This window comes from Toxorhynchites rutilus, chromosome 2, assembly GCF_029784135.1.
Source record: "Toxorhynchites rutilus septentrionalis strain SRP chromosome 2, ASM2978413v1, whole genome shotgun sequence".
NCBI lineage: Eukaryota > Metazoa > Arthropoda > Insecta > Diptera > Culicidae > Toxorhynchites > Toxorhynchites rutilus.
Window position 1 is genome coordinate 61,917,919 of NC_073745.1, and position 127,707 is coordinate 62,045,625.

General features: G+C 41.0%; 6 protein-coding genes across 6 annotated transcripts in view; 4 read left to right on the forward strand and 2 right to left on the reverse strand.

Moving 5' to 3' along the window:
• Positions 1 to 462, forward strand: part of LOC129769868 (fatty acyl-CoA reductase wat-like) — a 7,643-nt gene extending 7,181 nt beyond the window's left edge. The window contains exons 2-3 of the mRNA XM_055772373.1: positions 25 to 141; positions 201 to 462. Of these exons, the coding sequence (XP_055628348.1) occupies positions 25 to 141; positions 201 to 453 (370 nt within the window). The 3' untranslated portion in view covers positions 454 to 462. The remainder of the gene's footprint in view (positions 1 to 24; positions 142 to 200) is intronic.
• A 30,020-nt stretch (positions 463 to 30,482) lies between these two features.
• LOC129765791 (putative fatty acyl-CoA reductase CG5065) lies at positions 30,483 to 31,639 on the forward strand. The gene is made up of 3 exons (XM_055766220.1): positions 30,483 to 30,689; positions 30,751 to 31,255; positions 31,314 to 31,639. The coding sequence occupies exons 1-3, from the start codon at positions 30,483 to 30,485 to the stop codon at positions 31,637 to 31,639; spliced, it is 1,038 nt and encodes a 345-aa protein (XP_055622195.1).
• Positions 31,640 to 32,047: 408 nt separating this feature from the next.
• LOC129769373 (fatty acyl-CoA reductase wat-like) lies at positions 32,048 to 43,776 on the reverse strand. Its single transcript, XM_055771609.1, has 3 exons — positions 43,049 to 43,776; positions 42,679 to 42,988; positions 32,048 to 32,550 (listed from the first exon to the last, which is right to left on the reverse strand). Exons 1-3 carry the CDS (start codon positions 43,767 to 43,769, stop codon positions 32,094 to 32,096), a joined length of 1,488 nt encoding a protein of 495 aa, XP_055627584.1. The 5' UTR covers positions 43,770 to 43,776; the 3' UTR covers positions 32,048 to 32,093.
• Positions 43,777 to 60,416: 16,640 nt separating this feature from the next.
• On the forward strand, positions 60,417 to 62,086 carry LOC129770964 (tenascin). The gene is made up of 7 exons (XM_055774174.1): positions 60,417 to 60,642; positions 60,718 to 60,854; positions 60,926 to 61,061; positions 61,136 to 61,279; positions 61,336 to 61,650; positions 61,724 to 61,864; positions 61,930 to 62,086. Exons 1-7 carry the CDS (start codon positions 60,579 to 60,581, stop codon positions 62,004 to 62,006), a joined length of 1,014 nt encoding a protein of 337 aa, XP_055630149.1. The 5' UTR covers positions 60,417 to 60,578; the 3' UTR covers positions 62,007 to 62,086.
• A 194-nt stretch (positions 62,087 to 62,280) lies between these two features.
• On the forward strand, positions 62,281 to 97,672 carry LOC129768586 (cytoplasmic dynein 2 heavy chain 1). Its single transcript, XM_055770332.1, has 13 exons — positions 62,281 to 62,376; positions 62,437 to 62,935; positions 62,990 to 63,120; positions 63,178 to 63,410; positions 63,469 to 63,568; positions 69,950 to 71,985; positions 75,611 to 75,693; positions 75,752 to 80,148; positions 85,372 to 89,082; positions 89,150 to 89,421; positions 96,481 to 96,684; positions 96,748 to 97,251; positions 97,312 to 97,672. The coding sequence occupies exons 1-13, from the start codon at positions 62,340 to 62,342 to the stop codon at positions 97,603 to 97,605; spliced, it is 12,501 nt and encodes a 4,166-aa protein (XP_055626307.1). The 5' UTR covers positions 62,281 to 62,339; the 3' UTR covers positions 97,606 to 97,672.
• Positions 97,645 to 121,283, reverse strand: LOC129768587 (polyribonucleotide nucleotidyltransferase 1, mitochondrial). Its single transcript, XM_055770333.1, has 4 exons — positions 121,030 to 121,283; positions 119,407 to 120,964; positions 118,907 to 119,347; positions 97,645 to 97,964 (listed from the first exon to the last, which is right to left on the reverse strand). The coding sequence occupies exons 1-4, from the start codon at positions 121,170 to 121,172 to the stop codon at positions 97,731 to 97,733; spliced, it is 2,376 nt and encodes a 791-aa protein (XP_055626308.1). The 5' UTR covers positions 121,173 to 121,283; the 3' UTR covers positions 97,645 to 97,730.
• Between the last annotated feature and the right edge of the window lie 6,424 nt (positions 121,284 to 127,707).

Here is a 127,707-nt window from a genome sequence, read left to right on the forward strand (position 1 = left end):
TTCAATTTTGTTTCACCCTTACAGACGTTACGCCATAGGCGTAACAAATTCACGAATCTTCCGATTTCTATTCGTCCGGTGGTTCCTACTTCAAGCGTTCGTGGCAGATCTACTGTTGCTATTAGCGGGTAATAAGCGTAGGCAAGTATGGCACTAGATAAAATAATAGCTTAGTTATTTATGGAATCATCCTCACACAGAAACCTCACAATGGCGAAACGGGTGCTGGCCCTGGAGGAAGCTGCATGCTATTTTGCGCTCCACAAGTGGACCTTCAGGAATGACAATATGTGGCGCATATTGAACGGATTGAGCGACAAGGAACGAAAACTGCTGGACTTCGATATCGATCAGCTGAACTGGAAGGACTACTTTAGAAATTTCCTGCCGGGGATCAGAGCGGCACTGGATCGTTCCATACAGCGGCGTAAATCGTTCGGGGCTTCTGGTTAGAAACTTCGTTCCGTGGTTAAGGTTATACATTTTACCTTTGATTTGATTAAATCTACTTTTTCCGACCGAAACTCCTGTTGGGTTATTGTCTAATTGTTTTATATCATGGGGATTGAGAAAATAATATTGATTATTGATTATTATCGTAAGGATTATTGCTCGTGAAATGTTTTCTCCAGGTTAGATAATCGGTTTCATCTATTGGAATATTTGATCAGATTCATGTGTATGGAAACTTGGTTTATCAAGTGGTCTTAAATGTGTAGAGCAGATCGTTTACTATTTACTACGGAACGGGCTGATAACGAGAGATACTGTACCCGGATACTCCTTTATTCATATAGAACAACAGATCTCTATCACTCCCTGCAGCCTTTTGTTCGAGTGATTCAAGACTTGTTTGAATCAAAAGAAATTCCAAGGTGTTCAAAGGTGTTCCAGGTGTTCACATAATCGTCACGCAATGAAATTCATATTTTTCAATATCAAAACAGAATCCCAACATGGAGGGCGGAACATTTGTCTCGGTAGCTATACGACGAATTGAGCTGAAATTTTGTTGGTATACGTAAAAATGTAAGGTAAATTATGTTGGTTTGCCCAGTCGAACATATGATCATGGTTTGTCCACTTTCGGCGCACCTGTGTCAAATCAGATATTCAAATGTTTCAAAAAATATAAATAAAATTCACATGTTTTAAAGAATTATAAAATCCACCTTCTATTGGGGTCAATGCGCCCTTCATTTGAGCTAACTTTTAATCAATCGCCAGATGATTATTTGGTACGTATTCAGACCTTTTCTGGATTATAACACTTACAAATATTGTAAACATCATGCTTGCACACTATTTGCATCCGATTTACATAGCTAAATCATGTAATTAGTGCATTTAGATGACCTCAATACTGATTATGAGTTGTCCGATTCACTAATGTTGGTTTGACCAAATGATTTCTATGGCAACCGCTTGGTGCGCTGCAGTTTGTTTTGTTTATGGTGCTTCACGCATAGCAAAAATAAAGTTTCTCTGTGTTTAGTGTGTTGTAGTGAACACTTTTAAAATGTCCAAGGAAAGGAAATATTCTGAAGGAAGCCTAAATTATGAATGGATCAATAATATGATGACAGTAAACTCGTGCAATGAGAAATGCAACATCTACTTAAAAATTCGATTTTTTTCATTCAAAAATGGTGATTTCTAAAAGCATGATCATTTTTCAGACAAACCATAATCAGAGGTGAACAAACAATGATCATAATTTCTTTTTGAGAAGAATCGTTAAAAAACATAAAAATTTAAATAAATTCAACGCCTTATGGTGGTATTGGCAACTGGAGACTTGGGGCTTTTCAACAAACCAAAACTCGGTTTGATTATACGTAATTTTCATGAAGAAAAATCGATTTGCATTTACTAGTTGCGTGAAGACACCCAAAATCGGACAAACCAAGATCATTTACCCTATTCTTTCAAGCGTAGCGTATCACAACACCATACGCGGGGCGCGACAGGACACAACACTTATTGTTCTCACAAACGTAAAAAGGATGTTAAATTTACCTTTTTTGTCGACCGGTTTCGGGCTCGATGCTGCCCATCTACAGGACGATGTCCGACCTTCCCCCAGACATCGGACCGAAAAAATGAGCGTAGCGTATCAATTTTTCAAAATACAAAAAAATAAAAAACGGTGGCTGTGAGATTTATTTTTCAATTTTTCATCATTTATCATCCATTTTTACATGCTGAAAACAAAATTTAAGTCGAAATTGGTCGAAAAAAATCTGAAATAAATGTGTCGTAAGGTGAAAAACAAGGTTTCGAGGAAAACACGTTCTTGTTCACCTTATACTTATGCTTTGTAATGAGGGACCGCATATTTATACTTATAGCTTGGTAAAGAAATCAAATATTGTTAAATACTTTCGACATAGCATTTTAAATGTTATAACCAATTGGGAAATGTGATAGAGGATCATATTTGATGAAAAAATCCCTCTAATCCTTCCAGAATTGTTGAACTTTTCTTGTTTTGGGCTTTGCTTGTCTCAAACTGACACTCATTCAAAAAGTAAGCAAAACGGAACAGTTCTGTTATTTCCATTTGAAAGATGAGAAAATGTAATGCCAGTAAATTTTCACAATGGTGAAAATTCTGAATTATTCCACCTGTTTAGTAACATTTAAAAGTAAAAAAAAAACTTCAAATTTTGTGCAGTCTCAGATGTTTTTATCATTTTTTTTCCAAAAAATGCATGATTAGCATGTTTGTTTCTATATACCAGGGATGGCCAAACGGTAGTCCGCGGTCTACTGGTCGCCCGCGTATATATTCCTAGGCGCTCTCCAGCTGATCTAGAATAGTGTCACCTCGAAACGCAACAGATTAAATATCCGTCCACCTTTTGCCGTGATCATTTTATAAGGTGTTGTTAACTTCAATAAAACATATTAGTTTTAAGAGTGGATATTTCTTCATTGAAGTTTCCGTTGTAATATTTTCTCACAAATTGTTATTTTTATTTCAATACTATGATGTCAGCCATTCCATGTTAAACCAATATAGTGGTTCTCAAATATTCATCAAAAGTCGTAATGTTGACCCGTATTTTTTCTTTTTTCATTAGGATGCCCATTTCCATTTTAGGGCGGTTCGAAAAATCGACTTTTTCCCTTTTTTTCCAAAAATAATAACTTTTGAACCACTGAACTGAAATTTGGCCAATCTAAACGAAAAATTATTTTTCGGCCCACCGGTTAACTTCGAAAAATCATATCTCGAAAATGAAAACAAAGCATCTCTGATATCGAGATATGTTATGTAAAAAATCCTCAGCTTACAAGAAAAAATATAATAAGATAGCGATCTCTAGTCAAAAGCCATGAATAGAATAAAAAACGACAACAATCAATAAAATCCATTTCCTTTGCATGTTCAATATTTTTTGACGTAGAACTACGTCTTTCATTAAGGGTGCCAAATCAGGAAACAGGTCACGTTTTTATGAAATAAAGTTAACGTTAATAATTATTTTTCCCGCGAACGGATTTTGGCGATTTACACAGCAAACGAATCGGAAATTCTCTAAGATTTGTTTGATATGCTATACATTACAATCCCATAGTCTGTATATGGTTTAAACTGATGAAAATTGGAAGCATTCCCATTTCCTCATTTGTTCTGCCCATTCGTGTGCTTTCCCGAACAGAGCTATCAATAACGAGCAACTTATCGACGAGCAACGAAGGAGAAATCGTAAGATGTAAGGTCTCCGTGAACAAAGGAAAAGAAGAAGAACGAAGGGGAATATTTGCCTAGAGTATAAACAGTAGATCTCGCTGAGGCAAACTTTCATTCTTCGCGAGGACACCGACTGAACAACATCGTTGCTGGGCGAGCTGGGCGGCGAGGTATCGAATGCCTTTCTCAAGGCAATGGAGATAGAGGAGTAATATGATGGATAAAGTAAAGTTTTCCAAGGGCCTTTTTGAAGGTTAGAGACGAATGAACCGAAGAAGTATAAAATCTCAAGCAAGGAAGGAAGACAAACTTACAGTCTCGTTCTATATTCAAAAATAATGCATCTTCGCTACGCTGAAACCCCATTTGTATCTGCTCCCGTGTGCATTGGGCCTGATTGACCTGATCGACATATCAAATTGAAGCCAATGAGCTAGATTTTTATTAATAAAATTATAGGAGGTTGTGTTCAAGACACGGCCGCATTGTCCGCGTAGAACTACGCTGTAGTTTAATTCAAGTCGCTTGCTTAAAACTGCGGATATTATTTTATAATGCCACGAAAATTTTGAAATAACCATTCTACCAGTTTTGTCGCCCTGAAATGGTTTTTTATTGTAGAATCATTTGACGATAATTGTTTGATAATTCATTCTTGTGTTCGCAGAACAATACATGCTCGCGATAAGCGCAGCTGTCATCCTTAGTGGAGAAAATTTTGCTACTGGCAAGCGAAACCAAATCACATACAAAATACCAGAACGACATTTACTTTCTTGGTGACTAAATAAACGAAATAAACTCTATCTGTTAATCTCAACCACCTCGAAAAGAGTAGCACTGCTTCATTATGATCAAGATTAGCGCAAATGCAATCCTAGTTGTAAGCAGTTTTGCGACCGGCACGCGAACCCAAATAAATTAATAACTTATTATAGCTTATTGAATAACTTGGTGTTCCCCAAATATTTTTTTGGTGCACAACCTTAACCATAGCGTCAGTTCAATGCATTGATGACAGAACACGAACAATGTTAACTGCTTGGGAAAAGGCGGAATATTTGCCTCAGCAGAGATTCGTTACTAATACCCTAGCGTAAATATTTCCCTCCCGCTATCTCTCCTCCTTGTTTATATTTATCATTATGACTGCATAATTTGCAATACCAAACAATCGTCAATCACAGCATAAAAAATTAGGCGATTGTTGCATCGATTACCACTTTTGACGAAAATCCGAGAACCACTATATCGGTTTGGCATGGAACTGCTGATAAATAGGGGAATAAGTAGGGGTGAGACGGACAGTGGGAGTATAACACAGGTTGTTGATTTGTAAAGTTGCATTATAAATTTCAAATTTCTGTTGATGGGTAACCCTTCTACATGCTATAATATGCTATAATATAATATAATATTATATAATCTATGACAGTGAATACTGATCAAATGTGGGAACATGATTCCGCGGACTCCAACACTTTTGCGGCTTCGATATTAGGCATTTGGAGTGGTTTAATTGCAAAATTGAATTCGCTGATGGTTTTATTTCGGTTTGTGAGTTGACAGGGAAGCGATATTACGTATGTACGAAAAACAGAAAGTGGGTTATATCTATGGTATAACCGCAATGGTGACGTAGGACTATCGTTGATTCGGTGATCCTTTGTTTGATGTTGAATCTGAATCCATTCTGAATGAATGAATAAATGAATATTTGGGGGACTTCGAAAATGAGAGCGTTACGTTGGAGGTACAAGGTTTTATGCATCCAATATTGGATACAAAAATATCCTACTGATGGGGAAGAATAATCTTCAGAAGCTATCCTGTTAATTGCGATTGATTAAAAAATCACAAAACCAAATGTATTTGGTCACAGTGTTACATGGATAGAAAACATTCAAATAAACTATTTCACATGAATGTATTTTTAAATTCCCAGAGGAACTGGCAGATTATTTTCAGTAACGATTAGATATTTCCACATTTTCCTCGATACTGGAAGCCCACCAGTGGTTAATGCTAACTCGATAACCATCTGTTAATAGCACTTGCTTGAAACATATTTGGTCACAGTTTTACATGGATAGAAAACATTCAAATAAACTCTTTCACATGAATGTATTTTTAAATTCCCAGAGGAACTGGCAGATTATTTTCCGGATCTTTCTCGATGCTGACTGGCATCCAAACGGAAAGAATTCCGCGCGTGTATGTGTGTGTGTGTGTAGCGGCTGCTTCGAGATCTTCCCGGGGAACCGTTTGTGGCATCACTCTCCTCCTGATGGATTCATGTCTGGCCTAAGGTGCACAAACAGGCTCTTGGTGACACCGTTCATCAGCGCTTTCATGATAAACGAAGAGCTTCACCACAGCAGCGACAACATGCTCCAATCGCTGTTCAATTAGAACTGAGTGGATTTCCGAGCGGCGCTCGCTTATATACCGATTGGTGATTTCAATAACCTGTTTTGAAAGCAATTTTAAGACTATTGAAACAAATTTTTGGATCAAAAAGTAACAAGTATAGAACGCGTAGACATTTTATCTTTCGAATGAAGTGTTTATCATACCATTTCGTTCAGTTGTTTAGGAGCTATTAACGCTCAAAATCTCTGTCTCCGGCGTAACGCTTTCGTTTTCGAAACTTTGATTTTACACCCCAGTATAGAAATGAAAGACGTAGTCCTACGTCAAAAATAAATTCATTCGTAAGAGGAAAATTTTAATTATTGAAATAGTTGCGCTGGTGGTGTTCACAGTCACATCCAGAATCACATCCAAAGCAAAATCTTCAACTCTTTCTTTGTTCTATTTCAGTTACTGGACACATATACATTGAGAGAAAGCGAAATCATTCCTGTCGCGAGCGATAAACTTCTACGCTTCGTATGTTATTAACCTGTCCATATTCCCCCTACTACATGTCCATTATACCCGCACCGATTAAAATGTTCTGCTTTTCGGCTTGTTTTAATTACAGTTAAGAACATGGAACACACATTTTCATGAAACATTTGGCCAACTATTTCTAAAACCAGTATATTGAACTGTAAGAAACTGCTTTTAAGTTTTGGAAAACATGAGTTTCCAAACATACAATTGAAGTTCTTCTTAACATGTCCGTCTTACCATCATTTCCCCTAATGTGAATTAGTTGTGCAGATTTCTTTCAAGAAATGTGGTCATGAATACATTTGAATACAATGAACAGTGATGAATGAGAAGTTCGAAATTTCTTCGAACTTATATTCCTTCCCTTTCCTTAGCAGTTGCAAGGACGTGGCCAGGACAATTCTTAACTGTTGAAAAAAGCATGCCTTCGTCTAAGAGATATTACTAACATATTAACATATCAGTTCTGAATTCGTACCACCTACGATATTGTGCAACTTGCTCGATGCTAATGCTAATGACTTCTATGATACATTCAACGATGGAAGACCGCAGCCTAACATTCGAACAATTAGTCGCCCGTAATGTCCAAAAGTTTGGCCACCCTTGCTATATACCATCTCTAACCGCTCTATATGTGTAATTCGTTCCTGGACACCTAACTCCAATCTTTTTATTTTTACTGCAATGTCATTATAAAAACCTTTCTGATTGGCCTTCAATTAGAATCTTGGAAAACATATTTTTTACTCCATTGTTGTTTTTACAGCAGTTGTGGTTTGAAAAGCGAAACTATCGCTACTTCTTGAACCATGAATTTAAAAATTTACCATTTCTAGTACCTATAGAAAACACTACTGCTTTTTCCTGGAGCAGCATGAGGTAGATTTCATATTCTGGCCGGAATCGTGTTGTAGCAAATGCTTAGGAAACCGTAATGATGATACATCGGACCGCGATGACAGTAGTACAGTGTAGAGGTCTGGTGGCGACATGAGAGTTTGTGATCCAAACTATTCTCTATTAGATTGAATGCATTATTTGATTACATGAAGCACGTAGTCTAAACTGACCAGACGTCCCGCGTTACGCGGGACAGTCCCGCATTTAGCATTAGAATTAGCATTAGCATTAGCATTAGCATTAGCATTGAGTTGCACAATATCGTAGGTGGTACGAATTCAGAACTGTTAAGTTGAAAACTAGCCTCCATCCATTGCTGATGATTGGTAATATCTCTTAGATGAAGGCATGTTTTCTCCAACAGTTGAGAATTGTCCTGGCCACGTCCTTGCAACTGCTAAGGAAAGGGAAGGAATGTTAGTTCAACATTTACTTAAGAGAGATGCAGAGAACTCAACGACCTCTCATAAATATCACGGGAATTTAGGAAATGTGTTAGTAAGGAAGGTAAACCATAGGATACACTCAGTCAGTAATCACATTAGTAATCACAAGTTGCGCCAATAACGTGATTACTAATATTACTATTACTATTACTATTACTATTACTATTACTATTACTATTACTATTACTATTACTATTACTATTACTATTACTATTACTATTACTATTACTATTACTATTACTATTACTATTACTATTACTATTACTATTACTATTACTATTACTATTACTATTACTATTACTATTACTATTACTATTACTATTACTATTACTATTACTATTACTATTACTATTACTATTACTATTACTATTACTATTACTATTACTATTACTATTACTATTACTATTACTATTACTATTACTATTACTATTACTATTACTATTACTATTACTATTACTATTACTATTACTATTACTATTACTATTACTATTACTATTACTATTACTATTACTATTACTATTACTATTACTATTACTATTACTATTACTATTACTATTACTATTACTATTACTATTACTATTACTATTACTATTACTATTACTATTACTATTACTATTACTATTATTATTACTATTATTTTCACTATCACTATTATTATAACTACCACTATTACTATTAATATTACCTAGTGCAAATGGTATCTGGTGAGGAAGAAAATTGATTAGTAAAATTATATGATACCAAATCAAATGGTGTAAATGCACTCCGGCCTTCGTTGTCATATTAGTAGCTGTAAGGAAAGGATTGTTTTGATAATCTATGATTTCATTTTTATTGACAAACATTTAAAAAAATTTTAGTATACAAAACACAAAATTCAATTAGAAAATTGATAACAAATAATGAATATGAAAGAAAAGGCTGAACCCGAGATGTTCTGCGTGTTCCTGTTGAGATTTTCAAACGTCATACGAAAAGTTCATCTTTGGTCCCCTAGCTCGGTCAGGGCTTAACGTGTTAAATAAGCTAGTGTATACGGGACAGGAAGAGACAGGGTTGTTTGATGAAGTATCGTAAATGAAACGCTTGGCGGCCTTACGGAAGTTGGCCGGAACCTTACCTATGGCCGATGAGAAGATGTATGTCAACGTGTTCTTTTACCTTTTCGTGGCTTTGGTGGTCGACTGTCTCTCCATTTTGGCCATTCGCCCAAAAGTTTTCTATCGGTCGCAGCTGGGGAATGTTGGGAAGGTTGGCGGTTTCTCTCCAGCCGATCCATCCTCCATTAATCTTTTGGCATAATGGGCTGATCCCAGGTTCGACCACATCACCTTCCCTTGCATTCGTTGAATTCTAGCATCAAGTACGTTTTGTCTTTCATTATGAGTACAAAAAAAAAAATTTCACTTCTTTAACCGGAAAGTAGTTTTTCACCGGTACCTCAAGCTACTACTTCTGGATGATTGCCTGCTGCTCAGATACGGTCGGTGTCGCTTCCGCATAAAAATGTCCATTTTGACCAGGTTCTCCTTCATCATTTGACCGGTTGCTTCGATCTCCCGGCTTTAGGAGCGGCAGAGAGAGGATATTGAAAATACCAGATTGGCTATATCTGGCGGACACAAAGTGCCTCAGAATGTGCAACTCTTTCGCTATGGTGTGGAGCTGGCAGTATGAAAAACTCATCAAGTGGCTTGACAGTGCTGCTGATGCGAATCAACAGCCTAGAATCATTTTTGTTGTAGGCTTAATAAACCTAACATTTGAGGAAAATTTGATCCATTAAAATATCTTTTGTAGTATTTCTTCTTTGCCATCCGAAATTAATCCATTTTTTTAATGTATACGTTACCACTAAAATCTAAGAAAAATGGATTGGAATTTTCGAGCATTCCATCCAATAATTGGAAGAAAGTTGTAGAATTTGAATCGTGCTTGCCAGACCTAAATACTCTGACCGTGTGAGAGATTTTCAGGCGTAAACAAGATCTAAACCACCGAAAAATCCCAACTGAGTGATTACAGGTCAGGTTTAATTGCTAGAACACATGATAAGAGTTTCACGAATAAATGAGACTCTAAACTATGATTTATGTTCACATAACGTTTATACATAACGTTTTGTTTTTTGTGTCCCGCGTTAGACCTCTGATCATCTGGTCACTTCCTAACCCTAACTTTACACATTTTATGATTTTTTTTGCAGAATTTGCAGAAAAAAGTGATTTTCATCTACATCTACATTCTAATTTTAGAAAAGTTAATTTACTTTCATAATTTTTATTTTTGAAGAGTTTCCATTCCACCTGAAAATTCAATGTTGTCATTGTGGCTTCCCAAATTCGTAGTACGAAGCTTAACTGTTTGTGGTCGCTTGTCTGCTCTCAGCCACCATGCTAATCTTATATTTTACTCAACCTAATATATGTTTCAGTTTAGGCTTTTTCCTAAACTATGCTTGATGTCTAGTGAACCTGTTCACGAATCAATACGGTGCTCCTATGAGTAATAGACAGCGCTACTCAGTATCAAACAAAGTAGTCACCCACACAAGACAACGCACAGTGCGTTCATAAGTATCAGAACTACTGTTTGCATAAATGTCTCACGTTATTTGAATAATCGCATAAGTGTCTCAAGCGACAAAACCTCTTTTATATAAAACATCACATTAAAATACATTGTTAAGTTAATACATATATATTGTTCTCAAGAAAAATAAAAAAAAATTGTCATAATCTTGCATGTATCACTGCTTTTTCAAGAAAAATAATTCCGACCAGCACGATACCATGCCCGAATTCAATACGCAAATTTTTCGTGCGTCATCTGTTGTTAGCGTTGTAGAGAATGCGTTGCAAAATGCATAGTTCAGTGCTGACGTAAGCCAATAGGTGGCGGCGAGAACACACAATTCAGTAATTTGACACTACACAGTAGCAAAATAGATAGGTGATGGCCACCCGGGATAAGACGACCACTCTCTCTAGATTACGGAAACAATCAACTATTGGACAACTATAAAACATTATTCTAGTGTTGTTATAATGTTAATAATTACCCTCAATTATTATATTTAAGCGTGTGTAAGGTGAAACGTCATGATAAATAACAAAAATAAACTTTTAAGATGAGGACGAGCACCGATATATTATTTTGCTAGCTAGAAATTTAATGTTTAGTGGTGAAGCGAAAATGGTCATGTCCAATTTCAAAAACTGTACATTTTGTTAATTGGCCCAAAACAAAGACCAAAACTCAAAGCTTTGATGTTTTGACCCTTGAAAAATTGCCAAAGGGGGAGTACGGGAAACTAGGAAAATTGAAAAAAAAATGTTTTCGATGCCAAATGACTTCAAAATGCATAAAACGTCGAGATATGGTGTTGTCTAAAAAAAACTTTTGGGCGAAAATCGTCCTTTCAAGATCTTGAGTGCTTTGAGGCACCCCTAAAGCATGTACAATTGAGCTGAAATTTTGCTTAGGTCATTGTTAAGAACCCACTATGCAAGCGTCCTTGCATTTTCGCCACTGATTTTTTTTTTCCAATTCATTTATTTGTAAGGCTCGCATGAGCTTTGCGGAGCCACTAATTCATGATTTGTTTTTACAGAATTTCAACTTAAATCTATGTTTAGTAGGTTTCGACCGATTACTCGCGGTTTACTCGAACGAAAAGCTTTGAAAGCATTAGATTTTTTCAAATACAATTTTGTGCATTCGTCGTCCCAGCCAGGAGTGGCTGGTTTTCTATTAAACGGAACACTAGGAACTTTTCTTTTTTGTGCTTCCAATGAGCTTTTATACATCAAATCTACGAAGAATCGATATTGTTCCAATGGTGGAAGTATATCTATTGATTCGACACCAATTGTTACCGCCGTTGCAAATTTTTGCCAGTCGATGTTCCTTGTTAGATCAAATGGAACTCGAGATGGTTCAGTGGATTGCGGGCTACACTTGATTGATATATTGATTGACAAGTGATCGCTACCATGGGGATCATTGATGACCTTCCACTGACAATCTAATGATAGCGAGCTTGAGCAAAAAGATAGGTCGAGTCGACTTTCTCGAGCCGGAGGTTTTGGAATTCGTGTCGCTTCACCAGTGTTCAAGATAGTCAAATTGAAATCGTCACATAAATCGTAAAAAATAGCCGCTCTAGTGTCATCATAAGGATTGTAACTTAGCCTGTTTGGCCCTAGCTGTCCGCATGGACTCTCTTATAACCTCCCAGGGTCGTCTATGGTCTCGCCAGGTTATGAAAAGGGAAAACACCACGTTCTTAGGTTTCCTAACAAGACGGACTTTTATTTAAAAATTCTCTCCTGCCCTATTTCCCTAGCTCCTCACTTTTTACAGGGTACTCACAAGTGTCGTGTGTCAGTGTCAGGGCCCGCCGTGATCCTTCCTTGCTTGCTCGCGTTGGCTCGGCTATCCGGTGGAGATCTAGATCCGGTTCGTCACTGAGTTGTCTTAAAGGATTCTCTTCCCCGGGATTTCAGCTCTGGTTCTCGGCTCGATCGATGATGTCCACCACGTCTCACCAGGAACAAACATCTGATGAATTTCGATTTCGATGAACCTCAGTATGAAACCGCCACACAACTTCGTGTTGATTAGTGGGACGGCTTACGACTCCCAATTAGTGAAGGGACTTGATCTTTTGGGAAATTTATTCCACGAAAAAACTTTTTGTATTTGGAGTCGTTTAGAACACGTCTGGTCTTTGTGCGGTCGCTCCAGTCAGTCCCGAATCGATCCCCCCGGAACTCTCTCGACCCGCCAAAATCTACTCGTTCGGGTTCCTTTTACCGCCTTCAGTCGCGCCAACCTGTGCGATGTTTTTAATGTGTCGTGTAATGTTGATTGTGCTGTTTACAAACCTTGATTCTTGTTGTGTATGACTATGTGCCGTCCTTTTAACCCTAGATATCTATATATTTTTTTAATCTGTCATTTTATTTTTATTAGGTTTTTATTTATTGGAATAATAAAGATATTTTTTTTAAATTTTATGCGAAGGACCCTATCTAGCTGTTTTTAAATTTTGCTGTAGTGTTTTCTCTTTTTTTTAACAATAATTTTAATAAATACCGTGGGTGGAGTGAATCTCAAACCAACAACGAAAACCCAACAGGTGACTTGTCAGAGGATCACCCCACCCAGTACCATGGGAGTTCATGTCACCCAGTATTAGAACTGGGGATGAGAGAATCGAGACTAGATTCCAAAGTTGACTACGTCTAATGTTAGTATTTGGAGGAACGTATACTGAAGCTATGCAAAGTTCTTTATTCTTTGCCGTTATTTGACACGCGACAATTTCGATGTCTGATAGAGCTGGGAGAGGAATTTTATAGAAAGAGTAGCACTTTTTGATCCCCAGAAGTACTCCTCCATTAGAATCATTTCTATCCAGGCGAATAATGTTACAATCGTGGAAGTTCAGTTCTGTGTCAGAAGAAAGCCATGTTTCAGAAAGGGCGAATATATCGCAGTCATAATTTTGAAGTAAAAATATGAACGAGTCTAGTTTAGGCACTAGACTACGGCAGTTCCATTGTAGCACATTAATCATATCTTCTACTACGTTAGGTGAATTATCCATCGAAAGATATGATTGATGCAAGGAGGGGCCATGAAACAGTCAATTGCTTAAGATAAGACTTCAGAGATGGAAGCAAGGCAGAAATAAGGCTTCTAAGGGGGTCTTGAATATTGAGGGTGTTTAATATAAAGTCCACAATGTCCGAAAAAGCTATCAATCCTCGATTGGACGCGAATTTTCTATGAGAAGATCGAGGGGCAGCGTTTTTGTTTCTCTCTCTTCTGGGTAACGGCGTATAATCCTTACTGCAACCAGGAATTGGCTGAGAAGGAGTCTTCGGATTAGTTTTTTTACCATTATCCTTGGAATTAGACAATCTTCTGAGGATCATTTTAGCTTTCTTACGGTGCATCATTGGTGAAGAGAGTTTTCTTTTTTGAGAATCATCCTTTGTCGAAGATTCTGGTGCAGCCGTAGTGTGATCCTCATCAGAATCAGAGTTCAATTCTTGAGTTGACAAAACCGAGAATTGGTTTTCATCATGAGCGGCTGATTCGGCCTTGAGCATTTTAGCATAAGTCCGCTTGGAGCGTCCTGTGATAGAACGCTTCACTTTATCGGAGTGCTGTTTGTACCTTGGGCACTCCTGTAGTGCGTGAGGATTCTCGCCACAGTGGATACATTTTTCCACTGTTTGTGTACAAGAATCCTTACTGTGTTTTTCACCACATTTACCGCAGCGGAACTTGTTGCCGCAATGGCTGGAAGAATGTCCCAAATTTTTACAGATGGTGCAATTATAGACCCGCGGTACAAACAAGCGCACAGGAAAAAAAACACTATCTACTTTCACATAGTTCGGGAGAACACAACCAGCGAAAGTCACCCGAAACGGGTGTGAAGGCTTATAGACTTTTTGGTTGTTTTCCAAAGATGCTGCATGTAGTTGCCTAACATCCAGAATCTTCACAAGCTCACCAATTAGGGAGTTTTTAAAACAACCCGATGCTTTTTTCAATTCTTCAACACTCAGACTCGCATCGGAGACTACGCCTTCTATCTCCACATCTCGAGAAGGGATGTAAATGTGGTACTCCCTGTTGAAAATCTCGTGGTCAACAATCTTGTTCGCCACATCAAAAGTCGGTGCTTCTACACGCAGTTTGTCCGGTCTCTCTTTACGTATCAAGACATCCGGATACTTACGCAGCAAATCTCTTGAAATGTCAAGAGTTCTCAACGATTTCTCCTTGGGCCGAAAGAAAACAACCCATGGTGCCTTTGAGGACTGTTGGTAATAGCGCGTCCGTGCAACAATAGCATCAGCAGACGCCATAACGGTTGCGCAAACGGTGCGCAACCGTCTATGAAAAACAAAAAAAAACTTTCTCACACACACGCACACACACACACACACGCGCGCGCAAAAACTCAACTTAAAACCAACTTAGACTTAAAATTTACGTAAACTAAAAAAATATTTCAAAACTAAAATTACTTTCAAAAAAAAATTCTTCAAAAAAAAATATTAATTTTAAGTATCCGAACAACCTTGAACACCCCTATTCAGAGAGCGATACAAAGCCGCGCGCTACAAGGTAAACACTATAGCGCGACGGCAAAATCTATTGTTGTACTTCTCTGTTTTGTTGACGGCGTTCAGTGGAACGAATGAACAGGCCACCGATCCGGGCTTGCCAGAGAGGCGCTTCCTGTTGCTTTTGGTGCACTTCACTTGCGACGAAAGCAGAAAAAAAAACAACTAAAAACCACTTTAGAAAAAGGAAAAAAACAGCTTCGATTTATTGCTAACAGAGCACGAACAATAGACGTCCGGCTCTTACAATTGATCGATGAGGAATCTTCGCCACTGATTTGTAATGATTATGATGTAAACATTATTGATTAACCCCATTCAGCTCGCGCAGTCCGAAGACATCGGTCGCAAATTTGTTCGCGTCTATTATAAAGTGGAGATTATACCGTTATCAGTTCGTGGCTGGTGAAGTTATTTCGCCCTAACGGGGTTCTCTTTATTGCGCGAGTGAGGAGAGCAGCAATCACTACCAGCGTGAGGAAGAAGTCCTCCACGGCGGACGCGGTGCGTGTGCCGTATCATCGCTGTGTGTGCTTTAGCATCGTCATCGATTCCATCATCGTGTTGTGGTGCGATATACCGTTGCATCTGTGCCGAGCGATTGCCACGCGGTTCGATTGAGACACCGCTTCATTTCATTCGCATTGGTGTGCGATTTAGGTATAATATATATTAGGTTTAGAAATACAAAAAAAATAAGAATTATATTATTTTATATCTGCCGTAATGGCAGAAGGTCATGTTGACATGGAGATTGAAACTACTGTTTCCTCCTCACTAGCTACAACGGGGGCTGGGAAGTCGCTTAAACGCGTTCCCCCCTCAGAAGATGTCTCTTCAGAGAAAGAGGTAATCTACCTTAACAAGCCCCCCTCAAGAAAATTGGCAAACTTTTCCTCTTCGCCCCCTCAATCTCTCGCTCCCGCTTCCGCTCTACTACCGAACTTGCCTCCCAGCCCTACTGATACCGCTCCCGTTCAACAATCGACCTCGTCCTCCCCCTCAGTTGTTTCCTCTCCTCGTGTCAAGGTCTATCCAGACGATGCACTTGGAGCTGGTCCATGGGTTGTTTTTTTCCGGCCTAAACCAAAAGGAAAGGCAATTAATGTCATTCAGGTTTCGAAAGATCTGGCAAGATTATATTCCTCCGTGGTCGAAATCTCTAAGGTTAGACCGAACAAACTGCGTGTTGTCGTGAGTGATCGGAAACACGCGAATGCAATTGTGATCGACGAGAGATTCTCCCTAGAGTATCGCGTCTACGTGCCCTCCCATGACGTAGAAATCTCGGGGGTGGTAACTGAAACTGGTCTGACGTGCGAAATGATAAAAGAAGGAGTTGGTAAATTTAGAAGACTCCCGTTGGTGGGTGTTAAAATTTTGGACAGCCGCCAACTAGGAAAAGTATCCCAAGAAGAGGGAAAAACTAAATTCACGCCGTCAGACTCGTTTCGAGTAACTTTTGCTGGTTCCGCTCTACCTGACTACGTCATGGTGGGCAAATTGAGATTGCCTGTGCGACTCTTCGTGCCAAAGCCCATGACTTGCCAAAAATGCAAGTCAGTTGGTCACACTTCAGATTATTGTGCCAACAAGGAGCGCTGTGCCACTTGCGGAGAGCAACATGAGGGGAAATCCTGCAGTGCGACTGAGCATAAATGTCCATATTGCGGGGGATCCCCACACGAGCTTTCAGTTTGTGAAACTTACAAGAGTCGCTGGGAGAAACAGAAGCGCTCTTTGAAGGAACGCTCGAAACGCACTTTTGCGGATATTTTAAAGGGCGCTTCGCCACTGGCCCAACAACAACAACCAATCAACACACAAAATGTCTTCGCCACGTTGCCCGTTGACGAAATAGAAGCGGACACAGCTAACGGGGGCACACCGTTCATTTTCCAAGGGAATCCCCGGCGCAAAAATGTGACCACTCCCAAAGTTCAAGGACAAGCCCCTCCGGTGATACCCCCTGTTAGCATGCCTAAAAAATCGAGTGCAGCGGACAAGCAAAATCAGGTTCCTCCTGGTTTCCGTGGGAATAATTCACCTTCGAATGGCCCAGCACTCGAGGGGACATCAAAAATCCAACTGTTCCTGTTTTTCCGTCCAGTTCAACTTCCCAATCGGGATTTATAAAGTTGTCTGACCTTTTGGACCAAATCTTCAAGTGTTTTAATGTTTCCGACTCCATCAGAACCATTGTCATTTCAATGCTTCCAGTATTAAAGACAATTTTGCAACAATTGATGCAAACATGGCCCCTCCTTGCAATGATTATCTCTCTTGATGTCTAATTTAAATAGAGAGGTCGGAGATATCACTGTTTTACAGTGGAATTGTCGTAGTCTTATCCCTAAATTGGATACATTCAAATTTTTAATTCATAAGTTCAATTGTGATGTTTTTGCTCTGTCCGAAACTTGGCTTTCTTCGCGAGATGATCTCTCTTTCCACAATTTTAATATCATACGCTTGGACCGTGATGACAGATACGGAGGGGTGCTATTGGGTATCAATAAGTGCCACTCATTTTTTCGAATTGACCTTCCACCTATTGGAGGGATCGAAGCTGTTGCTTGTCATGCAAACATCAGAGGCAAAGACCTCTGTATTGTCAGCTTGTATTGGCCTCCGAGAGCTGCGGTTAGCCGCAATCAACTTGTTGACATGTGCTCACTCCTTCCTGAGCCACGATTGATCTTGGGAGACTTCAACTCTCACGGAACTGCCTGGGGGGAACAGTACGACGACAATCGTTCATTGTTGATATATGACCTTTGTAACAGCTTCAATATGACCGTTTTGAGCACTGGGAAAACAACACGTGTACCTAAACCTCCTGCTAACCCAAGTGCTCTTGACCTCTCGCTTTGCTCGAATTCACTATCGTTAGATTGCAAGTGGAATGTAATCCAGGACCCCAACGGCAGTGACCACTTGCCAATCAAAATTTCCATCACCATTGGTTCGAATTCTTCTGAATCTATAAACATGGCATATGACCTCACAAGACACATTGACTGGAAAAAATATGCGGACGCAATTGCTCTAGCCATCAATTCCAGAGATGGTTTGGCTCCATTGGAGGAGTATAACTTCCTTTCTCGTTTGATATATGACAGCGCGGTTCGCGCTCAAACGAAACCCATCCCAGGCTCCACTTTTCGTCAAAGGCCTCCCAATCCATGGTGGGATAGCCAATGTTCCAAGCTTTATCAGGATAAATCGATCGCATTTAAAGCTTTTCGGAAACGTGGAACCATTGAGAATTTTCAAAAGTATTTGCACCTTGAAAATCAGTTCAAAAATTTGATCAAAGGGAAAAAACGTGCTTATTGGCGAAATTTCGTGGGAGGTTTGTCACGAGAAACGTCAATGAAAAAATTATGGAAAGTGGCTCGAAACATGAGAAATCGCTCTTCAACGAATGAAAGCGAAGAATATTCACATCGATGGATTTTTAATTTTGCACGGAAGGTTTGTCCCGATTCCGCTCCCGTGCAGAAAATTGTTCGAGATATACCACAAGATAGGTGCGATCTTGATTCTGAGTTTTCGATGGTAGAATTCTCTCTTGCTCTCCTTTCATGTAACAATTCTGCTCCAGGAACGGATAGAATTAAGTTCAACTTGTTAAAAAACCTCCCTGATGTGGCGAAACATCGCTTGTTGAATTTATTCAATCGGTTTCTGGAGCATAATATTGTTCCAGATGATTGGAGACAAGTGCGAATTATAGCTATTCAAAAACCCGGAAAACCCGCGTCCGACTTCAATTCGTACCGCCCAATAGCAATGCTGTCTTGTATACGGAAATTGTTGGAGAAAATGATCTTGTTTCGCCTTGATCATTGGGTTGAAACGAATGGCTTACTCTCAGATACACAATATGGGTTCCGCAGGGGCAAGGGGACGAATGATTGTCTTGCGTTGCTTTCTTCAGAAATGCAAATGGCTTACGCCGAAAAAAAACAAATGGCTTCAGTATTCTTGGACATAAAGGGGGCCTTTGATTCAGTTTCAATAGAGGTTTTGTCAGACAAATTACACTCTCGGGGTCTGCCGCCTCTGTTGAATAATATGTTATATAACTTGCTTTGTGAGAAACAGTTGAATTTTTCTCACGGGGATTCGACAGTAAATCGGGTCTCCTACATGGGCCTCCCCCAGGGCTCATGTTTAAGCCCCCTTTTGTACAACTTCTATGTAAGCGACATCGACAATTGTCTTACACAAAATTGCAGCCTAAGACAACTTGCAGATGACGGAGTGGTGTCTGTCGTAGGATCAAACGAATCCGACCTGCAAGGACCCTTACAAGATACTTTGAACAATTTTTCAACCTGGGCCATTGGGCTAGGGATCGAATTCTCCACGGAGAAAACAGAGATGGTGGTTTTTTCTAGGAAGCATAGACCAGCAAAACCAAAGCTTCAACTTTTGGGTAAACCGATCACTCATGCTATGTCATTCAAGTATCTTGGGGTCTGGTTCGACTCCAAATGTACTTGGGGGGCCCATATTAGGTATCTGAGTAAAAAATGCCAACAAAGAATAAACTTTCTCCGTACAATTACCGGCACATGGTGGGGAGCCCATCCCGAAGATCTTATAATGTTGTATCGAACAACTATTCTCTCAGTGATGGAGTATGGCAGTTTCTGTTTTCAATCAGCTGCCAAAACACATCTCATTAAACTCGAGCGAATTCAGTATCTTTGTCTCCGTATTGCGTTGGGATGTATGCCCTCAACGCATACCATGAGTCTCGAGGTTTTGGCAGGCCTACTCCCACTAAAAGATCGCTTCAATTTATTATCTCTTCGGTTCCTCATCCGGTGTAAGGTCATGAACCTATTGGTGATCGGAAATTTTGAGCAGCTGATCGAGCTAAATGTTCACTCCGGATTCATGAGTTCATATCATGAATTCATCTCCATGCAGGTTGATCCTTCTTCGTATATTCCCAACCGTGTTTGTTTCCCTGACTACATCAATTCCTCTGTGCATTTTGATCTGTCCATGAAGCAAGATATCCATGGATATTCAGATTACCAACGATCGAGGATCGCTCCAACGATCTTCGATGAAAAGTATGGGGGTATCAATTGTGATAATATGTACTTTACTGATGGGTCCTCTATGAATGAGTCCACAGGATTTGGAGTGTTCAACGAAATTTTTAGCACCTCCCACAGTCTTCAGAATCCTTGCTCTGTGTATATTGCTGAATTGGCAGCAATACATTGGGCGCTGGACAGCGTCGCCTCACGACCTGTTGAACACTATTACATTGTAACGGATAGTCTTAGCTCTGTCGAAGCTATCCGTTCAGTGAGGCCGGAAAAGCACTCGCCGTACTTCCTTGAGAGAATACGAGAAATTTTGAGTGCTTTATCCAGACGCTGTTATGTCATTACCTTTGTCTGGGTCCCTTCACATTGCTCAATTCCGGGTAACGAGAGGGCTGACTCATTGGCAAAGGTAGGTGCAATTGAAGGCGATATTTATCAGCGTCAAATCGCTTTCAATGAATTTTATTCTTTAGTCCGTAAAAATACCATCGCTAACTGGCAACGTAAATGGAACGAAGATGAATTGGGCCGGTGGTTTCACTCGATTATCCCTAAGGTTAGCCTCAAACCATGGTTCAAAAGTCTGAACTTAAGTCGGGACTTTATTCGCACCTTCTCTCGACTCATGTCCAATCACTGTTCGTTAGACGCGCTACTCTTTCGTTTTAATCTTGCCGATGGCAATATCTGTGCTTGTGGCCAAGGTTACCACGACATCGAACACGTTGTTTGGTCGTGCGAGGAGTATCTTGTTGCCAGATCGAATTTAGAAAACTCTCTTCGGGCTAGAGGAAGGCAGCCCAATGTGCCGGTGAGAGATGTGTTAGCTGGTTTAGACCTTGATTACATGTCCCAAATATATGTCTTCCTAAAAGCTATCAATCTTCGTGTGTGATTGTCCTTATATCCTTATATTCTCCTTTTCCTTTCCCTTCGCGAGAAATCAAATCCCTTCTTACTAACAATAGAATAAGGTGAAATGTAAATACATGTTAGATATAAGATAGGCTTAAGAATTTAGTATGATGAATGTGAGTGCGAATGTGAGTGTGAACATTGCCAACATATCCTTATATCCCATCCTTTTCCTGAAACAAAATGTCACCCTTCTAAACTCGAGCAAGCCGCGAGTAATCGGTTCTCTACTTCATTAACATTAGAATTAATAAAAAATGTTTATATATACTTGTAACTATACAAATAGGAGTTTGGCTCCTTTAAACTTATGTAACTGAGCCTGTAAAAATAAACGATTTAATAAAAAAAAAAAAAATTATTGATTAAGTTGACAGACAGTTCATACTAAACATTCAAGAGGACGTGTTTTTTTTTTTTTTTTTTTTTTTGAAAGTGGAAATAAAACATTGGAAAAGGATAAATAGTAATAGAAAAGAACAGAGAAAAAAAAAGAGAGATCAAATAGTTTTGAGCACAACGTAGAATTGTTTTGAATTGAAATTCTGCTTTTAAGAGTGTTTTCAGTTTTTTCCCTGATGTTTCAAATTCAATTCATTTTGATTCGCTATGATGACACAATGAAAAACGAGATCATGATTCAACAGTCTTTTTTTTTTGGGCCAATAAACAAAATGTACATGGTCGATTCTTTAAATTCGATGATAATTTTTTTTCCATACATCCAATGCCACCTTAATGTACATGTCCCGTGAAACGTATGTTATAATGTTAATAATGTTAATAATGTTAATAATGTACATGTCCCGTGAAACGAATGTTATAATAGTAAACACGAAGGTCTGTTACGTGTGCTTATGTAAAAAACATTGACTTTTTTAGGCATTTCATAGAATTATTGAGGAACTTTTATTCGACTCATACCGAGGCCCAGCGGCGTAGTAAGGGTAGACAGCGCCCCCGGCAAACGATGGATATGGCGCCCCAAAAAGTACCCCGTTTTTCGATTTTTTCACTAGTTTTGAGATTGTGATATTTTGTATAAATATGATGAAAGCTACTCACTTATAGCAATGTTCACTTTGAGCAGTTTATTCGTATTTAGAAGGCTAGAAATATCATTGCCAGCTCCGTTTATCTCTAGTCGAATCTTCGCCTTGCGTGCTTTACCTGAAGCAAAATGGTTAACAATTGTATCAAATTCAAAGTCTTAGCGATTCTTTCTCGTTCGAATGGATTGCCAAGCTATTGAGTCGGCCTTGGCTTATTTTAGAACGCAAATAACTTTCAATCAATTTAAGCTTGCTGAAACTGCGTTCGCACGATTACAGTGGCATCGTTAGTAAAATTCGTAGCGCCGTCTCGATGTTAGGATAAAATGCATCGAGAGAATATCTGAGAATAATATGCAAGATGCCTAAAGGCACAGATTGTATATTTTCGACATGTTTTTCATATTTTTGTTCAAATGCACCCAAATTTATTTGCAAACAGACTGCCAAATTGTAATCATAGTAGAATATATTGTTTTCGGGTATAAATATATCCGGAAAATGTTATCAACAACACATTTCCTTGCAAAGTAACTTCCAATAAGTACAGTAAATATATTTTTGGAATTGAAATACTTTTGAAAACGAGAGCTTCATCTCTCTTGATTTTAGAAATATATCGCCATAGATATCATTTTCATTCAATGCTTTTTAACCTCCTGACTTCATTGACAATTTCTTCTATGTTGATTCCATCATTGAATGGAAATGACATGAACTATATTATGAATTATATTATTTTTGAAATATCTTCAAATCTTCTCTCGAGGTCATTTCGTAACAATGAAATTTAATTTGCATAACGATCGTATTCTTGTGTTTTAATCTGCTAAATTAGTCGCAATATTTTCGAATTGCTTTAACTCTCGTCTTCAAAATTCTGCTTTTAAGAGTGTTTTCAGTTTTTTCCCTGATGTTTCAAATTCAATTCATTTTGATTCGCTATGATGACACAATGAAAAACGAGATAATGTACCCACTTATTGAGTATATAATTTATTGGCAGTTGCCATTAATTATTCTTTTACAAAAACTTTGCACCTCGGTGTGTAATAATAATTCTCCGATATTTGACCCACAATTCTCTTGTCCTGAGTTTGCGTTTCTGCAAACTACTTTTTACATATACAGTTATGGGGTTGCCAGATGCTTCCATTTAAAGTGGAAGCATCTGGCAACCCCATAACTTTTGACAGAGATGTCAGATTAACAAATGTCATACCGAATTGGAAGCGTCATTTCAGTTCAATTTTAACCATGGAACAATACACACCTAAACAACGCGCTGAAATTGTTCAGTTGTACATTCAAAATAACTTCTCAATTGTGTTAACTAAACGTGCGTGGAAAAATAAAAATAAAGTTAAAACATGACCTGGAGACAACACTATACGTCGATTATATGCCAAATTTATATCGTCTGGTAGTGTTGGTAATGCCAATCATCTGTCCAGACAACGACCAAGACGTTTCGACGAGAATATTGATGCCGTTCGAGCCAGTGTTGCAGAGACTCCATCGACATCAGGTCGCCATCGTTCGCAAGAGTTAGGCATCGCTCGAACCACTCTCCGACGCATAATTCGTGTTGATTTGAAAATGTTTCCGTATAAAATTCAAATGCTGCCACGACCAAACTATTGCGCGAAATGTTCCCCGGAAGATTAATATCGAAAAACGGCGATTATGACTGGCCACCGAGATCACCTGATTTGACGCCTCCTGACTTTTTTTTATGGGGATATTTAAAATCCAAGGTATACACTGGTAAACCAAGGACCCTAGCTGCGCTGAAAGACAATATCCGACAAGAAATTACTGCCATATCTGCCGAAACATTGGGCAAAGTGATGGAAAATGCCGAAAAAAGGGCACATTTTGCGGTCAAGGCCAGAGGCGGTCATTTACGAGATATCATAATCAAAAAGTAGTTAGAACAAATCTCCTTGGACCAAAATAAATTAATTTCAAAAAAAAAATTTATAATTCCACTTCTTTACTTTGCTATTGCAAAAACAAATCGTTCCACTTTAAATGGCCCACCCTGTAGTTAACTATTTTAACTAATTATATTGACTATTTTTAATGCCAAATTCCTTACATCAATTCAATATTATTGCGCACAGTATTTGCTGATGGATACAATGGTACACCCAAACTAGCGTTAGCAGAAAACATGCCATCTTTGGCAGAAAAGATGCCATTTCCTGGTCATGAGAGTCAAATGTGTAAATAATGAGCTATCTTGAAGCTTAAAAATGGTTTGTATGTATGCGAGCAGACATCTCTTTCTGTTTTCTTTTTTTTTCATTTGGGATTGTGCAAAAAAGAAGTCCATACGACGTCAACGGGGCTCGAACTAAGGCCGGCTGGAACGCGAAGTTACTTTACACGACCACGCTATCCACATAGCTGCCAGCGCTATTATAAAGGAGCGTGATAGTATTACACCTCATCATAAAATGAAGTTGGAAGGTGTTTTCTGAGCTGATAAAGAAGAAAATGAACGAGAATATATCTTTCTCTGCCTGAGCCGTGTATTTGGCGAACTATACGAAAAGCTTTCATTTAAATGTGTCTCCTGTTTCGCTCCCTCATATTAGCTCTAGCATATATATTATACAAATGATATACATGTATTGGGGAGTAGAACATTTTATGTTATCTTTCAGCTCATTTAATGTAATAAATCGGGATGCCAGAAAATGTGCTAAAAATTAACTTTGGGTGTAGTTTTGAAATATTATCATCAATTTTGCAATGATTCATAAATCCATTATGACTTCCAAACGAGCTCCATAAGTCGTAAACGATACCAATTTTTGAAATCATGCTCAGTGATGAAGTACTTGAACGTATTGTATATGTCATTTGTCATTGTCATTGATAAAAATTTGTTCAAAACTACATCTCTATTAGACATATCCTGCAAACACATCACATTTTGGATACACATAACTATGTGATATTAGTTGACTCGTTGTAATGTTGTAACGTTGTCTACGTATAACTGTGTTCCTTGACTGCGACTTTTTTTAATCAAAGCAACTATTTCACATTCATCGTTGAAATTATCAAACAATAATTCTCTTGATGCAATAAAACTTCTCTCACCGTCTTCAAAAGGCATCTTATGCTTTAATAAAATTTCATTTACTTCAAATGATGCAATTGTGGCTGTTTTCGACTTCGACTTTCGATCTCGAGAAAATTCGAGAAAACAAACTTGGCAAAATATTCAGTTGTAGCCAAAGATAGTTTCTTCTTATTTGAATTTTTTGTTTTGGGAACGACTCCTATTTTACATGACGGATTTTAGTAACGTGTAAAAATCAGGCAGACGGGCGACTAGGAAAAGTCGCCCGCGGTCTACGCATAGGTCACTCCTGTGCTAATTCAACTATATACAGAGAAAGCGTTCTTATAATGCAGCTTAAGTGCGGAACCCGGTCTGGAAGGTCGAAAAAAAAATTTTTTTTTGCATTTTTCGGAAGCTTATGTCCTCAGAAATGTGCACTAAAATGATTTTTCGATATTTGATTTCGTTGGAAAGTCACAACCAAAAAAATGAGGTCACCTTAAGGGATATAGTATTGCTGGGTATTGCGTTTTTTTTCTGGAAACCATGTTTTTTTCAGCTGGTTTAATCGATGCCTCAGATGCCTTTATTCAATCGATTTAATTTGTTTTCAGCATGTAAAAATGGATTATCTGAAACGTTACATAGCCGTTTTCTGATATTTCGATATTGTTGATATTTTTTAGAGTTTTTTGTGAGCACCGATTTTTTATGAAAATTACTCATTTTTAACAAAAATGGCCAAAATTTTGGTATTTTTCGGATTTTCAAAAACCCGTCAGGTATTGTCCTAAAGTTTCAAAATATTTATTGGAATTCGTTCTGTGACACCCCGTTGCTTCAGAACCGATACCAAGGTATCGATTCTCAGATAGCTGGATGTCAACAGCATAATGATCATTATTCGTAGGGGAAGTGGGGGCAAAGTGGTCACCCTAAGGAATATGCCTATTTCCAGCGCCCACATACCGCTTCAATTCCCGTTTCTCGAAGAATATTATAGTTCAACTTATTGTTCTTCAAGATAGCAAACGGCTTTTACTATAAAAATTCAAAATAGTACCCTTTTCATCATTAGAAAAAAAAAGGTGAAAAATCGAACTTTTTTTTGCTTGGAGGTAAAGTGGTCACCTAATGGGGGCAAAGTAGTCACCCGTACATATCAAGCTAAATGGGATAGATTTATGCGTTTTTTTTTTCGTCCAAATTTGTTCAAATCATATTTGATATAGTAGGTACATGTATGAAATAAGCTTGGCGTATTCACCTAAAGTCCCAATTTAAACTTTCTCTTTCATACAAAAACGTAGTAAAAAACACATAACCTTCCGCATAATGAGTTTTGGTTTAGTTGAAGTGGCATATTCATCAAGGGTCAAAGCCACAAAAAGATCTTCTTCAAAAGCAGATTGTGATGAGGTATATCAGCTTTAGTAAACAGAACATTGTAAGTTGTTATTCACCTATGACCACTTTGCCCCCAAACATCAAAATAATTTCTATGCTAATTAACCGCTGAGATTAAACAAAATATCTGTTCACCTCTACTAGAATATGTGAACAGTCGTCCAAACTGATGATTTGTCCAATACTTCAGATTAAATAAACTAAATTCCACGAGAAATTCCTTAGATACCATGCGCACAGAGCTACGGCCGAATGGCTATCTAGAGAGTAATTTCTGTTTTTATTTGTATTTTGACATGCGACAGCTCCACTAAAGTACAGGGTGACTCAAAAGTTGTTAAATTCTTCAAACATAAGGTGACTATCAATACGGCATCTATAGTCAATAGTTATACTACCAAACAAGCAGGTGACCACTTTGCCCCCCATGACCAATTTGCCCCCACTACCCCTACATTCAAAAATAACCAAAATACCGGAATATTTTACTTTATTCCTAACATCCGGAAAAAAAAACACGAATTTTCATTATTTTTCGACCATCCAGAAAGAAGTTCGCCCATAAGCAATAACTATAACACAACGCATAGCATGAAGGGGCGCCCAGGCATACGTAGCAAAAAATTAAAAGGGTATTGATATAATGTGATGTGATGTTGTTTCAATTTTGCGAAAATCAAAGATTGGTTATTGGTTTCATGTACGGACAGAAGCAACTACTCATGATGGATGTTTTTTATTCAATTAATAGATAGAATATAATACAAGAAAAAAATTGCAATTGAAAATTCGTGGATTTTGGGGCCCCAAAGGGCCAGCGTCCCGGCAAATGCCGGGCTTCCCGCCCGCACTCTACGCTACTGCCAAGGCGTATCATTTGAATGCACGTAATTGCCGAAATGAGTTATAATATCACACCACTTGTATTGTTGGTTGCTTGGGGCACATTCATGATCAAATTGATTTGAGTGTCGAAAACTGTTCAAGGTATTTTATGCCATCTAAAGGGTGTGTCACATCAAATTGCATCACGGAAAAAACGCTGTAGAAATTCGCCCAGTAGACCGATCCTTTTGAAAATTTTAGAGAGTAAAATAAAAACTATTAAACAACTTTTGGCATTTTCTTTTTATTCATACTTCGAGCCCAAGCCCGTATGCTCGCACCTTCCTCTTTACCCCGTCCATAAGGTTCTGTACAACGTCAGGTTGTAGTTTTTTTTTTGAACAGAAATCCATTTTCTCTTGAAGTCCGCCTCCGATTTGACAACTTTTGAGTTCTTCCGGAGGGCCTGCTTCATAATCACCCAATATTTCTCTATTGGGCGAAGCCGGAACGCTGAATTTGTCCTCTGCGGAGAAGAACAACAGGCCCGGCAGCTGATGAAATTCCGCTTTGACGTAGGTTTCGTCGTCCATTACCAGGCAATGCGGCTTCGTCAGCATTTCCGTGTACAGCTTCCGAGCTCGCGTCTTCCCCACCATGTATTGCCTTTCGTCGCGGTTAGGAGCCTTCTGAACCTTGTATGTACGCAGGCCCTCCCGCTGCTTGGTCCGCTGGACGAATGAACTTGACAAATTCAGCTTATTGGCGACATCCCGGACCGAACTTCTCGGATCACGTCTAAACTGCTTAACTACGCGCTTGTGATCTTTTTCACTGACGGAGCATCCATTTTTGCCGTTCTTCACCTTCCGGTCGATGATTAGGTTCTCGAAGTATCGTTTTAGTACTCTGCTGACCGTGGATTGGACGATTCCCAGCATCTTACCGATGTCCCGATGTGACAACTCCGGATTCTCGAAATGAGTGCACAGGATTAATTCACGACGCTCTTTTTCGTCGTTTTTTTCCAAATTTACGAAAAATTGACAGTGAAGCATGCCCAACGTGATCTATACACTTTTATCTGATTATAAGCGAAAGCTGAAGATATAATTCCTAAAAATTAAATTTCTACAGCGTTTTTTCCGTGATGCAATTTGATGTGACACACCCTTTATAGAGTCGAAGTTCTTGCCCTTATGGGGGTAGACACGAATTTCGGACGTTTTTTCGAGCTTGGTCAAAATAAAACAAAGAATATTTTCACTCTCCATTATATCATTATTTGTTCATCTATCTTTTAACAATGAAACAAAAATTGAACGGAGAATAAATATTCATAACGAGAATAGTTAAGAGCTGATGATGGGTCAAAAAAAAGTTATGCCATGACGATTCCAGCCCCTCTGGTTATCTGAAACAAAAAAAATCGAACAGATTCTGAATCAGTAAAGATGTTGCTATCGCATGAACCTCCGACAAGTCAAAAACATCGCTTTTGACAAAATGGCGGCCGCTCGAAAAACAAAACGTTTTTCTTACGTTAAAATACTAGTTTTAGAGGTTCATGCAATTGAGAGATGCCTGCAGATTGCACTCATATAAATTAGGCATGAATCGGTTCAGTGAGATATCGTGTACGCCAGTTTAAGAAAAAAATGGTTTCGAGAAAAACGCGTTTGAAGTTGATTGTTATGGCCGTACCAGTTTAGAAATCGCATCACTAAAATGGCTCTAACTCGGTAAATAATAGGATTTTCGACAAGTCCTTTCTAGGACACATTCTTGAATGCCTAAACTACAGAAATATGAAGGAAAAAATCTGTGATTTTATTCAAATTTCTAGACTAGAATAACTGCCTTAAGTGAACTTTTGCAGAGATCTGAACCTGTAATAATCTGTAGGTGCAATATCCGGTTAGTTTAGCTGAAGGGATAGCACATCTCATTGGACATTGTCAGGCAACTTGTTTCCAGATATGGAAATTTGTTATTATAGTGGGTCAATCTTGTGTGGTATGCCAGATGAATTACTAGAAAGCGTGACCACTTCACAAAACTAGAAACTAGAAAGCGCTACCACTTCAAAAAGACACAGTTGAGTCTGGACGAAACATTTTTCCTCTCATAGCAGTAAAAATCTGTTCTATTTCTACGCAATCAGTCACGAGCTCCAAAAGCCAGAATATCAGCAGTAGACTCACAATCAACATTATGTTTTGAAAGACAAGTCCGTTATATTGCTTCTCTTTGAAGTCCGGTTGGGACGCAAAAATGATGTTTTATTAAACACAATAACCATCAGGATTATTGAACTGCGAGTCGGAAGCACGCCCAACAATAGGTTTTTTTCAGCCATACCAGTGTCGTAACTTTCATCCATTCTCGGAATTTCAGCTGATTGTAGAGCCTTAGCAAAATAACTGTGGTCTAGCTGAACTGTTCATACTTCCATTACGGAAGTAGTGATACTTAAAATAATACTACACCCTCAAAGGAGTTTTTTGTTACTCAGCCTTTGATATTGACGGGCAGTCTCCTTCGGAGATAAGCTTAGGCTACTGCGCGCTACTAGAGAATCGGCCAGCCCACGGTTAGACGAACCTATCGGAGTCATATACATACACTCAATCTAATAGAGGGTAATATCTAGCACGCACAAATCTTAGTAGTTGAATTCCATGTAGCGTATCAGCAAAACCATATTTTTCTGATTGATCTACCATTGTTACTAAACGTTTTAATAAGGACATAACTGATCAAGTTTAACTATATCGGAATCATCAGCACCCAACACGACGTGTACATAAACTGCGAAACATGATTGTTCACTCCAGCCGATTAGAGATAAACGTTCAAATTCACCTTTGATATATCCTTCTGATCGCGATAGCGATCGGTGAATAAATTAATGATGATGGTAACATTTTATTTGAAGTCCACACGCTAGGGATCATGGCTCGTGCCTCACTCACAGCTACACACGTGGGTAGTATTGTTTGCTCTGCATTGTGAACCATTGTGAATCAACATGGCAAGCAGTATGGAGCAAAATAACCGAATAACCGAATTTTACAACAACTCTGTCGTGTTGTTATGTGGTGCTACCGGCTTCATGGGGAAAGTTCTACTTGAGAAGATTCTTCGTAATGTCAATGTGCGCACTATTTACGTACTCATTCGAAGGAAGCACAATTTGGACGGTCAGCAACGGTTGAAGGAACTTCTGTCGGAAACGGTAAAACTATGAACAAGTAATTTGTGATGTTTACACTATATATGATTTTTTTTTTTTGCAGCTTTTTGAAAATATCGATCAAGAAAAACTGACCAACTGTGTGAAACCGCTGGATGTGGATTTCGACCAGGATGACCTTTCAATAAATGAAAACATCCGCAGTGTTCTTGTAGACGAAGTGGAGATAGTATTCAATCTCATAGCTTCAATAAAATTCAACGAACCACTCGAAAGCGCCCTCAAAATCAACGTTGAGTACACACAGCGAGTGCTGCGTATGGTAACCTCCTTCCGGCGGCTGCGATCCATCATTCATGTGTCCACATTCTATTCAAACTGCGATCGAAGTTTTATCGAGGAAAAGGTTTTCGAAGACATTCCTTTCGGAGGATATGATAACATTCGCAGAATAATGGCTCCGTTGAGTCCTTCGGAGAAGCAAATTTTAACGCCGCACATTCTTGGTAAGCTCCCCAATTCTTACACCTTTAGTAAGAAGTGCACCGAGCTTATGATCAGGGATCACTTTGGCAATTTGCCAATTGGGATTTTTCGACCCCCCATAGGTAATCCGAATATCAATCGATAATCGTTCGAAATGTACAATTTATATCTCATCCACAGTTGGTCCCGTTTATCGCGACCCCATTCCAGGGTGGCTAGATAACTTCAATGGACCCAGCGGGGTTCTGTTCGCGATACACGAAGGGATGCTACGAGTAATTCCGCTTGATAAGAAAAAGAAACCTTTTCTAGCACCTGTCGACTTTTGTGTCAATGGAATGCTGTGTTGCGCCGTTGACATCGCCTCGTTACTGGCGGAAAAAATACCAGTGTATAATTTCACCGATGAGTTTCAGCTATACAATTGGGGAGAAATCTTTTGCGGATTCATGAATGGAATGTCACCTCTGAGAAGATTCTTCAAGTACGCCGAGGTGTCGCTTTGAATGATAACCGGTTAAAAAGAACTATTCTGAATATTTTTCAGCGGATACCTGTTGCTGACAACAACCAGTCAATTACTGTTTTCTGTTGGAATACTACTAACGCGACTGCAAGGATGGTTATTCAATGTGATGACCGGGGCTTTTGGACGTAAACACCGAATAGAAACTATGATCGAGCGAACCATTTCGCAGGTGAAAATGCTGAGATATTTTTGCGAGAATGATTGGAAGATGGAAAATAGCAACATGAAACGAGTGGTTGCTAGCCTTAGTCCAAAGGAGGCTACCGTGTTTCCTTGTAACCTCCGAGAAGTGGATTGGCCCAAATACTGGATGATGTTCATTCCTGGTGTGCTAGAATATGCCCGGAAGCCACGTTCATGGCGTATTGAAAAGAAATAACTCATCTTCAAAGTCAATTTTCATTTAATGTATAAAGTTTTCGTACACTTTTTTAGTTTCGTTTCGGACCGAAGAGAAGCTTGATAAAATTTACCAGAGTTAGAATAACAAAATTGAACATCAAAAAAATCCAATTCTCCGAATCTTGCCGGCGGACATCCCTCGCTTTGCGTGGTTCTATGGCGTATTTCATCACTCCGGGAACGAAGTTGCGGTAGTACTCGTCCCAATCCACCTCGGCCAAATCGAACGGAAAGATGTTCCTCTCGGTCGAGCTTTGTTCCGCTCGCATCCTCTGGACGTTTCCATTCTCCGTGCGCCACTCGTTGATGCAGAAAAATTGCAACACCTCGCTGAGATTAATCATTTTCTCGAACATCGGCCCAAGGATGGGACGTTTGCCACCGATTCGCCTCGCCAGGTCCAGCAGGAGTCCTTGAAGAAGCATTGTTCGTTTGCATATAGCGTAGCGCAGCGGGTTACGAGTTATGGTGGCGGTTAGGTAGGTGCTGGAATAAAAATGATAACTATTAGTTCGAGCAAATTATTTGGAAATGAAATATACATTTTGTCAAATATATATATAGAGAATTTTTATTATTTAAGGAAATGCTTTATTTATCATCTAAATTTATATTATCACCTCCTAAATAGGCCTCTTCTAGAACAATACACTTTTTCCTATGAACAATCCAGTCATCGAAACACTTTTTATAGCTGTATTCAGGAATTGCCTCCAATTCACACAGCGAATGCGTTTTCATGTCTTCAATGGTGTCAAAATGGGTCCCACGAAGCAGTAATTTGATTTTCGGAAATAGTAAAAAAGTAAGTATGCGTTGGATGAATCAGAATTTGATCGTCCAAGCATGTTTTTAGCCACTTGATTGCGATTTATTTTTTGATGAAAATTATATCTTGCTGCGACCTTTCTCATGCCCAAAATATGACAAACGGTCTCGAGAGAGATATTTAATTCACAGGCTCTCTCGAAAAATTTAAATGAGGATGTCCGAGCACAATTCCTTCCATTTTGTGGATGTTCAGTTGAATAGGTGGATTGATTAGTCCTTGACGTGGCAAATCATTCACCTCTTGTCGGTCGTCTTTGAATGCCTTCATCCACTCATACATTCGTGTTTTCGACATAATTGAGTAATCAAAAACAATATCTTTGGCCAATAGATTTTCCATATTAAAAATCGCCGACGGTGTAAACAAATTAAATGGCAGATCGCGCTCAAAATTGACATTAAGACCACTGGGAACAGAAACGGAAACGAAAACGAAAACAGAAACGGCAACGTTCAACGCTCTACGCTCAACGTTCAACTCTCAACTCTCAACGTTCAACTCTCAACTCTCAACTCTCAACTCTCAAATATGGTTTTCTCCGACTCATCATTTTATCATTTGTTCATCAATCTTTGAAGAATACAAATATAACTAAATGAAAAAAAAATTGCTTGAAAAAAATAAGAATTCTTTAGCACGATTTCCATGACGTTTTGATTTATTTTTTTTTTGAACAATTTACAATTTACTGATTAGAGAAAAAAATGAAATTGATTATTTCTATCATTCATATTGAGTGTTCATGTCAAATTAGAAAAAAAACCGTTTATTGGAATTTGCGATATCGTGTAAAAACTTGAAATAGGTAGTTCCAAGGAAAGCGCGTTTAAAGTTTTGACTCGAGGCCATAGTAGATCAGATACCGCGTCACTAGAATGGTTAGAGCTCTGTAAATGATGGGAATTTCGAGAAATTCCTCCAGAGCTTCAGAAATATGAAGAAAAAATCGTTTTTTCCAAATTTCTAGACTAGAATACCCTCTTAAGGAAACTGACGTTCTATGCTAGATACATTCTCTCACATCAGTGCAAACAATCTGAAATAGTTCTAAAAATAACTTACATAAAATATGAGTGATCGTGGCAGAGGCATCTTTTGGATTGGTAGTAGGGGACTGATTATTCTAATTTTACACCAAATTTACTGGTCATATAATTGAGCGGCTGTTCCCGAACCACAAATATTATTCCGCCACAAAATCATTATTTTAAAATCATATAAAGGAGCTATAGCAAAACTCATTCGATTTGACTGTTATACCTTATTTTGAGATACCACCCAACAAACCATCATAAGTTGTTACTAAACTAGTCAGTTGAACAATGGTCGAACAATAATATTGAGTACTTAATAAGATGAAATGATGAATTATATGTTGTATAAAAGATTATTTAGATCAAATTGAAGCTTTTGTTCAACCATTGATATTTAGCTGAATAATATTAGGCTGTCAAAAAAGTCCTGCGGAATTTCCGCGAGGTGTCGTTGTAAGCGCGTAGTTCTAGTTGTATTCATTGTATCGAGTCATACTATAGCTTGTTGGAAAGGTATTTTTGCGCGCTATAATATAGTCCTTGACAGTGTTTTGTTTAGTTAAGTCGTTCGTGAGTTATAGTGTCGCAAATATGGAGCAAAATAAAGAGAAAATCCGACATATTTTACAGTACTACTATGACAAAGGCAAAAATGCATCTCAAGCTGCCAAGAAAATTTGTGCAGTTTATGGACCCGATACAGTTTCCATTTCCACCGCACAACGATGGGTTCATCGTTTTCGTTCTGGTGTAGAGGTCGTCGAAGATGCGCCACGCTCCGGAAGGCCTGTTATCGAAAATTGCGACAACATCGCTGAATTAGCCGAGAAAGACCGGCATAGTAGCAGCCGTAGCATCGGCCGAGAGCTGGGGATAAGTCATCAAACCGTTATTAACCATTTGAAGAAGCTTGGATTCACAAAGAAGCTCGATGTATGGGTGCCACACACGTTGACGCAAAAAACATCTTTGACCGTATCGACGCATGTGAATCGTTGCTGAATCGCTACAAAATCGACCCGTTTCTGAAGCGGATGGTGACTGGCGATGAAAAATGGGTCACTTACGACAACGTGAAGCGCGGTCGTGGTCGAAGCCCGCTGAAGCGGCTCAGACGGTGGCCAAGCCCTCATTAACGGCCAGGAAGGTTCTGCAGTGTGTTTGGTGGGATTGTCAAGGAATAATCTATTATGAGCTGCTTCCCTATGGCCAAACGCTCAATTCGGACCTGTACTGCCAACAACTGGACCGCTTGAAAGTAGCACTCATGAAGAAGAGGCCATCTTTGATAAACAGAGGCCGCATTGTCTTCCATCAGGACAACGCCAGGCCACACACTTCTTTAGTGACGCGCCAGAAGCTCCGGGAGCTCGGATGGGAGGTTCTTTTGCATCCGCCGTATAGTCCGGACCTTGCACCAAGTGACTACCACCTGTTTTTGTCCATGGCGAACGAGCTAGGTAGTCAGATGTTAGCCACAAAAGCGGCCTGTGAAAATTGGCTATCCGAGTTTTTTGCCAATAAGGAAGCAAGCTTCTATAACAGGGGTATTATGAAGTTGGCATCTCGTTGGGAACAAGTCATCGAACAAAACGGCGCATATTTGACTTAAAACAGATGATTGTAACTAATTTTATGAACAAATGAAAATTCAAAAAAAATACCGCAGGACTTTTTGACAGCCTAATATAAGTTAAATAAATTAGGGCCTTTTTCAATAGCCTCTTTAAGCATCTGTTATTGATATTGTCAATTCCAGGGCATTTACTGTTCTTTTGTTCTTGGATGAAGGAAGAAACCTCTTTTGGCTTGGTTAAAAAACGTGGCTCTGGACGTATGTTTTCATTAGCAGAAAGACAGTCAACAGTGGAATTCACTTCTTGTTCAATAGCACTGACATCATTAAAAGTAGTTAAATGTGCGTTAGCAAATTGACGTCCTATTTCGTCACATTTTTCCTGATTATTAGCATTAGCATTTTTCCATCTTTTTTCAGCGGTGGCATGGAAGTGTGTTTGTTTTTTACTAGTTTTGTGAATTTCCACAACTTTCTACGATTGTTAGTGTCTCTGTTCATATCTGAAAGATTTTTAGCCCAAGCATTGTTTCGCAGCTCGTCAATTCGCTGTTTAACCAAGTCATTTGTGTAATCATATTGTGCTTTGAGGTACGTATCCCTTCGATTACGTTGCCACTTTCGTCGTCGTGTGTTTCGAAGAGTGATCAAAAATAGAACTTCATCAGAAATGATTAATTTATATTTGCTTGAAACTACGCGGGGAATATACCGTTCTTGACCTTGTTCAAGTAAGGTAGTAAAATATTCAATCATATTTTCGACTTGGAAAGTATCAGTAATGCTACTTAAATCGAGTTGTTGTAGATTGATATTAGCATCCAAGAAATTCTTAAAACCTTGCCAATCAGCTCTTAAATAATCGAGGATGGATTGTTTGAACATTTGAAGAATCAATTTGAAATTGCACAGGTAAATGATCGGAGGACAGATCAGTTGACCTCTGTAGAATAGACATTGCGTTATTACCATTGGTGAGAACTAAGTCTAGCGTAGAACAACGACGATTTGGATCACAAGGAATGTAAGTTGAAGAGGTAGGATGCTGAATAATGAATGAACCTGACTGTAGTTCATCAAAAAGCCAATTTCGTGTTGTATTTGCTCTGCTACGTTTCCAGAATCGATTACGTACATTCAAATCGCCACAAATGAAAAAAGCTATTTCTAATCTTTGTAAGAGTTTTGATGTCGTCAATGAATGACCTATCATCTCGGTTTGCTCCAGGATTATAAGCAGATACTAATGTGATTGGACCTGTCGAAGTGACTATACTGATCCCTATGGCTTCTAGTACTTTCAAATCAAAAGAAGGTACTAACGTATGGAGGATGTCAGTTTTAACTATAACTGCTACTCCACCTTTTAGGCGACCGGTTCTATTAAGGCGGTGAATTTTGTATTCGGAGTGGGAAAACTTCAGATTAGGTTTTAGAAACGTTTCACATACAAGAAATACATGAATGTCATTGGTAGAAAGAAATCTGAAAAAATCGTGACTTTTGCGATAAATGCCTTTGGCATTCCAGTGTGAAATTTTTAGAGAGTTCACAAAATTATCCATCATTTGGAAAACAATAGTATGCTGTTATATCCAGAATAGTTTTGACTTGCTCATTCCTAGACCTGCAGGCACTAAACCTTACGAATACGTCATTTATAATGTCGACTATTTCATTTGCCGAAAATAAGTCACTATCAGAAGTATGTCTGGGAGCTGATTTTTACCATAGTTCTGGAGTGATACCTGATTGTGGCGTTTGAAGAAACTGGAGTAGGAAGGACCACGACGATTTTCGCGATAGTTGTTCTGCACGGGCCGGCCATTGCTTTCACACAGAGTGGGAGAAGCTGAGTTCTGCATCTGAAATTCCATAGGCTGGCTTCTCTGTGATTTGAACTTCAGCAACTGACGGTTTCTGGCTTCGATATATTCTTTACGTTTTACACAGTCCTTGTAGTTGGCTGTGTGATGCTGATCACAGTTTGCACAATTGAGCTGTTCGTTTGGTAGTTTCACCTTGTTATCCTTGTTAGCTTTCCGCATTTGACACAACGAGGTTGACGAAAGCATGTTGACGATCCATGGCCGAACCACTGACAGTTTCGGCATTGAGCTGGCTCTTTTGTTCGGTTGGAATAATAGTCCCATTGAACAATGCAATGGGATACTGCTTTTATTTTTCGAAGTTTGTTTCGAATTTCAGAAGAAGTTACCTCAAATTCTTTTAATGCGCCGACTACTTCGTCGATTTTCATGTATGAGAGTCCGGATAATACGATCTTGGTGACCCTGTCTTATTCAATCGTGTACGTGAAGAAATTTGTTTTGTGCACTTTCATGTACGAGATCAACTTTTTGTAGTCGTTGATATCGTACAAATAGATGTTTACTCCGGTTAATGTTTATTTGACATTAAACATCGATATTCCTGCTTTCAAAGCCATGCCCTGAGCAGTAGGTACATTGGTTTCCGTGATCGTAACCAGTGGAATCTTGGTTTTTTTTTTCTTTCTTTGGCCAAGATAACTCGAACTAGACGGTTCTTCTTCCGGATTTCTATCGCGCAGCACATCGAAGCGGTTAGAAGTTTTGAGGTTAGGACGGTATGATGTCTGTTGAAAGCTCATTTCCATGCTTTCGGCATGGACGTCTGAAATTTGTTTTTTACTCATAATGAATGGTGGAGTTTCTGAAAGGGGCCATTTGTCACTTCACAAAAAGAACGAGGGCTGGACTGAATCCGCTTTTGACCGATTATAACCACACTCGATTCGATCACGAGAGAACAATGGTATTCGAAAAACAATACATAAAAGCAGCAAACTGACAATACGACTGAACACGACGAAAGTTCGATCGGTAGTGCTTTGAAATATATCATTCTTTGCAATTCAAAACTATGCATATAGGTATTTTGTTTTACAAATTTAGCTATTTCTAGAAATGTGAGGTTAATAAAAAACAGGCGTTCTCAAACTATTTTGGGCGATAGACCCCTTTTCCAGAATGAAGTGATACCGAAGACCCCCATGGCAAAATTTTCTTTGAAAATCTCTAGTTTTTTTCTTATTCATACATACTACTTATCAATTTAAAAACTTTGCGGTTGATGAAATGAGAGAACTTAACCTTATTTTCTTATTAAAATTCAACAAAAAAAATATATACATGAAATTCAGTAATTATAAAGTGTAACTAATAATTTTTAAATGCACATTACTTACAAAAACTTAAATAGGTAATTAATTTTTGAAACTAACTAACTTTAAAAGTATAGATAAAAATATGTTCCGGAAAAACGTAATCCTACATCAAAAACTATGGATGGGTTATACCTAAAATACAACCGCAAGTTGACGTAGGACTACCTATGGCTTAGTAGACATTTGAGTGTATTGATTAAATTATTGATTAAACCAGTGATTAAATGAAACAATTTCCGAATTCAGATGCGAACAAATCCCAATTTAGGTCAATTCATATATTGGGGAAAGATTACTTTCTTTGTTGCAAGCCGTATGGCATGATGCCTTGTTCATTTCATTCATTTCTCGTGGACTTCCAAAATATATCTTACATTTCCCTCTGCATTTATTGCATCTCCCAAGTGTACGTACTTCTTTTTTGTTTGATTTGTTGAACTTCAAGCACTCAGTTTTGATTTTGACATGTAAGTGTTCAATCGCAGCAAATTGGAAAGGAATGTCTTCCAATGCAGTAATGAATAACCGAGCCAAAGCATTGTGTTCATACCGCATTTGAAGTCTGCACATATTCCCAAGTGTAAAATGCAATGCCGATTTCTCCAGATTACCTGGTTTTGAAGTCTGTGTTGGGGAACTCTTTCCGGTCTGCAGAAACGCATGCGAGTACAAAAGTACCCGCATCTTGCATCTATTTCGCAATGCCGATTTCTCCAAGCCCATTGATATCTGTGTTGGGGAAACTCATCAAGTAGCCGCACCTTGCATCAAATTAATGTGGCGAATGAACAGTTTTGTATAGAAAATTTGCATAAGGCACCAATCAACGTAAAAAACAGAAACCAAGGAAACCTAACATTCATAATTTTCGGTGACAAGTATCCTGAACGCTACGCTTTTCTAAATTATTTTTAATCACTTCATTTAAGTTCACTTTCACTGTGTAATCACGTTGTAATCTCTTGAATTAAATTAGTCGATGAGTGTCTTATCATTCAGGGTGGAAACTCAAGCAAGAAAACTAGTAAAACCAGGAATTTTCATTTAAAACCAGAAAAAATCAGAAGGATTAATGTTTTCAATTGTTATTTGAATGTAGTGCTCTTGTATGTTTTATATACAATGAACTTCAATCAGAGAATCAACGGAGTTTTCGTCGACACTTGAGTCCCGTCTACAGTCAGAGTCTCTAGTCGGAGCAAGATTGATTTTTCATCTTCCAACAAACACTACCATAAAGAATTACACCATTTCTTTCGATTAATTTATAATTCAGGCTGTTGAAAAACGTGAGTATTAAGAAATCAATTATGCTGCCAAAGAAGATTCAACGAAAATCGCAATCGTGGATACAATTCAAGCGACTGTAATTAGTCCATTTCCACTGAAACGCAGAATACACACACGAGTGAGGTCGTGAGCTTATTTGGGCAATCTTTCTCAGCAAGTGGTAGACATGATCCCATGAAACTCTAGTGCTCTAATGCTAAGCTCTTCCCGCATATATTTCCGGACAGTGGAATGGTACCAAATTGCATACGGTATTGTGCCATATTTTTTTAATGGCATCCTTCGTTTACTAGAAAATTGCAAGGATATCGTTATCGGATTCAACGAAACGTTAAATAAAATTTCACAATAGCAACAGATGGATGTTAGCGTCCGTTACTGGAATGTAACGAAGGGAACAGTGGAATCCAAGTACATTGGCTCAGCTTTTCTAAGCTCAACGCGTGCACTGGACTTGTTCGACGGATTGAATAAATATTTTGAAGCTAGTTTGAAGTGGGTCAACTCGTAATTGACGGTCCCCATGTTAACAGGAGAGTAGTGAAGCAGTTGAATGAAAAAATTCGTGAAATCCGAAGCAACCAAAACTAAGAGCTCACGAATATAGGTAGCTGCAGTTTGCAGGTTTTGACAATTCATTCAAAGAAGGAATGAAAAAGACTGTTTGGAAAATTGATGAATTCCTCCAGTGCTTGTATAGCCTGTTTGAGAACGTTCCGTAAAGATGTGCGGAGTATTCTTGAACTATTGGATCGGCTGAAGTTTTGCGGAGTAAAATGGATCGAAAACCAACCGTTGGTATAAATTGCCCTTGACATGCTGCACAAACAAACTTACGTTCCTAAGTACAAAGATACACATCCAGATTTCCGTAGGAGCTTTGCTGCTGTTTTCACAGCCTGTACCTTTCTTAACATCAGCTGCTGCAGTTCAACCATTTATGAAGAGCTTTCAGAGTGACGAGCTTATAGCATCTTTTCTATTCGAACTGACGAACCCTTTCAAACCAGTAATGATTAAATTGATCAAGCTAGCACTTTTGAGAGGGAATCTGAAGTCCCTTATAAACGTCGATCTTTCCGATGATTTGTTTGTGATAAGCAGCGACTGAAATTGATTTAGGATTCGCTGTAAAAGTTGCAATCAACGGTGTTGTGGAAATAATCAAGTTTATGAGATAAATATCTTGATTTTTGACAGAACTGTAAAGAGTACTATATTTAATTTCTCCGAAAAATAAAGAAACGATCACCTTTGTCGTATCCACGACAAAGACACGACACGATATATTTCTTGTATCCAGCGTTTATTGTTTGCAAAACAGCGTATGAATTTCGCTCTTGAACATTTCGTCCAGAAAAATAGAATCAGTGGTACCGTGGCGAACAAAACTAAACAGGAATTCCTCGAGTTTTGTGATACTTTTGGTTCGTGCGATATGCTAAAAAACTATCGTCAAAAAAAAGAACGTTTGGTCCTTTTGTGGGTGAAGAAACTCGTAGGCGCAACGGGAAAATAATATACAAACTTGTCTGACTTTGTCAAAGAGATGGCAATGCTACATTGGAGGGAGGTCCTTCATGAACAAGGTATGTTTGGTAGTGAACCAAAATGATCCAAATTTGGTAGCTCAGCGCATTGTTCACAATGAATTCATCTTATTTTGCAAACAACTTGCAACCTAAGTGCAAGCTTGTTATGTTTGTTTGGACTTGAATGTGATCATGGCTTCATTCGTTTTACTTAAATATTAGTCATTATTGTAACAAATTGCTTCACGTAATACAACTTATACAACATCGTGAAATTTTCAAATGAGAACGAGTATTAATTAATAGGGGTCGATTTTTAGACTTCGTCGACCCCCAAAATCAATTTTCGTTTGTGTCGACCCCTTGGAAACCGAGATCGACCCCAAGGGGTCGATATCGACCACTTTGAGAAACCCTGATTAAAAAACATTGCGCTTTTTTCCGTGTGCGCAAGTATACGGGAATCCTATTTGCTATAACCGCACGGAGTGTTTTGTCACATTTATCTTCGATTAAGTTGGTTTCTGAAAATTTTCTTGATCAAACAGATTGAATTCCAAAAGGAACACCTCCTTGAGTGAAAAATAAAATGAAATTATTGATGCCCGTAAGAAGGTTTATCAATTAGAGAAATCTAACTCTCAGTAGATTAAACGAAAGTCCAAAAAAAATCAAAGTTATCAGCAAGTTTTAAACCATCCATTGTGGATTTGACTTCGAATTCCTCCATCTCACTATCGAAGAACAAGGCTACACTTAAATCACCAATTTATAATGAACAGGCCTATTGGAGAAATCTGCGATTCAAAATACTTCTCAACGCACAATTTTGGTTCTTTAATATCAAATACCAATGCGTCTGTGTAGAAATAGAAAACATATTCGAAATGTCAAAACATGGATTCTAAGTGACTCGATACACAACGTGGCTTTCTGAGTCCAGCTCAATACACTCTAGCTTTATGAGATCAGGTGCGAAACTTTGATCTACGAACAAAATGTGGAGTAAATGTTTTTTTTGAAACGCCAATCGACCAGTTGGTAATTGTTATTACAATTCTCAATTCCATTGAAGCATTAGTTCATCATTTTAATTTCCGCCACAATCACAATGCGTTTATTGACCAAGCGCTTCAACTTACGCCATAAACCGCTTCGCTGGAGAGAGCCCTTCACAAAATCGCCCGATGATCGTTCCCCAGGTTGGATTATTCCCTGTGTTTACATAATTGTACACTGGAATCCCCATCCTCGTACGATGATTAGCGTACACATCCATGGCACAGGTTATCAACGCATTCACACAGTAATCGACAGGGACGATAAACGGACGTTTTCGCCCATCCACAAAGGCCACACTGTAAAGACCTTCGGAGAGTGGGACCACCATACCCGATGGTCCATTGAAGTTGTCGATCCAGCCGGGAACAGGTTCACGGTACGTGGAAGTTACTGCGAAGAAAAATTCGATTTTCAATCCGAAACGCTCCCATAATTCTATGAAACACTAACCAATGGGTGGTCGAAAAACTCCTATCGGTAGGTTTTGATACTTATCTCGTATCATTACCTCGGCACACTTCTTGCTAAAGGTGTAAGTGTTCGGGAAATTCTTAACGATGTGTTCTGTTAAAGTTTCCTTCTCTGGTTCTCTCAAATGGGACATAATATTCATTATATTCTCGCAGCCACCAAAATCGATGTCATCATAGATGCGCTCTCCTATAAAACTCTTGTCACAATTCGAGTAGAATGTCGAGACGTGAACTACACTTTTTAATCGCTTCATTCCATTAACAAGACCGAGTAACTGGTCTGTGCGGTCAACGTTTGTCTTCAGTGCACAGTCCAGAGGTTCCTTGAAATTCACCGACGCTAATAGATTGAACACTACTTCCACTTGCTCTTGAAGTGCACACTTCAAATCTTCATCCGCAAAATTAAAACCACTGTCCAAACATAGTTCAACCGGTATCACTTTTCGGCGCAATTTATTCAACATCGATGCATCGTTTCGAACCCCATCGAACAACGGGCTGCTCAGAATGCGCTCCAGCCTAGCCTCGCCACTCAAATTCTTCTTCGCCCGGATAACCAGATACACTTTGCTAACGTCCAAACAGCGAAGGATTTTCTCCAGCAAAACTTGTCCCACGAATCCACTCGCACCGGTCATGAGTACTGTGGTACCCCGGTAGAATTCTACCACTTTCGCACGGCCACCGTCACTCATCTTTCGTAGCTGATTACCAACTGACCAAAACGTGTTCCGTCGAACCTAGAACAACATCCAGCTCGAACCTTCGACAAACAGTGCCGAAAGTGTATGACAACTTGAACACGATGATACCCCCTAGGGTTGGTCCGGTTGGGACGAGGGAGCATATCAATGCAGATGTATCGTTACGCTTTGGTAAAGCCACCCCAATGCGACCATCTTCAATGGGCGCGGATCTATCGAGTCAACAAACACTTTGCGGCTTGTATGATGCGCAAGCGCTTTGCGGTGATTAACAATTATCGATGAAGAAGCTTCCCGTTTTGCAGACTTCGCATTGTTCACTAATTTTTGTTTGAAGATTTTTTGTATCGGATATGTGTTTCCATCAGTTCTTTGTTTGATGATTTATGAGTTTGGTAGAAATCCAAGGGAATATTTATCCGGCTCACGATAGCCTCGAATAAAAAATACACAATGATAAATCGAATAAACAGTGATGGTCATCATGAAATATCTCACTGAAATATGAGTTCAACGTCTATAAATCACATTTTATTGTTTCATAACGTTTTCTGATTGTTCGAGTTTGTGCTCTAGTATTTATAATAGAGATGATGATAGTCCTGCCTTCTTCCCCTACAGAGGTTTGAGCAAAACAAGTTATCCAAAAGATTTTTTTTTTATCTCAGCATTGAAATTAGCAAAACAAAACAAACGAGCTGATTTCTATAATGTTTCGGTTTACTTGATAAGTGAATAAATACACGTGATATCAGTTAGATGATCAATGATCTCATCTAATTGATGTGTTCATGCAAAATGTGTATAAAATCGGTATCGGCTCGTAAGTCGATATCACTGACACTATAGTTCTTTCCCCTAAAGATAATAGCTACACAATTCACGAGTGAACTAAATTTTCTAATACAAACAATGTTTCTAAAATCAAGCATATACAATATAATATTCAATTCAATATTCGAATGAACAAAGGTAAACTGACCAGACGTCCCGCGTTACGCGGGACAGTCCCGCATTTCAACAAAATGTCCCGCGTAAGTTTGCGTCCCGCAAAATGTCCCGCATTTGGCAAAAGAAGCGAAAATGTCCCGCGATATCAATATACAGGCAAACCTGTTTTTGTGCGGTCCCTTTTTGGGTGATTTCTCGTTTGTGCGATTTCAGTATGACATCGGGTCTTGAATCACACAAACTAATCGCACCTAAACAGTCACACAAATGAAAAATCGCATAAAAAGCAACCGCACAAAAACAGGTTTTCCTGTATTTCAATATTACGATTTGATCACGTTGATTGTCTTAAATTCACGAACCTCAAAAAAAAACTTTTATTTGGCAGACCGTTCAAGATCGCTTCCAATGCATTCAAAGATTAACACTTTCGACGCCCCGTCACCCAGATATGGGTGACACTTTCCTCGCTCAAATTGAGTAGGATTTTTAGAAGGAATTTGATAGAATAGGCACCTAAATGTAACTATAGGATATGAAGAAAAATAATTAAATCATAACCATAATATTATACTGTTTATACTATACTTTTTATTAATTTATAGTACGGATGGTTTGTACTGCAGTTTTTTGCAAAACCCCTATACTATGACTATGGCATGTGTTATTGTCATCAATTCGTCTTCAATTGAAAACAAACATTGCTAGATCATGTAAAAGTTATATATAAACTAAGTTTCATCTTCGTTTAATAATTTAATCGCAAGTTGAGCTCTGCAAGAAACTCAAAAACGTCGCGTTGGGCGTTCAACGTTGAGCTGGTTTCATCGCACCAACAGTGGACATTTTGTTTAGAGAGTGTCAACTGGAAACGACAGCAACAAAATGGGAAAATGGTTTTATAAAAGTCTCCTATTGATCCGCAGGGACCAATTTGAGTCAGACGAAAAGTTCATTTTTGGTCCTCTAGCACAATTGTTTGATGAAGTATCGTAGAATTGTTTGATGAAGTATCGTAAATGAAGCACTGGGCGGCCTTACGGAAGTTGGCCGGAACCTCAACCATGGCCGATGAAAAAATGAATGTCGGCGTGTTCTTTTACCTTTTCGTGGGTGGTCAGCTGTCTCTCCATTTTGGCCTTCGCCCAAAAGTTTTCTATCGGGCGACGATATTTATCTCCAGCCGATCCATCCTCCAGTGATCTTTTGGCATGATGGGCTGATCCCAGGTTCGGCATAAAGACCACATCACCTTCGCAACTTCCGGCAAGCACTTCGTACTGTATATCTCCCCGTTCACCATGTGACTCGAAAGAAGACCGACTTTGACATCTGTCAGAGAAGGACCTTCTTCGAGAACTTGATGTGAATGATATATTCAACGTCATCGCTTACCTGGGGAACGTAAAGTACCCGGTCCCCTGCCATTCGTTGAATTCTAGAATCAAGTACGTCTCGTCTTTCATTATGAGCACGAAGAGAAGTTTTTCAATTCTTTCGCCGGAAAGGTCTGACCTTTCCACATAAAAATGTCTATTTTGGCCAGATTCTCCTTCACCGTTTGGTCAGTTTCTTCGATCTCCCGGCTTAAGAAGTGGCAGGGAGAGGATGTTGTAAATACCAGATCGGCTATATCTGGCGGACACAAAGTGCCTCAGGATGTTCAACTCCTTCGCTGTAGAGTGGAGCTGGCGGTATGAAAAAATCATCAAGTTGCTCGACAGTGTAAGGCTGCGAATCAACAGCCTTGAATCCATTTTATTATAGGCTTAATAAACGTAAGATTTAAGCAAAATTTGTTCCATTAAATTATATTTTGTAGTTTTTTTAATAGCCATCCGAAATTAGTTCATTTTTTAATGCATACGTTAGCACTAAAATCGATGAAAAATGGATTGGAATTTTCGAGCTTCCCATTCGGTAATTTGAAGAAAATTATAGAATTTGAATCATGCTTGCCAGGCTTAAATAGTCTGACTGAGCGAGTGATTTTCAGGCATGAGCAAAATCTAAACCACCGAAAAATCACAACTGAGTTCCGATACTTAGAAAGAAATAACACAGATCAGGTTTAATTGCAAGGACACATGTTAAGAGTTTCACGAATAAATGAGACTCGCTAAACTATGATTTATGTTAACATAACGTATATACATAACGATTTGTTTTTTTTTTGCGTCCCGCGTTAGACCTTTGACCATCTGGTCACTTTAAACAAAGGTTTATCTGATATGACAGTGTACAATTCATGCGTATACAAAATCATGGTTTATTTCAGCTTTTTTATTCGAGAAAATCTTCGTAGCGTTGGGAGAGTAGTCGCTGGTTCTATCAATTGTTCCGTGTTTAGGTTTTCGTTGTTATTCGCTGTCGATGACGTTTGATTTTGTACAGATCTTGCGTAGTCATCATCTACCGTCACCACGCTTTTCCTCTTAGTTGAGGTAACTGGAACAATTACGTTCAAGGTAGGACTTCTAATCTTCGGGATCTTCAGTTGGTTCCGATGTGCATTTGTAGTCACGTTTCCAACTGACACCTGGAAAACATTGATGGAAAGTCGTCTCACGAATTTTGCTTCGATCCATCTTTCCACGATGTTCATGTGATTATTTTTCAACCACACCTTGTCTCCTGGCTTTAAACTATCAAATGGATCTTATTTGACTAGTGTTTCGTTTGATACTGTCACTATATCAGTTTGGTTTTCACAACTAGCAGGGCTTCTAACCAGTTGTCTTGAATAATGCTTTTTAGGGTTTATAAGATCTATTAACATCTTTGGTTCAAATTTATAAATTTTCTCAGATGGACGAATATCATCTTTCGTCACACAAGTATTTCGGTAGATTATCAAAAAGTAAATAATCTGGTCTTCCATATCCCACTTTCGAATTTCTGGCTCTAGTAGATATTTTTTTAAAACATCTTTCACCAGCCTAACCATTCTCTCAGCCTGACCATTGCTGGATGGATTGTAAGGCGGACTTTTCAAAACTTTTATCCCTTGTCGCTCAAGAAAGGTTAAGAATGTTGTGGAATTTAATGGGGGCCCTCCATCAGTAACTACCACGTCAGATAAACCAAAATTAGCAAACAATTTGGTGAACCTTCGAATAACTTTTGAAGCATTAGTGCCATTCCTCATCCATTTAATTTCCAACAATTTAGAAAAGCTATCTACGATGAGTAGGAAAACTTTTTGTTCAAAATAAAAGAAATCTGCGTGTAATCTACTAAATGGTCGCGTTGTTGGAATCCACTTTGTGGTTATGTTTGGTTTTGGTACAAGAGACATTTTTGTACAGGTTTTGCAAAATCTTCAATGTCCTTATTCAAATCAGGCCAGTAGATAGTTCGTCTTGCCAGCTGCTTCATTTTTACAATCCCAGAATGGTTGACGTGCAGCATTCGAAGTAATTTGTTTCTGAGGTTTGATGGAATAACAACACGATCCTGAAACATCAAACAATCTTCTGCTATTTCAAGATCATGCTGATTCGCATGAATGTTTGTTTTGTGAAAAATGTTTTATCAAATTTAGGTGGCCAACCATTCCGAACAAACGACAGCAACTTTACCAGCAGTGGATCATTTAATGTTTCACTAGCAATTTTAGAAAAATCCATGAGGTTGAGACTATAGATGTATTTAACATCGCACTCAGGGGGGTCTCCGTAGCCACATTGGTTGCGCGTTCGCTTAGTAAGCGATCGATCGTGAGTTCAAAACTCAGGGCCCCCATTGACCATCTTTGTGTTGTTACAGAATAGCTACGTCCACGCAACAATCATCAGCGATGGAGATCGATCCACGGTCGAAATAAGATCGATTCATCCATACAACTGCTCTGCTCTGCATGACACATCGGGCTGCTGTTCTATAAATAACTCAACAATGATCAATCAACTGTCTTCGCTGTCCCGTCTTACTGGATAATGGGAAGATCAGAAGGAAATCTCTTACGCCTAAATGGCTACTGTGTAAATATGTACCATTTGCAATGGTATAGCAGGGAATACTCTAACGCCGAAAAATGGCAACTGTGTAATGTGCTAATTATAGATATGATAAATATGTGACATGTACACGATTAAAATTCGACTCTGTTACAGCTAAAATGCTAATGAGCCTAAAATAAACAAAAGGGATAAAAAAAAACAACATCGCACTCCTTAGGAACTTCTTGCTTCAAAGGGAAAAGCGAGCAAAAGTCAGCGTTTCTCATCTGTGCTGAAGGACGATAAACAATATCATAGTTGTAAATCGAATGTATCTAAAATGTATCGCTGCAGTCGAGTAACATAAATGGAGATTCCCCCTGTCTTACCAAAAATTCCCACTAACGGCTTGTGATCAGTATATACTGTGAATTTTTGGCCGTAAATAAACTTATGGAATTGTTTAATTGTACAGGGTTTTCCAACTTTAAATTCCGAAAGTAAATTGAAATAAAACACACTTAGAATTCGAATTTCGATGAAACTTTTATTTCAAATTAAAGTTTGGTTTATGCCATTATGTGTGAAATACAACATCATTCAAATGTCCACCTAGGGCATCCTCGCACACCTTGATCCGGAACAGGTAATTTTCGATGACTTTTCGGCACATATGGGGCGGAATCTCGGTCATAACTTTACGAATGTTGTCTTTCATATGTTCAAGAGTTTGCGGAGAGTTGGCATAGACACGGTCTTTCGCATAACCCCACAAAAAAAAGTCTAGCGGGTTCAAATCGCATGATCTGGACGGTCAATTGGCATCACCAAAACGCGAAATTATGCATCCCTCAAATTTCGTTCGCAATATGACCATGTTCGGTCGTGTTGTGTGGCACGTGGCGCCGTCCTGCTGAAACCACATGTCATCCGTATCCATATCTTCAATTTGTGGCAAAAAAAAATCGGTTAACATGCGGCCATAGCGCTCACCATTCACAGTTACCGTCTCGCCGTCCTCATTTTCAAAGAAATACGGCCCGATAACTCCACCAGACCATAATGCGCACCAAACAGTGAATTTTGGCGGATGCAATGGCCTCTCAACAATCACGTGTGGATTTTCTGAGCCCCATATACGGAAATTTTGGTTGTTCACATAGCCACCGAGCTCGAAATGTGCCTCATCTCTGAAGAAAATTTGATGCGAAAATTCAGCATTTTGCTGCTGTTGTTCGTTCACCCAATCGACGTATGCCCGACGCATTCCATGGTCACCACGCTCTAATGTTTGTACCAGTTGGACTTTATATGGATGTAGGTACAAGTCCAAATGCAAAATTCGCCACAATGATGTGTTTGACAAGCCCAATTGCTGAGCACGCCGTGGAATCGAAACATTCGGGTCATCCTCCACACTGGCAGCAACAGCAGCAATATTTTCGGCCGAACGCACATTACGATGATGCACAGGTTTCACAATATCCGCTACGGATCCAGTTTGTTCGAATTTACGCACTACATTAGCGATTGTGTGCTCTGTAGGCCGTCCATGACGATCAAAATCCGTCCGTAATGCTTGAAAAACATTTGCCGGTTTTTCATCATTTTTATAGTATAAATTAACAAAATTAACACGTTGTGCGATGCTAAAACGATCCATATTGTAAAATGGCAGACATTCAACTAACGATATAACGCTTTGGTTGACAGCTATGTCAAACGGTTGTCAGCGCAGGGCTGTATACTTTCGGAAGCCCGAAATGGAAAACCCTGTACATACAAGTGCTAATGCCTCCAAACGCAATATTGTTTTTTTTTGGGATTCATTCAATGAAAAGGACGTAAAACAGATCGGTTTTTCTACTCCCTCGATCACATGAGCAAGAACCCCTCGTAATACGTAATTACATACATCAGAAACTACGATTAACGGTTTTTAGGGTCAAAATATTCTAAAAGGTTAGCGTTTAGCAACTGATTTTTGCTAACCTCAAAAGCTTCTTGACAATCATTTGTCCATAAAAATCTCATATTTTTCCTCAGAAGGTTGTATAACGCACTAAGTTTCGCTGATAAATGTGGAATGAATTCCCCATAATAGTTGACTAGTCCCAAATATACTTTCAATTCAGACGCATTGGCAGGGACTTTAGCATCTTTAATTGTTGCTAGTTTATCTGGACTCGGTAATAACCCCCTATCTGTAATGATACGCCCTAAGTACGGTAGATTGGATACAAAAAAATTGCATTTTTCCCAATTTACTTTAACATTTGCTGATGTACAACTTCCGTCTACAGTCCTCTAAATCTTTCCCTGCAATCAATATATCATCTAAATAAACCGATACGTTTTCGATTCCTGTTAAAATTTGCTCCATAATTTGTTGGAAAATCGCTGCTTTAGAAGATGCTCCTTGAGGCAGACGATTATATGTATATAGTCCTTTCGTTGTATTTTTGTTTTCGTTGTAAAAAGTCCTGCGGTATTTCTGCAAGGTGTCGTTGTAAGCGCGTAGTTCTAGTTGTATTCATTGTATCGAGTCATACTATAGCTTGTTGAAAAGGTATTTTTGCGCGCTATAATATAGTCCTTGACAGTGTTTTGTTTGGTTAAGTCGTTCGTGAGTTATAGTGTCGCAAATATGGAGCAAAATAAAGAGAAAATCCGACATATTTTACAGTACTACTATGACAAAGAGAAAAATGCATCTTAAGCTGCCAATAAAATTTGTGCAGTTTATGGACCCGATACAGTTTCTATTTCCACCGCACAACGATGGTTTCAACATTTTCGTTCTGGTGTAGAGGTCGTCGAAGATGCGCCACGCTCCGGAAGGCCTGTCGTCGAAAATTGCGACAAAATCGCTGAATTAGCCGAGAAAGACCGGCATAGTAGCAGCCGTAGCATCGGCCAAGAGCTGGGGATAAGTCATCAAACCTTTATTAACCTTTTGAAGAAGCTTGGATTCACAAAGAAGCTCGATGTATGGGTGCCACACACGTTGACGCAAAAAAACATCTTTGACCGTATCGACGCATGTGAATCGCTGCTGAATCGCAACAAAATCGACCCGTTTCTGAAGCGGATGGTGACTGGCGATGAAAAGTGGCAAACGGTCGTGGTCGAAGCCCGCTGAAGCGGCTCAGACGGTGGCCAAGCCCTCATTAACGGCCAGGAAGGTTCTGCTGTGTGTTTGGTGGGATCGTCAAGGAAAAATCTATTATGAGCTGCTTCCCTATGGCCAAACGCTCAATTCGGACCTGTACTGCCAACAACTGGACCGCTTGAAGGTAGCACTCATGAAGAAGAGGCCATCTTTGATAAACAGAGGCCGCATTGTCTTCCATCAGGACAACGCCAGGCCACACACTTCTTTGGTGACGCGCCAGAAGCTCGGATGGGAGGTTCTTTTGCATCTGCCGTATAGTCTGGACCTTGCACCAAGTGACTACCACCTGTTTTTGTCCATGGCGAACGAGCTAGGTAGTCAGAAGTTAGCATTGGCATCTCGAGGAAAAATCTTTCTTAAAAACGTTAGCAAATGTCTTCTTAATATTGCCTAAACAAGAATTGTGGTCTCTAGAAGAGACATTTTGAACAATGGTTAGTTTGTGAAAGGTACTTCTCCACTCAGGAAAGAATACATCCAACCATTCTCTTCCTAATAATGTAGTAAATCGATGTCGATTGCTGTTAGATCTATTAGATCTGTTGGCTATAACTATCAATAAATCTTTTTTTCTAGGTTTCCAACAACTACAGTTACTTCAGCCTCACCAAAGACATTCAGATTTCCTCCATCCACAACGACCAATTTCCTGTTACTCTTGCGACAAGGCACATTGAATAGTTCTATAAATGTTTCTACTTCCATTACAGAGACAGCAGATCCACAATCAATTTCCATTTCAACTGATTTACCCTCTATTGTTACATCTACTAGACAAGGTGCACTGATTCTATTAATAGACGCCACATTCATACACATATGATCACCTGCAGAATCTTCTTCAGATTCGTCACTGAATTCCATTCTTAAACGATTCATTGCTTTGTTCAAATTCGATGCTGTGTTGTTAGATGGGACAATTACACTTTGAACTTTATTTGACCTTGAGTTGAAACCACCTCTTTTTCGGAATTGGCGTTTGATGTGCACCTTCAAACCACAATTGTTGCTCTAAAGGTTTGCGTAATGATTCCGATCCTTGTTCTTATCTTCGTTGAATGCGTTGAACGAGTAACAGAAGCCGATTTCCTTAGTTTGACAGTAGCACCATGACGAAGTGGTAGCGTATTCGTGATTTGTCCCACACGCAAATGTGACAAAATGACATTTAAATCGCCATGAGAGTATCCCGGTGGATCGTGGAAAGGATCTGAAGGCCGAGAGGAGAAAGGACAACTATCCGCGGAAGTGGCCGACGGTCGTCCGAGGTCTCAAGGCTTGGATTCCAAGGGTTATTGCTACCATCAAAGGAAAATGGAAAATAACGAAGGAACACGGGAACAGCGACTTTACTGCACGGTAGATCGAAAAGGAAGATTGCGGGGCGAGGTCGAGGACATGGAAGGAAAACTCACATGATTACCAACCGCATCCGGGAGCTACTATTCGAACGGTGTAAGAAAATCTTGAACTTCCTCAAGCGAAAATAATCAGTGAGTGATAGAATTGTTTCAATAGATTGTATTGGCTTTACGCGGGATACTCGAGAGGGGTTATTATGCGGGTCCGGTTGAAGACCGTAGCACCTTACAGAAGAAGCGTATATAGAAGAGTAATTGAGCCTGATTCAATTAGAAAAGAAGCGAGGCCGGCTGATGACCGAAGTGCACACAGAAAAGAGGAAATAAAACCATGAGGGTGATGTGCAAGACACTACCGCATTGTTAACGTAGGAATAGGAAGTTATTCCCGGCGAGAACGAACATTATAGAAATTTAAAAATCAGGTACTCTTCAGTACATTCTCGCAGCTTGGATCATCGCTCACAATAACACCACGGTATCCTCTTTAGTAGTCCTTATTAGGGAACTCACTCCGGTCTACACGAATGCAAGTCATTATAAAAATACCCGCAGTTTGCATGAAGTAATTATTAAACTACTTTATTCAGCCGACAAAGTGGTATCAACGCTCAAGATCTTGTTCCTCCTACATAACGCTCTCGCTTTTGAAACATTGAACTTACACCCCATTATAGAAATGAAAGAAATAGATGCAGAACCGGCTGAAGACCGCAGCGGGCATAATTTATTTTTATTGTAGAACGTACAACGTACAACTGTACAACTATCCTGTTCCGACATCAAACGGGTGCTTCGAAGAACAGCCGAATACGGACTTTCAAATGTTCACTTTTTGTTTCAACAATGAACAATGTATCTTTAATTTCAATAAATCTAACTAACTTCACATTCAGCTCGCGCAGTCCGAAGACATCGGTCGCAAATTTGTTCGCGTCTATTATAAAGTGGAGATTATACCGTTATCAGTTCGTGGCTGGTGAAGTTATTTCGCCCTAACGGGGTTCTCTTTATTGCGCGAGTGAGGAGAGCAGCAATCACTACCAGCGTGAGGAAGAAGTCCTCCACGGCGGACGCGGTGCGTGTGCCGTATCATCGCTGTGTGTGCTTTAGCATCGTCATCGATTCCATCATCGTATTGTGGTGCGATATACCGTTGCATCTGTGCCGAGCGATTGCCACGCGGTTCGATTGAGACACCGCTTCATTTCATTCGCATTGGTGTGCGATTTAGGTATAATATATATTAGGTTTAGAAATACAAAAAAAATAAGAATTATATTATTTTATATCTGCCGTAATGGCAGAAGGTCAAGTTGACATGGAGATTGAAACTACTGTTTCCTCCTCACTAGCTACAACGGGGGCTGGGAAGTCGCTTAAACGCGTTCCCCCCTCAGAAGATGTCTCTTCAGAGAAAGAGGTAATCTACCTTAACAAGCCCCCCTCAAGAAAATTGGCAAACTTTTCCTCTTCGCCCCCTCAATCTCCCGCTCCCGCTTCCGCTCTACTTCCGAACTTGCCTCCCAGTCCTACTGATACCGCTCCCGTTCAACAATCGACCTCGTCCTCCCCCTCAGTTGTTTCCTCTCCTCGTGTCAAGGTCTATCCAGACGATGCACTTGGAGCTGGTCCATGGGTTGTTTTTTTCCGGCCTAAACCAAAAGGAAAGGCAATTAATGTCATTCAGGTTTCGAAAGATCTGGCAAGATTATATTCCTCCGTGGTCGAAATCTCTAAGGTTAGACCGAACAAACTGCGTGTTATCGTGAGTGATCGGAAACACGCGAATGCAATTGTGATCGACGAGAGATTCTCCCTAGAGTATCGCGTCTACGTGCCCTCCCATGACGTAGAAATCTCGGGGGTGGTAACTGAAACTGGTCTGACGTGCGAAATGATAAAAGAAGGAGTTGGTAAATTTAAAAGACTCCCGTTGGTGGGTGTTAAAATTTTGGACAGCCGCCAACTAGGAAAAGTATCCCAAGAAGAGGGAAAAACTAAATTCACGCCGTCAGACTCGTTTCGAGTAACTTTTGCTGGTTCCGCTCTACCTGACTACGTCATGGTGGGCAAATTGAGATTGCCTGTGCGACTCTTCGTGCCAAAGCCCATGACTTGCCAAAAATGCAAGTCAGTTGGTCACACTTCAGATTATTGTGCCAACAAGGAGCGCTGTGCCACTTGCGGAGAGCAACATGAGGGGAAATCCTGCAGTGCGACTGAGCATAAATGTCCATATTGCGGGGGATCCCCACACGAGCTCTCAGTTTGTGAAACTTACAAGAGTCGCTGGGAGAAACAGAAGCGCTCTTTGAAGGAACGCTCGAAACGCACTTTTGCGGATATTTTAAAGGGCGCTTCTCCACTGGCCCAACAACAACAACCAATCAACACACAAAATGTCTTCGCCACGTTGCCCGTTGACGAAATAGAAGCGGACACAGCTAACGGGGGCACACCGTTCATTTTCCAAGGGAATCCCCGGCGCAAAAATGTGACCACTCCCAAAGTTCAAGGACAAGCCCCTCCGGTGATACCCCCTGTTAGCATGCCTAAAAAATCGAGTGCAGCGGACAAGCAAAATCAGGTTCCTCCTGGTTTCCGTGGGAATAATTCACCTTCGAATGGCCCAGCACTCGAGGGGACATCAAAAACCCCAACTGTCCCTGTTTTTCCGTCCAGTTCAACTTCCCAATCGGGATTTATAAAGTTGTCTGACCTTTTGGACCAAATCTTCAAGTGTTTTAATGTTTCCGACTCCATCAGAACCATTGTCATCTCAATGCTTCCAGTATTAAAGACAATTTTGCAACAATTGATGCAAACATGGCCCCTCCTTGCAATGATTATCTCTCTTGATGTCTAATTTAAATAGAGAGGTCGGAGATATCACTGTTTTACAGTGGAATTGTCGTAGTCTTATCCCTAAATTGGATACATTCAAATTTTTAATTCATAAGTTCAATTGTGATGTTTTTGCTCTGTCCGAAACTTGGCTTTCTTCGCGAGATGATCTCTCTTTCCACAATTTTAATATCATACGCTTGGACCGTGATGACAGATACGGAGGGGTGCTATTGGGTATCAATAAGTGCCACTCATTTTTTCGAATTGACCTTCCACCTATTGGAGGGATCGAAGCTGTTGCTTGTCATGCAAACATCAGAGGCAAAGACCTCTGTATTGTCAGCTTGTATTGGCCTCCGAGAGCTGCGGTTAGCCGCAATCAACTTGTTGACATGTGCTCACTCCTTCCTGAGCCACGATTGATCTTGGGAGACTTCAACTCTCACGGAACTGCCTGGGGGGAACAGTACGACGACAATCGTTCATCGTTGATCTATGACCTTTGTAACAGCTTCAATATGACCGTTTTGAACACTGGGGAAACAACACGTGTACCTAAACCTCCTGCTAACCCAAGTGCTCTTGACCTCTCGCTTTGCTCGAATTCACTATCGTTAGATTGCAAGTGGAATGTAATCCAGGACCCCAACGGCAGTGACCACTTGCCAATCAAAATTTCCATCACCATTGGTTCGAATTCTTCTGAATCTATAAACATGGCATATGACCTCACAAGACACATTGACTGGAAAAAATATTCGGACGCAATTGCTCTAGCCATCAATTCCAGAGATGGTTTGCCTCCATTGGAGGAGTATAACTTCATTTCTCGTTTGATCTATGACAGCGCGGTTCGCGCTCAAACGAAACCCATCCCAGGCTCCACTTTTCGTCAAAGGCCTCCCAATCCATGGTGGGATAGCCAATGTTCCAAGCTTTATCAGGATAAATCGAACGCATTTAAAGCTTTTCGGAAACGTGGAACCATTGAGAATTTTCAAACGTATTTGGACCTTGAAAATCAATTCAAAAACTTGATCAAAGGGAAAAAACGTGCTTATTGGCGAAATTTCGTGGGAGGTTTGTCACGAGAAACGTCAATGAAAAAATTATGGAAAGTGGCTCGAAACATGAGAAATCGCTCTTCATCCAATGAAAGCGAGGAATATTCACATCGATGGATTTTGAATTTTGCACGGAAGGTTTGTCCTGATTCCGCTCCTGTGCAGAAAATTGTTCGAGATATACCACAAGATAGGTGCGATCTTGATTCTGAGTTTTCGATGGTAGAATTCTCTCTTGCTCTCCTTTCATGTAACAATTCTGCTCCAGGAACGGATAGAATTAAGTTCAACTTGTTAAAAAACCTCCCTGATGTGGCGAAACATCGCTTGTTGAATTTATTCAATCGGTTTCTGGAGCATAATATTGTTCCAGATGATTGGAGACAAGTGCGAATTATAGCTATTCAAAAACCCGGAAAACCCGCGTCCGACTTCAATTCGTACCGCCCAATAGCAATGCTGTCTTGTATACGGAAATTGTTGGAGAAAATGATCTTGTTTCGCCTTGATCATTGGGTTGAAACGAATGGCTTACTCTCAGATACACAATATGGGTTCCGCAAGGGCAAGGGGACGAATGATTGTCTTGCGTTGCTTTCTTCAGAAATTCAAATGGCTTACGCCGAAAAAAAACAAATGGCTTCAGTATTCTTGGACATAAAGGGGGCCTTTGATTCTGTTTCAATAGAGGTTTTGTCAGACAAATTACACTCTCGGGGTCTGCCGCCTCTGTTGAATAATATGTTATATAACTTGCTTTGTGAGAAACAGTTGAATTTTTCTCACGGGGATTCGACAGTAAATCGGGTCTCCTACATGGGCCTCCCCCAGGGCTCATGTTTAAGCCCCCTTTTGTACAACTTCTATGTAAGCGACATCGACAATTGTCCTACACAAAATTGCAGCCTAAGACAACTTGCAGATGACGGAGTGGTGTCTGTCGTAGGATCAAACGAATCCGACCTGCAAGGACCCTTACAAGATACTTTGAACAATTTTTCAACCTGGGCCATTGGGCTAGGGATCGAATTCTCCACGGAGAAAACAGAGATGGTGGTTTTTTCTAGGAAGCATAGACCTGCAAAACCAAAGCTTCAACTTTTGGGTAAACCGATCACTCATGCTATGTCATTCAAGTATCTTGGGGTCTGGTTCGACTCCAAATGTACTTGGGGGGCCCATATTAGGTATCTGAGTAAAAAATGCCAACAAAGAATAAACTTTCTCCGTACAATTACCGGCACCTGGTGGGGAGCCCATCCCGAAGATCTTATAATGTTGTATCGAACAACTATTCTCTCAGTGATGGAGTATGGCAGTTTCTGTTTTCAATCAGCTGCCAAAACACACTTAATTAAACTCGAGCGAATTCAGTATCTTTGTCTCCGTATTGCGTTGGGATGTATGCCCTCAACGCATACCATGAGTCTCGAGGTTTTGGCAGGCGTACTCCCACTAAAAGATCGCTTCAATTTATTATCTCTTCGGTTCCTCATCCGGTGTAAGGTTATGAACCCATTGGTGATCGGAAATTTTGAGCAGCTTATCGAGCTAAATTTTCATTCAGGATTCATGAGCTCATATCATGAATTCATCTCCATGCAGGTTGATCCTTCTTCGTATACTCCCAACCGTGTTTGTTTTCCTGACTACATCAATTCCTCTGTACATTTCGATCTGTTCATGAAGGAGAAAATCCATGGAATTCCAGATTATCATCGATCGGGGATCATTCCTACGATCTTCAATGCAAAGTATGGGCGTGTCAATTGTGATAATATGTACTTTACTGATGGTTCCTCTATGAATGAGTCCACAGGATTTGGAGTGTTCAACGAAATTTTTAGCACCTCCCACAGTCTTCAGAATCCTTGCTCTGTGTATATTGCTGAATTGGCAGCAATACATTGGGCGCTGGACAGCGTCGCCTCACGACCTGTTGAACACTATTACATTGTAACGGATAGTCTTAGCTCTGTCGAAGCTATCCGTTCAGTGAGGCCGGAAAAGCACTCGCCGTACTTCCTTGAGAGAATACGAGAAATTTTGAGTGCTTTATCCAGACGCTGTTATGTCATTACCTTTGTCTGGGTCCCTTCACATTGTTCAATTCCGGGTAACGAGAGGGCTGACTCATTGGCAAAGGTAGGTGCAATTGAAGGCGATATTTATCAGCGTCAAATCGCTTTCAATGAATTTTATTCTTTAGTCCGTAAAAATACCATCGCTAACTGGCAACGTAAATGGAACGAAGATGAATTGGGCCGGTGGTTTCACTCGATTATCCCTAAGGTTAGCCTCAAACCATGGTTCAAAAGTCTGGACTTAAGTCGGGACTTTATTCGCACCTTCTCTCGACTCATGTCCAATCACTGTTCGTTAGACGCGCTACTCTTTCGTTTTAATCTTGCCGATGGCAATATCTGTGCTTGTGGCCAAGGTTACCACGACATCGAACACGTTGTTTGGTCGTGCGAGGAGTATCTTGTTGCCAGATCGAATTTAGAAAACTCTCTTCGGGCTAGAGGAAGGCAGCCCAATGTGCCGGTGAGAGATGTGTTAGCTGGTTTAGACCTTGATTACATGTCCCAAATATATGTCTTCCTAAAAGCTATCAATCTTCGTGTGTGATTGTCCTTATATCCTTATATTCTCCTTTTCCTTTCCCTTCGCGAGAAATCAAATTCCTTCTTACTAACAATAGAATAAGGTGAAATGTAAATACATGTTAGATATAAGATAGGCTTAAGAATTGAGTATGATGAATGTGAGTGCGAATGTGAGTGTGAACATTGTCAACATATCCTTATATCCCATCCTTTTCCTGAAACAAAATGTCACCCTTCTAAACTCGAGCAAGCCGCGAGTAATCGGTTCTCTACTTCATTAACATTAGAATTAATAAAAAATGTTTATATATACTTGTAACTATACAAATAGGAGTTTGGCTCCTTTAAACTTATGTAACTGAGCCTGTAAAAATAAACGATTTAATAAAAAAAAAAAAACTAACTTCACGTATGTTGGTCTTTTTTTACCGCTTGAGAAAGAAATTTAAAAATTTCAGTTGCCACCCGTTATAAATATAATGCGATAAATGTCTACACTTTAACGTAATCATATTCGTTATTTTATGTTATGAACCATCATTTTTAGCTCTTACTCTCTTTTAAAGTCTGGCTATCCAATAAACTGTGGTACAATCCGCTATACTGTGGTTTCACTTATAATCTATTTCACTCGCACCAGCTGTTGTGTGACCTTTTGGAAACAATGCTCTATTTACTACGATCGCATTCTTCTCCCAACTGAAGGTTTGCACTCTTCAACCTCAGAGCCATTGCTATGGTGGTAGCTTTACCGTAGCTCCCGTTGTCCGCGTTCTCTCTGCCCGAGACAATCACGTGGTAGAAGTTTTAATACCAGAACAAGCGCGTATCAGCAAATTAGTAAACAAAATGTTAAAAATTGGTATATTCTTCCTGGTCTGCCTGCCATTTCTTCAAATCGCGAGATCTGATGGTAAGTTAGCAATACTTTTTTTTTCGTCACGGATGACCTTCACGTGATGTTCTTCTCTCTCCCCCAAAACGGCAGACATCATAGATGCGTTTTGTGAAACCGATCATGATTGTGAGACGTTCCGGACCAGCGCGGTCAATGCCACGTGCATCAATGGATCCTGCGAGTGCGTGGAAGTGTCTAGTGGTAACTGTACCAGTTGTAAGCCAGTGGTAAGTTTTCCCGTGAAACCAGAAGGTTTCTGTTCTGGTTCTAATGGGTTTTTCACTTTTTTCCGAAAAAGGTTTTCAAATCGGCCAACCAGATCGGTGGCCAGTGTCCATGTCACGCGGAAAACTCCGTCTGCAGTGAAAAAACACAGCTCTGTGTTTGCATGGATGGCTACCAGCCGAGCCGAGGAGGGAAAAAATGTATCGAGAGTGAGTATCAGATTGGTTGCTTGAGATTTCATGTTAGCTTATGTCTAGCAATGTTTTTTTTTGTTTTGACACAGAGTTCGTTCCACTTGGGAAGCCTTGCGAGATTGATGAACAATGCTTAAGAATGGACCATTTTTCAGTGTGCGACCCGGTTGAGCTGAATTGTACCTGTTCCCGTCATTTTGTGTCATATGAACACAAGTGCCATTCGATTATCGGTGAGGGAATGCATTTCCATTGGATAATCCGTTTTGTGATAACTTATCTCTTCTAGCGATCGCTACCAATGTCACATGCACTCAGCCCTCCGACTGCTCTAACCAAACAGCCAACTCCATTTGCTATGAGAGTCAATGTATCTGCGATACAGGCTTCGTAGCCAATGATGAGAACACAACATGCTTGGCGATTTCCAATTACGAGCAGGCTTGCATTGATACGAATCAGTGCATCGCACAGCTCGGTGTTGGATCGGTTTGTAACGCGGGCAAGTGTGTATGTAACGAGCAGCACTTTCCGTTTCCGATCCATTCACACGATGCTATAGCGGCGCAGAACAGTATACGCGTGATTTGCAAGAGGAAAGTCGGTAAGTTTCGACTCCCTAATCTCCCTGATATTGGAGAGTTATCGCCTTAATCTCGAATGTTATTTCATTTCAGTGCATGGTGCAAGCTGCAATGACGATAAAGACTGCTACGCGTTCCATCAAGGACCCCACGAGCAGACAATGGAATGCTTCATGGGTGAGTGCGTCTGCTCCTCAGGGTTCACCGTAAAGGACAACATATGTATAAGCAACAGTAAGTTTGCCACCAGCAATATCGAAATAACAAAAATAATTTACCCTTCCCACTTTTCTCAACAGGTGGCTCGTCAATCAAACACGGTTCATGCCTGTTGACAGCGCTGTTATTTATTTTGTTTGCCACCCATGCACAGTAACCGAAGTTACTCGCCATCGCTCACTCACCAATTAGTGTTTTGATATTCATGTTTGTTAATAAAAAAAATTACATACATAACATCGACACGTGTTTTGTTCTCAAACGCGCAAACTCCCGTCTTATTTGTTTGTTTGTTTTGACGCTTGTTGCATGGCGTTTGTTTGCAAACAAAATCGCCGGTAGTAGCAACCGACCACGTGCTGCTTCCGTTGTCGAAGGGATCGTTTCCCTGGCAACCAAACATGTACAACATGAAAATTTTCAAATGAAAACTAGATTCGATGGTGAAAGGACCACTTTTTAAAAGTATCATTCGTAAAACATAGTAAATATGGTAAACCGCTACAAATTTATCCACGATACTGCAGGTGAGGTTATGTTTAGGTTGCAATCCTATTGTGTTTCAAACTTTTTTCATCCGAATTCAGTTGAATTCTTCAATGCTACCACCGTGGAAAATGCGGATATTATCAAAGATTTCCTGGAGAACGACGACGTTACCGTACTGGCGGCTGTGTACTGTGACGATGAAATAATCTTCCAGAATGCCGTCCCCGTTGAGGAACAGTACTGTCTGCTGTTCTATAAAATCCCCAACATAGACCACCACAAACACAGCGAGCAGCCCAAAATTGGAATGCTCACCCTCGAGGGTGGATTGGCGAAATCAATCTACAACTCACTGCAGCGCGTATTTTCCCCATATATCCTCAAGCAATCCGAATATTCCGTCGAAGTCAAGCTAATTCTTCAGAACCTACACTCGAACCTCGGTCTGTCGCTAGGCTTGACCGAATCTGGAATTCTGTCAATCCAGGATGAGATTGCATTCTGGACACAGAAAACAAAAACCCTGCCGACGAAGGCGGATAGAGAGGCGGCCAAGTCTTTTGCGGCTATTCTGGAGAAACTCGATTCCCGTTTAAAGTAAGTTCTTTGAGTTACGTTTCCGATTTATTGTACTGGAGTCCGCCTTTTCAGGAATAACGCCCACGGGAACCTCAGCCAGCTGGACGACTTCATCGATGTTTGTCAGTCCCATCTGGATGAGATATGGCGCTTGCCGAGTCACTACCCTCAAAATCGCATGTGCAGCATTTTCGACATCATTTGTAAGAAGTTCGCCGCTTCCTATTGTTCAAAGTGCCCTAAAACCTACCACATTGCAGCTACGCACGTCGTCAACACGTGCACCGAGCGACTGTCCGAGTTGGACATTTGGGACATTGGGTCTGTCTACCTGGACGAGGCCGTCAATCACGTGAAGGAATCGCTCGAGTGCTGGTATCAAACGTATGATAGTTTGACGAGGCTCTTCTGGCCAAACTATGAACTGCACGTCTGGATAGGGCCACCGTACACATCCAAGCAGGTGGACAAATTTCGTACTCGCTTCGCGGAGGTTTGTACTGGGCTGATTTCATGTAATATAAATGAGTGAAGGACCACAATCGTTTCAGATCATGGATGTTAAAAATGCCAAGGATATCCTGTATGCACTATTCTTCGACAGAGAAGAATACTTTCTAGATACAAGTGAAATCGCCGATCCTTTCAGAGGTAAAATATGAGAATTTCTCATACTATTTATTTTATTTTATTTAAAATAAGATTATATTGGGGTACAAAAAAGTTCTGTAACTTTGCAGTAATGGGTACAACACAGAGTTACTTATGAGGTGAAGCAGTAGGCGGAGTATATTTGGATTGGTAAACAAAATATGGTGTCGTCATTATTTGCATTCAATATGAAATGTATGTGGAAGAACCAATACAATGCTGAAAAAACTCACGGTTTCATGATATTATGACACAAATTGCTCATGGAATCTAGTAACTGATTGTTTTTTAATAGATGTCTGTATTGTGATTCCATCATTTGAGGCAAAAAGTTTAGAGAACAGTCGTATTCTTAGTCCTCGGGAATAGAAACATTGTTGAAATGTTGCTTAATTGTAAACTATTTTTCTCAAATCACATAAATCGGCACTGTGAGCCTTGAAAATATTATCATATCATCGCGGAAATAACGAAAGTTTGTTTGTTACCAATGAGGTACATATAGAGGTGGAGCAATAGGCGAAGGGTATCTGTATTGGCAAGCAAAATATCGTGTCGTTATTAATTGCATTCAATATGAAATGTATATGGAAGAAACAAAACAATGTTGAAAGTACTCACGGTTACATGATAATTTGAGCCAAAATTCTAATGAAATCATTCAACTGGTTGTTTTTAACAGATGACAACTATATCGTGGCTTATTTCGATTATTCATGTGGTAAAATGGTCCAGAGAACGTCGTATACTTAGTTCTCGAAAGCAGTAACATTTTCGGCGAAATTTTTGAATAATTGGCAATTATTATCTCACAACATAGACACCGACACTGAGAGCCTTCGAAAGATTCATAACGGTAAAATCATGAAACTTCGTTTGTTTCTATGATCGTGGGGGAGTGAAAATGGCAAATGGAAATATTACTTCTATCTGTCTTTTTCGACGTGATTTCACGAATATTCACTCCACGCTATCACATTGGCCTCATATTCAGCGGGAGCTCTACAATAATGTACGTTTTTAATTGATAAATTATTTCCTGAAAATACCATTCTTACATTGATGCGGTGGGCAATCAAAGATAAACACAACGAATGACGTCACTATTTGCGAAATAGTTGTAGCAGCGCATACTATGTCGCTCGAAACTCGACCATCTTCATTACCTTTTCTCCAGGACATTGGTTTGTTACTATGAAGGTGAGAGAGTGAAAATGACACCCAAAAATATCACTTTTATTCATCTTTTCCTACTTCATTTCACAAATATCCACGATTTGTCACAATTCGAAAAGTAGCTATGATAGCGCATGCTATCACGCACACTACGCTCGCAAACTCTACCATCTGCTCTATCTAATATTCCTGCTCATGAGGTACAACTTATTTTGTTCGAAGAATTTACTGTAGTAAGCTACACTTTTCTTCTTTCCTTAACCCTCCTATACTCGCGCATCGTTTTGTCAGACCGAGAAATCAATAATTCGTTCATTCCTCAGAAAATATCAACACTACGACTTTGCGATTTTCTCTAGCTTCGTTATTCGTCGTTCGTCATCGTTTAGCGTATCGCATGTGTTGGTACAAAGGGGACGTGTGCCACTTTTTTAACATTTTCAGTCTGACACACCGACGCGAGTATAGAAGTAACTTTTTTGGACAAGTGCCTTTTTTCATATTCTAGAATATTGTTAAATGAAATGTATAAATTAATGTTAGTGGCGTGGAATATTTATTTAATATAATGCATAAGATCATTACCGGACTATTCTTATTTGATTTCAGTCCCTTTTGTAACTGGATTGGATGGATCCATATATTAACTATTCGTCGATATAGCAAAATATAAATTTTTGACTTTCGTACAGTTATTCGCTAAATATAATGGTCATACATATACACACTTGTGAAAGAAGAATTGTTAACAGTGAACTATAAACTAATCGGTAGCTTATAGTAATTTTTAACAGTTACAGTTTCGGGGATATTTTTTTTATAACGGACAATATGGACAAGAAAACAAGAAAACGAAAAGGAAGTTCCTAGATCCTTTTATATCACCATTTTATGCCCCATCTAAAAAAAGGCATTAATTCTCAGTTTACCAAGAAAACAGAGACAATGAATATTAGAAATATGCAAACTTTATATTCCAGAACCTTCATCATTTGGTAATTATCTAGTATTATACATTCTTCTCTTCGACAAAAAACCCGAAAAACACGCAACAACTGAATGAAATGTAAACAATATGTTTGTTTCGAGCATGTTGTTCTGCTATGTTCTGATTCTTACTCCAATGAAACCACAATCGATTAATACGTTTTTATGTTATTTTATACCTCTCTATACTTCCATGAATTATATTCAGTAGCTTACTTTTAATTAATAACAGTGAAAAATTCGAGTTTCGTTATTTATGTTGGAGTATCAAAGATTACTCTATTTTGAGGAGACTGAATTAGATGACTGTTAAAATATAACAAAGACGAAGAAAACATATTTTTTGGAGTTTTTCATTCAATCATACCCTCTTCTTAAAATAAATGCCAATACAGTCTGAAAAATACACAATGGCAATATTACAGAGAAGTTCAATTTTCGGTCAGTGACACCGTGCGCGAGTATAGGTGTTATGATTTTGCACGCGAGTACAGGAGGGTTAAGGAACGTACAGATTTCGCGTTAAAAAAAATCGTTTATCAAGACGACCCATTTTTTCGTGATAGAATGAGACAAATGTTTTTGGTAACGTTGAGCATAGTGCATGGTGTTGCTCATAGTAGATCACTCGGGGCCTCATCTACCAGATGACATCAGCTTCTTCTCACAGATAATCGCTTTAGCCTGAGAAGTTGATGTACAGTAGGCATTGGCCCTTCAGTTTTATGTAATTAGAGTTGTCTTCGTCCCCCGCCACTTTTCAGATGCAGATGGTCCTTCTGGTGTTGCCTTCGGAGCAATTAGTGACGCTTTTAGGGGGTATTCTAGCACATTAAGGACAGAACGTTTTGGAGCAAACTTGAACGCTTCATTTGTTCGGATTCCATGAATGAGATCATTTCCTTCGATGTGGATGAGACGAAGGCGAGCCATCGGTAGGCCTTGTTAGATTCTTGGCAAACCAAGAATTCAACCCTCAAGTGTAGAAAACACGAGTTATTTCGTAATCCATCCGTAACAGATGGAACGCGAAACACGAGAAATCTCGTGAGCGGTCCGCAATGTGCTAGTGTAGAGACACTAATTTCGGACACGTTTTTTCGAGCTCCGTAAAAATAAAACAAAGAATATTTTTACCATCCATTATTTCATTATTTATTCATCTTTCTTTTAACAATAAAACAAAAATTGAACGGAGAAAAAATATTTATATTTAGAATAGTTAAAAGCTGATGAAGTGAGTGGGTTCAAAAAAATTTGTGTCATGGCGTACACGATTCCAGCCCTTCTGGTTATCTGAAACAAAAAAATCGAACAGGTTCTGAATCAGTAAAGATGCCGCTATCGCATGAACCTCGGACAAATCAAAAACATCTTTTTTGACAGAATTGCGGCCGTTTGAAAAACAAATTGTGGTTTAAAACGTTTTTTTCTTACGTTTATCGATTTTTTAAAAACAGTAAAATTTTAAAAATACTATTTTCGGAGGTTCATTTATTTACAATGATTCAACACCCCATTGAGAGATTAGATCATATTCACAACTTTTCGCCAATAAACCCGATCCATGACTGCACTTCTCCAACTATCGGCTGTACCGATTTTTGCCAAGTTCTGCTCCACTTGATCAAACCACCTCGCTCGCTGGGCTCCTCTCCTTCTTGTTCCTACCGGATTCGACGCGAACACCATCTTTGCGGGGCTGCTGTCCGGAAATCTTGCAACATGCCCAGCCCATCGTAATCGTCCAGCCTTGGCAACATTCTGGATGCTGGGTTCGCCGTAGAGCCAGTGTGTGGTTCATTCTCCTTCTCCATACTTCTTTTTCCTGTACACCACCGTATATTGTTCTGAGCACTCAGCGTTCGAAAACACCAAACGCTTGTGAGTCCTCTTCAAGCATCGTCCATGCTTCGTGCCCATAGAGAACAACTGGTCAAATTAGGGATTTGTACATGGTACACTTCGTACGGGGTCGGAGTTTATTGGACCTCAAGGATTTGTGAAACCCATAGAAGGCACGACTTCCATTAACTTCCAGCGATTACCCAGTCTTTCCACTCCTCCGGTAGCTGTTCTGTGTCCCAGATACTGACTATCAACCGGTGCATACACTCTACAGGTTTTCCCGGGCCTCCTTTGAAGAGCTCCGCTGCGAGGCCATCCTTACCAGCTGCTTTGTGGTTCTTTAGCTGATTCATGGCCTCCTTAACTTCACCTATCGTCGGGGGTGGTACATCGTCATTGTTCACTGCACCGGTGTAGTCCTCCTCAACGCCGTCTTAGTCTCCTGTCTGTACGCTGTTCAGGTGTTCATCGTAGTGCTATCTCCACCTTTCAATCACCTCACGTTCGTTCGTCAGGATGCCTCCTTTCTTGTTGCTGCACATTTCGGCCCGCGGCACAGAGCCTTTGTGCGATGCGTTTAGTTTCTTGAAGAACTTCCGTGATTCTCGAGAACGATAAAGCAGTTCCATATCTTCACACTCTCTCTCTTTTCCAGGCGGCGGTTTTTCCCGAAAGAGATGTGTTAACTGCCTTCACTTCAGTCTGTATAGTTCCACGTTTTTGTCGAGTCGCTCGTTGCAGCATGGCTGCGCGTGTTGCATACTTCTCGTTCAGCATCCGGTTCGTCTACCCCCGGTAACGCAGCTTCAAGACGCTGTGAGTATGTTGCAGCAACGTTCGGCTCCTGTAGTCGTCGTAGGTGGTACCGTGGCGAGCACTATTGTTTTATATTATTGACGACTGACAGTTTAAAACGCAGTTTGACCATTGCCAGGTAGTGGTCTGAATAGATGTTGGCGCCGCGATAGGTTCTGACGTCGATTATCAAAACGATCAAAACGTGGTCAATTTGTGTTTCTGTTTGCTGTGGTAATCTCCAGATGTAACGGTATTAGAGGCTGTACTGGAAGAAGGTGCTACATATGGTCATTTTTTTAAGGCAGCGAAGTCGATAAGTCTTAGGCCGTTTTCGTTGATTCGCGGATGGGCGCTAAACCTACCAATTACCGGTCTGAACTCCTCCGACCTGAGCGTTCAGATCCCCAATGACGATTTTGATGTCGTGTTTTGGGCAGCGATCGTATTCACGCTCTAGCTGCGAGTAGAATTCTTTATCGTCGTCGGTGCTAGCTAGAGGGGGGCTGTGGACGTTGATAATGCTGATGTTGAAGAAGTGACCTCGCATCCTCAATCTGCACATTCTCTGCACATCTGCACACACTTTCATCGGCCACCAGCCAATCACCCGTTTTTGCATCTCCCCCATCACGGTGAAAGCTGTACCCAGCTCGTGTGTGTTGCCGCATCTCTGGTAGATGGTATACCCACCTTGAAACGATCGCACCATCGAACTTTCCCAGCACACCTCCTGCAACGCTACGATGTTGAAATTGCGGGCTCTCAATATTTCCGAAAGAATTCGGGTACTCGCAAGGAAGTTAAGAGACTTGCAGTTCTATGTTCCTAGTTTACAATCTCCAGTCCATGTTCTTTGTGTGGGTCTAGTCCGATTGTCCTGTCTCGAATTTCTTTGTGAATTTCCCTGTGCGTTTCATTTTTATGGATGGCTTGCAGGGCCTGCACCAACTCCCTGTGTCGCCGGAGGACCGGCGTGCACAGCAGAGTCCCCGCTGGCACGAAGACAGTGATCAGCCGCCCCTAACATGGAGATCAGACGCTGTTTTGAGCCGCACCTCCATGGTGAACAGACGCTCGGATAAGCCCCCTTCCCTGTCAACATACGACCATTATCCCACCGGGGTTGGTTACCCGATCTTCACTATGGTTACTCGTACCCCAGCCGGCACCACGGGGAGGTAGGGATAGAAGTTACTGGACTGGAATGGGGTGTATTTTATACCTGAAGGTACTTGAAGTACCGATGGTACGCTTAGTCCAGTCATTTTCCAACGAATCAACGTAGGTATTACTTGCGTCATTTTTATTAGTAGTACTAAGTTGAGATTTCTAATTCCAAATAGCACGGCTTGAATGTTTTCTGAGTGGCAAGCTCTAGAATACGCGTGGATCACAGAGCAAGCCGGAAGAAATTTCATTGACGAAAAATCCCCAGATCAGAACGAGAATGTTGATCTTCGCTCTTTCCCACCCATTAAATTGACTGTTCTGAAACTCAGAATGCATTTCCTTCTTATGCTCACGAGAGGTTTCATCGATACACCTTTCTAAACGCTACTCTTTTGTCCCCAGAAATCAATATCTACGACTTGACACCGCTGGGCAACAAACGCTGGGAGGTCGCAAAAGCTCGCATGGAAACATCGCTGGCCAAGGTCGACGAAAACATTGTCAGCATTCTGAAGGAACAAATTTACGAGAGCATCGGAAACGCCCGACAGGCGATCTTCGTATTCAACCGATACAAGGACATCTTCAATCGACCCTCGATCCTCCAAGCCTTGGCCGCCGAACGGGAACAGCTTTTTCAAAACATCCCGACAATTCTGCGTGAACTGCGAGAGGTGCTAACGAGTGCAAACCATACCGACGAAGAGGTCACTCCGATCGTTTCGGAAACTCGCTGGTACCGGGTGGTAGCGGAAGTGATTGGACAGCTGGAAGCGGTCGCTGCCAAGATTCTTACCGATCGAGAAGGGTTCGACGGGATGCTGAAAAAGATTACCAGCTTTAGCGAGGAAATTCAGGCGATGATTCGGGCCAATTTTGAAACTTGGACCGAAAACTCGCTCAGTGCGATCCGGGATGGAGCGTTGAGTTTGCGTGAGAGCCAACCGGTGGTGGTCTTCGAAAAATCCGAGCGCCAACTCATGATCGTCACGTTTGGGCCAAAAATAGTTACATTCTGCGATGAGGCCCGGCATCTTCAGAACCTCGGCCTAAATCTAGATCCGGAGATACAGAAAAGTGTTAACCACTCGATGAAGTTCATTTCCTACGCCCGTAGACTGCAGCAAATAGCTGGATTTCACAACACAATCGGCGACAGGATGATACCGTGTCAACGTCCCATCATGCTGAAGAATGCGATGGAATTCTCGAGGCTTGTGAAGAGCGAGTCCGTGTCCTGGAACGACGAAGACTCCGTTGAACGGTACATTCAGAACTTGCAGGATGCCATCAAGCGATTGGCCACGGATAACAATCTGCTGACTGGTTATCATGAGCAAGCCAAGAAATATATTCTCAAACTCATGGAAACGGATTTGGTTCGACAAAGTGCGGTGTGGAAGGAAGAGATGCGTAATCTTCGGGAGATTATCTTCAATCTGGAGAAAAAGGGTTATACCAATTTGAACCCATTCAAACTGCATTGGGACCATCAGTTGTATAAGGTTCTCGAGTTTCAATATGTTTGTGGCTTGTTGGATGTTCATCAGAAACTTCCAGATATTCACGTAGACCTTGTGTTTCGTCAGCAGCAAATTCAGTTTCGCCCTGCTTTGGAAGAGATCAAGTGTAAGTACTACTCCCAGTTACGTCGGTTCATAGAAAAACCATTGGGCTTCAAGGGTCTGTCCGAGCAGAGCGCAACCATTTTCAAGGTAATGATCGAACGGAATGCACAGCATTTTTCCGTTCTTTACGAGAAGGCAGATATTGTGCTTCGGGAACTGTTAGAATTCCGCGACAGTTGGTTACCATGGGTAGCTCTCGGTATAGTTGATATGGAGCAAATGTGCACAGTTCATTGTACCACGTGGCAGCATTGGGACAACAATTTCCGAGCATGCAAGAAATTTAGCCAGCATGTAGCGCGAATTCAGCAATCGGAGAAAGAGATTGACTGTTTCGTAGTGAACTATGCGCCCCTCTGCTCCGATATCGATGCCATCAGCAGACGGTACTGGGACACGCTGGCGAACAGCTTGCGCACGTCCATCCTGGATAACATATCGGTGCTGCAGGAGTATCTCGCGTACTCCTTCCAAGTGCTCCAGAATATTCCCCAAGATGAGTGGGGAATCTCAGAGTCCAGTGCAAAGTACGAAAAGATTGTCAGCGAGCTGCCAAAGATGACCGAGATGGTTAAATCACTGCAGGGCAAAGACGGCTGTCTGGCAGGGTGGTGCAAGGAACGCGTTTCCGCGCTTGGTGGCATTTTGACCCAGTGGAATCAGCTGCAGCCGTTGATCGAGAACCACCAGTCACTACTGCAGGGTCGGTTGGATATAATCAAGGAAAACATCTTGCGGCAGATCAACGAGCTGAATAACGAGGCGGAAAAGTTTGCCATTCGATGGGAATCGACTGTGCGGGATCTTGAGGTAAGGATTGTTGTTTTGATGTGTTTTTTTTAAATTCAGGTGTAATATGTATGGTAAATATAAAAATCAGACCAAGAATCAAACAATTATCAGTAGGGGAAATCAGGGTAAAACCGACACTCTACGGATATCCTTATATTTCCTGAACCTCTCTAGGGAAATCGGCGTTGCAAATATATGCAAGTCGATGGCACTTTTTTTATTGAAAGGATTATTTTTTGCCAATTCAAAAGCCAAACGGTTCTCTAGATCAAGCAGGTGATAGACTCCTGCTCCTGGACCGGAGTAAACACGTATGTTTCGATCCCAGCTTTGGTCAATAGTCACTGGAGATGTGCCGATGAGCGTTGAACGATAGAATACCTTGCCTTTTGGTTGACGTGCACTGTTCAACGTTGGTTTGGGCTGTTTTCAACTAAATATCAGTCCAGCTCTGCAGTTTTGTCTTCCAAATATAAACACGAGGTATATACAAAAAGTAAGGAGGTTTTTTTTGTGTCAGTCACACGATTTACTGAACAAAGATCTAAGAAGAATTAGGCTCACAAAAAATCGATCTTCATTTTCCCAACTAAAACACTTAAATTCCACTAGCCTAATTCTATATGGACCGGACCGGTTCCTGTTTGCTGACCGGTTCTGTTTTGTTGTTTGTTTTGACAGCAAAGTGACTACCGCAGCTCAAAAAAATGATAAGTGTGTACATCAGAAATTTTCAAAAAAATGCTTCTAACTGGAAAAATCAGGGGGTGTCAGTTTCACACAGTGTCCGTTTTACCATGATTTCCCCTATCACCGTACGACAACAACCGACCGACTCCATGTGTAAAGTAAGATTGACTCAGGTCACCTACCAATGTGTGTGTGTGTTTTTTTTAAGAGGTGAGGAACGCTTTACCAGCCTTATCTGGGAAGGGTTAACCCAGACGTTGAGTGGGGCTCTCACCCACTAAAACCAAATCCTCATTCCCCCCGGGACCACATCTAAGTGACTATTTCTGGGAGCGGCTGTGCTCATGCACTTCACCTCTTGTTCCCTTTTTCTTTCTTTTCCATTCTATTACAATTTTGCAGAATCCGTTTACCCGTCGAGACGTGTACCGACTAGGAATTGCCCTCCAACTTGACGTGCAACCCATCACAGTCACAATCACCCGATTTCTCTTCCCATCGGAGCGCCGATTAGGCATTGCCCTCCAACATGACGCGCAACCCGTCACATCTACTCTCGTGTGGTATGCACCAGCTTCAATACGCCCTCCTTGATACTCGCTCCTTCGCAACGACCATCGCAATAAACTAACCAGTATCCATTTACCTGTGGAGACGTGAACCGATTAGGAAGCGCCCTCCAACATGACGCGCACCCCGTCACTGCCACCCTCGCGGGATTTCTCTTCCCAGTGGAGCGCCGATTAGGTGGTGCCCTCCAACATAACACGCACCTCGTCACAGCTACTCTCGTGGGGTACCATTCGTTGCAACAACCGTCGCTGTTGCTCACCTTTCACAATCAGGCGTTGATTTGTGTGATTGCACTGTTCACGGCATTTCAGATCCTCTCGTCGCGACGCATCTCCTTTACAATATTCCCGACATGAAGTGCAGGCAGCTCCACACGCCTTGCGGTGAACCTGGGACAGACAAAAACGACGTGCTCCGGTGTTTCCTCCCGGACAGAGGGGTGACACTGTGTGCCGCCGATTACCGTTGTTACGATGTCGTCCGCGAAGCCCACAATCTCCACACCTTTGGGTAACTTCAGTCTTAGTACACCGTCGTACATCGTGTTCCAAACCGTTGGACCTAGGATAGAACTCCTGCCGAGATGCTCTTCAGTATCCGTCTCCTATCTGTGTTGCATATCAGGATCCGATTCTGGAGGTAACTCCTCAGTATCCTGTACAGGTAGCCAAGAACCTTCAATCTGTGTAGCGATTCGGCGATAGCCTCCTAGCTGGCACTATTGAAGGCGTTCTTCACATCGATCAATATCACTGCGCAGTAACGATCACCTTTTCGTTTTTGTTTAAGCGAGACCTGAGCTTTCTCGATAACTGTTCTAATAGCGTCCACTGTTGACTTTCCTTTTCGGAAGCCGAACTGCATTCTCGACAATCCGTGATCTCCCTCCGTGCATTTCACCAGTCTGTTGAGAATAACCCTCTCCAAGAGCTTTCCTAAAGTATCCAGCAAACAAATAAGCCTATACGTTGCTGGATCTCCAGGTGGCTTTCCTGGTTTCCAAAGCGACACCAACTTTTGGATCTTCCATTTCGCAGGGAAGAGACCGTCATCCAGGCATTTCTGTAGCACCATCCTGAACATGTCAGGGAAAGCAAGGATCGCCGATTTTAAGGCCACGTTGGGGATTCCGTCGGGGCCGGGTATTTTTTTTCACATTCAAACGTTTTGCCACCGCGATCAGTTCTTCGTTGGTGACTTGTACATTCTCGGCTTCATTCTCACCCAAGCGTTGAAGGCTCTTCCTGACTGGTTGATGACTGGTTTTCGGCCGGTGACCTTATCCGTGAGTAATTCCAGCATCTCATGAAACTGCTCCGCTGACCATCTTGGATAGCAACTACACATGAAGATTCCGTTGATTTCGACGATCACGAAACCTTCCTGTGAGCTCTCTACCACTTCTTGTGGTAGATGGTACCTTCCCATCACTAGTATCGCAGTCACCCCTGCTTTATCCGCCACCCAGTTGCCGTTATCTCGAGAAACTCGATACTGTTCTGCGATCATTGCAACGTTACACTTAGTTTCCGTTGTTAACTACCACAACAATTGCTGTGCTATGTCGCAATGATTGAGGTTGATCTGGGTAACCTCCATTACTGCGAATCCGCCTTCGCCTTCTTGTACAAAGGACATTTGAAGATAGTGATCCGTCGGTACCTGGGTAGGTGCGTACGATGGTGAGTTCTGAGAAAAACCGTCCGTCGATGAGAACGTGATCAATTTGGTTTGCCGTTCGTTGGCCAGGTGATCTCCATGTGACTTTATGGATGTCCTTTGCGGGGAAAGAAGGTTCTTCCGACAGCCCTAGGGAAGCTGCGATGTTTACGCATCGTTGACCGTTGACATTCATCTCGGTGTGCATACTGTCATGTCCGATCACTGGTTTGTACATGTCTTCCCTTCCATTCTAAGCATTCATATACTTGAAGACATCTTGATGTCTCGACGCGAGCACCTTCCTTTCCTATATTGGGTCTTCTTTCATGCAGTTCTGACATTTCTGGCAAAGCTCCTGCAGTGCTACGAACTGGATTTTTAGCGATCTACAGTACCATGTACCGAGCTTCCAATCGTCGTCCTCCTTAGGTGTAGCTGGCAAGACACATATTTCAGCTTCTCTGGAGTGCCACCGCTTCGTTGTGGAGCTCATTTAACGTTACCCAAGATGTACCGCGCTGAGACAAACTACTTCACATCCCAATCGCCAATATGTGGTAACTAGATTATAATCGTACGACACAACCAACCGACTCCAGGTGTAAAGTAAGACTGACTCAAGTAACCTACCAGTGTGTGTGTATGACATCTAGGTTGATTTCGTATCAAAACCCATCCTGAATGAACTAGGAATACCAAAATATGCGTACTATTTCAGACAAATGAAAATGCCGATATGACATTGTTCCGCGAGCGCCAAGGACAATGGAATGAGATAATCGACAAGCGTAACAAGCTAAGGTGAGTGTGCAAAGAGAATCGATGTTCTGGCGCTTCTAAATCTTTGTTTTTTTTGCAGGAAGCAAACTGAAAAGTTCAATATTAAAATTCCGGACGATTTTAACGCAACTTTTGAGAAACTTGAACAGGAAATTGTCGAGCAAGGAAAGAATTGGGAGATCTTCAACAACTTTCTTCAAGATTACGACACAATAGCATCGGAAGAATGGTCTATCTACCGGCGAAGACCTCATATTCTAACAGAGTTTCTTGCCAAATGGGAGAAAACCCAAACGCAGCCGGCGAGCGTTGCGAGTTCCCGTATTGTCTCGAACGTTGAACGCTACAAGGCATCGCTACCGCTACTCAACTCACTTCAATCGGATGCACTCATCGAGAAGTACTGGGCCAAATTGTGCCAACTGCTAGGCATCGACTCGAAGTCCCAGCATGATCTCTGTCTGGGAGATGTACTTGCCGTTTCGGAAAGCCTCCACCAACAAGCCGCCGAAATCCAATCCATCGTGAAGCAAGCTGGTTCCGAGCATGTCATTCGTCAAGCCATCGTTGAGCTTGAACAGTGGAGTGCAACGGCGATGCTGAAGTTGATCCAGCATACCGATTCCAAAGGCTCCACGATGGCGCTGATCAAGGATTACACCGAAACCCTGAACAAGATCGGAGACAACCAGTTCCTGTTACAGACGGCGAAGAATTCGGTTTCCTTCGAATCATTCACAGATCAAGCGGATATTTGGGAGGAGAAGCTGAACAACCTTGACTACATAATAACCCATCTGAACCAGATCCAGAAAAAGTGGATCTATTTGGAACCGATTTTTGGTGTGGGGACGCTCAAGCGGGAGGAAGCCGCTTTCAAGAGCATCGATAAAAACTTTCGATACATTATGAAGAAGATCGCAGACGATCCACGGGTGGTGTCCGTGAACAAGATCAACAATGTACTGTCGATCATTGAAACCCTCCAGGGGCAGATATCGCGCTGTCAAAACGCGTTGAGCTCGTATATAACAACCAAGCGAAATGCGTTTTCGCGTTTCTACTTCCTCTCGGATGATGATCTGTTGGAAATATTGGGACAATCATCGAAGGAGGCCATAATTCAGAAACACATTCGTAAGCTATTTCCGGGAATTTACAAGCTAGTGATCGAGGAGAGTAAATCGCTAATCGTAGCATTCTGCAGTGAAGAAGGCGACGAACTGCGACTAACGAATCCAATCACAATAACTCCGATGGTCGAGGAATGGTTGAACACACTGGTGTTGGAGATCAAATCAACGCTGAAACATCTAATCAAAAAGTGTTTGGAAAGGGACTCTTTCGACGAGGCCACTGTCCGGGAGTTTCCAATGCAAGTGATCTGTTTGGTGAATTCCATCAACTTCACACGCAGACTGGAGAAGGCTATCTCTGGAATGCAGCTAAGCGATTTCAACCATCAGGTACAGAAGGAGATCACCAAGTATTCAACACTCCTACACAAAAGTACCGATCATCTGACACAACTTAAGCTGCGTTCGTTACTCATAGATCTAGTCTATCAATCAACCACCGTCGATTACTTGAGCAACCATAACGTTACAAACCTGCAGGATTGGTACTGGCTTCAGCAGCTCAAGTTCTACCTCGATCGCAAAGGGATCGTCATCATTAAAATGGTTTACGCGGAGTTCGAATATTCTTACGAATTCCTCGGAAACTACAACAAGCTGGTCTACACCTCACTGGCTCACAATTGCTACCTAATCCTAACCCAGGCCATGCAATTGGGTCTTGGGGGCAATCCGTTCGGACCCGCCGGGACTGGCAAAACTGAGTGCGTTAAATCCCTGGGAGCCATGCTTGGGCGGCTCGTACTGGTGTTCAACTGTGACGAAAACATCGACGCAGCCGCAATGGCGTTAATTCTCTCCGGTCTGGCACGCTGCGGAGCGTGGGGATGTTTCGACGAGTTCAACCGGCTGCAGAAATCCACCCTATCGGCCATTTCTGCGTTGATTCAACCGTTGCAGATCGCTTTGAAGGACAAAAAGCAAGAGGTCATGCTGAACAACGAAACCGTTCCACTTAACCACCACTGCGGTGTGTTCGTCACACTCAATCCCGCCGGCGAAGAGTACGGTGGTCGTCAACAGCTTCCTCTGAACCTGCAGGCTCTCTTCCGACCGATTGCGATGCAGGCTCCACGGCCACAGCAAATCGCCAGGGTAACGCTTTTCGTGGAGGGCTTCAAACACGCGGAACGAATTGGCAGTCAGATTGTGGAACTTTTTGAGCTATCCAAAAAGATTCTCTCGAAGCAGCGTCACTACGATTGGGGCTTGCGGGAACTAAAAGCCATTTTGTCAGCCTGTGGCTCAGCGTTGAAGGTTTTCAGTGGGGAACTAAACTATGAACAGGAAGCAGGGTTGGCTGTCAACGTTATCAGATCCAGTACAATGTCCCGGTTAACTTTGTCCGACTGCAAACGATTCGATATACTGCTGACCAACGTATTTGCGAACATTGCCATCGCCAGCAATCAGAACGAAGAGTTGAAGACAAAAATCATAGATAGCTTCTCAATTCTTGGATATCAAGTCAACAACGGCCAGGTGGAAAAATGTCTAGAATTGGCCGCACAGCTCCAAAAGCGAATGGGTGTGGTGGTAATCGGACCTCCTCGTTCCGGCAAATCGACTATAATCTCAATCTTGAAAGAAGCTCTCGTATCACAAGGAAGGACAATCCGAGCCCATATAATCTCTCCAAAATCTATGAATCGTGTTCAGCTGCTCGGAAAGCTAGACCCCGATACCCGCCAGTGGACGGACGGAGTGCTAACCTCGACGGCCGTTGCCGTTAACACGGAACCCCGCACGGTCACCTCTTGGATTATATGCGACGGGGACGTGGATCCCGAATGGATCGAGGCGCTGAACTCCGTACTAGACGACAACCGACTGCTCACACTTCCCTCCGGCTGGAGGATACAGTTCGGTACGAACGTAAACTTCATTTTCGAAACCCACGATCTATCGACCGCTTCACCGGCAACCATCTCCCGAATGGGTATCATCAATCTGAATGCGGAAGACTTACCCTACCAGCTGGTTGTGGATGCATGGCTCACGAAACAATCGGCGTCCGATGCGATGAAATCGTTTTTGGAACAGCACTATCACAGAGCCCTCGATTGGATCGAAGAAAATAAACTCCGACCAGCAGGATATTCTCTGGCAAGTCTGGCGGAGTCCGGATTGGTAGCCTTGGAGCATGCCCAATCCAGTGAACAATTCTGTGCGCATCTGCTATGTGGGTTAAATGGGATACTCGGTGCGAATGACAAAAATCGGCTATCCAATCAAGTCTATTCGTGGGCAGACATAGCGGTAACCGACAACTCTTCGGCAGAGTACCACTACCACAACAGTTTCCGCGATTTGATTGAACTATATAATACCGATGAAATAACCGGATCTTATATAGTCGAGAACGTCTATTCGAATGTGCTGGTGAGGACACCTCTCATGAAGCTCAGTGGTGAGCTACTGAAGCGGATCATCAGTTCTAAGGAACGTAAAGTAGCACTTTTGGCGGGGCCCAGCGGCAATGGGAAAAGCCTTCTACTACAGACAGTCGTCAGCGAATTCAACGGGTTCCAGCTGGTAACCATCAACTGCAGCGCACAGCTTACGACATCTAGTATTCTGAACACGTTGCGGCAGAACTCGATAGTCCTTACGACGGTAAAGGGTAAAGAGTATCGTCCAAAGTTCTCCCGAATCATCTGCTATTTCAAAAACATTGACCTGTGCTCAATCGACGGGTGGGGCACCTGCGAAGTCGTTGAACTGCTGCTACAAATCATCAACCGCAACGGTTTCTACTCGGAAGCTCTGGAGTGGATCAGCGTCTCCGGACTGCAAATTTGCGCCTCCCTGTCTAACCTGGCTAAAGCTCACATTTCACCCCGTTTTCTGTCCATTTGTCATCTGGTGCGGATGGGATACCCCAGCGACACCGACCTGGAGAGCATCATAAAAAGCATGATTCTACCGATCTACAACCAGCTCGGGAAGAGCACCATCAAGCTAAATCTCAACGATCTGGTCCGAGCGGTCATGAGTGTTTATACCGAGATCCAAGCTCGCTTCAACCGCGGCGAGGTTCTGCACTATCGATTCACACCCAAGATGATCGAACGGTGGATCAGTGGTGTTCTGTACTACCCCGAGGAGAACTTCGGCCAAGCGCTGAGATTCGAGTGCAACCGAATCTTCCGAGATCGTTTGGTGACGGAAGAGGACCGACAGCTCTTCGACGAGATTTTGCGGGACAACTTCCGAATGCTGCTGGATATGGACCAGAATGCGGTCTTCGTTCCCAACCAGACTCAGAAGGATGCTGGGTTGCAGATGGTGGATAGGGAGTTTCTGAGAGAATCGGTCGATCAAATAGTTTCGATGTGCAGTAAGTATGGTCTCATATATAATCTAATATTGCGGTCAACAAACGAGCACTACTCTTTAGAGCTACTTTATTATGAAAATGATTATAGCTAAAATTAATTGGGACATAAATATTGGATGCTGACATATTCCAATTATTCCAATAACAGTTTGTTCCAAAAATATATATGATTTTTTTTTTTCATTTAGCTTCGTAGTAGAAAAAGTTTATTAACCATTTGCGAATATCTGCTCTCAGCCTTCACAGCAAAGAAGCAGCAAGGGATAGGATATCAATAATCAAGCAATTCAATTCACTTGGCATAGGTATCTCACGATGATAGGTTAGAGGTTAATTAAGGTAAAATTTCAAATAAGCACATTATCTTCTATCAAAACATTACCATTTGTTTAGGGGCAGATAATCAATCCATGTATTGATCTATTGTTCATGCATTGATTTGCTCTATCAACGATAACGAACCTTCGATAAGTCAACAATGAAGGCTCTGTGGTCTAAGTTTTTGGTGCTGCGGTCGTGTCAACATTCTCCTCCCCGAAAGAATGAATGGAACCATCGTTCTCACCACATCTATCTACAATAAGAACCGTTAGTTTTTGGTCAGGTCTCCGAAACAATTCACTAGATGTTTGCACCAACGTCTAACGAATTCGTCCATCGCTGCCCGGAGTCACTTCTACAATTCGTCCACGTATCCACCCATTTCGTCTGTTGTCTTCGATCACAATGACCGAGCCTACGTATTGGATATGCTTCGTCTCTTCAATCCACTTAGTGCGCCTGATGAGGTTGGGTAGGTATTCCGGGACCCATCATTTCCAGAAGTGTTGATACGTTTCTGGATCAAGTTCTAAGATGCATTAAGATCATTCGCAGAGTCTTCTAACTTTGTTGTTGGCTGCACGACTTCAGTTCCCAAGATGGAGTGATTTGGAGTGAGTACTTCTCGCTCTGCAGAGTGCAATGATAGATACGTGAGCGGACGCGAATTGACTTCAGTGGTAGAGACAGTCAGTAGTCCCTCGTTTTCGAGTTTGCCATCCTATGGAATGCATGTTCTTGATGGAATGCATCATACACTCCATCTTGTGGAGGTAGGTAGGTAGAACGAAGAACTCCTCTGTTACGGTGTTGATGAACGTCGATGTTTCGTCCTGCTCGATCAACTCGATTTGGTCCACTAGAATTCGATCCGCTCCGGTGAAGATCCATTATCGGAGTACATTTTTTTCGGCGTTCCTCAGCGACCGATGAAACGACTCATGCAGGCGATACAGTTCTTCGTCGATAGATCATACGCAACCTCAACTTCGGAATGTAAGAGAAGTAATAAGACACACTCAAGGTTTTGTTGGGATCTATTTACATTCACCAAGGTTGATCCGAAGTAATCGAATTCGATTTAGGTGAATGAGCAAATATCAGGTGATAATTCTTGGAGTTGAAGGCTTGCTTGCCCCATGTGCAGAACGCTATATTCTCTGTCTACGGTGCAAACAGCCCAGTATACCGCGTTTTGGTTGGCTCGTTCTGTAATGTACCCACGCGGTTGTCGTACCTGGGCAAAACACACAGTTCAGATAACTCGACGATTCCAAGTCCCCCTTCTCATCTTGGTAGGGTCACCATCTACCGATTGCCGATTGAGCTGGACGCTCTCGTGATCTTCCTTTCAAGATCATCTAGGTCAGTTTTGCTTCATTTGACTACTCAGTAGGGGAATCGAAGCTGTTACCGAAGCGTACCATGTTCCCCACGTTCAGGAAAGTCTTTAGGACACAGTTCACTTGACTCAAGAACTTGTCTCTCAGCTCCTCCTTAATGTCGGAAAGATGAGTCCCGGTGAGCTGTCGGAATCCCTCGTAGCCTCCGGATTCCGTGAGTTGTCATTTAAGCAGATGGACACAACGGCGCTTGTCGATACCGAATTCCATGCAGATGTCTCTGCTTATGTGTTTGAAAGCCTGATAGCTACACCTAGACGCTGGCGGGGATCAGCGTAGACCTTGTAGAAGGTATGGATCACTTTTTCCTGAGCACCGTCGCCATACCTTATCTTATAATCATGATCGTTTCTCTTGGGCGTCCTAATGAGAGGGTTCAGTTCCAGACAAAACCAAAGTGGATTGAAAGGGTCACCTTGGAACATCCCTCTCTTTATCTGCAGATGCAGAGACGTGCCCCCTCGCATGCTGCAGGAACTACACGACAAAGTGAATGGGTTTAATTGATCTCAAATAAGCAGGACGAGAAACGAGTGAGGATTCAGAAGCCTTACTATACTCGACATAGACCAGCTTGTTTGACTATGGCTGCGTCAATGATGGCCTGGTCTTTGCAGCCATGAGTGTTTTTCTTGCATCCTTTCGGTTCTTCTGTTGTATTGCTCGAAGTGAGCAGAAACTTTGGAAGATATGATGCTACTTAGCAGTTTGTATAGACTCGATAGGCACGTTATTGGTCTGTACTTTGAAGGGTTCAATTTGTTGCAGTCTTTCCAGTCGAAGAAGGTGCCGCCATGGGTGTCGAATTCAAAAAGATTGCGTGGGTCATGTAGCATCTTGTTGAAGCACTCAGCTAGTTCTCTACACCATTGGCGCCCAATGCAGCCCAGTTCATCGGGTACCGCGGAGCTTCATGGATATCGTCTTCTCTTACGATGATAGCTGACATTTGTTCAATTTCACCACAACTCTCCTACTTCCGTCTTAAGGTGATATTCTAGTGTAGCGACACGAATTACGGACGTTTTATCGAGCTTCGTGAAAATAAAACAAAGAGTATTTCAACAATCCATTATATCATTATTTGTTCATCTACTAGATATATTTTGACAAAATGGCGGCCGTTTGAAAAACAAAATGCGGTTTAAAACGTTTTTTCTTACGTTTCCCGATTTTTTAAAAAAATAATAAAATTTTAAAACTATCATTTTTTAGAGGTTCATGCGATAGAGAGACAGGTTGTATTCATATAAATTCCACCAGAATCGGTTCAGTAGAACTTGAAGTATCGTGTACGCTAGTTTGAAAAATCTAGTTTCGAGAAAAGTTCATTGGTATGGCCGTACCAAGTTAGATACCGCATCACTGAAATGGCTTTAACTCGGTGAATAAAGGGATTTTCTAGAGAACATTTTTGAATGCCTAAGCTACAAAAATATGAAGGAAAAAAATTGATTTTTTTCAAATTTTTAGATTAGAATATTACCTTAAACTCATTTGCCCGTCGCGATGTTGTACTGGGATCCCCTTAATATTGGCCAAGAAGTTCCCCACGTCGCTGATATCTTCGTTGTACTCGGACTTCTCGGCGCTTATGTGATTGTAGAACGCTTTTTCGTTTTCTCTAAACACCCGATTTCGCGTTTGGAGCTTTGTTGAGTCATAGTAACGTTGCAGCCGTTTTGATAAGATGCTCAATTGTTGAACTAGTGTGTCGAGATTTTCCATCAGCTGTGAGCTCCAACTTGTCAGCCTGCGGGAGCTCTACAATTTCGAAATCCTGGGGCGCGACAAAGGCCCTGTGTCGAGGAATTGTGTGATCGTTTCGTCGAAATGAAAGACCCGATCACGTAGTAAGTGTTCATCTGGATGTGGATCTACTGACTTCGCGCACTGTGGCCTCTACTGGTGCTAATGATTCGCGAACCCCACTCACGAAGGAATTGCTCAACCATACTGAACTTCGTCTCGATACATCACTTGCTCTGTTGTTCCTGGAGATTAGTTCCCTTCGCGCCTGCTGCTTGATCTCATCGATTCCTGTACGGGAGAGCATATTGTTGCGTACAATCGTTCTACGTCTCACGTTCCTCGCGTTTTTGTCAAGCCTCCCGACGAACTCCGGATACCGGTCTTCGAACACTGTGAGTATTCGAGGGCGACCGCTCATGTCCGTCTCCAAAGCAGTACAGATGTAATAGGCGCGTTTTCGTGTGCCTACATGATCCGACGTCTAGTGGTACCCCAATATCCAGACGACTGTCGTCTGGCATTCGTTAAACCCCACTCACTTTTACGCCCGTTCCAGGTCCAACTCCAGTTCGGGGGCCCTACTCGGGCAATCGGCTTCTAACTATTCTTCGTAAACGCAGATCCTTTTCTGGGTGTGTCCTCTTTGCCCGGGAAACAGCGGGGTGGTAAAGTATTTTGGAATCCTACACTGCCAGCAAAATGATTTCAGAGCGCCACCCCTAATATGGGGAACGGACGCACTCCTAAATCCCCAGTGACCACGGAAGGTTATAGCGCCCTGACTTGCTCGCACTCTCACTAAGCCACTATCTATCACCCGATCGCGGAGCCAAGACCAGCTGTGTCTTTCCAGTTCACGTCCATTCAAACAAAATGTCATCAGATGATCTTCGCGGATGTGTGAGTTAAGTTACAGTGGAGACCAACAGGCAGGCTCACTGTATTGACTGTGAAATTCCAATAAGCGCTGTTACATAATCTCAGGATGGTACGACTTTTTGGTGTTTTTCAGGTGCATGCTGATCAGCCCATGCAGAGATCTTGTTCTTTCAAGCCTCAATCTTGTTCACGCGGCTTTTGACACTAGTCGTCTTCTTCCGCTAACGACATTTTCAGATTCCTCCTGCGAGTGCTTTTTCTGAAGCTCCAGTTGCTTCCTGAAGAGTTGCGTCCGTTCTATTTCTTCGTATTCTGTCAGTCGCTTGATTCTACTTGATTTTACGTGAGCCATCGTACCGATGGTACTATTATTGGCACGGAGAGACATCTAGAGCATCGAGGCGACGAGATTTAATTCTCTCACATTTTATTAGGAGCAATAATTCACTTATATTCAAACCAAATTTGTTATAGGCCGGCTAAGAACGTGGTTCTCCGTAGCCTAGATGGCTGCGCATTCGCATACCAAGCGATTGTGGGATCAATCCTAGGACCCTCCGTTGATTGATTGGCTCTCCAAAGCCTAGAGGCGGAAGAATCGGTCAATCGGTCTTTATGAAACACAATCGATTCGGAATTTTTCAGCCTCTATTTTAGGGAATTCAAGCAATAATTAGGAATAAAACCTGTCTGTAAAATTATTTTATTGAACCTACACAAATTTTAAATTGTTTGCTCCTAGTTAATTCACTTTTTCAACTTGAATAAGTCGATTACAGTGAAGGCACTGTGTACCTTATCATCTATGATGCGGTCGAGCCAACAATCTCCTATTGCATGAATATATAGATTTGGTTTTGTTTTCTAGATTCCGAAGTGATCAACATCGACATTCCAATGTCGGAAACCTTCCTCGACACGGTTTCCTCGATTGTGCGAGCTCTGTCTATGCCCCAGACAAATCTAGTTCTTTGCGGAAGAATCGGTTCCTGTCGTTTGGAAGCTCTATACATCGCTACCTCTATGCTGAAGATGAAGGTTGGCTTCCCCCAGACTTCTAAAGGCTTTTCTCTGGCTGATTTCAACAACGACTTGAAGATCGTCATGCAAAATTGCGCTCTGGAGAACGAACGGACCGCGTTCTACATCGACCATTCGCTGATCGAGTACATGGAAGATATCATGCGAACTTGCGAAGCAATTTTAGAAGGCGCAGATCTGACCGACTTCTTCGGAGACGATCTGGAAAATTTGGCAAACCCTCTGAAGGCGCACGCAGCACTCGAATCATTCCAAATGTCCCTTTCGGCCTACTTTCTACAGCGTTTGAAGAACAACTTTCATCTGGTGATTCTGTTGGAGCAATCATCATCGAAAATACGCGATCTCTTCGAAAACTACTCCGCCCTTTATCAGAAATCGGAGATGGTGTGGATTCTGGCCGACAAAATCATTCCCTCCAGTTGTCTCGTGAAATATCTCGCGAATATTGGTACTGAAGGTGCTTCAGCAGCTAAAGTCGTACCTCTACCGACGTTCTTCAACGATCTGCTCGATGCCGATCTCACCGAGTGGTCCCGTTCACCGAAGCGTAGAACCCAAGCAGTTCGCTGCTACCGACACATCTACGACAATGAGAAATCCAAGAAGGAACAGCACAAATCAAAGATACAGATTGGCGTTGACAAGCTCTCGGAAACTCATAAGGTCGTCGAGAATTTGAAACGAGAAGCACAGGACAAACAGAGCGCGTTGGCGGATAAACGCAAACTGGCCAACCAATCCCTGGAGATGATTTCTTCAACCATGAGAAGCGCAAACGATCAGAAAACCGAACTACTCGAATTACAGCGAGAAACGCAGGAAGCGAGCGTCAAGCTGATGGAACGAAAGAAAGCCATCGAGGAGGAGCTCAGCCAGGTGGAACCCATTCTGAAGGAAGCCAGTGCCGCAGTGGGCCAAATCAAAACGGAAGCCTTGTCGGAGATTCGCTCCCTGAGGGCTCCCCCTGAAGCGGTGAGAGATATCCTCGAAGGTGTTCTCCGACTGATGGGAATCCGTGATACTTCGTGGAACAGCATGAAGACGTTCTTGGCTAAGCGGGGTGTGAAGGAGGACATCCGTTCTCTGGATCCGGTAAGAATTAGCCCGGAGAACTGTGCGGCGGTTGAGAAATTGCTGCAATCCAAAGCGGACTCGTACGATCAGAAGAACGCGAAACGGGCATCGGCTGCAGCCGCACCTCTAGCAGCTTGGGTTATCGCGAATGTTAAGTACTCGAGGGTCATCCAAAGTATCAAGCCGCTGGAAAGGGAACAAAATGAGCTACGGGAGAACTTGGAAAAATCTGAAACTGAAATGAAGTCTCTGTCGAGCGGGTTAGACAACGTCAACGATAAGGTGAAAGGGTTATCCGAACAGCTCAATGTTTATACCCAGGAGGCGGCCATGTTGGAAATCAAACTAGAGGACGCCAAACAAACTCTTCATTCGGCAGAGCTTCTCGTCCAAAACCTGAGCTCAGAATACATCAGCTGGAGTGAGGAACTTGGGCAGCTAAACCAAACGATAAACAACATGGATAAACGGAGTTTCCTAACGGCTTTATGTATAACTCATCTGTCACATCTGACTTTTGAAAAACGGAAACATAAGCTTTCTGAAATATCGGAACACATCCGGGAGCAGTTTTTCGACTTGGATGAGCTAGTGTCCAACCAGGATATGATTATCTGGGAGAGTATGGGACTAACAGCCGACCAGCAGTACCGAGAGAACGCCATCATGCTGAATTTGTTCCTATCGCTGCCCTATGGAACCACGCCTATCCCATTGCTCATCGATCCCACTGAGTTGGGTCAGAAGTGGCTAATAAACTATCTGAATCATCTGAACCGTACACTAGAATTAACAAGTCAATCAGCCGATCGGTTCAGCTACATTCTGGAATTGGCAGTCCGTTTCGGTAAAATACTCGTTGTTCGTAACGTCGCCGCAATAGAACCCCCTCTGCTGTCACTTTTCTTCACTCGCATTCACAGCCGATTCAACAAACGAATGGTGCAGATCGGGAATAAGTTGATCGACTTGCATGACGACTTCAAGCTTATTCTGGTAACTCAAAACGAGAACCTCCAGTTTGGAGCTGAATTACAGGCCCACTTCATGAATATCATGTTCACCACGACAATCGCTGGACTGACGGATGTTTTGACCTCTAAATGGGTATCGGCCAAAGATCCGGACATTGAGAAGAAGCGGATCGAATTGCTACAGGAAGAAGGTCGTCTGGTCAAGGAGAAACGAAGTCTGCAGGATAAATTGCTTCAGGAGTTGTCTTCCTCGCAGGGGGATGTTTTGAAGAATGAACCACTTCTCAACACCCTTAACAGTATAAAGATGAGCGCGAGTTCGATTGAGCAATCACTGTCTGAATTTTCCGAAATACGAAGTCAGCTGATGGAACACTACAATCGACGGCGAGAGTTTTGTGTCTTGGCCGCTACATTCTATATGGGCATAAGAAAGTTCTATAGTCTCGCTGTCTCAAAATTCACCACCATATTCTTGGGAGTGATCGATAACGAGAAACATGCCAGTGTTGAAGAGCTCTATAAAATCTTGGTTAGGCGAATATTTTCAGTCCTGAGTCACGGCATCCCAAAAGATGACAAAATGACCCTCGGATTGAATGTCTGCAAACAAGCCTTTCCGGAATTGCTTCCCGAGAAAGAATGGGAGTCATTCGTTCTTAATTTCACCCATGCCGAACAAGCTGCAGATCAACAAATTCCCCATTGGATCAAGTCCGAATGTGTTCCGAAAGTATTGGCTCTGAAGCAACAGCACTCCGAATTGTACTCGAAGCTCAGTCTAGACAACGCCGCCGCATGGCAAAAGTACATTGACTCCGATGGAGCTGCTATACCGGCAGCGGTGACTGATTTTCAGGCGATCCTGGTAGCCCAAGTTCTCCGACCGGATCTACTGATCCGCACCATAACCCGATCAGTGCAAAATATGTTGGGACTTAAAACCCTCTACACTACCCGACCGTCAATAAAGCTTCTATCCGAGGAGAGCTCCGCAAACGAACCCCTTCTCCTGATAACATCCTCTGGCGTCGACCCGTCGGAAGAGATTCGAGAACACGTCAAACAAACCATCGGACTGGCAAAATACACCGAAATTGCGATCAGCAAAGGTCACGAAGCAGAAGCGCTGAAACTAATCAAAGAATCCGCTGCCACGGGGGGTTGGGTTTGTATCAAGAATATCCACTCCGTGCCCCAATGGTTGCGCCATTTGGACGAAGCATTAAAGCTGCTATCGCCAGCTGAGGGATTCAAATTGTGGTTGACGTCGGAGACGGACAAGAATTTGTATGAGGTATTTGTCAAAAAATGTAACAAAATTCTGTTTGAGCCGCCCACTGGACTCAAGTGTAAGATGAAGCTACTGCTAGAACAGCATGGTGGTGCAATAACGAAGAAGCGTGACCACAAAATGATCAAGATGTACGTGGGACTGTTTCTGCTACACTCGATTGTTCAGGAACGTCGATCATTCATTCCACAGGGTGAGTAAAACTCTTTTTATCTACTAATGTCACAATTTTACTCAATTCGGAATGTCCGTCGTTATAGGTTGGAGCAAGTGGTACGATTTTTCCGAGTCGGATCTTCAAACGGCTATGCAGCTGATCAAATATTCCGAGAGCTCTAAGACATTGAAGATTCACTGGCCTCTGGTGCAAGGCCTCTGCGAGAAAGTAGGCTATGGTGGGCGGATCGATAATGATAATGATTTTGCAAAACTGGAGTATTTGCTGCGAGAGTTCTTCGATGAGAAGATCATGACAGCCCGATGGCAGCCCATGTTCACGAGCGTTAGTTTCCCGAATTCGAATCATCTGGAGGTAAATGAAAAACATTCAAATGAACTAGTCACGTTAAATACAAAGCCTTCGCATACTTCGTTAAGCCTTTCGAAGGCTATCGTAAAGAACGCAACATCTATTCCGCCTTTTGAGGAGTTTCATTATGTCTAAGAACGATTTAAAATTAATGGTATAAACACAATTTAAGGACAAATTCAATTTTGATTTCACTTTAATTTTCATGATAGTCTTCTATTACGCTTCTATACAGAATTAGTTTCCTGCCAATCGTAGACCAATGATCGAATTTTCTTTCGATGATTGTCCATCAACTTCAGCACAAACTGATTTGCAATAATTTAGGCCAATTTATTCCAGTTTGTTGCGAAGCTTATTATGAAATCTACTGGCTTCACATGTTTTCTTAAATATTATTTATAAGGGATTCAAAAAGTATCAATTTCTCGTCATGCCTGAGGACAGTGTAGTGGATTCATATTCTTCGGTACGAAAACCAATGCCTTTTTACCAAACTATTCGGTGAAAAAATATGTTTCAGTCTCGTCAACCCTTTGGCCATACTGAACAGTGTAATAGTGATCACCCGGAAGCATTCTGTAATCAAACTTAACAAGCTTGAAACCCTCCATGAAAGTTTTAACTCTGTTGGTCAACCACAGTAGCCATTTTATTCCACGTTCTCTTAATGTCTGCAGCATCTCGAGTTACTTTGTCACCCTTCTTCAATTTCCGCTTGACAATTGCCCAATATTTTTCGATTGGGCGGAATTAGGGGCAATTGGGAGGAGTGAGGTCTTCTTTAATGCAATCGACCTCATTGCCTCGGTACCACTGAAGCACCTCTCGAGTGTAGTGGATGTTTTCCAAATACGACTAAAACATCATCGGACCTTTGTAAGCCTTAATAAACGCAAAAATGCACGAACATTTTGAGCTTTTCCGGGACAATGATTGTTAACCAGGGAACTTATTTCCCTGGATTTTTGTTACATGGTCTGGTTCCTCCTCTCTGGAGCCACCAATGTTGACTAGGGAACTTAATTTTCCCTAGTTATTAGTTTTATTTTTACAAAATTCGTTCTCTTATGGGCTAAGCCCCTGTCACGAGAAATCCCGACTAAGGTAGACGCAAAACACTTCAGAATCAGACGACTCCAGAATGGTCCTCCCGAGTGAAGCTTACGAGCTACTTTTCGGATTGATATTTTCTCTTTTTTTGCCTTTTTTTTTTGTGCGTGGCACCTGGTCGCCAACGCTTGGATATTTCGGATTAAGTGCACATGTGCTTGATTAGTTGTCCTTCTTCTTCTTTTATTTGGAACTCGTAGATTTAACTCAGATTTTAACCTTGAATAACTCCGACTAACGATTTAACCCCGAACCGAAACCGCATCGGTTATCTGCTTCCTATTCGCCAGCGTGGGAATTTTCCCATTCATGTTTCTTATCTTCCTCTATATGCATGTTTATACGATTGTTCCTATCTATGCCTTTCCTTCGCTTAGCGCGCTATCTTTACCATGTGCGCTTGCGCTGTGGCGTTTCTTGGAAATTCTACTTCATGATGAACTGAAACACATCCGATACAATCGAAAGATCCAGGCTAACTTCAGCGGCCTTCAAATGTCTAGGAATCTTGTAGCGAATTCGTTTTCGTTCAGTTTCAACCTAGTTTCGCACCCGATCCATCTTAACTGTTTTTCAAAACGTTTTTTTATTCACTCATCACTCATCAAAATTAACATATTGTTGCACGGCAACGCTCCATCATACTCTACAGAACCGATCAAGGAAACGATTGAATCATCTGGTTGGGAATTTTTTTCACATGCGGCTCTCTCATCAGACTTGGCTGAGCAACGCTTCAGTTCTTACGAGAATTTTGGAAAATGACTTGATGAATGATTTGCTTCTGAAGTGGAACAGCTCTTTTCACGTGGCAACTGCCAGAGATCAATGAAAAATACTTCGAATAAGGCAGAGTTGTACATGTCAATGCAATAAACGTATTTTCTTTAAAAAATCAGTTTTGACGTAGAGCTACGTCTTTCATTAGGGGTGTCAAATCAGAAAATTGGTCACGTTTTTATGAAATTAAGTTAACGTTAATAACTATTTTTGCCGCGAACGGATTTTGGCTATTTACATACTCAACGAATCGGAAGTTCCGTAAGATTTGTTTAATATGCCATACATTGGAATCCCTTGGTTAGTAAATGGTTAAAATTCATGAAAACTTTAAGTGTTTCTATTTTCCCATACATTTGTTCTGTCCATTTGAGTGCTTTCCCGAACAGTGCTATCAACAACCAACAACTTATCGACGTCCAACGGAGGGGAAATCGTAGGATTTAAAGTCTCCGTGAACAAAGGAAAAGAAGAAGAATGAAGGGGAATACTTGCCTAGAGTATAAACAGTGGATCTCGCTGAGGCAAACTTTCATTCGGCATCGGACTGTTGAGTAATCCAGTTCACTTTGCTTTCGCTGCGCTTCGATCTAAGATTGGACCCCACCAGTGGTAATCCAACTTGGAAATCGTCGTTTGATTTTTCTGTTCGTTTTTCGCGTTATTCGTATCGTGTGTTCTTCTTTCCGCGTCATAAATTGGACGCTTCGCGTAGTGTGCGATGAGCAACAAGAGGAGGAAGGCAGGCTCGAGCCCTGCAAAAAACGAACGCATCGCCAGGGGCAATAAAATTTCGAGGTAAGCGTCATCTAATGATGCACGCGGTGTTGGTGCAGTGAAAAGCGCTCGCACTGAACCGAGCCTTCGCGAATGTGACACCGCACCGAACAACAGCGAAGTAGGCGATTTCGGCGCGTCGGTCGAAAATGTAAACGCCCAGGCAGCAACCAAAATCAAGCTCCCCCCGCTGATGATGAAGGCGGTCGCTCTTGACAAACTCATCAGCGAATTCGCATCGATGGGTGTTACAGCAGAGTACAAGCTGTGTGGCATAATTCAGTCTTTTTCCAAGCAGTTAACATTGTTTATTTTCCGTCTTCATAAGGGCTTCGTTGGTGCCTTTGAGAATGCATCAATGCATTAAACTGACGTTATGGCGAAGCAGACGTTAAGGTTGTGCACCAAAAAATTATTTGGGAATACCAAGTATCTTGAATGTCTTACTGGAATGTTATAAGTTATTTGGGTTCGCGTGCCAGTCGCAAAACTGCCTTCAACTAGGATTGCATTTGCGCTAATATTGATCATAATGAAGCATTGCTACTGTTTTCGAGGTTGTTATTAACAAAAAGAGTTTATTTCTCTTGTTTAGTCATCAAAAAAGTAAATATTCTGGAATTTTGTATGTGATTAGGTTTTGCTTGCCAGTAGCAAAACTTCCTCCACTAAGGGTGACAGCTGCGCTTCTCTCGGGCATGAGAAAGTAATGCAACTCTTTTCGAGGCCAGTAATATTAACAGAAGCGTTTCTTTTGAGAATAGCGGAAAATGATGATAAATGTTTATATTGCTAGTAGTTTCAAGCCACCAATGTATGGCTCTGTATGTATGCTATGGTGAACGCTTGTTTGGCACTTGTTTTACGCTTAGTTTGTACGAACGATATCTAGAGGTGCGATTCCTTTGAGGCAATACTAAATAACATGTAGCATGATATTAGGCTGTCAAAAAAGTCCTGCGGTATTTCCGCGAGGTGTCGTTGTAAGCGCGTAGTTCTAGTTGTATTCATTGTATCGAGTCAAACTATAGCTTCTTGAAAAGGTATTTTTGCGCGCTATAATATAGTCCTTGACAGTGTTTTGTTTGGTTAAGTCGTTCGTGAGTTATAGTGTCGCAAATATGGAGCAAAATAAAGAGAAAATCCGACATATTTTACAGTACTACTATGACAAAGGCAAAAATGCATCTCAAGCTGCCAATAAAATTTGTGCAGTTTATGGACCCGATACAATTTCCATTTCCACCGCACAACGATGGTTTCAACGTTTTCGTTCTGGTGTAGAGGTCATCGAAGATGCGCCACGCTCCGGAAGGCCTGTCGTCGAAAATTGCGACAAAATCGCTGAATTAGCCGAGAAAGACCGGCATAGTAGCAGCCGTAGCATCGGCCAAAAGCTGGGGATAAGTCATCAAACCTTTATTAACCTTTTGAAGAAGCTTGGATTCACAAAGAAGCTCGATGTATGGGTGCCACACACGTTGACGCAAAAAAAACATCTTTGACCGTATCGACGCATGTGAATCGCTGCTGAATCGCAACAAAATCGACCCGTTTCTGAAGCGGATGGTGACTGGCGATGAAAAGTGGCAAACGGTCGTGGTCGAAGCCCGCTGAAGCGGCTCAGACGGTGGCCAAGCCCTCATTAACGGCCAGGAAGGTTCTGCTGTGTGTTTGGTGGGATTGTCAAGGAATAATCTATTATGAGCTGCTTCCCTATGGCCAAACGCTCAATTCGGACCTGTACTGCCAACAACTGGACCGCTTGAAGGTAGCACTCATGAAGAAGAGGCCATCTTTGATAAACAGAGGCCGCATTGTCATCCATCAGGACAACGCCAGGCCACACACTTCTTTGGTGACGCGCCAGAAGCTCCGGGAGCTCGGATGGGAGGTTCTTTTGCATCCGCCGTATAGTCCGGACCTTGCACCAAGTGACTACCACCTGTTTTTGGCCATGGCGAACGAGCTAGGTAGTCAGAAGTTAGCCACAAAAGAGGCCTGTGAAAATTGGCTATCCGTGTTTTTGCCAATAAGGAAGCGAGCTTCTATAACAGGGGTATTATGAAGTTGGCATCTCGTTGGGAACAAGTCATCGAACAAAACGGCGCTTATTTGACATAAAACAGATGATTGTAACTAATTTTATGAACAAATGAAAATTCAAAAAAAATACCGCAGGACTTTTTTGACAGCCTAATATTTGATACTTGCAAGTGTTGTCATTGTTGTTGTTTACATGCGGTGCCAAAGATATATTGATGTAGTTATGAGATATGGAATAATGGTGCTGGTGCAACATGTATATAGTCGACTGTAGCCGAGTCTATGTCAATTTCGAAAAAGGCCACCGGAATAGCCTTCGAGGTAAATTTTCAATGCATTGACATGAAATAAATTGCGACATACGATTGTTTTGCGAGGGCAAGAATGAATCATCAATCTATTATCGTTAACTGATTCTACAATGAAAAAATCATTTCAGAGATTATTCTACTAAGCAGTTGTTTCTAAAATTTCACAGCATTATAGAATAATATCCGAAGGTATAAACAAGCGACTTATATAAAATAACAACGTAGTTCTACGTCAACAATGCGGTCGTATCTTGGACACAACCTCCTATAATTTTTTCTTACTTATACACCCGGTGAGTAATGGATTGGGATTTTTCTATGTGGAGGAATAATTTGGAGTAGTATTTTTTGATGAGAAGGTTTCGCACTGAAGTTTGGGAAAAGTTTTGCAAGATAGATTATACTGAGTCATTTGGCAATACCAAAATTGGATGTTTGCTGTTTGTGACATGGGTGTAGCAAAGTCTAGTATACTACACACTACACCAAAATCGTTAAAGTTCGACAATTAAAGATCGAATTTCTCGCTAAATAATACTCACTCGAAATAGAATAGAATACACTAATCATGGTGTGGTCCGCCCTGGTGAACGGTGGACATCAAAACTCAATGCCCGAAACCTCAAAACTCAGGTCCTTCTTAACTTTATTAGTTCCTTATTCGTTTTCGCTATACAATTGTTGAAGTAGACCCTCCGCTTCAGATTTGCACAGAAATTGTCGATGTGACGCAGCTAGGGGACGTTCGGAGGGTTAGCGGATTTCGGAGCAACATCTATCTTCAAGCGGTTCATCTCCTCCTCCAGCAACTTCTTCGTTGGTTGGTTGGAGGCTAGGTCCGGCCAAAACATCACATCCTAATTCGGATGATATGTTTGGATGAATGAGGCAACTTCCGACAGGCACTTTGTGCTGTAAATCTCCCCGTTCACCGAAAGACCCGAACGGAAAAGAGCGGCTTTGGCATCCTCTTTTCGCTGATGGTTAGCCACAGAAGCACCTTCTTTGGGAACCTTGTGTGGGAGATGTACTTCACGTCGGAACTTTCCTTCATTGCGGGGAACTTAAAATAGCTGGATCCTTGCTAGTCGTTGCCATCCAGCGTTGAATATGTCTCGACGTCCATGACGACCGCGACGTTCCGCTTTCCCGGGGAAACAATCATTCTTCATCACTTTCAGCCTTTATTTCTGGATTGCTGTTCCAACACGGCCAGTCTATACTTATGGCGGGTTTACACTAGGGAGATCTATAGCTATAGATGGATTTATTCACCTGAAAATAGGTGTAAACGGGTGAGAATAAATATGATATGATTATTCGAGGTATATATAACTTGAATAATTTCAGCATATGTAAATGCTTGTGAATTTCTCACTGGTGAGAAATCACTAAAGTTGGATGCAGTTCTACTTCAGGTGAATAAATTCACCGAAAATATGAATATATTCATTATAGAAGTTCATGCTAGTGTAAACGGCTGATGCGATTTCTATAAATCTCATCATATTTCTTCACATGAATATATCACTAGTCTAAACCCACCCTTACGTTTCCGCATTATGATGTCCATCTCCACTAGGTATTTTTTCACTGCCTGGCCCGTTGCTCCGATCTCCCGGCCCAAAGTCCCAAAGCCCTCCGTCTTCTGTTTTAGCTTTAGCTGCAGTTTACGACCGCGTAGCACCGTCGGACGACCGGATCCAGGCTTCCGTTCAAGGCTCTCATTCTTCTTCAGAAATGTAAGGATATCATAGATACCGGAGCGGGCGTATCCAGCGGACTCAATGTACTTGACGATGTCCACTTTCTTCACAACGGGATGGAGCTCCCAGTGCGCACAAATCATGGAGCGCAGTTGTATTACTGTTTTCCGTCATAACTTCCGCAATTCCATTGATAGCGCATAAAAAACTGGTGAAATTTGTCCATTTTTCTCCATGGAAGCGCAGGCAATAATGGGTCTATAACAGAGTCGTACTTAAATACCAGTTTGATAACAGCACAACCAAAAATATAAATTTTCTCCCACCAGGACTACATCCAAGTAGTTGAGCAGCTCCCGGATACCGACAGTCCGAGTTTGTACGGCATCCCAGCGTCCACCAACGCCTCCCGGGATGTCATATTCTGTAGAAACACGTTGAAGGAGCTACGGCAGAAATATTTCAGCGGCGGTAGCGCCCAGAATCTCGACAAACGGATTAAGCCTCTCATCAACTTGTGGAATAAACTGATGGTACATGCTGATAAGGTTCTATTAATTTCCAAGAACACTCCGTTAAAATTTGCCCAATTACAGAGCGGCACAATCGCCCACCGTTTGGAGAGCCTCATCGAGCGTAACAAGAACAAGCAGGATCCATGGATGATTTTTGTCCTGTTGGAATTAACAATCGCCAGCAATTTGTACAGCTTGATTGACAGCTGCATGCAGATGTTCAAAAACTCGCTGAAAGAAATCGCCACCTTCGCAGGGAAGGACAGAACGCTACTGACCACTCTCTGTGACAATCAGGTTCCTCTGCAGTGGCGCCGTATTTGGAGTGGGCCCAAAACCGTTATCGAATACCTCAAGGCAATTGGATTTAAAACCAAAGAAACGGAGTTACTCTACAACAGACTGATCGAAGAGAAACCAATCGTGGAGATAAACTTCAACAATCTGTTCAATGTGGAGGCCTTCTTGGCAACGGTGAAAATGATAAAATCCCGTGAGTTAGGCGTTTCCACCACCGAGTTGAAGCTTCGTGCGTATTTTGACGATCGTGGAAGAGAGAATGCATTTGCCATCGCTCCGTTGCTGGTAAGTTATCCCGAGATCATATCATTTGCAGGAAAATACTTATAAATTATCTCAATTCAGATTGACGGAGGTTTCCTGAACAACGGTAAGTTGAGTATCCAGCATGGCACCCAACAACAGACTGGTTCAACGTACACCGGATCATTCTACTTAGACTACATTGTGGAACCATCATCAGGATCAGAGCTCGTTTCAAATAGTAAATCATCAGAGGGTCTATTTGAAATTCCCCTCTACAGCAATATCTCCCGAGACAATCTTATTTGTCAAATCGGCATAGATATTGGACCGGGACTGAGCAAGCAACAGCTCGTTGCTGCCGGAATCGCATTGATTGTTCCGGAGAACTACTAAAATGTTGTCATCAACAAATTTATAAAAGAAAATAAGATTAAGCTTAAAATACTCTTACTGAACTTTATACAGGCTTTCATTATTTATCATAGCGCTAATCGAATACAGAATTTATCCAACAGTAGCTACGATCTTTCGTCGACCCCATTTTTCGTCTTGCCACTGGAACCATTCGTTGCGCTGGCACCATTCCCATTCGAGTTCAGCGCCGATCGGTCCAAATTCTTGACCGCACTGCTTGCTGGCCCCTGGAGAACCTTGCGAGATAATCGCATAAACCCGGACACCGGATCGCGACCAAAGTACTTGACTTGAATTTCAGTTCCCTCCTCCAGTCCCAACGCCGATGGGTGGGCAATCTGTAATGAAAATGGCAGATTCAGTTTGATTAGTTTTGCATTGTTTACGCGCGAATAGTATCCGTTGACGGAAGACGTTGTTATGTACACTTCAGATTGAAGTGCAGCTCACGCTGCATTCCAGTCACAGCGATATCAGTTTAATCGATTTCATTCGTTGTATCCCGATCGTGAAACATCAAGAAAATCCCATCTTCTCAGAAGTACCTGTATCTATTTATTGAACAAAAACAAATATTGTTGTTAAAGTAGCGACGGGAATCCATAAGAAGAAGAGCCTATAACTGTACTTCCGATAGGGGGATTTTATATGACTCATATATCGGGTGTGCCTCCAGATGTGCTCCTGTGGCCGAGTGGTTAGCGTAAAACATTATCATGCCGGAAGTTCGGGTTCGTTTCCCGTTCTGGTAGGGGGGATTTTTCGTCAAAGAAATTTCTTCCGACTTGCACTAAAGTCACGCGTATCCTAGAGTTTGCCACTCCAGAATACATTCAAGGTGTGTGTTATTTGACATAAGAAATCTCAGTACTACTAATAAAAAAAGACGCAAGTAATACCACCGTTGAGAAGGCAAAAGTTCCACTGAGAACGTTAGTGCAATCGAAGATATCAATTGTTGGTTGTGGTTTTTATACTTTCTAAATACTACAAATATATTGCATTTTTGTGTGTATTCAGAAAATCAAATCATTCAATACACCAAATGGTGGCTCTAGAAAATCCGTTTGTAATACACTCGACAAAAAATTAGTGGAACAAAGTGCGTAGTCTTAATTTCAGCTGTTTTTGAAATGCTATAACTTCATGAAAATGTAATACATGAAAATGGGATGTACAACGTTTAAACCTTGACAAGTTATGAACTATTCTACGCTTACATATCGGGTAGACGTAGACGTAGAACTACGTCTTTCATTAAGGTGATCATTCTGTGTATGTCATTCGTTTCGACAACACGTAATTTTTTACCACTCTCGCTTATAGCTAAAGACAGGTAGTTTTGAATTTTTGTTTTTTTACCACTCTCTCTTATAGCTAAAGACAGGTAGACCAATCAATATTCGGTGCTCCCAGAGGACACTGGAAGCAACGATGCCGTCTTAAAAAAGGAGCGCGTTCCCCCGCTGTTCACATCTAGGATGGACTTAATGAAACTCGAGTCTGAGCTTTCCCTACAACATCTCAAGCCGCAATTCAAGCTGTGTAGCGTGGGCATCAAAATCGTATGCTCCAGCCTAAAGGAGTATCAACAAGTCGGGGCCTACCTGAAAACCGAAGACGTACAGTTTTACACGCACGATATGCAAGCGGCGAAACATCTGAAGTTGGTTTTACGTGGACTACCGCCTGTCAGCCCGGAGGAAGTTAAAGCTGAGCTGTCCAATCTTGGTTTGAAACCGGAGAACGTCTTCGCGATGACTCGTCGCCCAAACAACAACACGTGGAACCAGCTGTTCCTAGTACACTTCGTCAAGGGCACTACCAACATCAGCTCGCTCAAAAACATCAGTGATTTAATCCGCATCATGGTATCATGGGAGCTGTCGTCCCCAGCACCAAGATGTCATACTGTGTACGAACTGCCAAAAGTTCGGACACGGTACCAAAAATTGCTACATGCAGACTCGCTGTGGTAAATGTGCTGGGAATCATTTCACGGCGTCCTGTGGTCTAGCTGATGACCAAAAGCCGAAGTGTGCTAATTGTGACGGTGAACACCAAGCATCCAACCGATCCTGCCCTAAGCGAGCTGAATTCATCACCATCCGACAAAAGGCGACAACATCCAACCAGCCTGGTGGACGCAAGCGTAACGTTCGTCCCCCACCGATCACCTCGGATGCGGAGTATCCAGCTTTCCAGCAACGCCATCAGGTCCCGAAATCACAACCGCTTCCCCTCAACAGTCAGTGTAACATCAATACATCTCCTGCTACTAATCAAATAGATGAAGTGATTTAACAATCGTCGTTCAGCACAGCCCCGCCTCGCAGCTGCTGCCACTCAACCGAATCAAGGGGACTCCTCCACCCCTCGTATGTCATACGCCGATGTGGCCGCTGGTACAACCACGGACAGTTCGCTATTCACCACACAGGAGATAATAACTCTTGTGTCAGAAATCATCACAATAATGCGTACCTGCAAAACTAAACCTGAGCAGCTGCAAGCGGCTTATTCACTGATTAGCAAATATGTCCCGTGAAGCTGCCAGCATTGCAAATTGGAACGCTTGCTCGCTGGGAAGCAAGCATATCGAGCTACTAGATTTCCTCAATAACAAGGAGATCGATGTTGCTGTCATCACCGAGACGCACCTTAAACCGGAAATCAACATCTTTCTTCCGACAAAACCAGTGCAGATAAAAGTGGAGTGGCCGTTGCTGTGAGACAAAACTTCGTCTGCCGCCTGCTGCCGAACATCCAGCTCAAAACCATCGAAGCCATCGGTATCGAGGTTCGCACATCGATTGGGCCAATCATCAGCATTGCGGCATACTGTCCTAAGCAAATCAACATCAGGGACGGTTCAGCCACACTGCTACGGAACGACTTGGCCAAGCTTACTCGGCGGCGGGCAAAATACGTCATCGCAGGAGACCTGAATGCTCGGCATGAGATTTGGGGTAACCGAAGGCAAACCCGGAACGGGATCATCCTTGCGGAGTCCAACAAGAATTTCCAGATCGGGAGTTCACTCTATTCTGGACATTTTCCTGACCAACATGGCCATCTCCGAGGATCCACTCGTCTTCGAGGAACTATCATCCGACCCCTTTCCGGTGGTGCTTAAGTTGGGTGCCTCTGCTGATACGGTGGCTAATCATTCCGGACGAAACTATCACCGAGCAAATTGGGGCGGGTTCCAACATGTTGTTGATAATAACATCACTGCCGATCAGCCTTTAGATTCTCCGGAGAATATTGACCTGGCGCTGGAATCCTTTCAATGAGCGATTGCCACAGCTCGTGACAGGGCGGTTCCGCTTCAACAACATCAGGTGAGTACCTCTCTCCAAATAGATAGCACAACCAAACACAATATTCGTTTACGAAATATGTATCGACGTCAGTACCAGCGTACTGGCGTTCGGAACAAAAAGATAACGTATACCAATCTAACTAGGGTAATCCAGGAAACGATTCGAGAGCTTCGAAATAGGGAATTTCGTGATAAACTCCGTCAAATTCCTAAAGTTCTGAAAAAGAAACCAAAGCCTGTGCCTCCGCTCTTCTCATCTGGAGGTTCACATGAAGGTAACATTTTATTAACATCCATGCGTTAGGGCAACAGTTTGTGTCGTCTCACAATCTCGGGAATAACATCATCAGTTCCACGAGCATGCCGTCATTGAGGGAGTCTCTGTGGTCGAACGATCGGAAAGCTTTATTCCGGAGGGGTCAGGAGTCACTGCTGATTAGATTCTTATTACTTCCCTTCAGTGTAGAAGTTAGCAAAAGTCATCCCAGTCCTGAAACCGGAAAAAGATCCTTCTGTCCCTAAGAGTTATCGACCCATCAGTTTACTCTCTGCCTTCTCCAAGCTTTTCGAGAAGTGTATTCAAACCCGAATTCTTTCTTTCGCAGATGAACATGGTGTCTTTCCTGAGGAACAGTTTGGGTTCCGTACGGGAAGATCCACCATACATCAACTCACTAGAGTTGTTAACATCATTCAGCGGAACAGGTCGGTATCCAAGACGACAGCAATGGCGCTCTTGGACATTGAAAGGGCCTTCGACAACGTATAGCATGATGGTCTGGTGTCCAAGCTACATCAATACAATTTTCCGATGTATTTGATAAAGATAATTAAAAATTATCTCTCTGATAGATCATTCCGGGTGTCCCTGCATAATGTGTGTTCAGAGCAATTCAACATAAATGCTGGTGTGCCTCAAGGAAGCATCCTTGGGCCCATTTTATATAACATATACACTGCAGACATTCCACCACTTCCCGGTAATGGAACACTGTCTCAATTCACTGATGACACCGCGATTATGTTTAAGGGTCGTTTAATCAGCGCTCTGACTCGCAAACTACAGGGCGGCCTGGATGCTCTAACAGAATATTACACAAGTTAGAAAATTGTTATCAATGCGGCGAAGACCCAGACTATCCTTTTCCCGCATTCAAGATCTCCTAAACTTGTTCCCGCTGACAACGTGAGAATTCGGTTTGGAGACTCCCCTATTGAATGGTCCAAAGAAATCACCTATTTAGAACTCACATTAAACAGTCATCTAATTTTCAAATCTCACGTTGATAAAACCGTCAACAAATGTAACATTTTACTTCGGTTCTTGTATCCTTTAATTTGCAGGAACTCGAAACCTTGTTTAAAGAATGAGATGGCTGTCTATAAACAGATATTCTATCCTGCCATTGAATATGCGGTTCCTGTTTGAAAGGGCTGTGCCCGAACACACATGCTGAAACTCCAACGCGATTCTTAAAATCATACTGAATTTGCCACCCTGGACGAGAACAATCGAGGTTCGTGAAAGAGCCAGTCTGGATACCCTAGAAGTAAAGTTTGACAACTTCATACAAAAGTTTGGAGAGAGGTGCTCCTCTTCCGTGCATGAAATTGTACGGAATTTATACGAGGGTCACTATTTATATTTCGGGAATTGGCAACACTGATGTCATGTGAGTCCATCTGACGGTTCCATCGTTAAGTTTGACATTTTTGACGTCATACGTACTCAGAACATTTTGTCATACGGACGCTATTTGTTTATTTTATATTTAGTTGAAAGTTTGGTCTCGGCAAAAAAAATGGAACTGAATCGTGAACATTTACGTGCGATGATTTTTTACGACTTTCGACGTGGATTATGACAACAAGAGTGCGTCAATCAACTTAATTTGACTTTTGGCGATGAAGCTCCATCAAAAACCACTGTGTATCGCTGGTATAGTGAATTCAATCGTGGTCGTAGTTCGCTGTCCGACGAGTTTCGTGAAGGTCGTCCAAAATCGACTGTAGTGCCAGAAAACATCGATGCTGTGCACGAAATGATTAAGCAAGATCGTCATGTAACCTATTGTGAGATTGAGGCATCCCTAAGCATTAGTTCCACCAGCATATATGCGATTTTACATGAACACTTAGTTGTGCGAAAATTATGTTCACGTTGGATCCCACATAATTTGACAATCGCTCAAAAAAAAAGGCTCGTGTCGATTGGAATAAATGCTTTGAAAATTGGTTTAAGCGGAAAGTGTATCGATCATCGTGGCGAGTACTTTGAAAAACAATAAAAATATATTCGCAGCTTAACTTTTTGTTTTTGTTCCTATTCCCGAAATATAAATAGTGACCCTCGTATATAGTAGTTGAAGGTCTCAGGTTAAGTAGGTAGTTTTATTATAACAATTAAAACAATACAAATATTTATCATTAAAAAAATTAGATATAATAAAAATAAACAGGAGTACCTAGCATTCTATTATGCAAATTAAGATGAATAAAGATGTAAAGCGTTAGCTGGCCAATTAAAATGTATAGAACAAAGAACAAAAAAAAATTATACTTTCATTAAGGGTGCCAAATCAGAAGACAGGTCACGTTTTAATGAAATAAAGTTAACGTCAATAACTATTTTTGCCGCGAACGGATTTTGACGATTTGCATACCAAACGAATCGGAAAGTCTCTAAGATTTGTTTTTACGCTATATGTTATAACTCCCTGGTGTGTAAACGGTTTAAATTGATGAAAACTAGAATCACTTCAATTTTGCCATACATTTATTCTGCTCATTTGTGCGCTTCCCTACCCACACCGCCAATAACGAGCAACTTATCGGCAATCAACGAAGGGGAATGATTTAAACTCTCCGTGAATGAAAAGAAGAGAAAGAACGAAGGGGAATATTGACCTAGAGCATAAATATTGGATCTCGCTGAGGCAAACTTACAGTATCGTTCTAGATACGAAGCAATAAAAATCGCTTGGTCTTCCTTGTTTTGCGTCATCACATGTCTTCGTTTCGGATTGAGCTGTGGGCGCGATCGAATTACTTACTCGCTGATGTCTCTGGCATACCCATCATTACATCAAACATTCCATTAAGTTTCTGAACTACACAATTGTGTGGGGAATCATCAAACTAGGCTATCATCGGCTCACCAAGAAAATAAATGTTCAGGAATTTTGTGTCTGATTTGGTTTTTACTGACAGTAGCAAAACTATCTCCACCAAGGATGACATCTAAGCTAATCGAGACCGACAATATTAATAGAAAGGGCTTTTGTTAAGAAGAGTGCAAAGTGGAGATAAGTGTGTGTATATTTATACGCACACAAAGCCATCGATATATGACTTTGTGTGCGTACGTGCGTGTTTCATAACCCGTATGCATAAGCCCATTTGTATCTGCTCACACGCACATTGGCCCTGTCGCGATGCAACAATCACCTAATATTTTGATGCTATCATGGACGATTGTTTGGTGGTGCAAATTATGCAGCCGCGATAATAAATGTGAGCAAAGAGGGAGATAACGGAAGAGGAATATTTGCGCTAGGGTACGAATAATGGATCTCTGCTGAGGCAAATATTTAAATTTTTGTCTTTATTCGAAGCAGTTAACATCGCTTGTTTTCCGTCATCATAAGGGCTTCATTGGTGCCTTTGACATTACATCATTACATCGAACTGACGTTATGGCGGAGCAGGCATTAAGGTTGTGCGCCACATAATTATTTGAGGAATATCAAGCTAAACCATAGTGAATGTCGTGCTAGAATGTTGTGAGTTTTTTGGGTTCGCGTGCCAATCGCAAAACTGGACACAACCTCCTATAATTTTCTAAAATTGATCTAAAATTTGGAACACACCTTTATCTCTGCAGTCACTATAAAACTGCGTATTCCATGATCTTGAAAATCCAAGATGGCGGCCGCTACAAAATGACGGATAAGGGTATATGGGTATCAAATGAAAGTGCTCGACTACTAGAACACAGTAGATCATGAAAAACGCCACAGAACATAGCCGCAGTCTCCAATCAACCAATTACTTTTTCAAATGGTTCCACTCAGCTTGACCTGTTTGTATGTATGTTTGAAAGTCTGCAGGGTTATCCCACATTAACATATTGAGCCCCGCGTCGGTATCTAGGGGCCGACGTTGCGCTTTTTGCGCTTTTCCAAATCATCTTCCGTCGACTATCGCCACTTACAAACAGATTCCGGTCTACTACTAACCAAATCTTCACGTTGCGGCCGATCCTCCAGAAATGCCTCTTCACATCGGAGCGCCGATTAGATTGTGCCCTCCATCATGACGCGCACGCCTATTTGGTAACACATGGAAACATGTGATTCAATCATACACAACAAATTTCCACATAACGTTATGAAAACCGACGCGGTAAGTCGTATTCAATATTTCTTTTCTGATTTGCCCTTTTGCAAGCTCAGTGCAAGCTCTGCACTATGTTTACTTCGCGCACATTCTGAGGCAAAACATTTCGTACTTTCGAGCAAATTTAAGAATTTTTGTGATTTTAATAGCTTGCTTTCAATGCAGTTTTTGAGCTCTGGAAAAAATGGGTGGGTAGTAACTATGATATAGGGTAAATGATCTTGGTTTGTACGGTTTAGGGTGTTTTCACGCAACTAGTAAATACAAATCAATTTTTCTTCATGAAAATCTCATATAATCAATACGAGTTTGGGTTTGTTGAAAAGCCCCAAGTCTCTAGTTGCTAATACTACCATAAGGCGTTGAAATTATTCTAATTTTTATGTTTTTCAATGATTTTCCTCAAAGAGAAATTATGATCATGGTTTGTTCAAAAAATTATCATGGTTTTTGTCCGGTTTTAGAAATCCCCATTTTTGAATGAAAAAAATTAGTGGGTTATATCTATGATATAACCGCAAGGTTCACGTGGAACTACCTTAGCTGAGCAATCATTCGTTTGTATTGATTAAATTCTTGATTGAATGAAACAGTTTCCAAATTCAATTGAGTTCAATATATTTGCTCTGTGAGTGAAAAAAATGAACAAATGCCGTGTAAAGTCAATTCATTTATTGTGATTGATTGTTCTTCGTTACAAGTAAATTTAATGACGGACCTTTTACGTTTGGTATGATGACTAGAACAAAATATATGTACGGAAGAATTATCAAACGTTTGATGAACCAGCCTAAGGCTGAAAATCTTTCCAATAAAGACAACAAAAAAATTATCAAACGATTATTTTATTTTACATTTCCCTCTGAAGTTTACATCCCAAAAGTGTACATACTTCTCGAATCTCGAATTTGCTTGAAACTGGGAAGTTCATTCGCTTCTAGTGGCTGCACGATTTTCCCAGGTTCCTAAGTTTAGAAGATCATGTTAGGACAGACATATTCCACTCTGCACAAAGGCAAGCGAGGACAAAAGTACTCGCAGTTTGCATTTATTTGCAGAGCCGATTTCCCCAGAAACCACGGTTTTGAAGTCTGTGTTAGGGAAACACATTTCAATCGGAACAAAAATACCCCCGATTTGTATGAATTCGCAATGCCGATTTCCCCACGCTTCATGGATTTGAAGTCTGTGTTAGGGAAACACATTCCAGTCGGAACAAAATACCCCCGACTTGCATGAATTTGAAATACCGATTTCTCCAGGCACCTTGGTTTAGAAATCTCTATTAGGGAACACATTTCGGTGGGAACAAAAGCTCCCCCTACTTTCGTGTGTTGTTTTTCTTCTTTTTGGCTTTAAGAGGGTTTAAACTTTTCAGTTCACTCGCCTCTAGGCTCTTTCGTGTGTTTGCAATGCCGATTTCGCTGCTTGGTTTTAAAGTCTGTGTTAGGGAACATTTTTCGATGAGAACAAAAGTCCCCCTACTTTCATGTATTTGCAATGCCGATTTCCCCAAGGCTGCTTGGTTTTGATGGCTGTGTTAGGGAAACCGTAAATCGGGCCAATCAAAACGATGCAGTTAGGGCGTTTAGATAACGCCTAATATTTTACAGTTATTCAATTGTTTATCTAATGAAAAACAACATTTTGTTAGTTGCGATAGATGCGTAGAAATATTCCCTATCAAGTGATGCAAACATCTCTCCTATCCAGTACGAAATGTTCGAGCTATAAGCATTCGAAATCTTTCATTTTTTCCTGCATGTTCTGTGTTTAGGTTTTCATTTTACCCTCCATATATTCCGGTTAGACGTAGTCCCACGTCAAAAATCGAATTTTAAAGTAAATGTTGCATTTATCATTGTTTGAGTTTACTGTCATCATATTGATCCATTCATAAAAATCGCTTTCGTTCGTTCAAATAGATACGGAACGTCATTTCCCCCAGCGGCATTACGGAAATCATTTCCCCCAGCGGCATTCTTTTGTTGTTACGTGCTACAAATCACGACACAAAATAGAACGAGACAACTCTGCATCGGTTCGCACTTCATGATACACCAGCACGTATTCAAATCCATCATATACGCTTTCGGTGCAGGAAGTTTATTTTCTTCTTTACCTCTAACATATACCCTGAACCTCCCTTATACCAGCCAGTGCATAATACCACCCACTTGACATAAAATACTGTTTTTCACACTAGCTTCCTCATTTTTTCTGATACATTGTTTTTGTGTATACTTGCAAAACTATAATTATTTTAAAAATTTGGCAACCAAGTACTATTAGTTAAGCCTAACTACACAGCAGTGGAACTCCATACAATTCACTGACTAAAAAGTGTCCACATTTTCATCGCTTGTTTACGTGAAGAATATAATTTTTTCAGGCACACTTGATTTGAGAGTGTATGGATTTCTGGCTGTCTTGACGCAAGGTCTTTAATGAAGAATGAGAAGATGGGAAGGTTTATATAAACATGTTTATAATTACATAAGTTTATTCAAATATTAATATTGCTCTTATTTAACTATTCAGTGCAATTTTATAAAAATTTGAAAGAGAAATTAAAAAAGGAATGTTTTTTTTCAATATTTTTCTAAGATGGTTATTAAAAATCCATGATTAATATTGCTTTATTATTTACCCTCCATTATTTGTTAATTTCTCCTGCTTTTCGTTCTTTGACCTATCATTTTAACAATTCAATTTGAGAGGTTTAAAATTGCGACAAGATAAAAATTTGGTGTGAAAGAGCGAATTGTGGAAAATAAAGTCGCAAATTCTCTAAGCGTTATAATTAAAGTTTTTCTGTAGTATTTAATTTTTGAGTTTGTGTGAATGACAGATTAAAGTTGATTCATAAAAGAATAAGATTTCATTTGATATGACGATTTTTGAAATCGACTCAATGGTTGTAAAGTTATGACGTTTTGTAAGAAATCTTACTTACTTAATCAGTAAAAGGCCCTAGTGGCATGTGCTGTACACAAAAGTTGTCTCCATTCACATGAATTTTATATTTTTTTCCAATTCTTAACTTTCAAACCAACATATCATATCTTTCCGTTATCCGCAAACATGCCAAGCAGTAACTTAAAATAAACAAACTCATGAACGACAAAAATATATTTTTGGGTGATTCGATTTTTTCACTTTTTCCCAAAATGACTTTGATCAAAAACTCATAACTTTTGAACCACTAAGCCGATTCAGATGATCGATACATCAAATTGAAGTAAATTAGCTAGTCTTTTTGGGAAAATATCAAACTTCCAAGAAATTTGAATTTTGTTTTCGTAATTCTTGATTGTATCCGTTTTTATAGTTTACATGGTTTCGAGACCAACGGCGCTATATTTTTCTATATTTTTTCTTGAAAACTGAGGATTTTTTTACACATTTATATGTTTACTCAATATTTGATATATTCTTTTTTCTTTTTTGAGTTATAATTTTTTAGAGTTAACCGATAGTTCGGAATATTAATTTCTTCCCCTTTTTCCTATTCTCAAAAATTCATAACATTTGAACTGCTAGAGCGATTCAGATGATCGATATATCAAATTAAAGCCAAGAATTTTTGGAAAAATATTGCACTTGCGTAAAAATTAATTTTGTTTTCGTGATTATCATTGTATCTGTTTTTCATAAATTAAAAAAAAATTTTTTTGCAAGTGTGAAATTATTGACCTCAATTAACTATGTCGATTATATGAATCGATTCAGTAGATCAAAAGTTATGATTTTTTTAAAAACGTGATTTTTGGAAAAAAAGAAGAAAAATGATTTTTTGAACCATCGGTTAATTTTGAAAAATCATAATTTAAAAACAATCCTCAGATTTCGAGAAAAAATGTTAAAAAACATAACGCCCTTGAATGAAAACAATAAAGAACAATTACGATCAATAATCAAGAAAACAAAATTATTTTTTTTGCAAGTATAGTATTTTAAAAAAACTGGCTAATTGGCCAATTTGATATGTCGATCATCTGAATCGGTTTAGTAGTTCAAAAGATATGAATCTAAAAAAAAATATTTTTGGAAAAAAGGAGAAAACTAGATTTTTCGAACCACCCTAAAATGGAATGGGATCTAATATTTAACGAAAAGGAACAAAACTACCAATTTACACGAAAATCTGAGAACCACTATGTCGGTTTGACATGGAATCTATATATAATACTAAAAAAATATAGTTTGGTGTTAATTTCCCCTGCAACTAAAAAACTGATTACTAGAAACTAATTGACGTGAACGTTTTATTACCTTGTAAATTCTAGATACAATACCAACAGAGGGTATTTTAAAAAATAAAAATAGCTTTTTATGGGGTGTGTTCAAAACTGAAAAAAAAAATAATCAGAAATCATATTTTTATGTTGTTTTTTAAGCATACCTACATTATTTAGTCGTATAATTATTGTATCATTCAATTTATTCCGATGAGAATGCTTTAAAATATTTCAACTGATGCTCTTACCACATTTTAATTTTTTTTATTCAATGTTCAGTTTCTATGGCGAAGCTTCATTCGTAAATTACACATTTGTCATCATTGGTGGAATACGATCATAAATGTTGTTATGAATAGCACAGCAAGTTATGATTAAAATACATATGGATTTATTTTGATAATGCATTATACATAAACCGATAAAAGCGTTTTAGCGTCTATATGTATATTTATTCAATTTCGGTTCGTAATTTCTATCCCATTCGCCGTGTTTATCATGATGATGCTAACATTAATAACATTATATACGAACCTCCCACCTTATATATGATGTCTCCTACCCTTTTAGAGACATCTTAACATTATGTTCAATTTTTAGAGCGTAAACTATCTGTCAATTTTTTCACTGTTTACATTTTCTTGCCACAAATCGTTGCCACTTTTTTCTCTCAAGTTCCACTTCTCTTCTCTGCTAACTATTAGCGAATTCGTTTTTAAAACTGAGTCAGTGCCAAACTGACTCTGTAATAAAAAAACGTTTTCAGTTTCACGAATGCGGTGGTTTGATGGTGTACGTTATATAGTCTGATTTGTTTATATTTACGATGGCAAATGTACAGTGTCGACGTCTGGTGGTGATATTAGTGCTTGGGAGTAGGGATTGCATTACCGTGCCAAAATTTCAATAACCGGTTATTCGGTAATGAAAATTTTATTACCGGTAAAACCGGTAAATTATCGGTAAAAAACCTACTAAAATTTAAAATGAAGGAACGACTTTTATTTATAATGATCAGTTTACAAATAAACATTTTGCAAGTTTTTGCTGATTAACACTAGGTTTGCGGACGTTTCTTATATACCTATCTCTACGAACACGCGATCAATTACTTACCTCGATCAATTCATAAAAGTGGAATATGTGGAGATGGAATATAAATGCAGCCGATTTTTGTAATTTTCCATATACAATTCGAAATGCGTGAAAATGACGTGTAAACCTAGTGTTAAAGTAATACTTAAGGACACAGAGAATGTTAATTTGGTTGACTTCTAATCTCGATCGGATCTCATTAACAAAATTTCCAAAAGAGGAAAACGCCCGTTCAGAGTCCAATTATGTAGGGTGTACCGCACGAAGAGTATCGAATACCATTGTCATCCGGGTTGCAACATATACAGAATATTCTGTATTTTACAGATTTCTCGCCAAATCTCAGATACAGAATCTGTATATACAGAATTACAGATTTTCAGCAAAAATATAGAATTTTTTTAAATTCAATTTTAAATATTGAATTTATTACTGCGCATACATTGATACCTTGATTCACAAAAAAAAAGTAGAACACAACGCAACAATATGGCTTTCATTGGAGGCAGTTGTTAAGCGAAATCTTGAGCGAATCGAAGAGCTTAAACTATTCTATTCATTCCAAGTCAAGTATGACCATAATCAATCCACCATACATCCACCATACACCATACACTCATTTAAACTGTCCTATGACTAAATCGGTTATGCTGTTCCTAAACATTGTTCTATCGCTCATCAATGAAGTCATTCCACTTTTCAATCAGAAAGTTCTCAATTTTGCGAACTTTATAATGAGACAAATATATTATTGTTGATCATGTCGGGTAACTTATGATTTCAGAGCTACGTGCAACGATTCGTTAATGCTGATTATAATGTGAAAGATTTTGAACACGTTCTGAAGAAGCCTGAGAATGTTTACGTTGGTATCGGGAAGAAGAAGCTGAAAAAATATTGGATGTAGCTAGGAAGCTGACCTTCAATTCGATTTGTTGTGATTTCTATATTAAACTCGTGAAACAGATTTCAAAGAAATTTCAAATTTGATTTCAGCGATCCGGTTATCAAAACTACGGCCTTGATAAACCCTTCAAATTTTCGTCAAATTACCAAACCTAAATAATTTGATACGCCAAATTCCACAATTTGTTGAAGTAATAGACTAGGCTTGGGGAACGAATTCAGGCTACTCAAGACGAATCTTATTGGGCAAAAATTGAGTGAGTCAGGAATAATTTGGTCCCAGCTGTTGGATGTCGAAAGGCGCCTTTTTGATAACATTCATCAGCGTCTGTAGAGCAAGTATTTTCGCATGCCAACGAAAACCGGAAATCGGTTTGCCCCCACAATTACAGACACTATTTTGGAAGCGAAAAACTATGTATCGGCTCAAGGAGGAGCTTCAAGGATGATATGGACGAAAAGTTTTAAAGCAAAGTGTATAAACAACATACAATTCAGAGGATTAGAAGAATAGAACCTTTTTATGATTTACTTTGTTGAATTGATACGACTTCAACAAAATAAACCTACATTTCATTTTTGTTTTCCTTAATTTTTCGATACAGATTTTTTATGCAGATTTTTTTTGCTAATAATACAGGTATACAGATTTTTACCAAAAAAAATACAGAGTTAAATGTGGCAACCCTGATTGTCATGTATTTGCCTCTGATGCCCTCTGTACGAAAACTCTTGTCCGAGGCTTTTCATCAATCCGTTAATTGACGTTGAACTTGGACTGGACGTTGATACTTTTCATTGTTGCAATCGTCGTTCAAGTTGATGCTCAACTGTTCTGCAGGTTTCGCAGGATTTCTTCCTCCTGTTGTCCAGCTGCTGAATCAATATCATTATCGTCAAATTTGATTTAGTCAGGAACAATTTGAAATGCCTGTTTGATCAATGCAGTCCGTGACATTGGATAGAAGACGCCAAAATCATCATGAATTGTGTTACCACCACGAGCAGAATGATTATTCATGTACGGAAACAAATCTGCATATACGAAACGTTTTTCTGCAATCCTTCCAATCAGGACTTCCAGCAGCTGCTTCAAAGTTCCTGATGGTTGCTCCGATAGCTGCTCTAGCATAAAGTGCAATCTGGCATCAGCTTCATTAAGGGTTCAACAGCGACCAGAACTGGTTTGAGGGCATCAACCAATTCCTTCATCGCTGTCAGTTCTTCATCACTGAAGCTTATCTTTTGTTTCGTTTTCAGATCGGGTAGCGATTTTTGAACTGAAGTTCAGAGAACCTAGAATCGGCGTGTTTTTTTTCGATTTTATTTGATTCTCGAGTAATATTTCAAAGCGGCATAAAGGCAAATATTCTTTATAGTGTAAAAATAAATATAACCGATATTACCGGTTATTGATTGTAAAATGACCGGTAATTCGGTAATGGAAAATGGCCCGGTATTACCGATAAAACCGGTAACGGTAAAACCGGTTAACAATCCCTACTTGGGAGGTAAATTGTTCTCCATCAGATCAGAAGGGCCAAGTGCAGTGTAAACATATCAAAGTAAATATTGTTTGATTACCTAACACATGTAGTTCTGACACTCACTTAACCATTTGTCGATGCATTTCCTGTTTGTTCCACAAATAATTACTATTATAATATAAAACCATCATTAGACACAGTTTTCGTTCAATATTCTGCTGATATCGGAAAAAAAACTTTTATTTAATCACATAAAATAAATATTCGATACGTTAAAGTAAATTTTCATTCATAATTTTGATTTTGAAATTTATTCCACCTGAATATCCATCATTATTTTCACCTCCCAATGAAAGCACACGTAGCTTAATGCCGTCTACTCGAATATACTCTTCAAAATCAGAATCCGAATTGGATTACGCTTCCAATAATACAAAAACAAAAGCAGCAGGTTTTCCATTTTCATAGTCTTTATTTTTAGATTTTCCAAAATAATATTCGGAATTTGACAGTTCAGTATAGTTGTATTGGTGAACCCGAGTGCCAACCCGTGAAACATCTCAGTGCAAAACTAACAGTTTTCGGGGCGAACTAGTGCGACACTGAGTGCGAAACTGAGTGAATAAAAAAACGTTTTGACAGCAGTTAGTGCGGCACTGGGGTTGAAACTGAACAAAAACGAATTCGCTAACATACAGTTGGATAGTTGGATGGCGAGAACCGGATTTCCCTTTCGAAAGTACGGAATTCCGTATTCAACACAGCGCGAGAAAGTCTTGGGAAAGTATTCCAGACCACGTCCTGGAAAAACAACCGTTCTCGATGCCACAGAAGGACTAATAGTTGAATGGCTGTTAGCCAAAGCAAAAGCTGGATTCCCCGTGAACACAAAGAGATTACTGTTAAACGTAGTACATTAAGTGAGAAAATCAGCTTGTTCCAATTGATTTAAAAACGGGATACCAGCTCGTAAATGGATCAATGGGTTCATTCAACGGCATCTGTTCCCAAGCAACCAATCAGGAGCTGGTTTCACAAAATCCATGAGTATTTCGAAGAAAAAGCGCTGTCCAATGTGTTGAAATTTTCGGAACAGATGTTCAATTTGGATGAAACAACAGTACCTACAAAAGAACTGGTTTTAGCTGGTTCCGGCCAAAAAACGCCCAGGCAAAAGAAGTTAACACTGATCGAGAATCTTACACTGCACCGTTTTGTGGAAACGCAGCCGGTGATGTTTTTTTTATCTTTGGCTTGTTCAGCAGAAAATATCGTTCGCTATTACTCTCTTTCAAAATTGACATAAGTAACATGTATCTTATGAAACGATGCTGCTGTGCACGAAAAAAAAAACATAATCCTGGTTTGTCTTCCACGAAATTTCATTCAAATCATCTAGCTGCTGGACGTCAGCTTTTTCAGACAACTCAAAAGCTGTGGATAGAATGACGAACCTACAATCTGTTGTTGATGCTGATGCTGTTAATTACTCTGATCTTATTGGAAAATCCAGTGAAGCATCTTTATCACAAGCTGTGTTGCCAATAAATAAACCACATATTACCACTGTAATTCATTCGATTATTGATTTCGACTCATTGAATTTTTTACAACATAAAACATCATCAAATCTGCTATTTAAAACGATTCATTATTGTAACAATTTGATTATTGGAATTAGGAACACCAATTAACGGAATTAGGAAAATGACGTTTTTCCCGGTTGGAATAAGGACCGAAAGGTGCAAAATATTTTCCATCATTATAGGTGGTTTGAATACAGCAACGCTTTCATCCGTATGTTCATCAGTAGTGAAACGAATGCCAAGCAAGTAGCACATTTAAGAATATTATATACGCGTGAGCAGTAATTTTTAGAGTACACAAAAGTTAAATGTTGCCTTAGCTGAGCGGTATATGGGTACTTCACGGTACATATCGAACCTCTCCATACATCATGAAATAGCAGGATCATACGGACTATGCAAAGCGAATGATTCATATTCAACTAATGTAGCAGATCCTGATTTTTAAGTCTCAGAGAGTGCAAACTATATGATTATTTAGCTCGATAGAGGCTAAGGGAAGGGTAGTCAGATCACATTTTCCATGTTTAACGCTGCTATCCCTTCAAATATATAAATTCATATATACCGCATAGTTTTACCTAAGACAAGACGTGACAACTGGCTTCTTACTCATCTTTCTGCATTTTCTTCGACCAAGTGCTAGACTAAGATAAGATCAGACAACTGGCTTCTTACTCTTCTTTGTCGTCCGATGTCGGCGATGACATGAAGATTATAAATTATAAAAGATTATAAGATTATAAAATTTCGGATTTTGGAATTTCTGTTTTCATGAATCGTAACATTTGGTTGGTGCGAGTTTAATGATTTTGCATATCAAAATTAATTTTGCATTATTGAAATAAGTCTTTTAAATACCCATATCTATAATATAATAATGATATCCATAACAACTCGTCCAAGATTGTCTGGAGAGTCTTTTCTCCGTGCAAAACAACGGCGCTCAACTCGCTCGCAATACAAGAACAACTTGAAAATTGTGACCCTTTCGTGAACACACGACCGTAGTACCGAGTGCTACGTATATATCCGATACATCTCGTTTGATTGATGAATTTGCTATCAAAGCGACGAAAAGATTGTTCAGCCCAAAAATTGGTGAACAGTGAAACAGCATCGACATCATATCGAATTTCGGCTTCATCTAATTTTAGTGATAATGTGGATGACATGAATATTGAATTCGACTATGATTACACCGTCGATGAAGCAAAAACTTTCCTCGACAGAACAGAACAAAATTCGTTGTTCTATATTTCACTATACATCATCAAAATAAGTCAGCGGGAAAGAACATGTCAGCAGTGTAGCAATTGGTAGTCAGCAAAACACAACCTGGATGGTATCAACCATCTCTTTTTTCATATTTACGAGCTATATCTAACAACTCTCCCATCTGCATAGTGAATGATGAGACCTTCCATTTCTTCTTGACAATGGAAATTATATTCCGAAATATGAAATCGCATTAGGGGCATTAGTGAAAACAGGTCAAGTTAAGGTAAGAAAGACGTGCTTCAAGTAAATAAATAAGGCCAAGTAAAAATTTTCATTCAGGTTTTAGCAATTTGAGAGTGCCTTCGGGCCGAGTAGTAAGACCTGTTAAAATCTCATTTCGTATCCAGATATCGACACCGTATCGTTGTCATCGCGGATACATTTCATTTCGTTTTCACCGTGGAGTGTATATGGAAATAAGGCCTTATAATTTAACTTTGATACCGTTCAAATACTAACAGTGCTGAAATATTGATAAAATAATACATTCCCAAATTAGTGTTTATTCAGGTTTTTTTTGTAGGTATGTATGGTTTATTCAGGTTCCAATATGATTTTAAATACTTTTTCTGCTGCCTTGGTTGTTATTTGTTATTTGATTCTAATTTTATTGTTAAATGATTTACGATTGGAAAATAATTGAATGCTCTTCTCTGCTAGGCCGCTGCTATTATGCTATGCTAGATGACAGAAAAATTCCGAAAAGATGTAGGGTGGAAATTCCGATGCAATGTTTCATTCTCTTCGGGAACTGCATTAGAGGCGAATGAACTGTAAAGTTTAAAGCCTCTTAAAAACAAAGAATCAATCAATCAATTCGGGAACTGAACACCGGACGTAATAGAAACGAAAATATACAAAGGATCTATTATAGAAATTATCGCTAAATTGAAATGTGAATGCAACTATTTTTCAATTTTGAATATATTTAGCAACACTGTTAAAATGTTGGAAATCCTGTTTTTGTATATTTATCTTTGTCAATTATTTTCCTCACCAGCCATTCAGAAGCCGAGTTGCAAGTGGTCCGTGTTTGACAGAAAAAGTAGTCCGGAATCGCCCCCCTATTGTCATGTCTCGTCTCAGAGTTTTACTAGCAACACCGCTCCAGTGAGACACAAAAACCCTCTCGTTTTAGCTCTTTTTTTTCGTTGCTCTCCGCTCTCCGAATGATGACGTAATTTTCCTTGTATCGTTTACTGCTTTGCACTTGTCTGTGCAGTGGTTTTTGCTATAGTAAAAAAGGACGAAATATGCGGTTCAAACCTGTATGCAGGCTTCGAAAATGGTGTGCGATGTTTGGTACAGCTCGAATATGTAATCAACATTCTTCGTTCCTCTCTTGGTTTTAACCCCTTCACGTATAACGTCGAACCACACTCGTTGTGATTAGACTGTGCCAGAACGTACAACATCGAACCTCACTCGTTGTCTATCGATGTGAAATGGATACATGGGATACATGCTTCAGGCGTGTGATGATGCGGAACTGCTACGATCGTAAGTAAGATACACACATTCAGCAGAGTATCGGAACGACTCAATGTGTTCGTGTTTGGACCCTGTTGTTGGAAATTAAATCGCACGGCATGGGGTTAATCATTTAGTGTAACACAAGTGATTACTGTCATTCATACAAGTATCTGAATGATCCACTCATATTTGGTTATATGTTCGTGAGAGGTTACTTGCATGACACATTGTGCATCATTCGATATTGATCGAAATTCAAACACTGCTTTCTTCAGAATATTGCCTTTTTGGGGCATTTTAGAAGTGTTCACCTCAACACACTCAACACAGAGAATCTTTATTCATGCTATGCGCGAAGGACGCAATAAATAAACTGCAGCGCACCAAGCGGGTTGCCATAAAAACCATGTGGACAAACCAACATTAGTGAATCGGACAACTAATGATTAGAATTGAACTAATGAATGCGTTAATTACATGGTTTACCTATGGTTTAGCTGCCATACGAATGAAACACAAATTTCTGCATAATTCAAGAACTAATCAAGCAAACTGAATCAAAATTGGGGCAAGAAACATTTCTAAAGAAATTTAACACTCCTCCCACCTTTCTGATGGGGGAGGGGGAATGTTGGTATGATGGTATGACACCTCTCCCTCCTCTGGAATGGAGAGGGAGTCTCATAAAAATATTACACATATTTCAACCAAAATATTCCAACCAAACATGACAATTTTAAATTTTCGGAAAACTCTGAAGGAAAAAGGGATAATTCGGAAAATTAAATCCCCATATGTTCTACAATTACATAGTGACAAGTGCTGTTAGTTCATTTGATGTTTGCGCTAGCGAATTTGATCTTTGTTCGAAACTGGAAATGGATTTTAATGTGATGAAACGCACTCCTATATCTTCTTCTATCTATACCAATAAAAAAATATCGCCGAATGTGTTGATAACAGCAGAACTCGAGGAAAGAATTGTCCGATTTAGGGCTGTCTTTATTCTGTATAAAACATTTATTCCATGTAACGGAGAAACATGTTATTTGCAAGTGGTTGAAAAATCTTGAACAAGAATTATGTCTGAAAATAATCTGATATTATAATGATGAGTTTTGTTAGAAATACCAGGAATTTTACAGTAAAAGGTAAATTCAATGGGGTAGATTAGAAGATCAATCAATGAACAGTTCTGCGATTGGACCCATGAACTTGCTCAAAGTAAAAAAAAGTGAATGTTTGAAGGCGTTGATAACAAAAAACAAATGTTGGGCGGGACGAAGTTTGCCGGGTCAGGTAGTATACTATAAAACTATTCAAACTCATTAAAAAAAGTGAACAAACCATGATCATATTTTCGACTGGACAAACCAAAATCATTTACCTTATACCAAAATGTGTACTTCCATGAATAATTAACGGTTTCGAATTTAAGGTGAGCATAGAATCTGCGCAAATACTTCAAACCTACTGTCTACGACTTACCTTTCGTTGATCCAACTGCGAGTTGTGCAGCAAAGTCGGTGGCATCGACGGATACAGCGTCACCATCACTCCGGTGTCCCTCAGCTCAACAATCTTTGCCGTATAGATCGCCCCGAACTCCAGGTCAGGAATTTTCTCCGTCTTCATCAAATGTTCCAAAAACTCTTTCGCCTCGTGCATGGCGGCGTCCGACGGAGCAAATATCCGGAATGTGTTCTCGTCTTCCTGCGTCACCTGAACTCCGGTTTCCAGGTACAATCGCCGCACGTTCATTCCCCCCGGCCCCAAAAGTTTAGTGCGCTGATGTGGTTCAATCAGCAGCTTATCCGTTACGGGCCAACAGTCTTTTTTCATCGTTCGCGTGTTGCCAATTGTTTCGTTCATTATGTCGAGGATTTTGTGTCGGGCTTCCATCGCCTTTTGAAGTGATTCCATAACTACCTACGAATTGAGAAACAGATACCGGCGTTTTCAAAAATGTTAAGGAATTTACTACGAACCTTTAACGGTATCCCGGGAACTTTGATATCGGCTTGGATTGCAGTCATGCCTTTTCGCGTTCCCGCCACCTTCATGTCCATATCGCCCATGTAATCCTCGATTCCGAGTAAATCCGTCAGTATCCGATAATCTTCGAGATGTTTGGTATCGTTATTTTCATACTTTGTGATCAATCCGATGGCAACACCAGCTGCGGCTTCTTGCACCGGTATGCCCGCATCCATCAGTGCCATCGAACCGGCACAAACAGTCGCCATCGAACTGGACCCATTCGATTCCAGCACTTCGGCGGTCAGTCTTATCGTGAACGGATGTTGATTTGGAATGATGGGGAGAAGACCTTTCTCTGCGAGGGCTCCGTGGCCTATTTCCCGTCGACCAACAGGGCCAATTTTTCCAGTTTCTCCAGTCGCGTACGGTGGGAACTCATAGTGGAGGAAGAAATTCTTCGACTTGATACCTGTGTCCAGAGAAGTGATAGGATCTAGCTTTAGCGCACTCTCGGGAGAATCCAGTGCAACCGTTGCGAATACCTGAGTTTGTCCTCGCTGGAAAAGCGCCGAACCATGCAATGGTTTATGGATATTCACAGAGCACGAGATTCTCCTTAAGTCGTCCATCAAGCGCCCATCACAGCGCCGGTCATCCTCAAAAACCAACCCTCGGAAAACTGTTTTTACAAACCGGTTGAAGTATTCTGTAATAAGCATTGGATCCACACTTGGATAGCTGGACCACACCTTATCGATTGTGTCCACTCTCGTGTTTGTGATCGCCTGATCACGGCTAATTTTGTCATGAGCGAAATCGTTGAAAATCTCCCGAAGCCTCATCTCTGCCATAGTTCTCACAGCTGCCTCGATCTCCTGATCGACATCAGGCACCTGTTCCAGCGCTCTCTTGGGCTTCCCAAACGCTCTCTGCAACCTCTCGATACCATAGATAATCAACTGAGCTTCCTGGGTTCCTTTCTTCACAGCCATCCGGAAATCGTTCTCATTCACAACATTCCCCCGGCCTTCAAGCATGACGACCAAATTCTGCTTTGTTGCCGCTACGATTAGATCCAGCGAGGAACACTGAAGTTCCCTCCTGGTGGGGTTAATAATGATCTCGCTATCGACCAGTCCGACTCGGACCGCCCCAATCGGACCATTCCACGGGATATCACTCAAAGCGAGTGCCGCCGAGGCGGCATTGATTGCCTGCACATCCGGCAAATTACTCGCATCAATGGCTAGCATGTTGCACACAAGCTGTGTGTCGCATCGAAACTCCGCTGGAAACAACGGCCTTACAGATCGGTCGACCAAACGTGCTGCGAGGATTTCCTTCTCGGAAGGACCTAGCTCTCGTCGCAAAAAGTTGGTGGGAATCCTGCCGGCCGCTGCCGCCTTCTGACGATAGTCCACCATAAGCGGCAGGAATGAACCGCTTGCGCTCGAGGGTTTCTGTTTGGCAACTGCCGTCACCATCACTGCTGTATCGCCCACAGTGACCACGGCACTTCCATTGGCAAAACGAGCATACCTGCCGGAAGAAATACGGACCACGCGACTGAAAACAACAGTTAATAAGACATGTTTGCATTGCAGCGATAAATTCTAACAAGTGATACAAACCCCGTACTCAGCGAAACATCAACTTCAGGAGTGTCTAGACTGGAGCTTGCAGAACATGATGAAACATTAGGTGGTTTTGATGAATTAAATAGAAGTCGTAGATATTGACGTTTTCTGTTGGTGAATCTTAAATGTGATAACATATTTCCTAGACTTCTGTTCGATTCTTATAAGCGATGTAAAATCTGTTACGAAAACACATTGACCAATGTTTTTATTTCACACGCTCGCGCCGACTACCGGCTGTCAACAATCAGATGTTAACACACTAAAAATGTATTTGTTCTTTCGCACTGAAAATTACATTCGCTTTGATGACATTGAGCTCAGGGTTACCATCTTACTATATCTACAGAATAATTTGTATTTCTACAGCTAATTTAAACCAAGACGGGTCTATGGTATTAGGTGAGGCCGTTTCGTCACTAAGTTGGTCAGGGGAGCGGTATATGAAAACAGTACGAAAGAAAGCAGAAGGGGAATTACTTCCTTGAAGCATGAAAGAGACAGACTGATCACGAGCGAGCTTGGGCACAAGCGTATTGTGTTTTGTTTACAAACAAAACACAGTAGACTTCCAAGATGACTGAAGAGTGGTTTTAGCAGGTTTTATCAAGTTGCCACCTTAGGATATACTTCTACGCGCCTTGGTTTAAACTTTTTTGACCCAAGAAAATGTAGATACAGATTTCCTATTGTTAATACGTTAATGTGAATTTACTTGACTGTTGGATTCTGAGGTCATTTTGGCTTCCTATTTGAACCGTCGCTTTCTACGAGGGGTGGTTAAATTCGTGCAAAAAACCTTACTGACTTACTCTTCAACTTTGCTCCAAATGTCAAAAAATTTATCAAAACGGATCTGAAATAAATTGAACTGGTGAAGTAGCTCACAGAAAAAAGGTTTGATATGGGATTTTCCTTTCGGACTACGATAATTTGGCTGTTTTTGTAATAATAAATTTTTATAATTATCAGCAGATGAACGGCATTCCAAACGAGTTTCCTGGTGAGGACGTTAAATTACATGATCTGTAGAGTCTAGAGTCAGGACATGATAATAACAGCCTTGAAAATTTCGAGAGAAACGATGATCGTCCAAAATTTTCATTTTTTTTAAATAAAGATCGGTTCACTTTTGTAGAAGAAAATTTGTTGCGTGTGACCAAAGCATGCTGGAATGTTGTAATATAAAAAATACACGACATTGTTTCCATTCAGCTTCCGCTCTCAATGTAAAAACCGCTTCGTTCATGTTATTTAAGAACTCGAACATCTAATACTTCCATGGGGACCATATATATCGAGAAATCTCACTAGCAGCAATGCCCTTCTTTGTTGAATGGTAATATTTTCTAGAATACGCTTCTAGTTATTGGGTTTTCCAGCAAGTTCGTGTGCGCAACTGATGATAATCAAATCGAGACGCTGATCCAGAATAATCATCGGTATACGACACATCAATTATCAGGTTCCTCACAAGTATCTATGTTCATGAGCACCTGGTGAACTTGTTTACGTAAAACGGTACAATGTATGAGTTCTACACTTTTTTCCCTAAAAATATTTAATGAATCGCATCTCCATCAACAACCCGCTTTATAAATGCAAAGAAAACCCGCCGTTTGAATCAAATCGTGACAGGTGAAGAAAAATATATTCATTTTGTAGCATGCAAATTCCACGGCTACGGTTCCGCCACTGTTTCGTGGATTCTTTAAAAGCGAATGACTTAAGCGCCACCTCTAGGTGGACCACTCGCGCGAGATTTGCCCGGCAAAGAACCAGTCTTGAAGCTGGTTTCTGGAAAATGTTTTGGAATCCCTCGAACAGTGACTCTCCCAACTCCGTTTATATTAGCGTTCCGATGACTCACTCGGCCACCAACAAAGTGATCTGGAATCAATCCGCAGATCTACCCGGAGAAAAGAACGCAATCAAATACCCTGCTGTCCAAATTTCACTTCTTGCTTAGGAGACACCAATGCGATTCATAAGTAGACTCAACAAACATATAATAATCATGAACACGACAAACGGAAAGGAATGTATTAGCACTCCTTTCCGATGGAAATAATCCTCGTCGGGAACTTTGACGCCCGATCGTGGGGTCAACAGTACCCCCAGTGTCCTCTGCGATGTGCCGAGCCACGAAGAAGTGCCTGTTCCGGAATAAAAAGTCCCACATAAACCGCCGTCGAACGGTTGTTCGACGCAATGATAATTTGGCTTTATAGCATACAAAAACTAGACTTTACCAGATGGAGCTTTCCACACAAGCACAAACACTCAACTTGCTGGAAAACCTTATTTGCCGAAGCGTCCTCTTCCAGAATAATGCCAAACTTCGAGAGTCCGAAAGCCCGACAAAAATTCTTAGAGTTCGCCTAGGATGTGATAGTCCATCCACTATCATCAGATATTCGCATCTTCTTATTATTATTTGTTCAGGCTGCTAAGCAAAAATAGGTCAAGAATTTCGACTCACTGGATTGTCCAGTTTTTGAACGAGTAAACAAATAAGTTCTGCGACGATGGATTTTGCAAGTTGCATGAAGGATGACGAAAGATTGTGGAACAAAACAGTGCACATAGAATCGAATAAATGTATGTCCTAAATATGTTGGTTCCCAAAAATCGGCATGATTATTCCAAACTGTTGGACTGAGGTTCCAGTGGAATGAAAAAGGCCAAGTTTAAATAATTAAACGGATGAATAAAAGTTTTATTAATTAGATGTGTTCACTGCGCGTTCTAACTTTTGAATGAACATGATTGTTCAAGCACACAGCAGAAGGCTGTGCCACCGTGCGCATACACAAGATGTTCAAATGCACAAGGTGGGTCGTTCGTTGTTCTACCAACACTCCTCCTCAACGATCATTGCCATCCTTTGACGACAAACCTAGAATTCGTGCGAACTTCTGTTGTTTAACTGAACCCACCGGCTTAGTGAGTATATCAGCCACCATATCTTCACTGGGACAGTATTGCAACTCCATGCAACCATCGTCACACAGCTGCTTCACGAAATGTCCTCGCACCTCGATGTGCTTGGACCGACGATTCTTTCTTTCCGAACTGACGAACTGAATACAGCTTTAATTGTCCTCCATCACCTTGACCGGATCACTCAGTTGTTCGCCCATATTCTTCAGCAAGTTTCGAAGCCAAATCAGTTCTTGACTTGCTTCACTCAGCGCCACATATTCGGATTCCATCGGAAACAGTGTGACGCAACTTTGTCTCCGACTTACCCACGATACTGCCGCACCGGTATAGTGGAAGACGAAACCAGTTGTAGATTTACTTGTAGCTGCATCACCGGCCCAATCGGCATCTGAATAGACGATTAATTCTCCACCAGTGTCGCTATACGTTAATTTCCACTCTTTTGTCGAATTCAGGTAACGTACAACTCGTTTAGCCGCCACCCAATCCGCCTCCGTTGGCGAACTCACTTTCCGGCCCAATATCGCCACGCTGGCTGCTACATCCGGTCTAGCACATACGGAAATGTACAGCAGCGCTCCAACGAGACTCCGATAACCCGTCCCGTCTGTTAATTGAGGACTCTTATCTTCCGTGCTCGGGAAACCCTCTTCCATTGGCGTCTTCGCTCGCTTCGCATCGCGAAGTCCAAACTTTTCCGCAACACGATCGATATATCCTTGCACCGAAATACTGTACTTCCCATCTTCACTATCGATTTCTAATCCTAGGAAGTAATTGAGGTCTCCAAGATTGGTAATTTCGAAATTTCGTTTCAGAACCGTGTACACCATTTCAATCTCCGCTTCATCTTCGCAACCCACCAAAATATCGTCCACATACACAATTAAATATACACGTTTCCCATGAACTAGCATTGTGTATAAACATGGATCAGCATCACTTTGACTGAATCCCATTTCCAGAAGAACACCATGCAATCATTGATTCCAGCATCTAGTGGACTGTTTGAGTCCGTAAATGCTTTTTCTCAAACGGCATACCAAATTTTCCTTCCCTTTCATCGAGTATCCAGGTGGCTGCTTCGTGAAGATTTCTTCGTTCAAATCACCGTACAAGTAGGCCGTTTTGACATCAAAATGTTTCAACTTAATTCCCTTCTTGCTTGCAACGGCTAGAAGGACTCGTAGTGTGGTGTGGCTGGATACTGGTGCGAAAATCTCGTCATAATCCACTCCGTATTTTTGGGAATATCCTTGAGCCACTAGATGAGCTTTATATTTGGTGATATCTCCAGCTGCGTTTCTCTTCAGCTTATACACCCAGCGACAACCAACCGCTTTCCGCCCAGCAGGTAGGCTAACAAGCTCCCATGTTCCATTCTGTTCATGAGATTTCAGCTCGTCGATCATTGCATTTTTCCAGCTTTCCTTCTGTTCACAAGTTATAGCTTCTTTGAAAAAACTTGGTTCAATTATCTCTGTATTCAGAGGACACGCTGCGAAAATTTCCTCAATCAGCCTCACAGAAGCGACACCTTTCGTAGACCTCTTCGAACGCCGAGCTACTTCGTCTAAAGGAAAACCATGAAACGATTGGTTTCCTTCAGAAGCGCTGTCGTAAAACGAATCACTCGGATCACAGCCATCTTCCGAATCCATCACTTCTGCTACGGACTCCGAATTTCCTTCGGATGATGTTGAGGTAACACCAGTTTCAACGGTAGACTCATTGCCTGGTAACGTCAGTGGTACTTCCAAATCTCCTCCTGTTTCTTGGCCCTGGCCCTGAACAACCTCGTTCGCATCGTTATCATATTCGTTTCAGGGTTCAAGGAACGATACGCTTTACGACCGTCTGCATAGCCTATAAACATCAGCTTTTCAGCTTTAAGATCCAGTTTGCGTCGTTTTTCTTTGGGAATATGCACGTACGCCTCTGATCCAAAGACTCTTAGGTGACCATATGAAGGCTTCTTCCCATTCCAGAGTTCGAACGGTGTCTTGCATATTGTAGATGAAGGCAAACGATTCTGCAAGTAGTTCGCAGTGCAAATCGCTTCACCCCAGTACTTTTTGCTCAACCGTGACTCCGCAAGCATACACCGCAGCATCTCAACAAGAGAGCGGTTCTTCCGTTCGGCCACACCGTTTTGTTGTGGAGAATATGGTGCAGTTTGTTCGTGAATTATGCCACAGCCGGCGAAAAACTTTCTCAACGAGCCACCTATGTACTCGCCACCACCGTCAGAACGAATTTTCTTCGGATAATACCCAAACTGATTCTTCACTAGACTGCAAAAAACCCGAATTTTCTCTTACGCGTCCGATTTTCGTCGCAACAAATACAACACCGTATAACGACTATAATCGTCTACTAAAACCATGTAGAATCGATTACCACTAGGTGTTTCCTCTTCCATCGGACCACCCAAGTCACTATGCACCAAATCTCCCACTGCTCTAGACTTTCTGTCCGACACTTTTGGGAAAGATTCCCGGAACATTTTCCCCTCACAGCATGGACCACACATCGTTTGTATCTCACAAGTTGCTATTTTCAAACCATATCCCAGGTTTTCGCGCACTATTTTGTCCACAGCTTGAACGTCACGATGTCCGAAACGACGATGCCACAAATGACGACACAAGTTTGAATGTTTCGGATCCACTAGAAACGCATTTTCTGGAGCTTGCTTCAAGTGGTACAATCCCCCCTTACGCTGACCAACTAAAACTGTTTCCTCTCCTTTCAAGATACGGCACTCCGTTTCTCCAAACAGCACCCGGAAACCTAAGTCTGTGATTCTACTCACCGACAGCAAGTTGCCAGCGAGAGATGGAACGTGTAACACATTTTCCAGTCTCACATTAACCTGGACTCCATCACCATTGAATGAAGTCAATTTTCCCGTACCACTTCCAGCTGATTTGATGGATTTTCCATCCGCCAAACAAACCGACGTGGCTTTGGTACTATCCACAGCATTCAACAACGACGCGTCACTCGTCATATGAGCCGTTGCACCAGAATCTAAGTACCAAAAACCAGCACCACTAGCTTCACCTGCCGCTAAGCACACTTCAACATTAGCGCCCGATTTTACAGCCAAACTCGCTTTCTGGCAATCCGTCTTCTCTTTCTCACGTTTGTCCTGCGCCAATTTACGGCAGTCCCGCCGAAAATGTCCTTCCTTTTTGCAGTAATGGCACAACTGTTCTTTCTTCAAATTGTTCTTATATGCACTCTTCAATTTAGCGGTGTTTATCACTAGTGCCTTTTCATTGACAATTCCACTGACACTTTCAGCACGACGTCGACCTTCGTCAAGCAGTTTCCCTTTCACAAAGTCCGCTGTGAGGTCTGCATCCGGTCGACTCTCCAATGCAACGATTAAACCGTCATATGATTGGGGAAGACTGGACAACATCAACACGACGAACCAGTTGTCCTTCACTTCCTCCCCTAGCGCCACTAACCGGAGACGAAGAGTCGCCATCTCTTTCAAGTGTTCAGCCATATTACCATTTTCCGCCATTCTAATGGTAATCAATTGACGCACAACGTGAATTATGCTGGACAACGATGCGCGTTCGTGATAGTCTTTCAGCGCATCCCACATCTCCTTTGCCGTTTGCTTCTCAATCACGTGAATTAGCTGCGTGTCCTCCAATGCCAAACCGATAACCGCTTGCGCTTTCTCATCATTTGAGATCCAAGTCGCAT

Excerpts from the sequence above, each read along its gene's own strand:
- LOC129768587 (XM_055770333.1), bottom strand. The coding sequence starts at position 121,172 with ATGTTATCACATTTAAGATTCACCAACAGAAAACGTCAATATCTACGA. Across the intron at positions 120,965-121,029 it reads GATGTTTCGCTGAGTACGGG|TCGCGTGGTCCGTATTTCTT; the intron begins GTTTGTATCACT and ends TGTTGTTTTCAG. Across the intron at positions 97,965-118,906 it reads CGCAGTTGGATCAACGAAAG|ATTGCCCACCCATCGGCGTT; the intron begins GTAAGTCGTAGA and ends TTTTCATTACAG.
- LOC129765791 (XM_055766220.1), top strand. The coding sequence starts at position 30,483 with ATGGCAAGCAGTATGGAGCAAAATAACCGAATAACCGAATTTTACAAC. Across the intron at positions 30,690-30,750 it reads AGGAACTTCTGTCGGAAACG|CTTTTTGAAAATATCGATCA; the intron begins GTAAAACTATGA and ends TTTTTTTTGCAG. Across the intron at positions 31,256-31,313 it reads GATTTTTCGACCCCCCATAG|TTGGTCCCGTTTATCGCGAC; the intron begins GTAATCCGAATA and ends TCTCATCCACAG.
- LOC129770964 (XM_055774174.1), top strand. The coding sequence starts at position 60,579 with ATGTTAAAAATTGGTATATTCTTCCTGGTCTGCCTGCCATTTCTTCAA. Across the intron at positions 61,651-61,723 it reads GATTTGCAAGAGGAAAGTCG|TGCATGGTGCAAGCTGCAAT; the intron begins GTAAGTTTCGAC and ends ATTTCATTTCAG. Across the intron at positions 61,865-61,929 it reads CAACATATGTATAAGCAACA|GTGGCTCGTCAATCAAACAC; the intron begins GTAAGTTTGCCA and ends TTTTCTCAACAG.
- LOC129768586 (XM_055770332.1), top strand. The coding sequence starts at position 62,340 with ATGGTAAACCGCTACAAATTTATCCACGATACTGCAG. Across the intron at positions 75,694-75,751 it reads GACAAGCGTAACAAGCTAAG|GAAGCAAACTGAAAAGTTCA; the intron begins GTGAGTGTGCAA and ends TTTTTTTTGCAG. Across the intron at positions 96,685-96,747 it reads ACTTGTGGAATAAACTGATG|AGCGGCACAATCGCCCACCG; the intron begins GTACATGCTGAT and ends GCCCAATTACAG.
- LOC129769373 (XM_055771609.1), bottom strand. The coding sequence starts at position 43,769 with ATGAGTGACGGTGGCCGTGCGAAAGTGGTAGAATTCTACCGGGGTACC. Across the intron at positions 42,989-43,048 it reads AGTTTTTCGACCACCCATTG|TAACTTCCACGTACCGTGAA; the intron begins GTTAGTGTTTCA and ends TTTTCTTCGCAG. Across the intron at positions 32,551-42,678 it reads CCAGCGAAGCGGTTTATGGC|CACCTACCTAACCGCCACCA; the intron begins GTAAGTTGAAGC and ends TTTTTATTCCAG.